General features: G+C 41.0%; 1 protein-coding gene and 1 long non-coding RNA gene across 3 annotated transcripts in view; both read right to left on the bottom strand.

Annotated features, from left to right (window-relative positions):
• Positions 1-49,662: 49,662 nt before the first annotated feature.
• Positions 49,663-118,633, bottom strand: TRPA1 (transient receptor potential cation channel subfamily A member 1). The gene is made up of 27 exons (XM_045007261.1): positions 118,480-118,633; positions 115,845-116,007; positions 115,180-115,355; positions 113,218-113,325; positions 111,149-111,257; positions 109,467-109,612; positions 106,376-106,512; positions 103,146-103,194; positions 88,448-88,547; positions 87,238-87,338; positions 85,284-85,453; positions 85,032-85,196; positions 84,218-84,332; positions 78,439-78,605; positions 74,405-74,498; positions 73,961-74,020; positions 67,879-67,977; positions 66,962-67,032; positions 66,240-66,387; positions 63,036-63,125; positions 62,645-62,814; positions 59,360-59,489; positions 58,054-58,236; positions 56,686-56,754; positions 52,940-53,050; positions 52,236-52,333; positions 49,663-50,832 (listed from the first exon to the last, which is right to left on the bottom strand). The coding sequence occupies exons 1-27, from the start codon at positions 118,594-118,596 to the stop codon at positions 50,634-50,636; spliced, it is 3,345 nt and encodes a 1,114-aa protein (XP_044863196.1). The 5' UTR covers positions 118,597-118,633; the 3' UTR covers positions 49,663-50,633.
• Positions 118,634-141,902: 23,269 nt separating this feature from the next.
• Positions 141,903-144,179, bottom strand: part of LOC123364396 — a 4,417-nt gene continuing 2,140 nt past the window's right edge. For both annotated transcript variants that reach the window (XR_006577092.1, XR_006577091.1), the window contains exon 2: positions 141,903-143,928. This is a non-coding gene — a long non-coding RNA (uncharacterized LOC123364396). The remainder of the gene's footprint in view (positions 143,929-144,179) is intronic.

Genomic DNA, 144,179 nt, shown 5'->3' with positions numbered 1-144,179 from the left:
AATTTCACAGGGACTTGTGCTCCTAAAACACTGACATTCATTTGAAAATCCTAACTAAATTCTGAGATCCGGGTAAACCTTGAATTGAAATCTAGCAAGAACAGCTGATCTTGAGAGATTACAGCTGTATTGAAATATGGATCTGATCTGTTAGGGGATTTGGATCTGGTGATTCTAATCAAAACCACTCCAGGATGCAAAGAGTTCAGCTGCTGACCTCTCTCTTTTCAGAGTCCCTTTAAGACAGAACTGACATCTTAATTATTGTTACTGTAATATTTCACAGAGGCTAAAATACGGGCATAATAAAGACATCAGATAAAACCAAAGAAACGCTGTGGAGATTTTTTAAATAGCTTAAAAATTCTTTGATCTTTTAGACCCATAAACTAAAATAAATGACACACCTCCTTGCTTTGCTCTGTTTATGCTTAGCATTTATCTTGCAGTTAATTAAGGTAAATGTTTCTCTATTTTTAGCAGACCAGTGAATTTTCCTTAAAAGAAAAGAAAAGAAATCATCCTTCCTTTGTCAGTTATTACTAATCTCTTGAAATGAAGCTCTGCTAATTAATCAAAAACTTCTTACGGGCTCAACAATCCAACCCCAACTGACCCTGAGAGTAAATGAAAACACAGAAGTAAAAACAAGATTTCTCAGCCAAGGAAAACATCTTTATTCTTTAAATAGGCCTGGGGGAAAGGCTATTTAGTACAGGAGACTCCACAAAAACCCAGCTTTTTCACTGTTGAGATGGAGCAAATGAGAAATATGCCGCTAGGAATGGGGTTTTCAAAAGCACTCAGTGTTGGTTTGCGTCCACTCCCATTGAAGTCAATGATAAAATTATCATTGACTCCAATGGGAGCAGAAGTTAGGCCAGTGTTGAGTGTTTTTAAAAATTGCATCTTAATTGTGCTGTTGCCATCCCAGGATTTCCTCAAGCTGCTGCAAAAGAGGGTAGTTTGGAAAATCAGCTGCCTTGGAAATTCACCCCCATTCATAGGGCCAGCACTAGGCCTCTGAACAATTGATGTCCTTCTGACAACAATAGCACTTATTCTGCCTTTGCTATAGGGCTTAAATTGTATGTCAGTGGAATTTTTCCTCTTGCACAGGGGTGTATGTCACTCAGTATGCACCGTGGGCATTGGTCTGTAGGAAAGAAAGCTTTTACAAGAAGAACTTTAGTTTTAGTTGCTGCTATTTTAGCAGTCAAAAAATGCTTCTGGTTGTGGTTTGAAGCAGCCAGTGTGAGGAAGTCATAGGGCTGAAGTAAATCAGGGATTTGGTTAAGAGGTCATAAAAAAGGATCAAAAAACTACTTAGGAAAGTGTCATAAAAATTTCAAGATGGGCAGAAGACTAGCCTGCAATAAACTTGCACTTTCTTTCCATTGTGCTTTGTCAATACCCCAGATGAAGGACCTTTCAAAGAGCTGTCCTGATGTGACACCTTGTTACTGCTTTAAACATTGCATTAAAGAAGGTGTGGCACTACACTGCATGTCTTGCTTTAAGGGGATGCCGGGTAGCTGCTCAGCAACACATATTCCCCATGGTTCATTGGGCCGGATTCAGTTACCTTCATTCCTGCCATATGGACCTTTCCCCATAAAGCCTTCCATTGACTTCAGCTGGGCCATTTGAGGAGTATTTTACTGCTCAACAGAAGTAAGAATTTCTTCTTTGGAACACTCCTGGGATGGTGCAGCAATGTGCTGCCTCTTGCTATTATACAATCTAGCCCATTATTATTTCCCACCCCTATTTTCCTGAATGTGACAAAAGCACATGGAGCTCATTGGGAACTACCAATAGCCTAAGGCTGTACTTTAAACATTGCAACCATTTAAAGTCATAGGAGCTTAAAACGATTTCTGAAAAAATGTTATTTGTTTTAAAATACCACATTTTTTCATGCTTAAAAAGAAGTGAACAGATTTTCTTCAGATTTTAAAAATACTCACTCTTGGACTGAGAATAAGCATGAAAAGTTTCATCCCTGAAAGTCCTTTTGTTGCTGTCTTTCTGAAAGAGGCTGAGTATTAAGTGCATGGAACAAGCTGTGCAATAGATCCAGAGTCCTCCTATTTCTCCCTGCCCCTCACTGCCTCAAAATCTAAAAACAACAACATGGCTGCTTAAAGAGTGCACATAGTAATTTAAAATAGATTTCCAAACATTTTGGCTTAAAAATCTCTCCTTTTTAAGGAAAAGTTGGCTGGCTATGCTTTGGAAGGACTGTCTTTTAAAAGTTATTTACTGTTATACAAACACTGGTGCTGTCTTCTCAGTCTTAAATTAGAATATTCATCCCCAGAGGTTCTAAGACCCTAAAGATAAACTAAGACTGTTTGTTTCCCTGAGGAATCCCGTCCTCAGTTACAGTGCCAACCACATGCTGAAATGCCAGCAGTTTCACAAGTTCATTTTTATCTTGGGCTTGGATTTTAAACTGCAACTTTAGCAGGAAGCTATTGTATGTATTCCCAGTGTATTGTTACACATAGAGTAAGGGAGTATTTAGATCAGGGTTCTGGATGAGGCTAACCAAATACTTTCAAATTAATTATAAAAAAAAGCAAACACTCGTTAAATAATTGTTTGGATAACCTGACTTTGAATATTTTAAAGACATACTCTGCAGTTTCAATATTCATACTCAGACAGTCTTTCCAAGATATTATACCAGTAGTGGCGTTAAATCTATCATTGCAGACTCGCTAACAATTAGAGATCTGCTGTCATAATTTTTAGTTTTCTGTCTTTCTCACTTCTGATGTGGATTAAAGTCTGCAGTCACAACTCTTGCTGATAGTTTAAAGATATTTGATCCTATAGTATTTATCCATTATTGGCTCTGTTTACCCAAGGGAAAATTAAGTGCTGTGCCTTAGAACAGTGAGATCTGTAATCCACTGATGCCTTAACTGATCTCTGACAGATGTTGGTCTTTGGGAAAAAAATGAAAAGCTACGTCATTAGCTTGGGAAGCCAGTTTTACAAACTTACTGTGCTTCTGCAGGTGCACATGCAGTTATTTGTCACGAAAACTATACAATGGTGAGAACATTTCTGATGAAAATAGTGATTCCATTTTATTTTATTTTTTATTTTGCCTGCCTGACAGGTTAAAAAGGTGCCTTTTAACACTTAAAGCATGTTTTTTCATGCACTTAGTTCTGTTTCATCTTCCATGGATAGAAACCTTGACTTAGATACAGTTTAGTGATTTTTCGGCTTTACTGAATGTGCCTCTAGCTTTTCCAAAGTAAACCATGGAGAAATTTTTCTCTATCAAGTTTCGAGGGTTCAGAGATTTTTTTATGCTGGTAATAAGAGGAGTATAAATTGAGACCCTGTTCCAAGATGATAGTATATATATTTGTTCCAAGGAATAATACGCAGTAGGAACTCCCTCTGATGTTGGGGAGCATGCTTAAAAACATACACAATAATTACTTAGGGTCTGATCTCTCACCCTTACCCACACTGTCAATAGTCATAAAGGGAAGCGTGTACTCACAATGCATACAATAGCATCCTAGGTCAGTTAATTTACCCGAATGTTGTCAGTAGGAAATATTTCCTTGCTTAAGATATTGCTTCTGATGGATGGCTAATTTGAGGACCACAGCTAACCTGCAGACCACCCAGATTCCCTTCTGTTTAAGAAAACAGAAGATAGATTTGTCCTCAATTAACTGCAAGTCTGAAATGAACCATTCATACCATAACCTATAAGCAGTCCCAACACTGGAACAGATTAAAAGCCCAGTCTCGATAGATGTTGACAGCCCTTACCTCCCATTGGCTTCAGTACTAAGGCATGCAGCACTTAAATCCAATAGGATTTAAATGTAGATCATCTTGGGGACTCTGACAGTGTCTCTGGCAACCCCCTCTAGATTGGTTCTTGAACAACGCAAAACATGGGCTCCACAAATAACTGTTCTCATATACTTTGGGTCGGTAGCAACATGATATATTCATGGTCTGAAACACAAACCCGAAAGAGCAAATAAGCATAGAAGGTTCATTAAGAAGAAAAGCCGTGATCCACTCAGATCTACCATAGGAGAGTTGCTTTCTGGTATAATTGTGTATAAATACTACGTAAAAGACTGGAGTGATTCACGGCAGACTGAGGGAGAAAACACTGAAAATGATATTTAAGAGAATTTGCTTTCAAACCAGCTGAAAGAAGAAGGGTCCCAATTCTCCTACCTTTACTCACATTGAGTAGAGCACCACTACAGGAGTAATCCCACTGAAACCAAGACAGAGACATAATAAAGCACTAATTTAGGGTCCAGATCCAGCTCCTATTGATGTCAGTAGAATGACTCCTACTAAATTTAATGGGAGCTGGATCAGGTACAGTGTAAGTAAGAGTGACAGAATAAAGTCCTTAGCCCCAGATCCTCAAAGGTAGTTAGGTGCCTAATTTCCATTGATTTCAATGGGATTTAGGGGCCTAAATACTTTTGAGAACCTGGACTTTGGGAACAATGTTGTATGTTTCTTAGAAAGATCTCCAGCATCACAGGCAGTTCCTACTTCTCATTTCCCTGGAATAAACGTACACTCTTCTTATTGTCAGAACAAAGATCCCTGAACTTTTTAAACATGATAGATCATAATTTCTTCCAAGCCCTTCAGGCAAAAGAGCGTGTCATTGTTTCCTAGAGAAGATAATGTCATAACTATACTTGCAATAAACATCACGGTTCAAAAGAATGTTTTAGGAGATTCCTAGCAACCTTAATAGTAATAGTAATCCTAGCTCCTATATGGATCTTTTCCTCAGTGCTATTATTTATCATTACAAAGGAGGTCAGTATAATTATTTCCATTTTACATATGGGGAAACTGAAACACAGAGATGGGAAGTGATTTGCTTATGAACATCCAGCAGCAGAATCAGGAACAGATCCCAATTCTCCTGACTCCTAGTCTGCTGTTCCATTCACGAGGCCACACTGTCTCCTCACAGCCTATATGTAATACATGCTTATGTCATATAAAATAGTTTCAAAGGCTAGAGGGATTGATTGTGTCAAAGCGCTGAACCTTTTGTTCATCCATGCTACAGGGATTATGTTGCATGTGCCTAGTTTGCCTAGCTACCGATTCCAAAAATGTTTTCTAGTGGATTTGGGGGGAACTTCAGGCTTTTTGATCATCAGTTCCATATCTTTTGGAAAAAGAGATCATGCTGAAGTATTTGTTTTGAGGAGGGAGGTGTGTTACATTTATGGAGACAAAAATGAAGCTATCCACTATACAGTTGGGAAACTCCAGAGGCAAATGAGATCAGAATCTGGCCACAAGGTCTGTTAAAGCTACAACAAAGTTTAAAGTTGTATATAACATGGCTGCCACAGCATCTCTAAAACAAGAGCAAAACAGTGGTTAGCAGAAGGACTTTTGAGGTAGCCTGGAACAAAAATTAGGCAACAAGAAGGATTTTTAAGAAAGATATTTTACTTTCCTTTGCAAATACATTTTGAAGTAACATTAGAAAAAAATTGGGGCCAGATCAATATATCTCCATTGAAGTCGATGGAACTACACCACTTTACACCAGCTGATGTTTTCAAAAACAGCTGTGTTAAAAAAAAAGAGGTTAACAAAACTAGACGCTTGTAAAACAAGCACACTTAGAATTCTCTATATTGTCACATTACTATGGGCCAAATTCAGACACTGTGTGAAAGAACGTAATTTTTGTGGCCCTAAATATACAACTTAGATCTTCCATCCCAAGCTCAATGAGAGATATGAAAGTACCTATTTGCAATGAAATATTTTTAATTGTTTTCATAACGTGACAATGACAATTATGCAGCTATTGATGGGTTGGATTATAAATGTTGTCCTTAAACAACTGCCTGTTTTTCAATAGACTGGACTGCAGCTACATTTCTGCACAGACTGTTACAGTAGGTGGTGGCAAAGGCAAAAAATGGCCATTCAGGTAAAAGGGAAAGTGTAAATTCCCAGTCCTGAGAAACGCAAGAACTATAATATATTATCTACTGAAGCCACTGTACCCAGCCCTTTTCAAATATGCAAGAATGATTGATTTAAGACACTATGCAAAACTTCCCTTTCTCAGTAAGGGTACAGTTACTATTGAAACATATGTGCCTTGTTTTAAACAATCTCCATGAAAGAAGGACACAAAAGGCTCATTTGGGCTAAAATTATTTCACAGATTATGGAATTTACTGTGTCTTATTTATAAAAGAGGCTACCATCCCAGATGTGAACTGCCCAAACAGACAGAACTGATTGATTACTCCATAGATAAACTCATTTCACACATCATCAAGCAAAATTAACATTTGAAATATGGGAATAAGTAAAGAATCAATTCAGTTCCAAGCAGAATAGTACAATTAAAATTAGTTTGTTAAATGGAAACTAAAATGATTTAGAAAAACCTTGACGTCTAATATTTAATGCTAGTCAGATTTGATTAACAGAATCATTATTAGTCCAGTTTTTGTTTGCTGTTTGTTTTCCTTCTTAAATCACATTTATAGTCAAATCTTGCAAGTATATGTTATCATCACCATACAAAATATAGACTATATCAAATGGAGTGTATGACTCACACACAGAAAGTCTGCATTTTTGTGTCTTCATAAAGGGTATGTATAATAATGTAGTTGTCTATAACAGCAATGCCAGCAATAGGGTTGCATACAGTAACATCTGGTTTTGACAGTAACCTAGAATATAACTTGTATTAAAAATATGTTCCCTTTGAAACATCTTTCTAAACATTCAGGAATGAAATCCTGGCCCCACTGAAGTCAGTGAAAATTTTGCCCTTGGCTTCCATGAACTAGAATTTCACCCCAGCAGCCTCTATATATGCAATCCCTGCTTAGTAGTAGTAATAGTATTTATATTACAATAGTGTCTAGAGGTTTCAACAGAGATCAAGGCCCCATCGTACTAGGCACTGTGCAGAGACCGTCCCTGCCCCAAAGACCTAAATAGACCAAACAGATAAAGGGTGGGAAAGGAAGCACAGATACAGAGCAGTAGAGTGACAGGCCAAGGGCAAACAGCAGGTTAGTAGCAGAGCTATAAATAAAACCCAGGTCTCCTGGCTCCCAGTCCAGTGCTTGAACCCCAAGCCAGTACTCTATTTACTGGGTCACACTGCTTCTCCTCTGTGTTTAACCACAAAGTATTACCCCAATGGGCTGGGTAATTCTGAATTACCTATGCAAACTGTTGCTGGAGTAAATAGATAGTGGAGGAAACAAAGAGCTTTAAAAATCTCAGCAAGCCTCAAAGGCCATTCTCTCTCTCTCTGACAGGATCTGCAGTTTGCACAGTAGTCATTTCAGTGTGTCTCCGACATTCAGGGATACAAGTTTTCATCTGCAGTGATGGATTGGAAAAGAAATTAAAACCAAATTCCTCGCCAAAATTTATTACCAAATCACAGGTTGCACTGATAGTAAAGAATCCACATGTCTTGGGCACAAAGTAAAGACAATATCTGCATTTTATATCATTCCAAAGTTCTGTCATGGAATATCAGCCACCAATGTCATTCTCCTTTCACTATCAGTAGCAGCCACAAAGGGATTGTGTGTGGTTCTCCCTGATACTGGGAACTCCTTAAATCCTAGCAATGAGATTCAGCTACTACGTGCTGGGCAAACATAGGTGCAACTGCAATGTGGAAAGAAAAGGGGATGGGAGGGACATGCATCACCATTTGTCCCTCAGACTTTTGCTAGGGTCCACTTTTTATTTAAAATGCCACATCTCATGTCCACAAGGAAGGAGGAGATTCCTGTAGCTTTTCAACTGCCCAGTAGTCTAATGAATGAATCCCTTCTTACTTTAAACTTAAAGCAGGCTGGGCATGGGAGAAAAGTTTCGAACGATGGAGCATAACCAATTTTTCTCAGGAAGCAGCCCCTCGAACTATTTGTACACTGTTTAATGCACCATGGCAGCGGTGGCCAACCTGCGGCTCTGGAGCCACATGCTGCTCTTTAGAAGTTAATATGTGGCTCCTTGTATAGGCACTGACTCCGGGGCTGGAGCTAAAGGTGCCAACTTTCTAATGTGCCGGGGGGTGCTCACTGCTCAACCCCTGGCTCTGCCACAGGCCCTGCCCCCACTCCACCCCTTCCTGCCCCCTCCCATGAGCCTGCTATGCCCTCACTCCTCCCCCTCCTGCCCAGAGCATCCTGCACCTACAAAACAGCTGATCGGGAGGTGCAGGGAGGGAGGGGGAGGTGCTGATCAGCAGGGCTGCCAGTGGGTGGGAGGCACTGGGAGCGGGAGGGGTGGAGAAACTGATGGGGGGCTGCTGATGTATCACTGTGGCTCTTCGGCAATGTACATTGGTAAATTCTGGCTCCTTCTCAGGCTCAAGTTGGCCACTCCTGCACTATGGGAAGCCCGTAGCTCACAAGGCAAAAGAAGCTACAACTATAATTGATGAAGCAGTGAATGGTATGAGCAAATTCATTATCCATTTTCCTGTCTTGATAAGTTAAAAACATACTTCTACAAGTCTGTGAAACAGGAGCACCTAAATTACTTTGCTATTTTCAGTGCTTGTTTGGAAAGAATGGACCGTACTGATAATCTTTCAGTAGCAAAGGAGTGTGTCCAAAAATGTGACTCACAATGTGGTACTTCTGGAAATGTCCAGTTAGATTTTAAGAGGTGTGTTAGTGTAATACCAGTCACTGAATTTTTTTGCACTGTTTTTGCTTTGCCTTTGTATTGTATGACTAACTGCACTGAATTAGATATTGTCCTTTTATATTTGTTTAACAATCAGCCAACCCTGCATAAACCATGCCCATGTGTGGTCCAAAGTTAGTCATCACAAAGCCAAACAATCATACGTCCAGACACCTTCTGTATGAGCTTGTATAGCAGAGAATGGGTTGTTTTAATGGAAAAAGAATCAGGCCTACATACATCCTTGTATTTGCAGGCCTGTATGGTGCAGGGTAAGTCTTATATGCCCTTTGCTCTTTTAAAGGGAAAAAGGTGCTATTGGGTTGATGGGCTGAAAGTGACATTGAGGGAAATACCAAATTTTAAAAGAACCCCAGAAAATGTTTTCAAGGAGGGCAGTTTTTGGTGAATGTCACTAAGGAGATGCTGCCTTAGTCGAGTTTACAGACCATTTTTAACTACTGCATAATCTTTCCCTCTGAACTGCAAGGCAAGAAGCCCTGTGATGTTTGCTACTACCCACATCTAATTGCAGTTCACCTGAGATCTGCCAGCAAGATAGAAGTTACAAAAGACAAGCCATAAGACAAATATTTCTGCAGATTTGCTACATTTTAGCCAGCAGAAAAGATTCCTTCCACTGCCCAGCATGCAAACACCCATTCTACTGCTAGGTTTTATGACTGCTCAGGATGGAAGTTGTAAATAATGTGATAGCTCTGTGCTTTCCCCGCAACTTATTTGGGGAAATCAAGCTCAAAAAGCAATTTATGTGGAGGAAACTTAATTTATTAGCAATACCTTCTTTAGGGATATAGTAGAGAACATTACCATAAATACGGTTTAAAAATTCTGGACACAGACCACCCCTTATTATTGCCAGAGGCTAGAATCCTGGGATGGGATAGCACCATGCTCCTTCTCCACTTCTAACAGCTCTGCATTAATATGATGCGAAAATCCTATATATAGAATACTTTTGTTAAAATCAGATTATACTAATTCTATATGAAGTGCTTTAATGAAAAATGTTTAATGGCTGAAATACTATAAGACTGCAGTTAGAGTGCAGGTGCAAAAATGATATTCTACACTCCCTGGAGAGCAAACTTGTACATACTGTGAAATATCAATTAAAGTTTATAGTTGCCTGTGCCGGTTAAATGTCTTTGTCATGGGAAATTTTTGTCCTCTCTTATGAAGCAATCATTTTGGGTTAAAATGTGTACTGAATTATGTGGGCATTTTGAGTTATTAAGGAATAGGTTTGTTTTACAAGCAAGCTGTAAGCATTCTTTGCTGTTTTTATGAGGTCATCTACATGACTTTTAAATGGGGCTCTTGGCCAATGCCGATTCTCACATCAGTTCATTAATTCACACAGCTGTCTTTAAAAACTACAAGAATAATATATACTGCAGTCTGAAAGAGAGAGGTGGATTTCAAGGCTGTATTTCAATCAAGGGGTCCTGCTGACATCATAAACTATGAGAAGACAGCTTAAGCTGTTTTGTGAACAGCAGCTACCCCTTGATTGAAATACAGCCTGTTTTAATTGATTTTTTTTTAATATATGGAGAAAGGATACAGACAATCATTTTCCTGTTAGCACAGATATTACAGAAAAGGACACAGCTACAGGCAACACATTGTCTAGGCCACATGCCTAGAGTGGCAAAGGTCATCCCAAAAAACCGATCCATGCTATAGCATCATGTGCCAGGGCAGGTCGTGTGGCCTACAGTAGTAAGAAAGGTCTGGTACATAAGACACCAGACTGGGATTCAGAAGATCTGGGATTAGTTCCTGGCTCTGCCACAGATTCCTGGTGATGTTCTGTGCCTCAGTTTACAGTTGTTCCCTTTCCCCCCACCCTTTGTCTGTCTTGTCTCATTAGCCTATAATATTTCTTTCTCTGTGTTATACAGTACCCTAGCACAATGGATCCCCAGTCTTGGTTGGGGCCTCAGGGCACTACTATAGTACAAATCATAACAATAAATCAAATGATAAATAACCTAATAAAATACTTTGAGTTTGACATATAGAGAAACTATTTTAAAAATGTTTTAAAGAATTCATCCTGGGCCAACAGATATGGATAAAAAGAGGACTACAATGTTATTGTAGTTCTTATGTTCTTATGTAATGTTCCCTCTGAAGTGTGTCAAAATTTGGTTAACCTGTTATACTCATTTCCACAGGCCTCTAACAGATCTTCATTTTGGCTGCGACAAGAAGTGGAGGCACCAAAATATCTGAGATGGGGATAGTGGGGGAAGGGGTGTAAATTGTCATAGCTCCATCATTAATGCAGCTATGACAACTTACACCCAATGAGGATCTGCCGCAGGATCATCTTGTGGTACTTCCAGCTTGACCGCAAACAGGAAATTCCCAAAATCTCAATATAAAGCTAATTCTCCTGATATTTTCATCGTGGTATCTATAGTCAGGTAATTTGGATAAATTAAAATAAGCTTCTTATAGGCATATCTGAGCTGATTGGCCTGGAGCAGCGAACCACAGCCACTGGTTGCCACTGGGAGCCACGATCAGCTGAACCTGCGGACGCGGCAGGTAAACAAACCAGCCCGGCCAGCCAGGGGCTTTCCCTGCACAAGCGGTGGAACAAGTTTGGGAACCACTGCTCTGGAGGATAGTCCTTCACTAATGTTTTTCAACAGTTTCTACACTGTTCTGGTTTCTAAATTCACTTGAAGTGGGGCTTTGGGTGTTGATAATAGGATACAGACCCTCTCCTCTCTAGATCACTAGTTCCAATCTAGTCCTGGTCAGTAGTGACCAAAACCTAGTACCATCTAATGGCTGTTGTTTGGCCTATGTGGAATGAACTGATGGTCTCAGACCAGGTCCTCATTACAAAACCTAGTACAACTGTTATGTGGTTGTGACGCTTCCCAGTGGTACCCAGCGTGTGAGGCACTTTGCTACCACATGAGGAAACCTTGTATGGGCCTTCTCAACTCCACTGGCCATGGGCAACACAAGCACTCCCCTCTAAGTCTATGCAGGCCCCACTGTCTCTCTAGAAGCTAGCAATATGCACACTCCACTCACACTCCCTGGAGTGTCCAGCCCCTCTTCCACTGCACACTAACAGTAGTCACAGCTGCGCTGTTTCCAAAGAACCAGTACCTTCCAGCTTTCCACTTCCTCCCCAGATCACTGATCAGCTTAACACACAGCACTTGGATATGTTTATAGTGAAATTAAGTGTAAGTTTTATAGACCTCTATCATATCCCCCCTTAGTCAGCTCTTTTCCAAGCTGAAAAGTTACAATCTTATTAATCTCGCCTCATACCAAAGCTGTTCCATACCCCTAAACATTTTTGTTGCCCTTTTCTGAACCTTTTCCAATTCCAATATATCTTTTTTGAGATGGGGTGACCACAATTGGCATGCAGTATTCAAGATGTGGGTGTACCATGGATTTACAGAGAGGCAATATGATATTTTCTGTCTTATTATCTATCCCTTTCTTAATAATTCCCAACATTATGTTTGCTTTTTTGTTGTGAGAAGAACCAGGAAAACTGGATGGGACATGAGAGGTGACTTTCCATGTACTACAACCTGCATCTTGAAATGGCTTCTTGTTCATTACGAAGTGGAATTTTTGCTGCACGTTTTAAAAAAACAGATTATCTTTGATGTTGCTGGCAGCTTAAGGAAAACCAATCAGACAGTCCACATGATATTTGAATGCTGCAGTAAACTGGGTAAAACTATGAGACACTGAAGGCTGGGACAGCTTAGACTTCTCCAGTTATTGCCCCGAAAAGATCTTTTTGATTCACCATTACTTTCTGTGATCTGGGACAATTTCTAGAGACTGAAGTTAGCTGCTATGCCAAGTGATAACAGAGATGCAGCATGACTCCCTCTTTGGGTCTGAACCAATTTATTTACCTATTGTTTTTTAAGCCCAAAGCAGAATTGACTATGAAGAGCCAATCTGCCTGTGTTTTCTTGGGCTGGTGCATGCCATTCTAAAGAACATGACTGTCCAATATTACTCAGCTTGTCCATCTGTTAACTGTTCAAATCCACATGTTTACTTTATTACATAGATCTGTAATATAGTGCTCAATAGTCTCATCTGACTTCTTGTAAAGAAAATGTCTATTCTATTCTATATAGGTTCTTATACCATGACTTTCCCAGGTGACATTTTTGCATGGATCATAGTATTCTTGAAAGTTTTAAATGACTTTGTCTAGCAGTTTGCATTCTCCTTTATTTTCACATTGGAATTTATTGTAGATCCCCATTATTTCCAACTTTTTCTTCAATACCACTTGCTTCCAGGAACAACTGGCACCACCAAAATCACCCGCTCCAGTTCTCTCATAGTTTCCCTTCCATACTGAAGGATACAGACACTTTCATTTGTTCCATTTTTGCCAGAAGACCTAGTTTCTAACAGCAGGTAATCAAGACACAACATACAGGAGTCTTTGAAAGAGACAGTCTTTATTCACTGGCCCCAGTCACATAACATTGGTCATGGTTTCTAGAGGTTACACCCTGGTGACATGGCAAGGATAAGTATCCACTGACGTGAAGGGATGCTGCTCCACTCAGATGCTCTGATGAAGTGCTGCGTGCCCTCCATTTAATATAAATCAACAGGAATTGAGGGCTCCTGACACCTAACAGATAGTGGTCAGTGGGATGATTGAGGCCTATGTGACTTCTCATGTTCCTATTGGTTAGAAATGCATGGGAAATGCAAATAATGATACATTATTGCAATGGTTGCTCTAGCCAGTAGCTGTGTTTAATTAATTACATTGATGACTGAGATCTATAGGAGAGCATTTGAAAGCAATGGGAGACAGAAGTGTCTGGAAGCTGGTTGTATTGTTATAGTCAACCTTAGCATGCCTAGGAATTTTTGTTCTCTGATTCAATAACAGTACAGCATTGGTTAAAGAAATCCAGGGATATTTTATAAATTTTGAATGTACTGCAGGGAATATTTGGCAAAAATGATGGGATCTTGTTAAGATTAGCTAAAGGTTTTCCAGTTTGCTCCCAGACAAATCATTTTTGGATCTGATCCCAAGAGAACAGTAAATTTCTAGAAAAAAAACCCTCAAATTTTCATTTCTTTTGATGAAAATATTAAGAGCTTTGATGCTTATCTTAACCATTTGGAAAAGTTCTTTATAGTTAACAATAGTGCCAAAGGGGAAAAAAGGTACATAATGTAATGCTGTATTTTTGCCCATTGTGGGAAGAAAAACATACACATGAATATTGATTGACTTAATGATACCCCAGAAGCCAAATTTTGTTTAAAGACAATAGAGGGCTTTTAAAAGTTCTCATTTTGCCAAAACCCCCTACTTTTATTGCAGAATGTTACAAGTTATGCCTGAGAAACCAGATGCAAGTGGAAACTCTTTCCAAGTACCTGATGAATTTGAAGAGTTCTATACAGTAGAACCTCAGAGTTCTGAACCCCTTGAGACTGGAGATTGCTCATAACTCTGAAATGCTCGCAACTCTGAATAAAACGTTATGGTTGTTCTTTCAAAAGTTTACAACTGAACATTGACTTAATACAGCTTTGAAACTTTCCTATGCAGGAGAACAATTCTGCTTTCCCTTTAGTTTTCTAATAGTTTACACTTAACACAGTACTCTACTGTATTTGCTTTGTGAGTGATTGTGTACTTCTGGTTCCAAATGAGGTATGTGGTTGACTGGTCAGTTCGTAACTCTAGTGTTCATAACTCTGAGGTTCTACTGTAAAATGCTCAGTGACAGATTTGTTTGTGCACAAAGCCCTGAGCTACAAGATCACTCACCTCAAGCTACTCACACATAAGACTTAACACTGTAATTTCTGTGGGGGGAAAGCTGGAACTCCTTGAACTTGTGATTTCAAAAATATTTTAAGGCTTATTCTTCATTATTAACCTATTCATTGAATCCCAGAGAGCTTGCAATATGCAACAGATTGTCCAAGCAATTGCTCTTGCTCAAAGGGGCTTGCCTGCAAACATTTTGATCTGAACATAAACAGCATATGTGCACTTATAAAGGAGATAATTGAAATCAGTGCCAGTGATCTTAGAAGCCATCAGAGCCTTTGGGTCGGCACAGGGTCTTTTTACAGGATCATTTTCATTGTAGTCTGTTTACTGAGTTTATAATCTGCCATCAAAATTTGATATGAGTCAATACTTTGCCAACTTCTAACAATATGTCAGCTTGTGCATAAATGTTTCTTATGGACACCAAATGTGCATATATTAAGTCAGAAATAGTCTTCTCTAGAGTATAGCGGGCTTAAATATTAGTGCGGATAAGATAGTAGGTATTAAGAACACAAAATTGAAAATGATGGAAATATTAACACTTTCAGCTCAGCTGCTATGATTGGCTAGTGAGAGAAGACAATATCTTTTATTGGACTAACTTCTGTTGGTGACAGAGACAAGCTTTTGAGTTTACACAGAGGCATTTTAATGCATAGAATCATAGGTATGCGGGGCTGGAAGGGACCTCAAGAGGTCATCAAGTCCAGCCCCTTGCACTGAGGCAGGACCAAATAAACATAGAACATCCTTGGCAGGTGTTTGTTTAACCTTTTTCTTGAACATTTCCAATGACGGGGATTCCACAACCTCTCTTGAAAGCCTGTTCCAGATTTTAACCAGTCTTATAGGTAAAAATTTTTTCCTAATATCTAACCTAACTCTCTCTTGCTGCAGGTTAAGTGCATTACCTCTTGTTCTACTTTCGGTGGACACGGAGAACAATTAATCACCATCCTCTTTATAACAGCCCTTAACATATTAGAAGACTTATTAGGTCCTCCCTGTCTTCTTTTCTCAAGCCTAAACAGGACCTGTTTTTTAACTTTTCCTCTGAGGTCAAGTTTTCTAAACTTTTATCATTTTGTTGCTCTCCTCTGGACTCTCTCCAATTTTTCCACATCTTTCCTAAAATGTGGCACCCAGAATTGGACAGAGAACTCCAGCTGAGGCTACATCAGTGCCAAATAGAGGGGGACAATTACCTCCCGTATCTGACATACAACACTCCTGTGAATACACCCCAGAATGATAATTAGCCTTTTTTGCAACTGCTTCACATTTTTTATTTATATTCAGTTTGTGATCCTCTATAACCCCCAGATCTTTTTCGGCAGTACTACCACCTACCCCCTCTTTGTAGTTGCACATTTAATTTTTCCTTCTTACATCTAGCACGTTGCACTTCCCTTATTTGAGTTTCATCTTGTTGATTTTAGACCAATTCTCTAATTTGTAAAAATTATTTTGAATTCTAATCCTGTCTGCCAAAGCACTTACAACCCCTCTTAGGTTGGTGCCATTGGCAAGTTTTATAAGCACTCCGTTATCCAAGTCATTAATATTGAATAGTATCAGACACAGGAGTGACCCCTGCAGGACCTCACTGGATACATCCTCTCGGTCCGACAGTGAGCTATTGATAACTACTCGTTCAGTACAGTCTTCCAATCAGTTGTGCACCCACCTTATATGTAAGAACCTACAGGGCTGGAATCTGGGACTATAAGGGTTCTATGCAGCTGCTGCATCACCACTGGAGGCTTAGGCTGGGGTCCTATTGGAGGTCCATGTGAGGCTGGGCTTGGCAGGAAGAACTCCCCCGAAGGACCTAAGTGATGTCCCCTCACAGCCCACTGATTGGCTGGTACCAGTATTAAACCAGGAAGCCAGGATGGGAAGCTGTCTGAGCAACAATGCAGACTGCCTACCTGTCTTCTGTCTGGACCCTGCCTGTGATGACACTAGAATTTAGCTTCCAACCCTGGTTTGTCCTGGGCTTTATTCTTTGATTGCTGTCTGCCTGTCTAACCCTGATCTCCTGATAATCTGACCCTGGCTGCCTGAACTTCGGTCTGCCCTCCGGCCTATTTTGGACTCTAACCTCCTAGTACCTGACTTGGCCTGACTCACAATTCCTGCTCTGACCACCAGGTCTGGCTACACTCATCCCGGTCGTTGCATTACAGTAATTTCATCTAGACCACATTTTCTTAATTTGCTTATGATAATATCATGTGGTATGTGTCAAAAGCCTTACTAAAATCAAGATATATCACGTTTACTGTTTCCCCACTATGCCAGTAAACTTGTCAAAGAAGGAAATAGGTTGATTTGGCATGATTTGTTCTTGACAAATCCATGCTATTTCTTATAACCTATTACCATCTAGGCAGGGCCGCCCAGAGGATTCCGGGGGCCCGGGGTCTTCGACGGCGGGGGGCCCTTCCGTTCCAGGACCCGCCGCCAAAGTGCCCCGAAGACCCGCGGCGGGAGCCCCCCGCTGCCGAATTGCTGCTGAAGCGGGACCCGCCGCCGAAGTGCAGCCCGGTCTTCGGCGGTAATTCGGCGGCGGGGGAGGGTCCCCGCCACGGGTCTTCGGGGCACTTCGGCGACGGGTCCCGGAATGGAAGGGCCCCCCGCCGCCGAAGACCGGGCTGCGCTTCGGCGGCGGGTCCCGCTTCCCCCCCGCCTCGGCCCCAGCCTCTTACCCCCGGCTCCCTCCTCACCCGGAGTCTCAGCGCCTCGCCCGACAGCCGCAGCGTGCGGCCGGCGGGGCCTGAGCCCCGTCCCGCTCAGAGCCGCATGGTGAGGGGCGGGGCTGGGAGCTCCACGCCAAGCGGAGGGAGATGAGCTCAGCCTGGAGCTCCCGGCCCCGCCCCCTCACCACACGGTTCGGAGTGGGGCGGGGCTCAGGGGCCCCGCCGGAGACACGCCGCTTGATGTGCTGAGGCTCCAGGAGAGGGGCGGAGGCGGGAGCCTCCGCTGTTCTCTTGGGGGCCCCTGCGGAGCCTGGGGCCCGGGGCAAATTGCCCCCTTTGCCCCCCCTCTGGGCGGCCCTGCATCTAGGTGTTTACAAAATTGATTGTTTAATAATTTGTTTGGTATCTTTCCGTGTATCAAAGTCAGGCTGACTGGTCTATAACTCCCCAGGTCCTCTCTGTCAGTCATGCAAGTGGAATCCATTTCTTATCGGTAGGGGGAAATGCAGGGGGTATGTGACCTCCTCACATGACCCTCCACGTGACTCCCTCCCACCCCAGGGCCCCTATGCTCGCCCTATCTCCTCCCCATGATCCACCCCCCTTTCCTGGGTGGGGTGGGGCCCTCTGTCCTTCTTCCACTGCACTGGAGACTTCAGAACCGAAGCAGTGAATGGAGCAGAAAATGGGCCCCACGCCTGCAGCTCCTCCGGTGTGGAGGAGGAGCCACCTGGTAGCCTTATGTTCTTCTCCTTTCCCTGCTGCGGTTCCCGGGAGAGCCCTGAACCACAGGGCTCTCCCAGGAACTGCGGTGGGGAAAGGAGCAGAACTCCAGCCCCACCCCCTGCCCTTCTATGGAGCTGTGTCTCCTCCAGCTCTGTCTGTACAGCAGCAGCCCCGGGCTGGGGGGCAGGGCTTGGGGCAGTTCAGCCGCCGGAGGAGCTGCTGGCCTTCTGCTCCTTTCCCCACGGTGGTTCTCGGGAGAGCCCTGATCCGCAGGACCCTCCCGGGAACTGCAGCAGGGAAAGGAGCAGTATGTGGGGCCACTGGGCAGCTGTACCACCCCCAGTCCTGCCCCCAGCTCTGTCCTCTGGTGGGGCTGCTGTACAGACAGAGGAGACCCTGCATGGAAGGGCTTGGGGTGGTAAAGCTGCTCCTCCTGTTTCTTTCTGTTACACCGTACCAGCTATGAGTATCTTGCTAATACGGTGTTCCATACCGTACCGCCCTACTTGCACTGCTGCTCTTTGTTCCCCTTTTTAAAGATAGGTACTATCTTCTCCTGTCCTCTGGGACCTCACCCATCCTCAACAAGTTCTTGAAGATAATTCCTAATGGTTCCGAGATTGCATCAGCTAATTCTTTAAGTATCTTAGGATGAATTTCATCAGGCCCTGCTGACTTTAACACATCTAACTTACCTAAATATTATTTAACCTTTTCTTTCCCTATTTTGACTTGCATTCCTTCTCCCTGGTTGTTAATATTAATTTTGTTAAGTATCTGATATCAATATAAATATTGAATATCAATATAAAGGGCTCTTAAAACCAATTTCTGTACTCCTCCCTGATGAGGGGAGTAGCGCTGAAATCAGTATTGCCATGTCGGATTAGGGTTAGTGTGGCTGCAATTCCACAGTATTGGCCTCCGGGCGGTATCCCACGGTGCACCATTGTGACCGCTCTGGAAAGCAATCTGAACTCGGATGCACTGGCCAGGTAGACAGGAAAAGCCCCGCAAACTTTTGAATTTCATTTCCTGTTTGCCCAGCATGGAGCTCTGATCAGCACGGGTGGTGATGCAGTCCCAAATCCAAAAAGAGCTCCAGCATGGACCATACAGGAGATACTGGATCTGATTGCTGTATGGGAAGACAAATCTGTTCTATCTGAGCTCCGTTACAGAAGACGAAATGACAAAGCATATGAAAAAATCTCCAGGCTATGATAGACAGAGTCCACAGCAGGGACTCAGCACAGTGCAGCGTGACAAGCGTAATGGAAAGCCAAAGAATCAAATGGACACTCATGGAGGGAGGGAGTGGGGACTGAGGACTCCAGCTATCCCACAGTCCCTGCAGTCTCTGAAAAGCATTTGCATTCTTGGCTGAGCTCCCAATGCCTGAAGGGTCAAAAACATTTTCCCAGGTGTTTCAGAGTTTATGTATTCAATTTACACCCTTCCCCCCCCCCGAAAGAAAAGGGGAAAAAATCGTTTCTCGCCTTTTTTCAATGTCACCCTATGTCTACTGCATGCTGCTGGTAGACGGGGTGCTGCAGCGCTGAACACCAGCATCCCCTTCCTGGTGGCAGATGGTGCAAAATGACTGGTATCCATCATCATCATCAGCCCGTGAGTGCTCCTGGCTGGCCTCGGTGAGGTCAGCCGGGGGCACCTGGATAAAAATGGGAATGACTCCCGGTCATTCCCGGCAGACGGTACAGAAGGCTTGGTAACTGTCCTCATCGTAGCAGCTGGAGGCTGAGCTCCATCAGCCCCCCCACCCTTTAATGTTCTGCCTGGACTATCATAGCAGCTGGAGGCTGCCTCCCCCTCATTTTATCTCGCTAAAAACTCAGTGTTTCTTATTCCTGCGTTCTTTATTACTTTATCACACAAATGGGGGGACCTCAGCGAGGCCAGCCAGGAGCACCCATGACAGCAGCAGACGGTACAAAAGGATTGATAACCGTCATCGCCAATTTCCAAATGCAAACGGTGCAAAATGACTGATAACCATCATCTCATCGCCAATTTACAATGGCAGACGGTGCAATAGGGATGGTAAACGTCTCTGCTACCTTGCAAAGGCAAATGAATGCTGCTGTGTAGCACTGCAGTACCGCATCTGTCAGCAGCATCCAGTACACATACGGTGACAGTGACAAAAGGCAAAACAGGCTCCATGGTTGCCATGCTATGGCGTCTGCCCGGGCAATCCAGAGAAAAAGGGCGTGAAATGATTGTCTGCTGTTGCTTTCACGGAGGAAGGATTGAGTGACGACATTTACCCAGAATCACCTGTGACATTGTTTTTGCCCCATCATGCACTGGAATCTCAACCCAGAATTCCAATGGGTGGGGGAGACTGCGGGAACTATAGGATAGCTACGGGATAGCTACCCACAGTGCAACGCTCCGGAAATCGACGCTAGCCTCGGTACATGGACGCACACTGCCGAATTAATGGGCTTAGTGTGGCCGCATGCACTCGACTTTATACAATCTGTTTTTAAAAAACGGTTTCTGTAAAATCAGAATAATCCCATAGTGTAGACATACCCTCAGATAATTAAAGCGCTCATGATGGATCCATGTTGTCCTTTTACTATTCTTACCATCTTTCCTTCTCACTGGGATAGTTTGCAGTTGTGCCTTTAATAATGTCTCCTTGAGAAACTGCCAGCTCACCTGAACTTCTTTATTCCTTAGATTTTCTTCCCATGGGACCTGACCTATCAGTTCTCTCAGATTGTTAACGTCTGGTTTTTTTTAAGTCCATTGTTCTTGTTCTGCTGCTCCTACTCCTTCCTTTCCTTAGAATAATTAAATCTATCATTTCATGATCCCTTTCACCTAAATTGTGTTCCATCCTCAGATCTGTAAACAATTCCATGTTGGTCAGAATCAAGTCTCAAATGGCCAGCCCCTGGGTTACTTCCTCCACTTTCTGAAACAACAGGTTGTCCCCAGTACATTCCAAGAACTTATTGGAAATGTGGTGTTTTGTCATATTACTTTTCTAACAGATATCTTTATACTTAAAGTCCTCATTACTACTAGGCCTTTGTTTTCAATATTACTGTTATTTGTTCTAGAAATACTTCATCTACTTCTTCTTCCTGATTTGTAGGTCTATAGTAGAGCTGTCCCATGATGTCACCACTATTTTCTCCCTTTTATCTTTATTCAGAGACTTTCATCTTTTCTGCCTTGTGCCTCGTTCTGAACCTCAGAACAAGTGTATATATTCTTGATGTATAATGCAACACCTTCTCCCTTTTTCCCTGCCTGTCCTTCCCGAACAAACTATACCCCACTATACCAATATTTCAGTCATGAGATTTATCCCACCTAGTCTCCGTGATGCCAAGTCATAATTTAGCGTATGTACTAATACTTCCAGTTCTTCCTGTTTATTCCTCATGCAACTTCAATTTGTACATAGACTTCTAATTTGTAGATTAGAAGATTTCATTCTTGTTGCTCCTCTGCCCCATGGTAATTTTCCATCCCCACTCTTCCCCCAACACCTAGCCCTCTTTTAAGGTCACCTTTTCATGCTTACTGGTGGGCTTTTGTCACCTGCCCCCTTTGAAATTAGTGTAAAGCCCTCCTGACCAGATTGGCAAGTCAGTGCACAAAGATGCTCTTTATGTACTTGATCAGGTGGATCCCATTTCTTCCCAGCAGACCTTCATCCTGGAACAGCTTCTCATCATTAAGGAATCTGACATGGAAATGTATATCATAATATTACCTCCAGACCAGATAATATAATATCATGGGATGGCTTCAATGGACTCAGTCAAGGGCCCAATACTGTAAGCATTATCATGGCTATTCCTATTGATGTCAGTGGTAGTAAGCAATATACCTGGTGGAATTTGTTTGCAGGACTGATTTCCCAAGTATCAATGTTGTAATATTCTATCTGTAGATGGGATCCTTCTTTTGCTGAATAAATACACTTCTACCTCGATATAACACTGTCCTTGGGAGCCAAAAAATCTTACCACGTTATAGGTGAAACCGTGTTATAGTGAACTCACTTTGATCCACCACAGTGCGCAGCCTCGCCCCACCGGAGCACTGGTTTACCACGTTATATCCAAATTCGTGTTATATTGGGTGGTGTTATATCGAGATAGAGGTGTATATATAATGCAAGAATGTAAAAGTGTATTTAGTGGAAAGCACATGGAGTTATGCCAGAGAAAGACTCAAGAATTTGTTTGGCTGCTGAACTGAGAGGATGTGTCTGTAATATTTAAGATTCTGGGTACCTAAGAAAGAAGAAAATTAGAATTATGTCTGATGCTTTAATTAATGGTAAGTTAAATATGACCAGACAAAGAAGCATCACAAAGATCAATATAATGGTTCCAAAGCAGCTAGTCTAATACAATGGATCAGATCCAAAATCCAGTTGGTACTTTTATTATGGATTCATGCAAATATCATGTTGGGTGGGATGGGTTAAATTATGTATAGTTATTATTACACTCCCCTTCCCTGCACTTCAGCTGGACTCATTGCTAAAGCACAGGACAGTGTTTTGTTCTTTCAGTACTTTTCAGAAAGCATTACAAAGACAAAGCCCAGAGCTATTGTCTTCAAAACCCTGAATTTAGATGTTAGTAACAACTCCCACTCACCCTTGGAGAGACAGAATCACACAATTGCTTAGCAAACAAGTATTTGCATTTAATACAATATTAAACAGTATTTGAAATACTACTGAATAACTCTTAAACAAAAACTATTAGGCAGTAAGTTTACCAGTGTGCTCTTCCTATATAGACTTTCACAAACGCTTTCTGCTGCTATTAAAAATGTGTGCAGTGGTGTTGTAGCCATGTCAGTCCCAGGATACTAGAGAGACAAGGTGGGCGAAGTAGTGTCTTTTATTGGACCAACTTCTGTTGGGGAGAGAGATAAGCTTTCAAGCTTAAACAGAGCTCTTCTTTGGGTGAGTGCTGAAGAAGAGCTCTGTGTGTGTAACCATTAAAAATGTAGGCTTGTAGAGTAACATCTATGCTGTAGCCCACATGCATAAACACCGGATGCTATTCTGCACTTTGCCTCTAAGAGGCTCAGCACAGAACACGCAGCCCTGGGGAATAAGGGCTGGTCTACACTGGGGATGGGGGGTATCAATCTAAGATACGCAACTTCAGCTACGTGAATAGCGTAGCTGAAGTCGAAGTATCTTAGATCGATTTATCTCGGGTCCTCACAGCGTGGGATCAATGTCTCCGCTACCACCAACGACTCCGCTACCACCGCTCGCTCCGGTGGAGCTCCGGAGTCGACAGGAGCGCATTCGGGAATCGATATATCGCGTCTAGATGAGATGCGATATATCAATCCCTGCAAAATCGATCGCTACCCACCGATACAGCGGGTAGTCTGGACGGATCCTAAGTTGCAGCACTATTGCCGGGCTGCCCTATGGGCCACACCACTGCCCAGAATTTCCACAGTTCTGTGTGCTTTGACCCCAACCAACCCACCTCTCCTGCCCCCGTTCCTACCTCCTACGTTGTGAGTTGTTAGGGGGCCCTCTGGAGGAAGCCTTTTGACGCTTTCACAGTGCCTTCACCAGAGTATCCTCCTCTGTGGATATACAGGTCTTTTAGGGCCTCTTTACACCACTCTAGCTTTTTTACTTGGTGTAAAGGGACCAGAGTGCAGGGGAGGATCTCAGCCCATTTCCCCCTGATAGTCTTTCAGAGTGATTTTCTCCATTTATTGTGTGGCCCTAACATGCAGTGTGTGTCATCCGGACTCTGGGACTAGAAGGCGAGTGCAAAGTCTCTCAGACCAGACTCAAATACTTGTCAGCAAAACGGAGGTCTGTCTGGTCAGTGCATCCTTCTAGCTGGCAGCTCTCAGTCTTCCACTAACAGATGATGGCCTCTCTTCAGCTTGTGCATCAGATAGTTTTAGTAAGATCTTGTCTATAGCAAAGATATTACAGATGCTCATACCCAGCCCTATGAGACAACACAGCTCCTGGCCTTGTGTCATCTTCTTCAGCCAAGTTCCCTTAGGGCTTTCAATAGCGTCTATATTTATAACATTCCCCTTGATCTCTGGTTCACTCAGCTCTCAGGCTGAGTATAGGATATGCAGAACAGCCTGTCCATAATGGAGACTTTCTATACGGCTTCAAGACCCCTACTGAGCATGCTCAGTAACTACTACACCTGTCTTCTGGGTGTTTCTGGGCTCTTCCCTACCCCCTTTCTCTGCACATGTGCAGAAGCACAGAGGATTTAAAATATTAATCTTTATTCACCACTGCTGCCCCCCCTTTTCTGCACTTAAAAACAAAATGGTGCAGTATCAAGCATATGGGTTACAACCATCACACACAGGAAAGTATTACAGTTGAACGATTAAAAATATCAGTTCCATTTTTCCTCAATGCAAAACTAATGTATGATTTTCATGAAATATTCCCGTTGCCAACTATGATGAGAAGCCAACCAACTAGAAATTACAAGCTGCGCCCACCCATCCACAAATTGGTTGCATTGCGTGTCTGGTTCTTAAAAATAAAATGTTAAGTATTACACTGCACAGCCCAAATACTGTTTCAATCCCTACTCCAGTGAATGACTAATCAGATAAACAATGAATATTCTTTAAAGTGTCTAAACATATTTTGGGCCTGATTCTAATTTACACAGGGCCCCTGTACGTAGCTCTGGTCATTTAAAGGGGTCTTAAAAAGGGGAAAGCTGTAACTGGGTTACCTTGGGCAAATTGCTTAATCTCTCTGTGCCTCAGTTCCCCATATGTAAAATGGGGATAATCCTACCGGCCTCAGAGGGCTGTAATGAGAGTAAATGCGTGGGAGACGCTCACATACTACTGGATGAAATTCCATCCTCAAGTCATGGTGCTCATTCATTGCTGGGACTCCTAACAGCAGGAATCATAGGGCACATGCAGGAATATGGGCTATAATCTACACACCTTTTACTTCTGCATGCAGAATGGCTCTAGCATACACTTTTAGCTGTAGTGCGACTCATAGGCACAATACGCAGAGGTAAGGATGGTGTTTCAGACTGTGACAGTTCCTAGCTTTTGTGAGTCTACTTTAGAACTTTAATGTTGTCTGAATACAGTTTCCTGTGCTTTACTATCAGAGGTATTGTGTAGCTATATACACATTTTAACAATGCAAGTTTCATGAAATAGAAATAAAGATGGTCAAAGCCTACAGAATAAGCTCAAAATTTATAGCTGGAGGAAAGAGGAGGGAGTTACTGTTCAGACATCTTGATTGCAGGCTACAATGAATTCTTGTGTACTTCAGTTTTACAGTGCTCAGGTTGATAGTTATGGTAAATACATTCCCGATGGCACATGTTTTTAAGGGTCTTGCCTTCATCTTTTTTAAAAATGAAGCTTTTGTCTTAGCTACATATATTTTAAATGCCCATTTTCACTTGCTTCGTAGTCAGTGACAATACCAACTAAAAGCAAAGCTGGAGAGAAAATGAAAATCAGTTCAACTATTATAAATTAATAATTGAATGGGTGAGATTTTAAAGGAAAGAGTTTGCAGTAAGCAAGACATTAGACAGAACCATTATTCAAATCAAAATGTCTTACCATAACTTCAGATCAGTCTAAAGCCCTTTTTAAAAACACATACCATAAAATAAAGATGTGGCTCAGACTGAGTTCCCAAACAGACAGCAATAAAGTCTCTGTCATGCCACTTCATTACATAGTCCATCAACGCCACTTGTTTTGTTTCAGGTCTGATATCATTTAGTCTGACTTTACTTTTTCCTCCTACAAAGTAGATTACTCACTATGCAGGAGATGTTCAAAGGCAAAATTAGTCGTTAGGATCGCAGCTCCCACTGGCTTCAGTGGGAGTTGGGCACCTAACTGACATTTGTGCCTTTGAAAATCTGCCTGTATGGATAGACGAGGCCAAATAGAGCAGATGGAACTTCACTGACTTCAGTGCAGTTCACCCAGGCCCACATCCATGCACCTGCTCTGCACGATGCGTACTGTTGGGGGACAGGGCCACCGGGGGCAGAGAAGGACAGTTTGCCATGCGCCCCCACTTCAGAGGGGCCAAAACCGAGTGGTATTGTGACCTGGCAGGCAGTGTTGCATCACCACTTAGGTGGGGGCTGCTGGGCCAAACCTGAGTGGTGCTGCAACCTTACGTGGCAGGTCGCAGTGCCCAGAGTGGGGAGCCAGAGCCAGCCCCAGGAGAAATGAGCCACCACGACAGTCCCAGCATTGAACATGGTAAGTGCACATTTAAAGTTTCACTGGTCTTTTAATTTTATAAGTATCCAGGATAAAAATGTATAATACATTTGCCCGATGGTTGACATTAAATTAGAAGTTGTATTATTGTAATAATTATTTTAATTGTATCTGCCTCTTTTGCCACTAAGTATATGTGTAGACACTATGCTAAGTTAAAGTGAGAGTGGTTCAGTTGTTCATACCATGTGAAAAATTTCTGGGGGCACCCCTTGTTCTCACTTGTCTTACAGCACGGTTGACTCTGGTTTAACAACATCTGCCTGCATAAGGAAAGAACTGCAGCTGTGGGGCTAAAGTCACTTCATTTCACCTCTCCATCTATTTTGGAGCTTTTCATACAATGTTTCACCATACAAAATGAAATTCTGGTCTCAATGGGAGTTTTGCTGCACAGTTAGATTCAACTTGCATAATGAGGTCTGTAGTGGACTTTGCAATGTTTTGAAATCTAGACAGTGGATTGTGGAATACAGGAATTGGTGTGATAGTTACCATAACACATTACAACTAATAATTCCCGACAATGAGCTAAGCACCTCATAAAAATGACTAATAGATTCTATCCTTGCCCTGACGTGCAGACAACCTCAGATAACAACAAATGGTAGTCAAAAGCAAACCAGAAAGAGGCCTGGGGAAATGAAGCTGAGGTTGACATGTCCTCAGGGTAACACAGTAAGGAATGGTTTCAGAGTAGCAGCCATTTTAGTCTGTATCTGCAAAAAGAACAGGAGTCCTTGTGCACCTTAGAGACTAATAAATTTATTTGAGCATAAGCTTTTGTGTCCGATGAAGTGGGCTGTAGCCCATGAAAGCTTATGCTTAAATAAATTTGTTAGTCTCAAAGGTGCACAAGGACTCCTGTTCTTTTTACAGTAAGGAATGTACAAAGCTCGATGATCCTGCAAAAACTCTTTTAAAAATGTGTTATTTTTATTCTCCATTGTTTCTCGTAGGTGAGAAGAAGAATTTCCATCAGGTGAAATAATCTTAGTTCATAACTGAACAATGAGACCTTCAGTAAACCAGATAAAAAGAATGAATGGCAGAGCTGGAATTTGCTAGCTGAAACAGGGTAACTAGCTAATTAGAGATGATTTGCCACCTTGATATTGCTTAAGGTCTACAGTTACATTCTTAACACCTAGTCCTGTCTAAAATCCATCTCTAAGAGAGGAGAGTCATGGAGCTGCATAATTTCAGATTTAAAAGCTTTATTGTAGATGTGACAATTTCTTGCTATTAAAATAAAAGCTACTATTGCAGCAAAAATCATGTGTTTGTATTTCAAAAGAGTCATTCCACATATAGAATCCTCAAATCAACTGGGCTTTGTTAAGAACAGAATTGCCAAGAAAGTTCTGGGAAAGTTATGCAATACAATGAATGTAATGGAGCCTCATAAAATCTCTCTCTCCAACATCTGTATATGAGAGAAAGTGCTGTGGGGCAAGTCTTTGAAATGTCTAGCTGAGCTTTCTTCCCCATCCCCCGGATCTGAATAAGACTTCACTTCACTGTGCAACTCCTGATCTTGATTTGAATTGTTCCCTCGACAAGATTCATGCAGAGTGGGGACATTCTCTTTGCAGATCTCACTGCCTTATGGCACTGTCTCATCCCCACGGAGGCCGCTCTGCAGGTCTGGGGTTTGCACTGGGAGAGGTGACTGAGAAAGCTGAGGGTGTGCAGGGGGGATACACATTGTTCCCCTCCACTCTGACCCTGCCGGGAAAGCAGCATACTGTCTGGGGCCATAGCTGAACTGGACAAATATAATTGATGTGTTCTAAAGGCAGACGTCTTTGTATCGCTTTACCAACTCTATCTACAATAATCATACATACTATTTATATACTATACCTATACAATAACTATGATATATTATAATATGTATACTCTCTAAATACTATACCTATATAAATGTACACTATAGTATACTATGTACACTAGAACACGATATTACTGTGTTGATATGACATGTAACAAGGCTTCTCCATTTTTTCCCTGGTGTGGACCACATCTTAACAGTGTTTCATGGATGACGTCCCTTTCCATTTTTGATCATATAACATTGCGGTGGCAGCTATAGCATTTGCTTACGTGGAAGATTGATATTAGGGATATATTTTAGCCGTCTTTAAATGCAAATATCAGCTGAAAACAAGGACAGGAACCAGCAGCATGTGACCAACCAGTATGCCGCAGACCATGGGCCACAATCTGATAGCCACTGACATACATTATATCTCTACCATGTGAAGAATCTGATACAATGTTTCCCTTGAGACCCTTTCCAGTTTTGCCTTTGTAATTAAACAATATTGCTTTGCTATTCATGGTATTGCCTCAACTTCCCTGTAGTCAGTATAAAGAACCACCATAGGGAATACTGAAGTAATATTTACAGTAATCTCAGGTAACTGAATGAAAAGCCTTTTTAAAAGGTGATCGCTCTGTATTGTATATCATACATTTTATGAATGACCTAATAGCCAAAGAGTAGGAAGTACAAATTGTTTTATCAAGTTTTCTTCAGAAAAGAAGTTTGGTTTCTATTGGGATTTAATACAATGCGTACATTGCAGTAGTAGAATCATAGAAATTAGATCTGGAACTGACCACTGACAAATTCTTTAGTACCATTAGCTCATCTAATCTATAATTTTTACCAAAACAGGATTATTCTCGACAATATATTCCCAAGACTTTTGTCCAATCTACTTTTAAATGACTCACATGATAGACTTCTGTCATTTTCTTTGAGAGACTATTCCCCACTCTAATAAATCTGTTGCGATATTTTTTATGGTATTCAGACCAAGTTTGCCTTCCATTTACATTTCCTTTGTTCTTTCCTTCCAGTTCAGTTTTTTAAAAGCATATATCATCATCAAAACAGAAAATAATTTTTCTGTAATTGATATGTGTACCTAGACAATAATATTTTTAAATAGTTGTTTCCAGTAAAAAGTCCACTTTTTTAAAGTAGGTCCTAGTTTGGGAGAGCTGATAGCTTTTTCAATCAGTTTGTCTTCTATTTTAACTCAAACACATCACAATATGATCCAAATTTCAGAAATAATGTAATAGACAATACACACCAGGCCACCTCTCTGCCTTTGATGTTCACAGAGAGAATCATTTTATAGGACTGACATACTGTAAAAGAGAGGGTATTAGAGGTGAAATGAGGAACAAATGAGAGGCCCCCAACCCAATGAAATATATCTGATCAGCAGTGCCAGATATCTTTATCTTCTAACTCCTTCTAGTCTCCTCTCTCCACCAAGGTCAGCCACTCTGAGGAGCAATTTATAAACTCACAGCTCATATTGTGGTTGCAGTTCCAGAAATGACATGAAATTAAATCAGTCTTGAGTGCAGTAGGATACAAAAGTTACCTTCCTAGTTTAGTGAGCCCTTCATGGCTCCCAATAAATCTTCGAATGGTAGCATTCCACTGCGGGTTGCCTATCTTTCTTTCCTTACAAAAAGACCTTGAAATGGAAACAGAGGGGTTTTCTTTGAAGTCATTTTTCATACCACAGAAAAAGACATGTACGGAAGCAACTGACTTAAGTGGTTCCCCCTTCTTGTTCGAAGCATTTTATGAAAAGTTTTAAATGGGACTTTTCCCTTAATCCCCAGCATTCCTAATTGCTGCAGCCACATGAAGTTAAAGAGTTGCTGAAAAAGCATGAGCTGATGTCAACAAAAGCTTCTTTTTAAAAAGATAAAGGCAAAGCTCTTTAAAACATGTGGGCCAGCAGGAAAGTAGGGTACTTAATCTAACTATAGCCTCTCCTGCAGATTGTAAAACTCAAGCAAACATAAGTTAACAATTGGCCTGGAATTGATATTGATAACGGATGTGTATGCAGCATATGCATGTATAATTATTAAATACACTAAACCAGATTCATCTCTGATAGAACATCCTTAATTTCAGTAGAATTAGACCTAAACTGAATCAGGCCCAATCAGATTAAAAGTTTGCATTTATGCATAATGCAGAATGAATTTGATCTCTCTCTGAAGATCACATGTTGGGCTTGATTCACTGAGGGTCTGTAGGCTTTTGTTGGTGCATAGCCTTGCACAGGTCTCCCTGCAATAGTAAATATGTTTGGATGGGGCATGAGGTGGCCCAAGACACTCATAACCTCCCTTCTATTGGGAGACTTGTAGCCAACCAGCATAATCTCCAAAAGTGGGTGCCCAGCGGGATGCACCAATTAATCACATTCACATTGAATCCTGCAACAGCAGAGCTCTTCTGGAGTTCTCACCTGATATTAACATGCTCCACCACTGATGCATCCCCCAGAGGAAGGGTGGCAGTTGAAACACTGGCTCCCTTTCCCTGGGATATCCCCTTCACAGAAGCCCTTCCTGGCACACCAGCAAAGGTTAACCAAGTCCACTGTTTAATAAAGTGTTATCCTAATTTCTTTGGTACTGGATCAATAAGATTCTCACTAGCCTAAATGGTATATATTAGATATGGACTTAAACAAAACCTTTGGAACCTAACCCCTTCCAAACTTATACCCCGATTCAAATCCAAACTTTGTGACTTAGGCCCACCTCTATTTTATATACAGAACCATCCCAATCTCTCTCTCTGTGAATGTGCTCTGAAAAGAACTCCCACACGAGAGAGCTGTGAAGACTTCATTTTTTGTTACGCTGAGTAAAGTGTTATTGGAAAACTTTGTAGGGCAGCTCAAGGGAGTGAAAATGATTTGCCTAGGATGAATGTAACCACCAGTGCATTACTTCACATAATCTAAACAGAGTTTCAGGCACACTTCATCTATCATTCCTTGAAAGAGAGAGGCTGAGTTAATGCTCTCTGACAAATATTATGTTTCTCAAGCAGCCCTGGTGCTGTCTTCCACATTTCCTGACCTACTTTGATTAGATATATAAACAGCAGGAGTAAAACATAGCTTGAGTTTTGCTGTTAGAAATACAAGATAAGGATTCCATAAAGATTCATCAACACCCTAGTGCTTGCTGAGTGAGATGCGGAGCACTCAGGAGATCACAGATTCTTTCTCACTGCTATAAGATGAATCAGTGGGCTAATAACTATGCTTTATAACAGGGTTTTAATAGATCTCTGGGCTTTCTAACTAAGGTAGAAAGGGGTAAGCAGTAGGGTGCCACACCTCAGGATGGTTGCCTCCCCTAAGGGAGGCTGGAAGGAAGGGAGACATTAGGATGAAGTGGGACAGTAATCTTGCACTAGTGAGATATCTAATGTCTGACATTGTTAAGGGTGCTGGCAGACTTGCAGCTGCTAATAAGCATCACTCAGAGCCCTGCTGATGAAGACACAAAGAAGCTAGAGAAGCATGTGAAAGGAGGGAAGTTGATTAAGTCCAAATGAAGGATTCACAGATAATTGCATTTTCCCCTCAATCTAAAACTAATGTCTAGGTCAAGACATAAAGCTGACTGACAAAAGGCAAGAACATTCCATCTCAAATCCACTGTCTTCTTTACGAAAAGAATTCTTGAATAAGGAACAATTCAGCATGTTTTATTTATTGCAATGAATGCACAAGAGAATGGGTTAGTCAGTCCCAAAGAACAGTTGTGCACAGTTTAATGTTATTTATTATTATTTATTTTTAAATGGCCCCATTCGAAGCTCTGGGACTATGTACAAAAAAGTAATAAAAAAAATGAAACATTATCCTGAAGATAAAATTCTTCCACACCCATCAAATTAGGATTCCTCCACTATCCAGTGAAATGCACTCTGTCCACATTTACAGTATGACCTGAAGGTCATCAATGATGTACCAGATACAAAAATTAAGACTGTAAGCTCTTTGGGTGGAGAACTCCCAATAAGAACAGAAACATTTTTCCTATCTCTGATTTCTATAACACCCTCCCAAAACTTCTGCTCTCCCAAGGAGCATTTACTATTGGTGAAAGTACAGAACTACAGAGCATTGACCTGGGTTTTGGTCCCAGCAACGTGCCTGACTTGGGTGACCTTGGACAAGACGTGTAAACCACACCCATTCAGCATAGCACTCTGGCTCAGCCACTGCTAGAGGGGGACATACATAGTGGTTGAGGAACCTGCAACAGCCTCAGCTAACAGAGCTGGGTCTTTTAGTTCAGACAGCGGAGGCTCATTCTTTAAATCCAGGGGTTCTGGGTTTGATTCCCTCTACCAGCTACCTCCTCACATGCAATCAGAACTGGGTGGGGAATGGTTTTCCCCTCCTTCAAGAATTTTTGAGATTTCAGTAGACTTTCCTGTCCTATTCCAGGACAAAAAGTCAAAACTGCAAAAATCTTTGCAAACTGAAAATGCAAAAATCAGACCAGGTCAATTAAAACATTTTGTATTTATAAATGTCAAGGCTTTCAACTTGATTTCAGCCTTCTTAATTTACTCTGTTTCCCTATCTGTAAAATGAGATTAAAGTCAGATACCTCCCCATGAAGCTAGGAGGTGTACAGTAATTCAGTAGTATTTGGAAAGCACTTTTTAAGATGCTTGGATGAAAGATGAGTGGAAAGCACTCTTTTTTTTCCTGGGAAGTTTTTTCAAATGTTTTTTCAGCTCCACTTCATGTTTCTATCTAAAATTTTCTGCAAGCTGCTAACTGGACAATTACTATCATGCAAAGTGGCTACATAATACATGGTAGTGAGGAGTTTAGTTCCTTTGCTGAAAAGAGGGAAGATGCTAATTGTATAGATGTCTAAATTAAAGTCTCTTTTGGGAGTGGAAATGGGAAGAAGAGCATTCCAGGGTCATTTGTGTTGTCATATTATTTGATATGTGTTGTCCCAAGTACTTCCTCAGCTGCCAAGGGTGCTGCATGGCCTAGCCAGTTTGTGTGGTCTCTTAGTCACATCACTCACAGTCTGTTCCTTTTCTCCAAGTTACCTCTAATCATTAGATTTCAAGCACTGCAGAATATAGCACAGACGTGTATCGGGGAAGCCTTTCACCCAGCTTTGTCTCTCACAACCAGCTCACTTTCCCAACCCTCCTCCCCCACTTACTTCCTCTTCCTGCCAATATCTGCTATATCTTCCTTATGGAGCTAGTTACCTCAGTAGCCCAATCATTGTTCCAAAATGTCAACAGTCCCCACCACCACAGCAGGTCAATTGATTCCAATTAGGCCTGTAATCTTCTACAGCTAGCGCTCTGTTACCTGCACTGATCTGCATTAGGTTTAGTGGAATTGTTGCAAAGGATACATCTTCATATTGTGAAAGAAGGTTTTCAGAAGAATACTTATGAAAATCATTTCTCCTAAGGAAGTAAATCAGTCATTAAGGAATTTCCTTTGTGGGTTTGCTTTTCCTTAGATTGGATGGGTCTTGAGCTAATATCAAACAACAATATTTCAGGTAACTTTAGGTACCTCTGTTTATTACAGCACAAAGACTTAGGGTCTCTGAATATCCTAGATTTTGTGCAGTAAACCTCCTCATCTAATAAATGAATTACCTAGGTAACAAAATTGCAAATTAAATCCATAAAGCAGTGTGCACTAACCAAGGCCCAGAGTCTAAAATTAGCAACACTACTTGAGAGTTAAGGTGGCATTCAGTATGACTAAAGGTAGCAGAATTTGGGCCTAATAAGATAGTGATCAATGTACCTATACCAGTGCATCTTGTGAATCATAAAGCAATAGAATATGCATAATCAGTTAGCTAACTAGTTACTTAACCCTACTATTCTAATCCTCTAGCTTCCCTTCAGCCTTCTCTACTAATAAAAGAAAGGGATAGAAAAAGAAATCTGCCTCCTTTGAATATATATAGAGCCCAACCCCACCTCTCTCCCAGGTGTCAATATTTAGGGATCATATCCTTTCTAACAAGCTCCAGCTAGTCCATAGCACTTGCCAGGCTGATCAGTTAATAAGGGGATTGATGTATCTTCCCTAGCTTGTTCAAAGAAGCTTTAGCCCTTTGTTTGCATCAAGACACTTAGGGGTGTGAGAAAGGCATTGCTTGAAGTTGAGCCACACCAAACACATATCCATGTGAGAGCTGATCCATTCCTCACAAAAGTAGGTGCTATAGCTCTGCGGCACTAATCTGAGCTATTACTAGGTTGTAGATATTCTATGATTCAGCATGAATGTAAATACTGATATTTTCTTTTTACATTTGGACAAACATGTTTGGTCTGATTTAAAACTCACTCAGGCCATCTGAGTTCACAGCTGAGCTTACAGACTTGAGTTTTCAGGGCTTGTGCTCTGCCTTGCCTGGGAAGAATGCTTGTTTGCTCCTACTTGAAACCTAGTTAGTTCCTGGTTCAAAATGTAAGTTACCTCCTGGGTTCAAATGCTGCTCCATCTTTCTTCCTGGGCTTGAAATGAGATGAGAGCTGCTGTCTCGTGAGATTTTGAGCCCATAAAAGCTGGAGTCATTGGTTCTGAACAAACTCACAACAGGAGCAGCTTATTCAGGAGTAGCTCTGCTGGAGTCAGGAGAGTTTCAGTAAAATTATTTTCTCCTTTCTCCTTTTGCGGAGTTCTCTCTGCTCTTCCTCACAATGGGCCTGACTCAGCTCTCACTGCAGGAATTCACCCCTGTTCCGTAGCCACTATGTGCTCTGTGATGGGTGGGAGCAGGTCGAGACAGGCTAGAGGAGGGAAGAAGGAGTCATGGACAAGATGGATCTTCACCCTGGCAATTGTGTGTCACTGCACTTGTCCATAGGGGCCATTGTAACAGGGGGCACAAATTCCTCAGGATTTCCTTAGCTTGCACCTGGGGCCATATCCCAAATAGAAAGGAACAAGCTGCTTCCCTCAATACCTGCAGCATCCCACATACGTCTACTCCTGACCAGGGCTGGTTGTAGGTTTTTTGCCACCCCAAGCAAAAATAAATAAATAAATAAAACAACACCTCAGAGAGTGCAAGTGCCACCCCCAGAATGCCACCCCTGGAATTGTGCCACCCCAAGCAAGTGCTTGGTTTGCTGGTGCCTAGAGCCAGCCCTGCTCCTGACATGTCACTGCCTGCCCCTATGCTGCCTACTCCAGCCACACCAGGGATCTGATCTGAAGTCAATGGGAGTCTTTCCATTGACTTGAGTAAATTGTGGATCTAGCCCTTGTGTTACTATGTTCTGTTGCAGGAACTTATAACTACTATGTCGTTGAAATTAGCTTAATTAATAATGACCCGTGTGGGAGCGCACTACAGTAGATAGCTGCTTTGCCAGTACTTATACTGCCCTTCCACTCCCGGTGGTGCTGAACTGGGTGGTGAGTGGCTATAAAATGCCAACATGAGAAATTACAGCAAGGGCATCCACAAGTGTCTGTGACTCTGAAAGCCTTTGGAAGTGTCATCTGGCTTCAGTTTGTGGAAGACCACACACACTCCAGTAGCAGTGCCACCTGTTGTGCATTTCTTGCCAGTTACTGCACCGCTCTGTTGTGGTTCTGCTGGATGCCCTTAAAAACATTCCCATTTTGAGAACTAGACAGCAGTACTGCAGTACTCCTGATATTTTGCTATGCACTTATACCTAGGGCATACCACAGACACAGAGTATTCTATTATTTTGCAAAAGCAAAAACAGTTTGTCAAGGTGACCTCTCCAGCCAGCTAAATATTGCTTGTTTAATAAGGGCACACCCGTGGGTCAATGCTGTTTTGGGGGGTTGTCTTTCTTTGACCCTCTTTAAGACAAACAACACGTGTTCCAGCACCTGTTGTTTTGTCCTCCCACGTATTGCTCGGTTGAGTCAACCTCCCCTGAGGCAAGTAACACAGCTCATAGGACTGCACCCAAGCACTAGCTGTGCTCCGCAGCTGTACGCTCCCTGGCAGCGAGCGCTGGGCTGTGTGACATAGTTACTGCTACTGTAACAAAGATGCTCCATGAGCAAGTGCGCTCCTTTGTGCCACTGCTGCTTCTGAGGGCGTGAGGCTGTGGGGTTCATCCAGACTAGTGAGAGGCTCTGTCACTGCCTGCCCTGTAACCTTCACTCCTTCAGTGCTGTGTAGAGCCCTGACACCAGCCACCTGCTCACAGCACAGTGGCCTCACCCTGGCTTCCACCAACCTGCTTACGCCTTGCAGGGTGACGTTAACATCCCCTCCAGTCCCAAGTCTCCCTCAAACCATCTCCTCTGCAGTGTCCTGTTCCTGACACTGGCCCCTCACAGAAGTTATTTAGTTGGCTGCCTCCAGAGAGACAGAGTGCACACCTGCCGACCAGTTTAACAAAGACCCATGCTTTACTTTATTACACAGCACTGAGATACTTTTCTAATAAAACAAGAGTAAGTTTATTAACAAAAAACAGAGATTTAAGTGATAACAGATAAGAATAGAAGACACCAGTATGGTTACAAGTAAAACAAAACAACATGCACTTTCCAGTGACTGAAACTTAATTTCAGCAAGTCACATTCTTTGTCTATGCAGGTTTCTCACTTACCTAAAGTCTCCAGCAACTCTTGCATTCCAGGGTAAGAGGATCCAGTTTTCAAAGGCTCAGAGGGTGCTGTACTCTATCGTCCCCTCAGTGATGGATGCCAAAATGGTTTTCTGCCTTTGCTTATACTTCCCAAAGTCTATTCTCTCTGTCTCAAGAGCCAGGAAGTCTTTCTGGGGGCACAGGATCCATATTCATGGTGATCACCAAGCAGTCTCCCCACCCCCAAACCCTCCTCATTTAACTTGCTGGCTTTGTTTGCCTTCTATGTAGCTAGACTTTTCATTGTCCTTTGAGGAATTACCTGCCTCAGTTTACATTGGAGATGCAGGAAGATAGATGAAACTACATTCCTTTGTCTAGGACAGGCTGGGAGTATAAACAACTTGCAAAACACCTTTTAACAACATATTTCCATCACGCATCTATAATGTTTTACACACTGCCAAGGCCAGTGTATTGCCAGTTGACATACAATACTCCCATGACAACTTTTAGATACAAATTATGACAAGAGTGTATTCAGGCAATGAGTGTGTCAGGCCAGATGTGAGTTATGGTATGGTGTGCCCTCTGTCAGTTGGCACTGAGGTACTCACTGGGTCACCATGGGTATTGTCTCTCTAGAGCAGTGGTGGGCAACCTGTGGCCCATGGGCTGCACATGGCCCCACAGGGTAATCTGCTTGCGGGCCGCGAGACAGTTTGTTTACATTGACTGTCTGCAGGCACGGCCGCCTGCAACTCCCAGTTGGCGTGGTTCACTGTTCCGTGCCAATGGGAGCTACAGGAAGTGGCTCGGGCTGCAGGGACGTGGGTATGTTGGGAAAACAAAATCTAGTGATCTTACTGTTAGAAAACAAGAAACAATTACTGTGATGGTGAAGAAGCCGTTGGCACCAGCTGCTACTGTAGCAAACATCCTAGGAATGTGAGATACTGTATTCTCTCATGCTTTGGTAGAGCAAGTGGTTTGCTACTATTCTAGGTGGAAATTTCGGTAGCGAGGAGTCATGTAACATAGGGCAGGATGTTGCTGATGATTCAACTAGGGATGAGTTCAGCAACATTGATGCTGAATACATTTCTGAATCTGAAAATTTGTTTAATATGCCAGAGGTCACATGAATCTCTCAGGGTTTGCAAAGAATGTCTCAGGCTGAAAAGATGACATCTGAAATAAGGTAGCAGCAAAGAGTTCAGAAGAATTTGCGTCTAGCAAACTAATTGCTCTGTCAGATAACAGTCTGGAAATACACACATTATTCTAGGGTGAAATCTTGGCCCCATGGAAGTCAAAATAAGTTTTACTACTAACTTTACTGGGGCCAGAATTTCACCTCCGGCTTGATCCAATCTGTGCTATTGCTACGAAGATGTTCACCTTGTTTACAGCTTTCTGGTAGGATGCTCGGATAGTCCTGTGGTTAGGGCACTAGCTTAGGATTTCAGAGACCTGGAATTCACTGCTCCACCAGAGACTTCCTGTGTGACCTTGGGCAAGTCAATGAGCCTCCGTTTCTCTCAGCTCCCCATAGGTAAAATGAGGATAACAACTCAGCCCTACCTCTCGGGGTGTTGTGAGAATAAACACAGTAAAGACGCTAGGTGCATACTTGAGACAGAGACTACATTGAAAATAGTGCTATCTCAATGAGTGCTAGTGCACTGTCTCCTCCAGCTGGGAACCAAACGCCTCAGCTTGAAGTGTAGACATACCCAAAGATAGAGAGATTCTGATGACACATCATTCAAATAAATGCAACATTAAGACATGCCAGGTATACGGGATGGAACAGAAAATTTATGTTTGCTGAATATAAGATTACGAAATGCTACTTTGCTTTTACCAAAGTATTTTGTCTTCTATGACCCTAGCTAGTCAGATATATTAGAAAACAAAAACAAACAGCCAAGGATTGATAAACACTTAAATGATGTTTTATTTTTATTTTCTTCAGTCTCTCATCTCTCTCCCTGGCCCGTCAGATTAACATATATATTTATGACTATGCAGGAAATATGGGAGGTAAGATTTTCCCATGATTACACATAGTGTAGCAATCCAAGATTCAGCCCATTACCAATCAGTTTGGCTTTATCTAAAGGCCATTGTGCTGTCGCTGATGTGAAATAGATTTGCAGACACAGAATTAAAAAGCAATCTTTTAAAACAGAAAATGCTCAGTGTTGCAGTTAGAATTTCATTGTTTATATATGGAGTCATTAATACATGGTTTATGAGTTGCTCAGGACTAATTTGTATATTATTAAATTTATTCAGATAACTGGATGATGCTTTTATGACTCTGCTGGAGAACAAACAGAGCTAAAGGGTGACTCACAGCGCTTGTTCTGGGCTCTTAACTCCCTCAGCACCTCCCTCCTTTTATCTTTCTTCAGTGAACATTATGAGAAGTTTGTCCTTTGTTTCTTTTTGAAGAACACAGAGACACATAGCTCCATTGCAGCCCCAAAAGCCAGGTACCTCCATTCTCCTCTGATCTACCTGCATTTCATCCCCTCTTCCATCCTATCCACTCTCTCATTATCTATGGTTCCAGTTCAGATTAGAGTTAAGCACATACTTAAGTGCTTTGCTGAACTGGGGCCTATCTGATTAAAAAACCTGCTTCCTGGATCATGCATTTTAACCCTCAGTTGTCAACTCTTGCCTCCCCCTTCTTTATCCTTATATCACTTTCCTCATCCCAAATAGACTTTTCCAGGTCTCTTGCTGTCACCCCCATTTTTGGAAAAATTCTTTGCTTGACTTCTTTTCACTGTCTAACTATCAACATTGTCATTTGCCTTTTGTATAACAAAGTTCTGGAGAAGGTGCTTTCTCTTGCCTCTCTGACCACTATTGCTAGTTCGCTACAGTACAAATTCCTTGACTACTTTCATGCCAGCTTTCAGTCCTTCCCCAATACCAGCCTTGCTTCTCCCTGCTTGGTTAATCACCTATGCTTCTGATCATGATTCTTCTGACTCCTTTTATCTGACATCACTTCACTGTGACCTTTATTTCTCCTCCAAAATGGTTATTCAATAATACTACAGGATAACAGAGAACCTTTAAAGACAAGATACAGTTCATTTGTCTCTGATGAAAGAATGAAGATAGCAGTGCAATGTACTATTAGCTACTTGACCATATTAATAAAGAACTCCATAAAATAACAAGGTTGTTTTCACATGTTCATGGCTGTGTTAACCATGGAACAAAGAGTATGGGGAAATGTTTGTATTGTGTTCATTGTAATATCATGAAACAAGTGAAAAATTAGAATAGAAAACCTGGAATCATGGGGTGAAGTCCTGGCTTTATTCAAGTCAATGGGAGTGTTGCAATTGAGTTTAAAGGGACCAGGATTTCACATATTCATTCTAGACAAGCAGAGAGATGCTTGCCGAAAACAAAATCAATCAAGCAAGTTCAGATCTTGTGCAATAAGATGCCCTCATGAACCTGGCACCTATAATGACAAGGTGAGAGTTGTGAAGAATAATATATGAGCCCATGTGGAGGATTAGCAACAATGTTTTTGAGTAAGACAAAAGTTTTCTCTGGTGGAATCAGCCCATTCTACTGCCAGATAATCAGTCCATTGTGTCTTCATCTTATTTTTCCTTTCCAGATCCATCTTACATGGTGCTGTATACAAATATGGAATAAGCTTTTTCATTAAACTATTTTTTTTAGAAGAGGACGCTTCCAAGTAAGTACTTTGGTCAGTTATTTGTGTAATCTTCTGGTGTGTGTTACACATTTAAACTGGTAGTGAAATAGGTCAGAAGGAGGTGAATTGAAGAGGCACTGAGCTTTCTCAAACATAATAAGTTCTTGTCCTTTTATATGTCCTGGCCCCTCCCTGTATCTATCACTTTTCCATCTCTGAAATATTACTCTCATGTGATCATCTGGATCTGTGGATGAAACTGGGTTACTATAGCAAATATGGATATTTTAACTGATTAGATCCCACCGCTTCCAAGCATTTGTCCAAGGTATTATTAATATATCTAATCATATAGCCGCAGAAGGGGGAGGGGGTTGTCTTCCTAATTAACACAGAGTTAGTTTCCCAGCAGTACCTCACGCCCTTTCAGAACATTGAATTAACTGGGGGCGGGGTTTGTCTTCCTCTGCCACGCAGGGCATGGATCATTGGCTGGTTTGAACTAGAGTAAATGGTGGATTCTTTGTAATGTGAAGTCTTTAAATCATGAGTTGAGGATTTCAGTAACTCAGTCAGAGGTTATGGGTCTATTACAGGAGTGGGTGGGTGAGATTCTGTGGCCTGCAATGAGCAGGAGGTCGGACTAGATGATCATGATGGTCCCTTCTGCCCTTAAAGTCTGTGAGCCTGTGATATCTTGTTTCTAGAACAATATAACAGGGCCAGGGCAGCTTTATTCATTATTATAAGATCTGCAGGGGTATCAGAGCCACTCATCTTCCCTACATAGCTTCCAACAGTGAGAAGGGGCTCCAGACTCACCCTTCCCCCGATGCAGTTCCCTCTAGGAGGAATGGGAAAGTCAGAGAAGTGTGGAAAGGAAAGGAGGGAGTCAGTTCAATCATCTCCCCAGATCCTCCCCATTTTTGCCCAAAACATGCCTCCACAGTGCTGATTCCAGGGTGGGGAACTGGAATAGGCTTGTTCAGTGGACAGCACAGGCACACAGTGCTGAGGGGAATTGAGAACAGGCTTGCTTGGTTCATGGCACAGAGCTGTAATGCAGAGACCAAGGTGAGAAGCCAGAAATGGGCATGTTTGCTGCATGGCACAGTACAAAGCATTGAAATCTCAGTTGGGATCTGAGAACAGGCATGCTCGGAGCATGCACCAAGCACATAGTGCTGAGGTTGGGATAAGAAGCAGAGATCGGGCATACTTGATACATGGCACAGACCCACGAGCCCTGACACCATGAGAAGGGGAGGAGCTACCCACTAAAATGAATGGAGCAGTTGGCACATCTCAGAGCTATTGTTTCAGGCTTCATTCAGCTGACACTATCTCAACCAGATGAATGGCCTACTTCACACGTCCCTGAGCCTCCAGTGCTATAGATGGATGTGTAGAGCCCCTTCCCATATACTAGGCGCAGATTTGGGGCAGGGACTCTGCATCTCCAGTGTCCTGCCTCTTCCTGCCTCCAGCTGGTACTTGCACTCCTCACAGCCTCACCACCTTCCCTCTTCCCCAAGCTTACAAGGGGGATGGAGTGGCAAGGAGGAGCTGTGTGTGTGTGAGAGAGACAGCGGAATAGAGGGCATCAGAATTGTGCAGTGGGGTAATTTGGGCATAATCTCTTTCCCCCAGACATCGCACACCCATGTCCCTCCAAGTCCATCTCCCTCTTCAGTAAATGTCCCCACTGATTCCATGCTAGCCCCTGTGCCACTCTTGCATCCTATCTCCAGCTCTTCAACCTCTGGGGCCTGTGCTGCTCAATGGGGAAGGGGGCTGAAAAGGGAGAACCAGGCTGGACAGGCAGAGAGATGGGAGATGAGGAGAAGATGACGGGACAGTGAAGGGACTAACATGCTGCCAAGGAAATCATTGCCAAGGAGCCAGAGGCAGTAGATGGGGAGAGCTAGGCTGTGGCACATGGGGGTGCTGAGAATTTATTTAAAAAAAAAACCAAAGAAATTAAATGCTCCAAAACTTCATTAACACAGAGTTAGTTTCCCAATATTACCTCATGCCCTTTCAGAACATTGACTTAGCTACACTCAAACCTCTGAAAACCAGGAGATGAAGAGTTAAGGTAACACAAACTTAATCTTCTCAAAACCAGGAAGTAAAGAATTAAAGTACACATTACCCCAGCAATGTAACCTTAACTCTGCCCTCTTCGGGAGCTGTCCCGACACACTAATAATGTACAAACTAGCACTCCACCCTCACAGCTGCTGATGAACACTCAGGGAAGAGAGCCCATGAGCACTGTTGGACACAGTCTAGCATATTCTCGTTGCTAAGGCAAAACTTGAGTGTAGCAAATGGGAGCTACTTACACCTACTTATGTTCAAACACTGAGCCCATTCCATACAATCCATCCAGACTTGCTAAATGTTACCACCCTGTCACCTGGGTGCCCCTCAGTGCCAACTGGCAGAGGGCCCTCATTGTACTGTAATGCATATCAGGCCTGACACACTCATTACCCCCGACACACTGTCATCATAATATGTAGCCAGAAGGTGTCATTTGAGGTATCAGAGGTAAATTGGTGACACACTGGTCCCAAAAATCATTGTGTGACTTATGTTCGAGTTGAGTACAAAGAATTATAGATGCGTGCTGGAAATATGTTCTTAAAATGGGTTTGGGAGGCAGGTCATACGCCCAGCCTGCCCTAGACAAAAGAATGTATATCTACATGTCTGACCAGCCTGATTACTGGCAAGGGACAATGAAAGGACATTTATATAGAAGGTAGACAAAGCCATTAAGCTAATGAGCTGTAGAGAAGACAGTTTAGAGATCAAGTTGGGGGACAGTTTCAAAGAAGCTCCATGACTTCTTTGCATTATTAGTCTTCACTGCAGAGGATTATGAGGGAGAGTCCCACATCTGAGCCATTCTTTTCAGCTGACAAATCTGAGCAACTATCCCAGAGTGAGATGGCGATAGAAGAGGTTTTGGAACAAAGTGCTACATTAAACAGTAATAAGTCCCCTGGACCAGTTGGTATTCACCCAAGTGTTCTGAAGGACTCAAATATGAAATTGCAGAACTACTAACTGTGGTATGTAACCTATCATTTAAATCAGCCTCTCTTACAAATGACTGGAGGATGGCTCACAGTTCTAGGTGTCATGAGCAGATATCACACACCCTTTCACCCTGGCCCAAAAGATTCCTTCTGAGACATTACCACCACTCATAATGCCCCGGAGTATCCAAATACTGCTCAGAGCCCATAGGACAAGAAGACCTTGGTGCACCACTACTGACACAGTCTATAGAACCCAGCATTAAAATGAGGCTCACATGATCCTTTGAAGTACGAATGCACCTCTCCTCATATCACAGGAACAATTATGCCACCCTTCGGCAACTAATCTCCCATCATTCAATACAACTACAATACACACAGGGAGTGTAGCTGGAATGCATGCTGATAAATGCTGGAATTCAAATCTGTGGAACACGACACAAATAATGGCACATTCTCTTAGAACTTCCTCATGTCTACCTTTTGCGGCACACACATCTCTTATTGAACCATTCCCAGTGGCTATTGCCAGAGCTGAGGGGCAGAGTTAAGGTTGTGTTGCAGTGGTGGCATGTACCTCAACTCTGTATTTCCTGGTTTTCAGAAGTTTGAGTGTTGCTGAATTCATTGTTCTGGAATGGCATGGACATCGCTGAACAATTTTAATGCTGTTTTGGGGCATTTAATTAATTTTATGGTTATTACACTCAAGTCTCCCTCTCCTCCTTCACTCTCCCTCCCATTTCTGTCCATATACCTACCTGCTTTGACTTTCAGCACTTGTCTAAACCATAACTTCCTACTGCGGACTGCTTTAGAGAATGCAATCCTCCTTTCGGGTACATCAATACAATTTCATCTCCCCAAATCATGCTCCTTATCCCAGATTTCAACTCTGCTTCCCAGACTCCTGGGATCAGACTTAACCATGAATCTATTTCTCTTCCCATATCTCCTTATCTCTAATACCTCCTTCTCATATCTTCTTAACACCCCCTTGTTTACATGACCAGAATTCATCCTTGTCTTGACTCTACCTCTACTGAACTCCTTAGTACACATCTTAATCATTTCCTGTCTCAGTTACTGTAACAACTTCTTTTTTGGACTTCCTGATTCCCTATTCTCTACATTACAGGGAATCCCAAATGCTGCAACCAGGCAACTGTGTGACTTAGGAGTCAAGTTTCTCCCCTCATCCTTCACCATGACAGGCTTCTTATCCATTTCAGAATGCAGCTCAAAATTACTCTCCTGCTTTTGGAAACTCTGTGGACTTGCTTTGCCATGCTTCTCTGATGGTACATTCAGCTACCTGCTTAAGAGCTCACTCCATTAGTTTGAACTTGGTCCCTGATTACCATTTGCATGTTAAAATCCTGTATAGTATCATTGGCATTTCTTCATGAATGCATCTTTCCATCCTCCCTTCAAGATAAGTAGCCTGAAAGAAGAGGTTCTTCCATCCTTACCTGCTTATACCATTCAGCTGCCTTTTCTCTGACCCTTCTCCCTGCTGTATGCTATTTTTCCCTTGCTGCACTCTGCTGGGCACTCAATCCAGTGCTGTAAAACACACTTTCCCTCTCCATTCTACGTGTTGCTGGGAAGTGTTTTGTGATGCTGCATATGAAGGATGTATTAAAATCAATGGCATTATGCATGAGATTAGGGAGAACATGATGCAGAACGTTTCTTTTCAAACAGGGAGGCCAAATCACTGTTTCAGAGTAGCAGCCGTGTTAGTCTGTGTCTGCAAAAAGAACAGGGGTACGTGTGGCACCTTAGAGACTAACACATTTATTTGAGCATAAGCTTTCATGGGCTACAGCCCACTTCATCAGCTGTATAGACTGGAACATACAGCAAGAAGATAGAGAACATGAAAAGGTGGAAACAGCCATACCAACTGTAAGAGGCCAATCTATTGAGATGAGCTATCATCAGCAGGAGAAAAAAAACTTTTGAAGTGATAATCAAGATGATTCATAGAAGGTGTGAGGATACTTAACATGGGGAAATAGATTCAATTAGTGTAATGGCCCAACCATTCCCAGTCTCTATTCAAACCTAAGTTAATTGTATCTAATTTGCATATTAATTCAAGTTCAGCAGTCTCCCTTTGGAGTCTGTTTTTGAAGGATTTTTGTTGTAAAATTGCCACCTTCAGGTCTGTCTGACTGAGTGGTTAGAAAGGTTGAAGTGTTCTCTCACTGGTTTTTTAATGTTATGATTCCTGATGTCAGATTTGTGTCCATTTATTCTTTTGCGTAGAGACTGTCCGGTTTGGCCAATGTATATGGCAGAGGGGCATTGTGGTTTGCTTACAGTGCAGCTTGTAATTAGTGTCATTCGTGTAAGATGGCACTTTATAATGGACATCACCAGGTAGGTGAGCTGAAGCAGGAAATTCTTTGCTTACTAAGCTTTCTGGTCCTAAAGTAGTCTCAATCTATTCCACTGTTGAATAAGCGCATTTCAGATGTTCTCAGGAGAAAGCATTTTATTGTTCTGCTGATTTAATTCATATGATCAGAGTCCTTTATCAGTCTGAACTTCCCAGCAACTCTCTGCTTCACCTCCTGGTTCTCCTGGGCGCATGCCCTAGGCGGCCAGGTCTCTGCTACAGACTTCACTCTAAATCGGCATAAGCATCACATCTGTACTCTGATTCTTCCAGAACTTTCCCCACACTGGGAAGAGATGTCCTAAGTGGTCCCACAACTGCTAGATCACACTAGAGCACCTTCCCTGCTTCTAAACTTTGCAAGCCAATTCCTAGGGCTAACTAATGATAATGAGCCCTTCTGTATCACTTTGAGGGGCTAAATTGTGGCCTAAAACTACAGCTCACACTGGGGCACATGGAGGTGCACCACCCCTGCAAGAACTGTCAGATGCATTGTGCCTGCCAGGCAAAACAGCTGCTGTGCCACCACCAGTGCATCAGTGCACACAGTCTCTGTGGAGGAAGGGAATGTCAGGGCCCTACCATCTCCCAAATTCACCAGGAATTACACCGGGCTCTGCCAGCAGAACTGCGTACATCTCAGGTGTTTCTGCCATTGACCTCCATAGGTTTTCTATCAGATGTGGGCAGCTCTTACTCCTATCAGGGGTCCAAAGGAGCTCCCCTGGCAGGAGGTTAACTGGTGCACTACTAAATCAGCAGGCTCCCCAGATGCCCTAGCCACACAACCTTTCCTGATACCTCCAATCAGTATTGGCCCCTTTTCCTTAGAACTGAAATTGCTATTTTTTGTTTTGGTTTGGTTTGGGGTTTGTTTGTTTTTTTGCCACCACATGCTGGGACCCTGGCAGGTGCCACCACCAAAAAACAACCTCCAAGGATTATTGGCCCATTGGCATCGCTGGCTCTTAATACTTGCTTAAATACAGATCTGTGTGTAAGGTGCCCAAGTAAACAACACACATTTGACAATTTTTACTAGCCAGGCTTCCAAAAATAGTACAAAACAATTTAAATAATGATTTACTTGTAAGTGTGTGTATGTGTAAAATGACTGTATACATTATATACCATGTTTGCCTTCTCAAACTGTTTTTAAATGTCATAAAAGCGTTTATCCCCCCCAAAATTACTACTTTTCTTGGTGCCCTGATGCACATTGGCTTGGGATTCTGGAGCTAACTGTGGGATTTGGGACCGCCCTGGATTTCCAAGCTGTGTTGTCACCCTGATTTGTGGAAGAGCTGTGGCTATAAATTTAATCTGGCTGTGAACCTGCTATGTCTAGGTCACAGTAAATAAAATAAAATTAAACCACTTGGAGATTTGGGAAGTTGCTAACAACACCAGTCAAACGGTCCTCTCTGCCAGCCAATCCTCAGAATGGCTTTGAGGTTAGCCTTGGATGTGTGTATGGGAGGGATGGATATGGTTATCCATACCTTCAACCATAATGACAGCTTCTAAGTGAGTACAAGAGGCAAGAACATAAAAGAATGAAAATGAAACATTTCAAATTAAAAGTTAAAACTGATTAAGAGCCCCCCCCTGCTGAAAGCCCTGCATGCAAACTTCTCTGAAGTCTGCACACAAAAGGTTTACAGAATCAGGACGTAAAACTTCAGATGGTGATTGCTTCTGTTCTGAAGTAACTGTGTTGCTTCCCTTGCTTCACTTAAAAGAATATTCTAAAGATCAAAACTTCTTAAGAAATATTAGAGAGACAAGGCGGGTGAGGGAATGCCTTTTATTGGACCAACTTCTATTGCTGAGAGAGACAAGCTTTTGAGCCATACAGAGCTCTTCTTCATAGCTTCACGTGGCTCAAAAGTTTGTCTCACTCACCAACAGAAGTTGGTCCAATAAAAGATATTACCTCACCCACCTTGTCTCTCTAATATCCTGGGACCAACACAACTATAACTACACTGCATTCAGAAATATTGTCATTCACTGCCATCTAGTGTTAATCTGAGAGACTGCCAAAACCAGCAAATGACTGTCCTCTGCTTTTCACAGGCCTAGTGATTTTTCATTTGCAGACCCCTAAAATATTTTGAATGGAGGTTTGGACCCCTTTGGAAATTCAACCTGTGGTCCAAGGACCCTTACCATAGAAGTCTTAGATTGAAAACTGACTGAACAGAATGTAGTATGTGCTCAGCCTGGCTTTGGACACAGTCTGAGAAAGGGTATTAAACTGTGGGCTTCTATGGTACTGACACTTCCAGCTTTTGACCTGTAGGGGGGGGTATTTGCATACTTTTAATGGATCAGAAAATGGAAAGCCTTTTCTGGGATCTGAAACTTTATTTTCATGATCACCTTCTGTGGACTTCAAGGGGTCTGCAGACCACAAGCTGAAAACCACTGGCTTAGGCCAACATTTTCATACGTGGTGGTCTGAAGTTAGATACTTAACTTCATAGTTTTTAAAAAGTGGCTTGATTTTCATAGGTACTGAGCATCCCCATATTTCACTGACATCAGTGGGAACTACAGATGCTCAGCAAGTCAGTCAGACCACATGGCAGGACTACCCTGGAGCCCCACATCCTGCAAGTCCAGGGTCCCTGGTCCTGGGGCAGGCCACATGGCAGGGCTCTGGAGCCACGGACTCTGGATGCCCATCCGAGGACTTCTTGGCTTCATAGATGGGAGGAGAGACTTGATTGGAGCTGGATCTATCAGGGCTTCCAGGACTTGCAGGCTCCTGGCTCTGACTAGCTCTATTTTAAAGTAATAGCTCTGTTTAGTCAGTGGAAGCTGCATGTACTTGGGACCTTTGAAAACCAGACCACTTATTTTGATGGCTAAATATGAATTAAGATGCCTGATTTTACCCTAGTTTCAAAATCTCACCCACGGCTGCCAGAGTTTGTCTGTGGGGTGTCACTCTAGGATTGAAGAGCCACCCGATGAGCAATCTCAGAAGAGATTCCTAGACATCTTTACAGAAGCAGCTCTTAGGAGAATGGTCACCACTTGAACTTGAAAGCAGGAGGAAAAGGGGAGGGGCAAAGCTGGGAAATGTCCTCCATCTTCAAAATAAGAGATCAATAGAAGCTGTGTCTACTTGCACCTGTGGCTGGATTCAGGCCACAGAACTCAAGAGGCAGCAATGGCTCAGTAGGAGTCGCCATTGAAGGGCAGAGGCACATGGCCCTCCCGAGCCTTCATGTTCTCCCATAGGAATCCAGGAATCTTCAGCAATCCAGCATCTGACTGCACTTCACCTTTGGTAGTCCCAGCAGAATAGCTGTGAGAACAGAGAGAACTGTTTCTTTCCCTGTTCTCACTCAGCAGCAGCGTCAGGGAGTATGAAGTTGAGCAGATACTAACTAGCTCCAGCTCTGGACTATAGCCAGTTTTGAGTTCGAGATATTGAGTGAGGTGACATCCTCACTGAAATCATAGTGTGATGTTATCTATGCTACCTCACTCTAGGCAGTTTTAAAGCACAAATGCCATTAACTTGCATTGAGATGCCCTGCCTTTTGTGTGGATTAGTAAGGTTCTACATTGTATGACATCATTCCCAGAACTTAGTTTACCATTACCTGAATAATAAGGTATTCTTTAGAGAATGAGTAAAATGATGTGCAAAGGCTAAAAGTAAAATATGTCTGAACACAAAGGCAGAGCACTGATGGTGACCACCAAATACAGACATAAGCAGTTTATTGTTACCATTTCTGAAACTGAAAATACAGTACAGCATTTCAACAGTAGAGTGTAATTAATGTTTATAGCATACCTACATGTATATTACTGTATTCCACATAATGCATTTTATATTCTGTAAATAAATAACAGGACCCAAGATGAGTTCTTATGGTAGAACCAAGAGTAAAGGTATGTCTACAATGCAGCTGGGACCATGCTTCCCAGCCCAGGTAAACACATACAGGCTAGCTCTGCGAGGCTTTGGCTAGGTACCCAGTGAGTTGGGCAGGTTTGGACTTGGTTGGCTATCCTGAACCACCACTCATGGTGCTACGGCCATACTGCTATTTCTAGCACACCAGCTGGAGCAGCAGTAGTGTGTGTCTGTTCACCTGGGCTGGAAAGCACAATGCCAGTTTCAGTGTACACAAACCTTAAATGTACTATGTACAAGGGACAATAGTTCAAAGTGACTGACAGAATTAAATTCTGCATTCTGCTGTTTGTATTTTAGGATGTACTTATCTAATGGCAGAATCTGGCCTTTCAGTTGCACAACAGGTTCACAATCTTACATTTATTTTGTACCTTTCAGGGCCTGATCCTGCAGTCCTTACTCAGTCAAAACTCCCAATGAAATCAGTTTGGCTCAGCTTCTTGTTTTACATTAAATGATTTTTTACATAAAGTGATTCCTTTACTCATCTGTCCCACAAAGTCAGGTTATTATAGGAATTAGTATACTCCGAATGCATCAAAAAAGATGTTCATAACAGCAAAACAGGTCAGTAAATACAAAGCTAAGAGGTTTATTGTATTTCTTGTAAACCCTAATTAGGAACCTGTTCTATACTTGTGTACATGATATGAGTACCATTAACATTACACTTGGGCATAGGAAGCAATTTTACAGGTGATATATGATGTGATATTCATGTTCAGAAAGAGTTGTTTTCAGCTGTGCTAGAGCTAGGGACATTTTGATTTTACAGCTTTTAACACAGTATCCCATTTACTGTTCATGTGTTCTAACTGCTGTTTCCTAAATCTATGCTGAAATAAATCATTACTGTCTTCATCATCAGCCTCTGATACTATCTCCATTTTTTGTATGATCAGTTTAATGAGCTCATGCTGTTTTTCCAAGAGCGTTGACATATCCTTAAGCCTAAAACAAAAGAATACAGAGTAAATTTTATAATGTAGTTTTACAGCAGATTTCATAGAATCATAAACATTAAAGATACAAAAGACCTATTAGATCATCAAGTTCACTCCTCTGCCAAGAAAAAAAAAGTTCCCTAGTGTATATTTAATATCTCATGCCATGGTGCTTCCCCCATTTCAGGAATATTGAGTTGGAAAATGAGCTGCATGGTCCTTGAGAAAAGTGATATATAACTACATTTCAAATATAAGAGCAGAGGTCTGTCCCATCCTGAAGTAGAATTATCACTTGCAGGGCATGATCCTGCAAAGACCTTTCTATCCACAATAGTTACTCATTTGTGTAGTCCCACTGAGGTAAAAAGGGCCAGATTTTAATAGGTATTTAGATGCCTAAAGAGGCAGATTGGTGTCTAGAGGATTTTCAAAAGTGCTTTGGCACCTGCCTAACTAAATCTAGCCCAAAGGAATTACTGAGGATTTAGTATTAGCCCTATAGAATGCAATTTGACATGTACGTGCTTTTGTTATATTTAACAAAAGCAATTAATTACAAAAATGGAATCCATCTCCAGAAACTGTCTCCCATGGGTTACTGAATGAGTGTTTTGAAAACTCCAGTGGTGGTCCAGTGGTAGAACAGTGATACTCAGACTGAGGCTCGGGAACTGCAAGGGGCTCTTTAATGTGTCTCCTGTGGCTCTTTGCAGCACATGATATTAAAATACTGTGATATTTAATTATTAACCAATTTGGATCCTTTTACTAAATACCAATTGTAGAATACTTGGTCAGTCATTTTGCTGTGAGAATTTATTATATACATACAAACACACACACACACACACAAAGCAAAATGACTGACCAAGTATATAGTAATTGACACAATGAATTCACACTACTGTGGCTCTTTTGGGTAATGTTGATCACTAATTTGGCTCCTGAACCACTCAGATCTATCACTGGCCTAGAACATGGAAGACCTGCGGTCAAGTCCCTGCTCTGTCACAGATGTCCTGTGTGATCTTTGGCAAGTCATTTAGGTCCACATTTTTTTAAATGAGATTTAGGCTCCTAAATCAGTTAGGGGTTACAATGCTGAATGCAGCAACGCCTAAATATCTTTTAAAGTCTTGACCTTAGTGTCTCTATGCTGTAGTTCTCCATCTGTAAAATGAGGACAATAAGACTTCACTAGCTCACCAGGCTGTTGTGCATCTAATACATTACATATTGTGAAATATTCAGATATTACGTGATGAGGGCCATCTGAGTACCTTAGATAGTGTTGTACTCATAAAGTGAAATTAAATCTAAGTGCTATGACACTGGCATTAACTGAAAATATATTCACAATGCTGATTCTACTTATTAGTGCAGAAATAAAATAACAAAAATAAATACCTGTATTTCTGCTTCAAAATTTCTAGTTCTAAAGTTGTGTCAGCACTCTGAGCATCTGTGACAGAGTCTTCATAACCAAAGCAATAGTTGAACACGCTCTAAACAAGAAATTGTTTAGACATTACAATTCAGACATTACAGTGATGCACAAAACCCTAGGGAGATAAATGCAGCAATTTCTCCTCCCCAGAGTGAAAGTTGCAGCTTCTATCATAAAGTTATATTTTAGCACCCTTATAACTTTGGCTTAGAAAATGTATTTGGCCTAAAAACAGCTAGGTTCTCTTTGCCAGCAAAATAACATGTTCCCTCAAAGTCTGGAGATAAATATTCTGTCCTGCAGGTCATTAAACTATTACCCTTGTTTGAATTATATTAGTTTATCTCATATTTCGTCTTTCTCTGCCAAGCTTCCCACATGGTTACACTTCCTTGAAAACTCATGACCAACTATAGTTGCTTAATCACAGCTTAGTTTCTTCAAAGTTATGTTATTTTTGTTGTGCATAGTTTGAGGCCTAACCCTGTGCCCAGTGATGTCAATGGAAGATTTTGACATTAACTTTAATGAGGACAACATTGTATCCTCTGGTCCCAATCCTGCACACAGCAAAAATAATAACAACATTCCTATTGACTTCAGTCCATGAAAAACAGAGCCCCAAGTGTGTGTCAGCATTTTACTCTAGGATACATCAACTTACCATAAATCCACAGTATCTTGGCCTATTAGGATACACAGTGATTGATTCCTGGTCCACCCGACTTAGGAACCAATATGGCAGCTTCTTCTCTAAATTTGTGTGAAGATTAACCTAAACATATTTTTGCATTTAGAGTAGTAATTAACATAGTATAATACAATTCTCTTTAGATAAAAATGCATGATTCAGATGATGTAAATGTCCTACTCATTTTGGTAATAGGTTTTAAAAAAATTTGCTTCATTGTTTTGAAATGTAGACCTTCATCCAATGTATAATATGTAAAGCTGGTTGTTATGGCCAAAAAGAGGAAAAGTCATGTGTTAGTCATAGCAAAATAATGCAAATGTAAAATATTTATAGAGAAAGAACACAAAAAGTCTCTGGAGACACTTGTTTAGTGGACGCTGGGTAGGCGGGGAAACATCTGGAGTCCAGCATAGTTTGTAAATCTCAGTCTCAGAGCTCAGGATGGATGGCTTTGTGCTTAAGGCCGTGGATGCAGACTTCAGAGACCTGTATCCCCTGCTCTACCACAGACATAATGTGTGACCCTGGCAAGTCACTTACTGTCTCTGTGCCTCAGCTTTCCAACAGCAGAATAGGAATACTAGTAATTCCCTGCTTTTTAATGATGTATTGTAAGAGTAAATACCTCAATAATTATGAGGCTCTCAGATACTCTGCTGATGAGGGCTATGTAAGCAGCTAAGATAGAAAGACTGTTATTGAGGGTTTCAGTGGGATTCAGGGAGAATCATGCAGTTGTCAGAAGGTTAGATCAGAGAGGATTTCCATCACTTGAAGAGGTTGGGTTTGCAGGACTAGTAATAGGATTAGTAATAATAGGTATTAGGAGAGATTGTGCAATAGGATGGTGGTTGGGTACTTGACATGGTGGTAGGATCTGAGACCATTCATCAGTCAGAGTGGGTATTATGATGCCCTGACATGCAGGGGGCATGGGTCTATGGTAGGGCCGCTGTAGGGTAGCCTAAGCTGCCTTGTGTAAAACTGGTACCAGTAGGAATTCTCCCCTGGCTTAATTCAGGGCTCCACTGGGACTTTTTACACTGTTGCTGCTGTGTGATGAATTCCTCTGTGATGGGGTGTACAAACTCCATCCTGTGCCCGCAGGGGTTAACAGACAATACTGGACCCAGGTAGTCTGCCTGCAGCACATGCTCCAGCTTGAGAGGAAGCTTAAAAAGGGAGCCACTCAGCTCAGAAGGGAAGAGGCTGGGGAGAAGACAGACTTATCCTGAGGGCTCCTGAACAAGGACACTGAAGAAGCCTCACTGTGGGGAAGAGGACTACCTGCTGAGGCCAGCTAGGGCTGAAGATTTAGTTGTCTTTTCTTTTGCTATCTTATATTTAACTTGGAGACTTTGGGGGAGACGGATGGCAGGAAGTGACCCTGGGAGGCAAGCTCTGGGGCACTCCGAATTGTCCAACATTTTATAGGGCCCTGGCTCAGAGCCTGGTGGAGTGGGAGGGCCCAGGATCCCCTGCCAACTGCTCTTGTTGCAGAAGGGACATAAACCTCACCCCCCGCCCCCAAGTAAGGAGAGACTAAAGATGTTGAAAATCCTGAGGTGAGGATAAGCCACATACAAGAGTTAGGAACTGGATGGAAAGTCCTTGCTGCTGGGAGGTGAGAGACTGGAAACTGGGTCCTGGCCCTTTGAGGACTCTACTACACCCTCCCATCCATTTAAACTATTAAGGAAATACTGAACATGTATACTGATTTCTTTAAACATGAAATACTATATCAGCTCATTTCAGTTATTCATAGCATTGGTATTTCATGTTTTTATCAAACATGGCAAAGGTCACATAGGTCATTTGAAGTTTCAAAACACAGATATTTGAGTTTTCTGATAACCAACTGTGCTCTACACGTCACTGGGTGACTTCTAGTGACCACACCTGGGGAATAGCATTCGACCCATCTCGTCCATGGTCTCGCGCTTTTTGGAGTCAGATTACTCCTTATCTTCTCTTTCCTGATTCTGGATTTGCCATTGGAACCTACTCGACTCCCGTGGCTACTTCATCCCTCCTGGTCTCTTACCAGACTCCTTACTCCAGTACAGGATGCCAGGGCTTGCTCTCCCAGTGCACTTCCTCTTTGTTCCTGGAGGCCTGCCAGGGAGCAACTGCAGACTCCTTCCCCTGCAGCCCTCTTCTGCTTTCAGCCTCTTGGTTTTATAGTGCTGGCCCTGCCCTTCCCCATCTGGGCTTCACCCTCAATAAACCTTGGCCCTCCTTTTTTCAGGTGATGCAAAGTGAACTAATTGGCCTCTTAGACCCTTGTTATCCTTATCAGAGCTGGTGTAGGGTGTACACCACATCACACCAACCAATAACTAAATAAGTGCAAAACATGCATTTCTTCAAGAATTGCCTGTGTATTCCATCCCAAACCCCTGCTTTCAGTCATTTGTATCTCTAGCAAAAGAAATTCCTTTTGGGATGAAATTTCTCATGCCGTAAGCTAAAAGCAAACTTTAAAAATAAGTTTGAACATAGTCAGTTCAGCTAATTGTGAGTTTTGTGAGCATCAAAAGAAAAGGTTACTCACCAGTTCTTTGAATGTATTGCCTCTGCACACTTCTGGATATATGCTGCAGCACTGTGAAGCTCTGGGAACTTTCTAGAAAGCAGTGCAAACCAGGGCCTCATGTGCACCCCCTCTTGACACTGAGTTCCTGAATGTTCGAAACTACAAAACAGCTGTACACTCCCAACCACCTGGGTTCCTTCCACCAAACTTTGGAGCCCTAGAGAAGTAGAACTCCAAGGTAGTGTGAGGCTGCAGAAGCAATACATTCTAAGAACTACAATTAATGATAAGAAACCTTTATTTCTTATTTGACAATTGCATATTCTTCATGTTTCCACTTGTGGAAGTCTAGTGATCATACAATCTATAGGCAGGTGGGCTGAGTTCTAAATAAATGTGTGTACAGAACTCCAAGCAGCAGACCTGCAGATTTCTTAAGTGAAAACATTACGAAGTCATGTCACCTAAGCTGCCTTACTCCAGTAAGCAAGCCCCAAGTCCTAGATTTTTAAAGGATTTTAGGCACCTAAAGATGCAGATAGGTGCATAGTGAGGTTTCCAGAAGTGCATAAATGAGTTAGGTGCTCATGTACTTTTGAAAACCCCACCAGCTGCATCTTTAGACACCTAAATACCTTTGAATTAAGTCCCTTAATTACAGTCATTGGCTACCATATAATGTGACTCAATACATAGCCTCTGCCCAACTGAGTGAGCCTCTGATATGTTGCAGGGGATCTGGGGTTCTTCACATTTTCATGAATCTTGATTATTTTTAGGCTAAATAGATTCTTCCCTTCAAAGGGAAAACAATAAATCCCCCAAATTACACCACTACGTTTGGCTTTTATGCTCACATAACTAAAATTGGCTGAACTGACTGTTCAAACTTTAACAATTTATTTTTAGCTAAAAGCATGAAAAATTTCATCCTATAAGGAATTTTTGGATAGTTACACAAATGATCAAAAGCTGGGATTTAGGATGGAATGCACTCGTCAACCTACCTAGCTTACAGAAATGTTTGAATATAATTTTACCATAGTGATAAAAAGGATACTAAAAACGACACTAGAGACCAATAATATTAATGCTAAATAAACCAGTTCTTTCAAGGTGATATTTAAGCACTTATATCTGCTACTTACACCCTACAAACTGAACACACACTACGCACCTGCATTGCAATCCTTTTCAGTGCAGCATATTTTTGCACCTCAGCAATGTCTCCAACAGCCAGACCAATCTAAAAATACAACATAGAATCAAACAAGTATTTTTAATTACCTGATTTTTTACATAGGGTGGTTTAAATTATGTTCCTCACTGGTGTTATGATCTGAAAAGCCTTTTGCTAAATCATATTGTATCAGCAGAACACTTCCCCACTAAACACAGAAGATTTGTCCATACTTAAAATCCATAATCAAGAAAGTTAATTGTTTGTTTAATGCCATTTTCATTTTCTTAGCAAATTATATTTGGTTATCACTGATGCTCTTTTTAACTACTTCTAAGAACCGTTCAAAAACTAATACACATTCTTTAAGGCCCTTTATTGCTTTCATTGACTTCAGTTGAAGCAGGATCAGGCCAACATCCTGTAAAATAAAAATCTTTGTATCATTTCCTATCAAACATGTTGTTTAATGGGGCATAGGCAAAAATGATACATTAAATATTTTCTCTCGCACACTCTCTTTGCTACAGTTCCAGTTTGCTGATTCTTTTTATTTACATCAGTCCTACCATTTAGTGTTCAACAATACTTCCAGTGGGATAAATGGTACATTTATTTAATAAAACCCGCTGAGATTTGCTTAAGCAATTTGTTTAAATATGACTCTAAGAACATCAAGCTATAAATTACTACAGTTAGGACTAGATATTGGCTTTTATGCCCTGGATGGGGTCACTGTGAAGCCACATTAGTTCAGGAGGAGCACTGGAGAAACTATGCCTCAGACAGGCACAGTCTCTGCTGGGGCTTGTCCATGGACATGGGTCGGGGACACAAACTGTCTGGTACAAGACTGCTCTCCGAGGTGTGCCACCCTTGCTCTGTCAGCTTGTGTGGGGCCATGATCTTGCTTCCTTCCTTGTGCATTTTTGGGTTCATTGCTTCCTAAGGGAGGGGGAGAAACCAGTAGTCTCTGGACTCCATGGTGCATAGGTGCTAGTAGTGAGGGAGGGCAACATAAGGGGCTGCCTTCTTGCATGGCTACCTTATACTTTGCAGTTGCACAAGAGACATCACAATCTGGCTCTAAATACATAAATATTCAAACTTGTTCTGTAGCAATGACAGAAAAACACGTGTTTTAGGTAGTAAAATGATGGAAGATTGGAGAAAAGAGAACCAGAGAAAGGCAAAAGGAAACATCTCAATGTGTTCTTAAAAAAAAAACCCCAAAGTCACGTTGTTAACTAATGAACAAAGTTTGCTGCAAATCAGCGTGCACATACACAAATGATCCTATCCAGTAATGATTGTATAAACAGCAGTCTTCCCAAATCTCCACATTTTACTATATGAAATACTTACCAGCAAGTTCATAAGAAGAATTGGAATAAGCAAGGTGAAGACAATGAGAATTGCATAACTCAGGAACGGATAGGGCAAATTATCACTTAGCAGTGGATCAAGGAAAGCCTCATGATAATTAATATCTCCCAGCATCATAGCAAACGTCTGCATTACAGAAAGGAGCGGAGTCTTGTAATGTTGCTGAAAAAAGAAATAATGCAGGCAATGTAAACGGGAACATTTTTAAAATCTGTAATGTCACCTCTATTTTTTTTTTCAGATTCTCAATTCATGAATATTGGTTTTGGTGTATTTAAAACTCGCACATAGCTCTGTAAAATTTACAAACACAAGATAAGAGTGGGCCAGCTCTTCTGCTGGTGTAAACTGGTGCAACCCCATTGACTATTCAACCTTGCAAAAACTATTATTCTAAATACCATAACGAAAGATTCAAACTCGAGTGATGCACTTCTGAAGTGGATTAACTTCTGGCTAGAGAGAAATGAGGGGACACAGAATCAGGATATTCTCTCCTATTCTATTTTTATTTACAATGTTCACGTAGGGACAAATTAGGCTCCCATCTGTGCTAGTGTAAAAGGACTTCTGAGTTTCTCTGCTGCACAGGGCACTATGTTCAAATACTTTACAAAAATCTAAGTAAATTATATCAACACATACCTCTTTATCAACCAAACATAATCTCATATAAAAATGATTCCAAGTTCATTTAACAATGAACTATAGTATTTTCCCCCTATAGTATTTTCCATACAACCTTGTTGACTGGTATTAATCATGTTACTATTCTTCAGTTCTTAATTGACTGAGTCAAGTGTCAGCTTTTCCATTATTTTACCTGATATCAGTGTCAAGGTACAATTATCTAGGTACAATAACTTAGGTTATCTAGGTTTTTTTCCTCTTTTTTTAACACTGGCACCGTTAGTACTCTTCCCCAGCATTCCAAGATTTATTAAAAAATGAACATCAACGGTCTAGAGAACTTCTTGTCCAATTTTTTTTTAATCTTAGGGAAGATCTGTGCAAGAAGGGCTCCAACAACACTAGGGTTCTTATGGGGCAATCTATCCTTTTATATTTTCTTTTATAGGGAAAAATAACAGTAGCACCTTTTGGATTGGTTTCTGAATTATTATAAATATGTTATTTTTTCAAAGATAGAAATTATTTTTCCCTTCTATAAATTTTCCTAATTTTAAAATACTTCATCAATTGTATCTATCAAATATCTGAATACAGGAAACATACAAACAGTATTATTAACAATGACAACAAATAACTATGCCATTAATCTAACCTGTGAACACAGAAGGACAAAGAAGCTGAGTCCAAAAGCCAATATCAGGAAAAAGAACACAACAGCAATCCGAATCAAAGTCCTCAGAATTTCCCAGAACATTACAATGTAGATTCCATAGTTTTCAAATCTAAGGAAATGTTTGTAGGTAAAAATTAACCACCATCAAATACTATAACAGGTTACTTTTCCTGCCATATCTGTAAAGCAGAGCACAATCCTAATGCATGCAGCCCGGTTGACATTTTGCTTCTAGGAAAGATTTTTAAATAGTCAGTACATTTTTGTAATTTCATGCATGCAAACAGTGGAAAAAGTCAAGTTTGTCACAAGTTTAGAACAGGAGTTTTGAGATTTTTTAATACAGTGGATCACATTTTAATTGAAAGATGATCGTCTCATGGCTGGCTTCTCTCCCATTCATGATCCCACCTTCTCTTTCATCTAAGAATGCCTAACCCCCTTGTATCATGTACAGCAAGATGAGTACATGGAAAACTAATATTAGAAACCCAGTCCATCTTTTATAGCTGTCTTTTAATGTGACTCAGCCACTAGAAACAAGGAGAGCTGGTACGAAGAGATAAGCCAGCTCTCCAATTTGGAAGATCTTCCTTCTTTTGCAATGAGGGGTAAAATGTGCTACGCCTCTAAAAGCTGCAGCAAAAAGCTCACAGTTGAGGTCAAGGGACAGGCTACCATGGCTTTAAGATGCCTTTGTAGCCTCCTGATTTTGTGCGACAGAGGGCTGCCTATGTAACAGTTGGTTCAAGCTGGACCTATGCACAGAAGTGCTACCCACAATCCCTGCAGCGCGATGTCCCAAGTCACCGCCCCCTCCCACTCTTTGCCTCACCCCCAGAGTTGCCCCTACACCAGAGCTTACAGTGGATTCTAGGGCACTAGAGATGCCTTATAGAAAGCTTGCACTGGGTGAATACCCACACTCCCTCAGTCAGATTCAGGGCTTTCACAGCTCTTTGACACTGCCATGGTGTATAAAAGGATAAAAGGGCCTTAGCATATGGAAAAATCCCAACTTTAGTGTTTCTCCAATGATATATTATGCATTAGTTCAGAGGAGCTGTTTTAGGAATAGTGGACCTACTCTTTTTCTGTTTTACATTGTGTATATCAGGAGTAACTCCATTGAAGGCAAAGGAGTCATACCGGTGTAAAATGATGTAACTGAGAAAAGAGTCAGGCCTATTGTGTTAGGCAACTGATGTAAATGGTACCTAAAAGTTTCTGCTGGCATACAAAATAAGAAGTGCTTTGGGGAGAGGAAGCATTTCCCCAGGGAGAAGAAGGATGGTTGAGCAGTTAGGATACCAGACTTAGACTTAGGAGACCCTGCTTCAAGTCCCTGCTTTATCACAGACTTCTTGTATGATTCTGGGCCAGCTATTTAGGCTTGGTCCATACTTAAAAATTAGATTGATCTAGCCATGTTGCTCAGAGCTGTGAAAAATTTTGTAAGCTGTGTTAGATAGTTAGATTGAGTTAACCCCTATGTAGATGCGGCTAAGTTGACAGAAGAATTCTTCTGTCTACCTAGCTACTGCCTCTCAAAGAGATGAACTAACTACATAGATTAAAAAAAAACCTTCTGTTGATGTAGGAAGCATCTACGCTATGGTGCTGCAGTGCCATAGTTGTGTTGCTGCAGCAGCTGCAGTGTAGACCCTTAGAGTATGTCTACACTTCAAACTAAATTCCAGTCGGAGGCAATATACCTGCATTAGCTCTTACTGAGCTGGCATGCTAAAATAGAGTGTAGCTGCAGCGATGGGAGGGCTAGCTACCCTGAGTACATGGGTTATGTACTTAGAGCTGCTAGCCCTTTCAACCACTATAGTTATATTTTATTTTTAACATGCTAACTTGATCATTGCTAACGCAGGTACATCTTCTCAAGCTTGAATTTATACCGCCAGCTCAAAGTGTAGAGGTACCCTTAAGGGATACACTGCACACCAGGCTCTGACTCAGGTTTGAGCCCAAGCTTCCCTTCTGTCCCCAAACAAATCATTCTGATTTGGGTCAGCAAGCACTCAGGACCAGGCTCCTAGGATCTTGGTGGGGGGGCATAGGTCAGAGCCCAAGTCCCTCTCTGACTCAGGTCCCCAAGCTCTGTCATTTTGCAGTGTGGACAGAGCTCAAGCTGTAGATCTGAGTCAGAAGGTCTGCACAGAGCAGTATGGCCATGTTAGCACAGCTGAGAGACCCAGGTTGAGCAATTGTAAACCCAGGTTTACAATGCAGTGTAGATGTTCAAACACAGGCTTGGAAACACCGAGTTCACAAGCCAATGTCCCACAGACCCAGGTTTATAAAGCAGTATAGACATACCCTTAATAGCTCTGTGTCTTGGGTTCCCAATTTGTTAAATAAATATAACTACTTCCATAGCTCACAAAGGTGTTGTGAGGATAAGTATGCTACCGATTATTAGGTGTCCCGATGCTATGGTAATGGGTACCATATAAGTACTCGATAGACAATCAGTCTGACATGGAAAAATCTTACCCACCCCAGCTCCTTCTTAAAATAGGATGGTGGCATTTTTTTTTCCATTTAATCCATAAAATGTTACTACATAGCTGCTCTGGGATAGCTCAGTGGTTTGCACATTAGCCTGCTAAATCCAGAGTTGTGAGTTCAATCCTTAAGGAGGCCATTTAGGAAACTGGGGTAAAATTCTGTCTGGGGATTGGTCCTGCTTTGAGCAGGGGGTTAGACTAGATGACTTCCTGAGGTTCCTTCCAACCCTATGATTTTAAAATAGCCACCTTTTCCTCAGGTGAGGGGCAGTCTCAATAGCTAAAAACGAAAGGGGAGGCTGCTTTCTTCTGGATATAACAAGAAACATTTCCTTTTATTAGGCATAACTAAACTTTCTCTTCAGATTTTTTTTCTTTTTAAGATTTTTCAAATGATAGCAAAAAAAATAATCTTGATTTCTGAAGCTGAAAGGATATACAATATAACATTTTAAATAATTTGTATTCAGGCCACTAAAAAACCTAAAGATGATCCTTTGTTTTCTTACAAAGTGATATGGAGAGTGTTATTCACATTATCTATTGTTTCTTCAATTGGTGTTATGTGCTTTGAAGTTTTCATTATGAAAAACAACGAATCAAAATTCAAAATTCCTTAGGGAAAAAAGAAACAGAGTAAAGGCCTACTCCATACATGCATTATAATTTTACACATGAAATTATTCCTACTGGATTAATGTTTGTATTCTATGTGTTTGGAGAATCAGGACCGAAATTTTACCTTTGAAGATAAAGCAAGAAGTTCATCCAAGATAAATACACAGAAATTGCTCCACATTCCCACTGCAGGCGAGCTGGGATATTAACAAATAAGGAAGACACAAAAATTATGCTTGAAGTATAAATTGTCCAGTCTAATAGATTAGAATAATCCAACAGGTACTTCAATTTCTAGAATTTGAAAGAAAGAAAAAATTAGCATACTGACAAGTATGAAACCATTAAAAATAATACATTATATATTATATTTCTGTCCTCTTAAATTTTAATGTATCTTGAGTATAACCCTAAATTAGGATTTCCCTTATAATAAAAGAAAAATCCAGCAGTGTTTTTAATATCAAACAAATTATTAAGACAAATAGAGTATGATAAATTATATATATATATACCTGTTGAAAGAGCTGAAATATCTCTTTGCAAATTCCAAATAAACTCATGGTGAAAACTAAACACATACATACTCTTATGAAGTATGAATCCTGAAACAGAAACCAGACAGGACAACAAAATGGTAAATGTAATAGAAACTTTGGCTGAAGTTCTAATTAGGACACTCACGTTGTATTGACAAGTCTGCTAACTCTTCACAGAATGAAAAAGAATATCATTAAAATAGTAATAAAAATAATAACATTTATGGTGAAATCCACTCCATCTGCATTGAGTTCAGACAATGAGGCTCTATAGTGGAGGGGTTGTGGAGGTGAAATCCAGCCCTACAACTCAGAATCAGTGACCAGGACTGCTGTGCAGCCCCCCTAGAGCTGCTATTCAAGCCTATGAGCTGAAATGGTAGCCACTGCCCATCTGTACCACTTGCACAGAGTGTTGGGACCACTGGATGTGTGTAATCACTGAAGCTGTGGCCCATCATCTCTGCACCATTATGATCTCCCAGGCTGGCCTACAGTATTCAGGGCCAGCAAAGGGATCCTTTCCATGGTACTTAAAGGGTGTGCAAGCACCCCTAACTGGCTACTCTCCCTTGATGTCTCCCAATGCAGCCACTATGAAGGACATTAGTGACATGGAGTGCCTCACACTCACCCCCACACCACTGGTGAATTTCATACTCACTAAATAAATTCAGACTGTGTCTTAGTCATATCTTTTCTCAGACACATTCACATGTCAGCAGCAGGGCTGCTCTCACTTCCTTGCCAGTGTGTCAACAATTACCTGAAAGCAACAAATGAGTTTTAAATCTACACCATGGGCCAAATTCTGCCTCACATACACTGTGCTGCCTCAAGTACTTGGCTTACACCTGGTCATATCTTGACTTCAGAGTTGAAGCATGGTTTTAAGCAAGGGCAAAACTTGGCCACGTATTCCAGCAACTTCCACAAGATGCATAAGCCTTGGCTGCAAAGTCACACACAGAGATACTGTATGTCTTGTTTCTGGATGTTTTTGTCACTGATCTTGCCAGCAAACTGTGTGTTGTGGATTTTCCTCCTAGACACATTTAATCATTTATAATTATATTAACCATGTGTCTATAACTGACACACTGAAATTAACATTATTTTCAATGTTTTGGGTTTTTTGTGGGGAGGAGATATTGCAATATAATGTAGATTTCCTCTCCCCTTTTTTTCTGTTCCGTGAGTTGATTTATATTCACCTTAATAGTCATTTTGGAATCATGACATCACAAAATAAAACAAACATGCAGTATTTTAAAATCATTGTTTGAGTGTTCTTGGAAACCTGAAAAGGAAAAGAATCAATACCACCACCACACCAAACATTATAGTTGCATATATTTGATATTGTTATTGTAACCTTCAACTCTATCTTTTAGTTTTCAGGTTCTTATCTCACCGCAGTATATCAACATCTATCCTTCTCTCTAGTTTCCTCTGCCCATTAGATTATTGCTTTTTATTTGTGTGTAAAACACAATGCTGACTGAGAGTGCTGAATAAATAATGAAGTCCCAACTATTTATAGCAACAGAATATTGAGGATACCAATTTAAGCATTCAAAAGTAAGCACAGGGCTGGCTCCAAGTTTTTTGCCGCCCCAAGCAAAAAAAATTTCCCACGCCCCACCCCCAGCCCTGCTCCAACTCTGCCCCTTCCCCACCCCATTCCAACCCCTTCCCCAAATCCCCAGTCCCGCCTCCTCCCCCAGGAGCGCCGCATTTCCCCTCCTAACCCTCCCTCCCAGGCTTGCCTGGGAGGGAGTGGAGAGAAGTGGAGCGGCGGCGCGCTTGGGAGAGGAGGCGGAGGTGAGCTGGGAGGGGAGTGGTTCCTTTGCCCCCCCCCAGGGTTACTTCCTGGGGCCCTCCCCGCGCCCCCCACTGCTGCAGCTCACCTCCACTCCGCCTGCTCCCCTGAGCGTACTGCCGCCGCTCCGCTTCTTCCCCCTCCCTCCCAGGCTTGCCGCAAAACATCTGATTCGTGCAACAAGCCTGGGAGGGATGGGGGAGAAGGGGAGCGGCGGTGCGCTCAGGGGAGCAGGCGGCAGTGGAGTGGAGGTGAGCTGGGGGGGAGCAGTTCCTCTGCCCCCCCAGGTTACTTCCTGCAGCCTCCCCGCGCCCCCCCACAGCTGCACCTCATCTCCGCTCAGGGCCGGCTCCCGACTTTTTGCGCCCTAAGCAAAAAAAAAAAAAGGAGCCGGAGTGCTGCACCTTGGAAAGTGCCGCCCCAAGCACATGCTTGGAGTGCTGGTGCCTAGAGCCGGCCCTGAGTAAGCAGATGACAAAGTTAAGGCTGCATACACAACCTTACTTGTGTGTATGTGTTTTGATTAAGTCTTTTATTATGCAATAGCATTCTATTTCCCAAGTAGGATATCATACATATTGTTGCACAGCAGCCCTTCAACACTTTTACAATTTACAAAGTGCCCGGGGGTTGTGGGAAGAATCCTTAAAAAGAATCTTGAAAATCCTTGAAATATATGCAGGAGCATTTCTTTAACCCCTTACAAGATGAACACAGGCTGAGGTAATGGCTTAGCAGTATTCCTACACTACATTTTTCACTATAGTTACAGCTGAGTTAACCATGCACAGTACAACCCTTCTTAGCTGCATATTTTTTGAGCTTAGTGCAAAATGTACTGTGCTTGTGTGGCCTGTGAATGTCAAAGACACAAAACATGGCCAAGTAAAACCCAGTGTTCACCAGAATACTCAAAAGCACTTCTCTTTCATCATGAATATAACTATGCCAGATTTCAAACTTGCAACTTTGGACGTCACCCATTTTGCTGCTTTTTATTTTTAAGAAAAAAGGAGAAAGTATATTGTTTTCAGTCACTTCATACTAAAAAGCAGCTTAATCCCTTTTGTTCACACTCTGCCTTAGGGCAGAGATGGAAACTGGAAAAAAATGTGCCCAAGAGGTAACTTTTTCAGAAAATAAGTAAAAATAGGGAAAAATATTGTGGAATTTAAACTACAGGAGTTACCACTTCCCATTGCAGGACAATAGGAGCATGAGGATAGATTGTTTGGATGTATATGTTTTATAATTATATGCCTTATTGTTGCAAAGTGACTAATAATTCTAGAAAACCATTTCAATTATCATATCATCTTGTTTTAAAATTATATATTGTAACTAATTAAAAATAGTACCTCATACTCTAATGGTCCTGTTTGATGGATTTCTGTTGCATTGGAAGATATTCCTGGTCGTATGCGGGTGACCAGAAGAGTCAGAGGAATGAGACCAAGAGAATACACACCGAGGTTCATAATATGTGCTCGGAACCCATAGGCCATCCTGGAAGATGAAAAATGAAAAAAGGTTATATTTGGAAGGTTGTATTTCCAATGGTCCTTTTGTGATCATGGAGAAATGCACATTAAGGTTGCAATCATGCAAATACAACTGTATAAATATTCTTAGTGACTGGCCTTGCCCCAGCAGTTCAAGGTGAGCAAAGGTTTAATGGCTGTCTTTAGGGTCTCTGGGCCAAACTCTGCTCTTGTTTCCTTTGAAGTTAATTAAGTGACACCAGATTTTCTGTGATGGAAATGAAAATAAAACCTGTGCCAATATAGATTGTGGTGAGTTTCTGCCTCTAGTAACATTCAAGCAACCTTTTTATTTTATCTGCTAATGGTTGAGATATTTAAATATTCTTATCAGGGTGACTGGATGGGACTGAAACTGACTTAAATTCTACAGTTAAAATTATCTTTCTTTGTAACAAATCTTTTCCATAGGACATATAAACATTTTTATAGTAATGTGTTTCTTTGTATATTCCATTTTATTGAAAACCTGATTAAGAGATTAAAAAACACAATTTATTCTAAAATCTGTTTTAGAGGTCCAGTTAACAGATACATACCACTTCATGAGCAAATATTCTTTACATACAGGATGATTGAGAAGCTCCATGCGATTATGACGTACCATAGCCTACAAAATGTGTAAGCAAATGTATCAAACATACAGTATATCCACTTCAGTTGAGTGACCCAGTTACAAACCAGTTGTTTAGACTACCTATTTCAGTACACTAGAATCCCCTTTATCTGAGCCTCCATTATCTGGCTCTCCACATCAACCAAACCACCAACCGCCGGGGGCGGACAGCGGGGAGTCCCACTGCCCAATCTCTGGTTTATCCGGATTTTTATTATCCCATTTGGCTCAGGTCCCAGATAGATCAGATAATCAGGATCCCACTGTACTTTACATGAATTCTAGCCTATTGAAAGGTACAGTACATTTGAAGTGATCTTATCTAATTTTATTATGATTGAATTGGAAAGAACAGAATATTCTTTGAGGCTAATGTTGTGTGAGAACATTAGAATTTGTTTTAGATCAATAAAACATTTTGCAATTTGCATGTGAAGAAAGAAAATGGTGAACATATCATGACCACTTGTACCCTGGCCAGATCCCTCCCTTAGAAATGTTTTTCTGCAATTCTGTTTACATTTCAGGATGTGGTTGCAAGTGATGAAGGATGAGTTTGCTTAGATACGTGCACATCCACACACACTGTACACTTTCAAAGTATCTGAAGTGCATAAATAAGTTCATAACTTCTTTCTATACTTAATAACTGGTTAAAATATTTATTATATAAACTATAAGAACTTCAGCTGGCAAATTAATGTGCAAGTTTCAATCCAATGTGCTTTAAAACTGCTGAGTTACAACCCCTGGAAAAGAGGATTTACAATGAAAAAAACTTAACTTTAGCTCCAACAATACCAATGTACAATATTTTGATAGTTAAAAAACAGAACTTACATTTAGAGTGGCAAGTGGTTCATAGACAATTTCTTCATCTGCCTTTACTTTTTTGTTAAGTATTAGTGGACACTGAAGATACCTGAAGTTATATTCAATCTGTACAGTAAATACATATATTAATGTGTGTTTATGACAATATTGATGTAGCAGTTCAGTCTTGGTACATCAAAGCAAACAAAACAAAAAACAATTAAATATTCTTCATAAAAAATATGACTGATGTAGCAGAATAACTATCAACATGGACACTCTGTACTTATCAATCACTCAGTAAACTATGCAATCTATATGACCAGCTATGATTATTATGGATTTTCATTGCTATCAGTAAAATAAATGGGATCTTAAAATACTCTTAAAGAATATTTCCCCTAAAATATTATAATTTTAAATAATTGTTCTAGTTTTTTTTATTTTAGCATCTTGTACGAGGTAAACGTTATATAGGTAATATAAGAAAGAAACCACAGAGTATTATATTAATTTTCCAAATAATCTGTTAATGTTGTGGACACAATCCAATGTGAAAATCTACATGAGATGTTTTATTATAAATCCAAAATTAGTGCAATTGTAAAACCAACAAAGACTTAAAAATATATCCTGCTTCCTTGGATATCTGTAAGGTGACTGTCGTTTTAGATTTTGGACGTGATAATAAGATGTGCCAATTTACGTACAGAAGCCATATTCAGGTTTGGAATAAGCACAACCTGGTTTAGAGGGGACGTGAAGGCAGTTATAAAAATTAATATCTAACAAATGGAAGAAAAGGGAAGTTGATAGTAATGAATATAAATCAGATGTTCTGAATTGTAGAAAATTGATATGGGAAGCTAAGAGACATAAGAAGAAAGCTATGGCCAGCAGAATGAAGGACAATAAGAAGGAGTTTTTTAAATATACTAGGAACAAAAATAATCCTGATAATTGCATTGGTCCATTACAAGATGGAAATGGTAGAATTATCAATAACAACAGAGAAAAGGAAGAAGTGTTCAATAAATATTTCTGTTCTGTCTTTGGGGGAAAAACAGATGATATAGTCTCATAATATGGTGATGATAACACTCCTTCCATTCCACTAGTATCTCTAAAGGATGTTAAACAGCACGTATTAAGGTTAGACATTTTAAAATCAGCAGGTCCAGATAACTTGCATCCAAGACTTTTAAAAGAGTTTGCTGAGGAGCTCACTGGACCATTAATACTGATTTTCAATCAGTCCTGGAGCTCTGGAAAAGTTCCTGAAGACTGAAAGAAAGCTAATGCTGTTGTGCCAATATTTAGAAAGGATAAACGGGATGACCTTGTTAATTATAGGTCTTACATCAATCCCAAGCAAGATAATGAAGTGGCTGATATGGGACTCAAGTAATAAAGAATTAAAAGAGGGTACAGTACTTAATGCATATCAACATGGGTTTATGGAAAATAGATCCTATCAAACTAACTTGATATATTTTTTGATGAGATTACAAGTTTGGTTAATAAAGGTAATATTGTTGACGTAATCTATTTACTTTAGCCTTCTCTAAGGTGTTGCACTTGGTATCATATGGCATGCTGATTAAAAACTAGAATGATATAAAATTAATATGGTACACATCAAATGGATTAAAAACTGGCTAACTGCTATATCTCAAAATGTAACTGTAAATGGGGAATCATCATAGAGCGGGTGTTTTTCCAGTGGTGTCCTGGCGGGATCAATTCTTGGCTCTATGCTATTAACCATTTTTTATCAATGATGTGGAAGAAAACATAAAATCATCACTGATACAGTATGCCAGTGACACAAAAATTGGGGGAGTGGTAAATAATGAAGAGGACAGGTCACTGATTCAGAGTGATCTGGGTACCTTGGTAAAAGGAGTGCAAGCAAACAATATGTTTTAATATGGCTAAATGGAAATGTATACTTATTGGAACAAAGAATGGAAGCCATGCTTATAGGATAGAGGGGTCTATCCTAGGACACAGTGGTTCTGAAAAAGATTTGGGAGTCATGGTGGATAATCAGCTGAACATAAGCTCTCTGTGGCCAAAAGAGCTAATGGATCCTAGGATGCATAAACAGAGGGAATCTCAAGTAATAGTAGAGAGGTTATTTTAACTTTGTATTTGGCACTGGTGCGACTGCTGCTGGAATACTGTGTCCAGTTGTGGTGCCCACAATACAAAAAAATGTTGATAAATTGGAGAGGGTTTCAGGAAGAGCCACAGAATGATTAAAGGATTAGAAAACATGCCTTATAGCGAGCCTCAAAGAGCTCAATCTATTGAGTTAAAAAGAGAAGTTTAAGGGGTAACTTGCTTAGTCTATAAGTAGCTACATGGTGAACAAATAATGGACTCATCAATCTAGCAGAGAAAGATTCAACATGATCCAAAGACTGGAAGTAGCAGCTAGACAAATTCAGATTGGAAATATGGTGTAATTTTTAACAGTGAGAGTAATTAACCATGGGAACAATTTACCAAGGGTCATGATGGATTTTCCATCACTGACAATTTTAATATCAAGACAGGATGTTCTTCTAAAAGATCTTTTTTAGGAATTATTTTGGGGAAGTTCTGTGGCCTGTGTTATACAGGAAGTCACACTAGATGATCATAATGGTCTCTTCAGGTCTTGGAATCTATATGCAAGTCTATGAACACTGAAGACAGCTGCACCACTTAAACCAGGTGTGTGTTTGACGCAGCAAGTGAACATTTTGCCTGTACTCATTGTTAAGAAAATAGCGTATATTCTGAAAAATCTATAACCTTTGATTCCAGATTCATTTCAAGAGGTATCTTAGCAAAGTTGAAGACCTATAAATTGCTAAAGTTTAAATTATAGTTATAACAATTTCTAAACATGAAAATTACAGCAACTGACCTTCAAAACAGGACAAAGAGCAAAATAAGACAACATACCTGGAAGCATGTATTTACGTTATATGTATGTTATGTATCTGTGTGTGTATATGTATACACACACAAAATTATATACACCCACTGAACTGCTAAGCCAATTGTGAATGTGTCCATTTCAGTCTCAACTACTATAAACAAAAATGATCAAGGGTATGGAACATCTTCCATACAAGGAGAGGCTAAAATTTTAGGGCTATTCAGCTTTTAAAAAAAGAAATGACTAAGGGGGATCTGATAGAGGTCTATAAAATCATGAATGGTGTGGAAAAAGTGAATAGAGAAGTGTTATTCACCCATTACCCAATACAAAAATGAGGAGGCATCAAATGAACTTAATACACCTCAGGCTTAATACAAACAAGAGGAAATATTTTTTCACACAATGCACAACTAACCTGTGGAACTCATTGCCATGGGATGTTGTGATGGCCAAAAGCATACTATGTTCAAAAAAGAACTGGATGAGTTCATGGAGGATAGGAATGCAACCTCATGCTTGGGGCAACTCTAAACCTCTGACTACCAGAAGCTGAGAGAAGAAGACTGGGGGGATCACTACATAATCACTCTATTCTGTCCACTCCCCCTGAAGCTTTGGCATGGGCCACTGTCAGAGACAACTACTAAACAGATGGATCATAGTCTGATCGTTATGGCAGCTATTATGTTCTTATGTTCTAATTTCATGCAGAAGGTGGAAAGAGGATACCAGCAGGGCTGACGAGGTGGGGGGGGGGAAAGCCAGTACAAATTATCGGGGCCTGGCGGTCCGCAAGGGGGCCCGGGGCCCGGCTTTTCCTGGCCCTGTTTAGCTGGTCCACCCTTGCTGGGGGGGGGCCCAAAATTTTTTTCACCGGGGCCCAAACTCACTCTCAGTGGCCCTGGATACCAGGGGCATCCCTTGGTACAAGATATTTCTTCCCTTGTAGATATAAAAAGGTGACAGCATCAATTGCATACATATTTCACTAACTGGTCCATATACTGAATAGATGACTTTGCTATCAGATTTGAAAGGGCCTTCAGTTCAAGGAACTACATAATATGAAGACTGTAGCCTTTTGTGGGTTCCTGATTAAATAAAATGGCTTTAGCAGTGCTCTCCTCCAAATAGCAAAGTGTGGAGCTGTCTCTTCTCCCTGTCTCTAGATAGATGTGTAGATTTTAAGGAGATTCTTCTATTGCCTTTAAATGGCAATTCTGAGTTCATGAATCCTCTTTCTTTTCCTTCTTAACCCAGTTTGGCTCATGTTACTGAACCATCGTGGGAAGAACATGCATCAACACTTTAGGCATGACATCAGCACAATTTGTGCTGAAGTTGCTGGAGGCAAGGATGCTGACTGTACTGAAGCATATTATGAAATTGTGTGATGACAGCTTCAAAGGTTAGAGAACAAACAGGGATGTTAAATATACACATCATGATTTTAGCACCAAAACCATCTAAGGTCTAACCATGCAACTCTTGAAGTCAATGAAAGTTGCCATTAAGTTTAATTGGAGGACATTGAATCAGTTTGGTAGGGGGAAGTACTGGGAAACTGCTTAAACCAGTTGATACACATACACAGATTGACAGAGGTGAAGTCAAGTGATAACAAGTATTCACTAGGCTATTTAATATGTCTGGCTGTGGCTTAGATACTGGAGTACTAAGAAAGACACTGAAGACTTGAATGATCAGAGTTCTCAAGGAGTTTGAAACAGACATCAAAAGCAGCCAAGGTATCTGTGGTAGCAAAAGATCACCACAGTGTAGCCTTAACCTGAGCTTTGTTGAACACTCATTTTCAGTTGAGTTCTCCTGGAAAAGGATTTTTCAACACCTACTGCTTTGAAGCCAAAGTGGGTCCTCCCATCTTGTATTTACAATAGAACAAGGAAAAAAATATGGCATGGTAGTGTTTCTGTAAAGTCTGTTTCAGCAGACCTATGCAAAAGCAGGGAGTAAAAGGAACACCATTACAGGCTGCAATGAAAAAGGGACTGATAATGACCGCACTGCATCTTAAGATGAGGGGCTGTTGTCTGGCTTGCTGGGGGAATGAGTGTACCTCTTTAAGAGGCAGAGAAGCACTAATGTTGGTGCAGCCGGAGAGCAGCTCAATGTGGGGATGCTGAATCATCCCTCCAGGTGACCAGTCCAGAAGGAAGGGGAAAGTATATAGAGTAAGCCAGGTGGGAAAATCCCTCTCTCATCTGGACCAAGGCAAGATGGGGGATTTTTTGTCTTCCTCATAGCAGGTAGGTAGGGTAGGGCATAGGTAGGGCAAGCAGGAACAGGAATTAGGCTATGATGTCACAACTCATTATGTAAGCATGGGGCAGATGTCCTATGCAAGTACCCCATAGGAAAGGGATAGAGTGATCAGATAAATGGATTGGTAAAGGATTTAATGGAGGTGTTTGTTAAATGAATGGAAATAGGGGGGTTCGGGGCTGCCATGACTAGAACAGCAGGGAGCCACCCCCCCCCTCCTTTAGATACCACCTTAACCCTAATTCGAGGGTGGGAGGATGGCAAGGATCCAGCAGTGGATTGGCTGGGAACCAGGATGGAAAAGGGGTAGGGCTAATGGAAGCCCCCTGGGTAGATATTGAAATTACCATGGATTTACCTGCACTGTACACTTTTATCTGCCAGGTACTCCCAGACAGTTGCAGTCTAATTAAACCATATCCAGTGTCTCCTAGCCTCCTTCTGGTATAGCCAAACAATTAGAGGCAGTTGGTACCACTGAACCTCATTACTAGGTAAATTCATGCTACCAACTGATGAGTGATTTAAATTATTTATTCTAAACTAAAGGAATTCTTGCCAATCACACACCGGGAGCACAGACCCACGAGTTTACTCAGCTTACCTTTGGTGAATTTCAGTTGCACAATGATCCAGATATAAACTATCTAAAACATGTTAAAAAGGGATTAAACTTTACAGAGTAAGCAAGTTTAAGCAGATATAAACTACACTGATGATTTGCCAAGGTTCAAAAAGTGCCAAGTTCACTCAATTTACTACAATCCAAATTTCTAACAAATGATTTATCACTAATAATATATTGCAGGTACATTATGACATATCTTACTGTAAGAAGAGTTTTAATAATTAAAATGTACTAGTTTTAATTACTTTTTTTCTTCCACTTACATAGAAGTCTCGACTTGTCTTTTCCTCTGAAGAGTCAATCATACAGTTGTCCAAAACCAACTTTCAGCGTGGAAAGAAAAACAATTAATTTGCATAAATTAATTATCATGATTGCTGAAAATTAGGACTGTTCAGAAAAAAAGGAAGATTTCCATACTTTAGGGGGGAAAAAGTGTCCACGGTCTTCAACAATACAGCAAAAATAATTCTAACAAAAATAATTATTCAATACACATTTACAGCATACTTAGTGATGTGCACAACCTATATTTGTACATAGATGTTAACAAACGAGAAATTTTACCTTGTTTACATGGGTACATGACAATTTGCACTTGCACATGCCAAGTCTTTAGAAATACTCATACTTGCAGATCTACTTGCAAATTTCACAGAATTTTTAGAATAAGTTAAATTCTTAATGTGTAGACTAAACAATCTTACTTTTAAAGATTCAGGAACATATTCAACCATTTCCAACAAAGGACACTTATTGGCAGTAGAAGAGTGAGAAAATGTTGTCACAGCTTCTTCCCATCTGCAAGAATAAGTTGAAATAGTGCAGAATTAATTCTATGCTTCTCGGCAAAGGATAAGAAGTTAAACATCAACTTTATAATGAAAGAAAAAATGGATTATGTTATTTTGAAATCTAATTATTTTTAGACCAGATGAGCTGTTATTTCAGAAATTATTCTGCAAATTACAATCTGTAACCAATGTATATGCCATGAAGTGAAAATCAGCTGTTGAGGCCATAACTGAATAATATTCCTCAATGTTTCCCTAAGGATGAGTCATGTTTAATCCTGTTTTCAGATAAGCCGTGATGTTTTGCAAATCACAGGATATACTGAGCTCTTCTTAAAACCTTGGACTCATTATGAACCCTACACTGATACTAGAAGTCTGTATCTTGGGCTCACAAAATTCTGAAGGTAATAAAAAAATACTGGGTATCATCCTGCCACTCTTAGCATGAGTGGTGATCACTCATGGTACAATTCCGCCACTCCTGAAATGGACCCAACAGGTTTAGCAAACCGATGGCATATATAACATGTCCCATCTAAACGTTAACAAACTCTCATAAGAACATAAGAATGAACATAAGAACAGCCATACTGGGTCAGACCAAAGGTCCATCTAGCCCAGTATCCTGTCTTCTGACAGTGGCCAGTGCCAGGTGCTACAGAGGGAATGAATGGAACAGGTAATAATCAAGAGATCCATCTCCTGTCGCCCATTCCCAGCTTCTGGCAAACAGAGACTAGGGACACCATCCCTGTCTATCCTGGCTAATAGCTATTGATGTACCTATCCTCCATGAACTTATCTAGTTCTCTTTTGAACCCTGTCATAATCTTGGCCTTCACAATATTCTCTGGCAAGAAGTTCCAAAGGTTGATTGTGCATTGTCTGAAAAATACTTCCTTTTGTTTGTTTTAAACCTGTCACCTATTAATTTTATTTGGTGCCCTCTAGTTCTTGTGTTATGATAAGTAAATAACATGTCCTTATTTACTTTCTCCACACCAGTCATGATTTTATAGACCTCAATCATATCCCCCCTTAGTTGTCTTTTTCCAAGTTGAAAAGTCCCAGACTTACTAATCTCTCCTCATATGGAAGCCATTCCATACCCCTAGTCATTTTTGCTGCCCTTTTCTGAACCTTTTCCAATTCCAATATATCTTTTTTGAGATGGGGCAACTACATCTGTATGCAGTATTGGTGCTAGTTAACAGCGGACTTTGTGAGGGAGTTCTCTAGATGAAGGAGGAGAATTTACATGACCCTTGGGGTCAGACTGTTGTCTGTAGTGTGTGTGTTTGTGTTTGTGCTGTGCTTGCTGCTTTACTGAAATATTCCGTGTGGTCTGTTTATTTGGGGGACCGTTTTCCTAGCCTAGCCCATCAACCGTTAACCAAAGGGTTGAGCTACTCAGGAAGACCAGGGCTTTAAAAAGCCAGTTCCTAAGCAACAAGAGGAGCTAGTGAACAGAAGTGGCTAATGGGAGTTTTGCAAGGGAGTTTAGAGAGGGAGGGGGACTAGATAAACTTAACAGTCTTTAAACTTAAAGCCAAAAACACCCCCTGATAAAAACAAAACATCAACAAAGGAATGAGCTGCAGGAGTAAAAAGAGAATGCAGGCACAAGTCCAGCAACAGAGTGGTGGCTATGCAGTCTATTGTATCCAGTGCAGCATGTATGATTACCTGCCCTATGGGCAGGTGGCGTATGTGTGCATTCGGTGCAAGGAGCTCCTGGCCCTCAGAGACCATGTAGACCAGAGTGGCTGAACTGGAGGGGCTAAGGAAGACAAAGAGGTATATAGATGAGACTTTCCAGGACACAGTAGAACAGTCCCACCCCTGTCTGACAGCCTCTATGCTGTTGAGGAGAATGAAAGCCTCAGGGAAGGAGAACATTCAACTGGAGCAGAGAGAAATGATCCCATATTTGGGACCCTCCTTCCAGATGATGCCATGATATCCTCTCATACTGAGGATACCTCTCCAGGGGTGGGAACTCCAGTTATTAGGAAGAGACAGGTAATAGTTATGGGGGATTTGATCATTAGAAACATAAGTAGCTGGGTTTGCAATGACCGGGAGAACCGCATGGTGATTTGCTTGCCTGGTGCAATCTATTAATGGAGATTCTCTATGTCCTAGTAAGGAGGAGAGGATGAAAGATGATAAAATAGAGGTAGGATCTAATGAGAAACAGTCAAATGAAAAAGAGTACCATTCAACTGTATCATGTAATGTCAGACAGCTAAAAAGTGAAAAGTTTTTAAAGTGCTTATATACAAATGCTAGAAGTCTAAATAATAAGATGGGTGAACTAGAGTGCCTCATATTAAATGAGGATATTGATATAACAGGCATCACAGAAACTTGGTGGAAGGAGGATAATCAATGGCACATGGTAATACCAGGATACAAAATATATCAGAAGGACAGAACAGCTCATGCTGGTGGAGGAGTGGGACTATATGTGAAAAAAAGCGTAGAATCAAATGAAGTCAAAATCTTAAATGAACCAAACTGTACCATAGAATCTCTATAGATAGTAATTCCATGCTCTAATAATAAGAATATAGCAGTAGGCATATATTACAGACCACCTAACTAGGATGGTGATAGTGACTGTGAAATGCTCAGGGAGATTAGAGAGGCTATAAAAATTAAAAAAAACTCAATAATAATAGGGGATTTCAACTACCCCATATTGACTGGGTTCATGTCACCTGAGGACAGGATGCAGAAATAAAGTTTCTTGACAGCTTAAATGACTGCTTCTTGGAGCAGGTAGTCCTGGAACCCACATGAGACAATTCTTGAATGGCATACTGGGTCAGACCAATAGCCCATCTAGCCCTGTATCCTGTTGTCTGAAAGTGGCCAGTGCCAAATACACCAGACGGAATGAAAAGAACAAGGAAATTATCTATTGATCCATCCGCTGTTGTCTAGCCCTAGCTTCACTGAATCACCCTTGTCCACACTTGTTGACTCTCTCAAAAAATTCTAATAGATTGGTGAGAGATGATTTCCTTTTAGAAAAGCCATGTTGACTCGTTCCCAACAAACCTTTTTCATCTATATGTCTGATAATTCTGTTCTTTACTGTAATTTCAACCAAATTTGCTTGGTACTGAGATTAGGTTTATTGGCCTGTAATTGCCAGGCTTGTCTCTGGAGTATTTTTCTTAAAAATCAGTGTTACATTAGCTATCCACCAGTCATCTGGTACAGAGGCTGATTTGAGTGATAAATTACATACCACAATTAGTAATTCTGCAAGTTCATATCTGAGTTCCTTCAGAACTCTTGGGTGAATATCATCTGGTCCTGGTGACTTGTCACTGTTTAATTTATCAGTTTGTTCCAAATCTTTCTCTAATGACACCCCAGACTGAGATAGTTCCTTGGATTTGTCACCAAAAAAGAATGGCTCAGGTGTGAGATTCTCCCTCACAGCCTCTGCAGTGAAGATCAATGCAAAGAATTCATTTAGCTTCTCTGCAACAGCCTTTTCTCCTTGAGTCTTCCTCATGTACTTAAACATTTGCAACAGTTTTACCCAGCAATTTTAAATTAAATCCCTGGAATTATGTGACTTGTGCTCAGGCTTTGATAAAAATTCTGTATCTTTGTACCATTACAGTACCATATTCTAGAGCAAGAACTACTCATTCTCTTGGCTTCTTGTCATGTTTCTTGCAGTCCTTGAACAATTGCCCTGACATGGAGAGGATTTCCTTCCTATAGCTATTATTTATTTTACCATTTCCTCCCGATTCTCATTCTACATATTATATCAGTATTAATCTTTTGAATATGGAAAATACGTATCTGATCAACTGTAGTATATTGCATGCTCAGTACATTAACTGCCAGTGAACAAAGAGAAGACAATGGTCACTAAACACCTGAAACTATTAAAAAGTGTTGTATAGGCATCTCACCTTTTATTCAGAATGACAGCAGACACTACATCTTTACGCCTCTTGTGTATTGCTTCATGGAAAAAAGAGGCTGATGCTTTGTTCAAGATTATTTTGGCATCATCATCAAGAAGTAGTCTCACCGCTTTCGCATGTCCTTCTTTTGCAGCAAGATGAAGAGCTGTGTTCTTTTCAGAAAGACAACATACCAAAACATTATTAGGAATCATTATGCTTAAAAGAAATGTACAACCCTTTCCCCCTCCCCTCCCACTCCTCAAGGGCAAGATTCTGCTCTCAATTCATAGAACATAGGACTGTAAGGGACCTTGAGAGGTCATCTAGGCCAGTCTCCTGCACGAATGGCAAGACTGAGGGTACGTCTACACTACGAGATTATTCCGATTTTACAGAAACCGGTTTTTTAAAACAGATTGTATAAAGTCGAGTGCACGCGGCCACACTAAGCACATTAATTCGGCGGTGTGCATCCATGTACTGAGGCTAGCGTCGATTTCCTGAGCATTGCACTGTGGGTAGCTATCCCATAGCTATCCCATAGTTCCCACAGTCTCCCCCGCCCATTGGAATGCTGGGTTGAGATCCCACGTGCCTGATGGGGCAAAAAACATTGCCGCTGGTGTTTCTGGATACAGCCTCACCCCTCCCTCCGTGAAAGCAGCAGCCAACTGTTTCGCGCCTTTTTTCCTGGGTGAACTGTGCAAACGCCATTCCACGGCAAGCATGGACCCTGCTGAGCTCAAGACAGCAATCATGGACATTTTAAACACCTCGCGCATTCTCGTGCAGTCAATGCTGAACCGGGACCTGCAAAGCCAAGCGAGGAGGCGGCAGCTACGGCAGCGTGGCGATGAGAGTGATGAGGACATGGACACAGAATTCTGTCAAACTGCGGGCCCCTGCGCTTTGGAGATCCTGCTAGTAATGGGGCAGGTTCTAGCCATTGAACGCCGATTTTGGGCACAGGAAACAAGCACAGACTGGTGGGACCACATAGTGTTGCAAGTGTGGGATGATTCCCAGTGGCTACGAAACTTTCGCATGTGTAAGAGCACTTTCATGGAACTTTGTGACTTGCTTTCCCCTGCCCTGAAGCACCAGAATACCAAGATGAGAGCAGCCCTCACAGTTGAGAAGCGAGTGGCAATAGCCCTCTGGAAGCTTGCAACGCCAGACAGCTACCGGTCATCGGGAATCAATTTGGAGTGGGCAAATCTACTGTGGGGGCTGCTGTGATGCAAGTAGCCAAAGCAATCACTAAGCTGCTGCTATAAAAGGTTGTGACTCTGGGAAATGTGCAGGTCATAGTGGATGGCTTTGCTGCAATGGGATTCCCTAACTGTGGTGGGGCGATAGATGGAACCCATATCCCTATCTTGGCACCAGAGCACCAGGGCACCCACTACATAAACCGCAAGGGGTACTTTTCCATGGTGCTGCAAGCACTGGTGGATCACAAGGGACGTTTCACCAACATCCACGTGGGATGGCTGGGAAGGGTTCATGACGCTCGCGTCTTCAGGAACACTACTCTGTTTAAACGGCTGCAGCAAGGGAATTACTTCCCAGACCAGAAAATAACAGTTGGGGCTGTTGAAATGCCTATAGTTATCCTTGGGGACTCAGCCTACCCCTTGATGCCATGGCTCATGAAGCCATACACAGGCAGCCTGGACAGTAGTCAGGAGCTGTTCAACTACAGGCTGAGCAAGTGCAGAATGGTGGTAGAATGTGCATTTGGCCGTTTAAAGGCGCGCTGGCGCACGTTACTGACTCACTCAGACCTCAGCCAAACCAATGTCCCCATTGTTATTGCTGCTTGCTGTGTGCTCCACAATCTCTGTGAGAGCAAGGGGGAGACGTTTATGGCAGGGTGGGAGGCTGAGGCAAATCACCTGGCCCCTGATTACACACAGCCAGACACCAGGGAGATTAGAAGAGCACACCAGGAAGCGGTGCGCATTAGAGAAGCTTTGAAAACCAGTTTCATCACTGGCCAGGGTACAGTGTGACTGTTGTGTTTGTTTCTCCTTGATGAAACCCCCCCCCACCCCGTTGATTGACTCATTCCCTGTAAGCCACCCGCACCCCCCCTTCAATCACAGCTTGCTTTCTAAGGAAATAAAGTCACTCTCATTTAAAAATCATGTATTCTTTATTACTTAATTATAAAAAGAGGGAGAGAACTGATAAGGTAGCCTGGGTGGGGTTTGGGAGGAGAAGAGTAGGGAAGGAAACGGCCACTAAAATTTTTTCATAATAATGAGAGCCTTTTGGTTGGGCTGTCCACTGGGGTGGAGTGGGCGGGTGCACGGAGCCTACCCCCACAAGTTCTTACTCATCTGGCAGGTGAGGAGGCTAAGGAACATGGTGAGGGGGGAGGGTGGTTATACAGGGGCTGCAGCGGCACTCTGTGATCCTGCTGCCATTCCTGAAGCTCCACCATACGCCAGAGCATGTCAGTTTGATCTCGCAGCAGCCCCAGAGTTGCATCCCGCCACCGCTGATCTTCCTGCCACCACCTCTCATCTCGAGCATCTCTCCTCTCATCTCAAGCGTCTCTCCTGTCCTCACGTTCGTCCCTCCTGTCCTCACGGTCACTGGCATCTTTACTGTACTTTGCTACCACATCCTTCCACTCATTCAGATGAGCTCTTTCATTGCGGGTCACTTCCATGATTTCCGAAAACATTTCTTCTCGCGTCTTTTTTTTCCGATGCCTTATCTGAGATAGCCTTCGGGACGGTGTAGGGAGGCTTGAAAAATTTGCAGCTGCATGAGGGAGGGAAAAAAGGGAGAGAAGTATTTTAGAGAACAATGGTCATACTCTTTCATGGTGAACAACACTATTCACCTTACATAGCACATGTGTCTTCACTACAAGGTTGCATTTTGCATCTTAATATTGAGTGCCTGCGGCTTTGGTGTTACCGTTGAGTGCTGCTTCTTTCCTGTTAACGTGCAGCAGCAGAAACCACCTCGTGGCTGGCATCATGGAAGATCACTGCTAAACACCCCCCTTCCCCCCCCCCAACCGCGTGGCTGGTAGCAGGAAAGATCCCTGCTAGCCAAATGTGGGAAAAGCTCAGCGCCAATCGCGCCCCCCTTCCCCCCGCTTGGCTACCTGCAGGGAAGGATTTCTTTTAAGCCACAGGCAAACAGCCCAGTAGGAATGGCCATCTCTGTCCCCTTACTTAAATTCCTGAATTTCAACCAGGTTACCATGAACAATATCACTCTCCTGAGGATAACACAGCAAGATAAAGAACGGATGTTGCTTGAATGCCAGCAATCACCGTGACCATACGCAGCTAGGCTTTGTCATGCAATGATACCAGGTTACTTGCTACATGCATGGCGTGGTCAAGTGTCCTACCATGGAGGACGGAATAAAGCAGCGCTGCCCAGAAACCTTCTGCAAAGGCTTTTGGAGTACCTCCAGGAGAGCTTCATGGAGATGTCCCTGGAGGATTTCCGCTCCATCCCCAGACATGTTAACAGACTTTTCCAGTAACTGTACTGGCCGCGAATGCATCCCAAGTCCTCAGGGCAAATTAATCATTAAAAAACACTTGCTTTTAAACCATGTCTTATATTTACAAGGTACACTCACCAGAGGTCCCTTCCATGGATTCATTGTCTGAGATAGTTGCTTGAGAGGGCTGGGAGTAATTCCGTCAGGGCGAGAAAAAGCTCCTGGCTGTTAGGGAGAACGGAGTGCTGTGTGCTCTCTACAAGCTCGTCCTCCTCTTCCTCCTCATCTTCCCTGTCCGCAGAATCCTCAGCCATGGCTGCGATTACCACCCCCACGGACAGGGGTGGGGTAGTGGTGGCGGACCCCCCCTAGAACTGCATGCAGCTCAGCATAGAAGCGGCATGTTTTTGGCCCTGCCCCAAACTTTCCGTTTGCTTCTTTGGTTTTCTGGTAGGCTTGTCTGAGCTCCTTAACTTTCACACGGCACTGTACTGAGTCCCTGGTGTGGCCTCTCTGCATCATGGCCTTGGAAATTTTTTCAAATGTTTTTTCATTTCATCTTTTGGAACAGAGTTCTGTTAGCACGGAATCCTCTCCCCATACAGCGATCAGATCCAGTACCTCCCATGCAGTCCATGCTGGAGCTCTTTTTCGATTCTTAGGAGACTGCATTGTTACCTGTGCTGATGAGCTCTGCGTGGTCACCTGTGCTGGTGAGCTCTCCACGCTGGCCAAACAGGAAATGAAATTCAAAAGTTCGCGGGGCTTTTCCTGTCTACTTGGCTAGTGCATCCGAGTTCAGATGGCTTTCCAGAGTGGTCACAATGGTGCACTGTGGGATAGCTCCCGGAGGCCAATACCGTCGAATTGCGGCCACACTAACCCTAATCCGACATGGCAATACCGATTTGAGTGCTACTCCTCTCGTCGGGGAGGAGTACAGATATCGGTTTTAAGAGCCCTTTATATCTATATAAAGGGCTTCGTTGTGTGGACGGGTGCAGCGTAAAATCGGTTTAACGCTGCTAAATTCGGTATAAATGCGTAGTGTAGACCAAGCCTAAGTATCATCTAGACCATCTGAATCACTTCAGTGGTGGTATAAAAGAACAGAATTTTGTCCCAAGTGTTTAATTGTATATGCCTGTACCATTAAAGAGAAAACAAACTGCATATAGGAAAGGGCAAAGCGTATACAAAGGATACTAATTATTAACATCTCATAGTTTTGCAATTAATGAAAGCAAGATGTTAAAAATAAAACTGTCCTGTGTCAACAGATTCACAGAATCTATATTTGTGGGTCAGGAAGAGAAGAATCCAAAATTAGTTTCCACCAGTGTGGTACTATGCGTAGGTATGCAGGGAATTATTTGCAAGCAGCTCTCTGAGAGGAGGATTTTGCCCCCACTAAGGTAAATGGTTGTGATTTTCAAAAGCACTAAAAGGCCTTAGAAGCACGAGTCCAACTGCAAGTTAGTTGGGCAGGAAGACAAGTGCTTCTAGATCTCTTTGGCACTTTGGTGAATCTCCCCAAATATCAACCCATCCAGTCTTCTCTGAGCAATGTACAAATAAGGGACTACACAATGGCTTCTAATTAGCTTCTAGTGGAATCTGAAGTGCTGTTTTTAATCTAGCAGGTCCTAAATGCTTTGCACCTTGACTACCTAAAAGATTGTCTCTCTCCCATTTTGGTAAAACAACAGTTGCTTGAGCTGAACATCCTTTGGTTTCTGAGAGGGAACTGTTGATGCATCATTTCCCACAAGAGGTCTTCAGCTCCGGAACTAGATTCCTCTCCTGGCCAAAAGATCTTGGTTTTGACAAACTTCAGAACAAGCTGCAAGCATAGCTACTAGGGTTTGCCAGGGGGAATAGACTTCGACGTTTGAAGAGGTTTGTTGATGAATCATTATTTATGGTGGGTTTCCTTTCATTGTTATGAGCTTTTCATATTGTGAGTTTATGATGTTATTATAGTCTGCTACATTGTTATGTGGGTCATGTGGTATAGTTAGTAGAGTCTAAAGTGCTTTACATTTTGTGTTAATGATGTTGATCTTCTGTTGTGTACAGCTCCTAGAACTTGGATGGGCATTTCACTAATTATAAATAAACCTAAACAAGATATGTTAACAACAACAAAATAGTAAGGGTTTTATAATTGCCAAAATAAATATATTATCATAAACACAGTCTCTCATAATCTTCAACAGTGAAACAAGGTTGCTAACAGGAATTACATGTTTGATTGCAATGAGACAACAGAGTGGAAACAAACAAAATTATACATATACATACCCCTTCTTCATCCACTCTGTCTGTAGATTTCACATTAGTATCCAAAATGATTTGCATTGTGCGAGTGTATCCTCCGAAGGCAGCATGGTGCAGGGCTGACCAGCCTTTATAATCACTTTTGAAACAGTAGATATGATGTTATTCAAATATTTTTACAAGTATAACCTACAACCTTGAGCTCATGGGCCTGGTTCTCCCCTCCCTCACAATAGTTTCCTCACTGTTGTTCTCCATCAATGTCAATGTCTTTTTGCTGAGTAAAGTACAATAGTCTCCTCCTAGTACTACACTCAGCCATGTAAGGGTAATCTCAACAGTGTAAAAGTAATGGGGTCTCATAAAGGCTGATATGTGATCTTGTGGGATCTTGCCTGTTTCATGGGATTCGCCTCTGAAATAAGTGAGAAACTTACAAGACCAGGGTATTAACATGTAACAGCTGATGCTGCATACAACACTGTAGTACTGTTGAATTGTACATTTAAGGCAACTGACAAGCATTAAAAGCACACAATTTTATTTCTATTAAAATTATTTCATGTAAATATTGTGACATCCTATGTGTTAGTGAATTGTCCTGGACTAATAACACATTATATGAAAAGCCCCCTGAATCAGGTTCATTGTAGAATATTCTTAATGACTTAAACAATGTAATATACAATGTTAGTGTACATGTGATAATTCATACCTTAGCTTTAATGCAAACTTGCATGGACAATCCAGCACAACTTTAGAGATGAGTACAAAATGTAAGTAATAAAGTAGCTCAGTAACACTAATTATTTTAAAGAAAGGAAACCCATACACTTACCACAGGAAGAGGGCACCCTTCTTCAGTAGAAATTGCACGACCTTTTCATGACCATTTTGGGCTGCCAAGTGAAGGGGAGTCATTCCCTTCTTATCACCTTCATTCAAAAGTCTTGTGTCATTCATGCCTCTGAGAAGTCGCTGACAGGTGTTGATGCGCCCATAGCTTTAAAAGATGAATGTACAGGATAATACTGAGAAAATCTGAATGTATAAAATGGCATTGATATGTTGTATAGACTGCACCACTTACCTGGCTGCAAAATGCAAGGGAGACTTCTTGTCTCTACTTTTAGAATAGACAGAAACATTCAAGTCGAGCAAGCTATTTACAGAGAAGGGCACTCCTTGTCTGCATGCATAATGTAGTGGAGTGCACCCCTCGTTATCTTCTTCCACTACAAGATCTTTAATATGTTTCATCTGTTGGCAAAGAGAAATGGTTGTATACATATTACCAATGCAACTGTGGGTCCTAGCTAGTTAGCAGTAATTTTTTGAAGCTACTTTTAAAAATAAATCTTTATGGAACTTTAAGAAAAGTAAAATTAAAAACAGAAGCAACAAAAACAAGAGTGCCTTTTACAAATATGTAAGGCTGATTGATGGTTTTCAGTGAATTTACACTTCACAAGAAGAACTCAGCAACTTGGCTATTGGGCCCTCGAGCTCTCTATTTATCCACAGAACAGGTGCAATACAGGAAGTACAAGATTCTCTTACACTGCCACACCATGCACCTCAACCACATCAGGGAGGAAAATGAAGACATGTCAGCAGCTTACATGCCTCCTGAATATTTGGTCTCTCTGTGGCGCTATTCAGAAGGTGGCCAGTGAGGATGGTGGTAATTTTGCAGTGTGGACACCTGCAAAGCCATCAGAAGGTGAAAAAATTTGGTCACAAATTACCTGAGGCTAAATTTGCCCACAGTAGTAGAGAGAGGCAGAAACTGAACTCTTGTGCAAGTGGGAGCAGCTGCACTACAGCAGAGATTCAATCTCAGGGGGTGGGAGACAGCATTTGCCAACCCTCCTCTGGGGGGGGGTTCAAATGGAAGTGAAGGCCTTTAAAGCAGAAGTGTCAAACTCATTCACAGCAGTGGAATGAATTCTGTTTAATTGTGTTCCATGGGCTGGGGTATAAATTTAGGAGTATATATTCCCCACAGTATACAATGGAATGCCCATTGATGTCAGTAGGTTTGCACAGAGAGCAATAGGAGAACAGAGCCTTTAGGTAGTAATGAAACATTTAGTTATTCATTCAGTGCCTCATTGTCACATTCACTGCTCAGTGAGAGAATATGCTTTCCTTGAGGCATCACTATTTCTGCTTTGTGTTTCTCTTCCTTCCCCAACCTTTCTCTTTCCCTCCTCTAATTTTTTGAGTCTCCTCTTTTCTCTGCATTTCCCTTCCTGCAGCAACTTTCAGTTCCCAGTCCAGTGCACTTCACTCCCAGCCCTTAAGCCCATTCCACCCACTGAAATGATCAGTGATTAAATACTTTTAAAAGTTGACAACATGACATGCAAAAGTCATCATTGTTCTTTAAAGTTGATTCTCCAATCAGATTAATATGGGGAGTTCACACCTCTGACTCATGGTTTCAAGCTGTCTGCGCATTCAGGCAGACGTAACTGCAGCAGTTATACTTGGCTCACATCTGAAATGTTATCTCTGCAGCTATGATGGCTAGAAACTTACTATATTTTCTTTAAATTAAAGCTTAGATTCAGAGAATCTGAATATGTCAAGTGACCCATATAAATACATCAAACAGGCCGAGTGCAGAATTATGTTTGATACTCCTGTTTTAAAATATGGCTAGGGATTTATTGAAACCCAGGCAATGGAGACTTCCTAAAGAATTTGCTGCAGCATGCAGCATATCCCAGGGTTTGATTGCCTATTAACTGGCAAAGTAGAAGAAAAGGTTCTATAATATATTGCTAATCTCCTGAGCCATTCAATCCCCCGGCAGCAAATAACTTTATTCCTTTGCCTTCCGGAGAGATCTGTATTATTGGCTTGATTGTGTTTATTTTTATATTTGTATCTATTTAAATTACCCTGTGGGGACAGTGAGGTGAGTTTACAAATAAAATGAATTTCCATAAATGTTCTGGAAGAAAAGAGAATCCTTAAACAGTTGGACAAAGAGACTGAATTCATCAGAGAAAGATACAAATAGATCCTCACTGTACCTGCAGAAATTTCTCATCCAGATGTTGTAATCCTCCAGGCTGCAGTACTGTCAAGTGCAAGAAATTCCGACCAAGCTGATCTTTTAAAGATATATTTGCTCCTAAATAAATATGGAGATAAATACTAGCAATTCAAAACTGCTGGCCTCTGATAACTAATAATGTTTGATTAAAATGCACAAGCTAAAATGAAATTAAAAATACAATTATTTCAGCCAATGCAACAACAAATATCACACCAAGACTTCTACTAACTCTAAGCTTTCAATTTACAGTAATATATGAATTTCATTTGTTCCACTGTAGCACTCAGATTTATAGTGGTGTGATATTCGGAAATGTTGAGCCTCCACAACTGCTGGTGGGAATGGAGGCTGCATGATCAACACCTCTAAATATATCAGGCTCATAGTGTACTGCTGCCATAGTCATATTGTTTCAACAGGAATTCTGTGTTTCAGTATCAGTTTACTTCAGTGCTGTTATATGAATAATCTATGATAACATTATAATAGTTGGGCAACACAGAAATGGAATGTCTTGCTTATTGGAAGCAAGAGAGTGCCTTGCTAAAGTCCATAACAGTTTTACTATAAACTTTCTATTAAAAAAGGAATAGTTTGTTAATAAAAATTAATGTTATAAATATTGAGAGAAATACTCACAAGAATATTTACAGTAGCTTATTCTTAAAAATGTGGCAACTGACAATTAAAGATGAAACTTCATTAAGGGTTTAATAGTTAGTAAAGTTTCAGGTGACACTAAACTGTGACCACTTACTACAGGTTAGGTTTAATACTTAAATCCACTAATGATCAGAAACTTGACCATGTCAAAGTGGTATCTTCATGTTCAATAATTCTGTTCCCTCTCTGTGTACTCAATAGTGCAGAGCTGCCTTGAGCTTGTGGAGAGTGCAAGGGGAGTACACACCAACCCTTAGGAGGGTGCAACATGTGCTTTCCTTCCACAGCCCACACACTCTGTAGGTTGATGTGGAGGGGCAGGGACATGGCTCTGCTTCCTCCTTTCCCTTCCTGAGGATTTAGCACTCCAGAGGGTGCTAGCATGGAGCAGTTCATGTGTTCACTGGTGCCTGCCATCCATGTAGGAGGCTTGAAGTGGAGTCTCCTGAGAGAGAATCTTAACTTGTATGGACCCTTCTCAGAAAAAAAACCACACATAATACTTGTTTGTTCCTTTGTACCTTTTGAGAGTAGTAAATTCACAATTTTCCATGATGCACAGGAAGTAGCCAATAGAAGTGGTGACCGACCTTCAATGTCAAGACTATCAATATTTGCTCCCTGCAATGAAAAAAAACAGGTTTATCATGGATTCATGAACAAATACTATTTAGCAATAAGTTGTAAACAGAGCAGAATTACAGGCATAGTTAGTCACTTTCACATGCTTTAAATTATGTAAATTTAATAAACAAATTCTTTCTTAATTTAAATGAATTTCGGTCAAAGTTTTCAAACGAGTGCCTAAGGTTAGGTATCTAAATACATATTTAGTCATCTAAATAACTGCATCTTGATTTTAAGAGGTGCTGAGCTGGGGAACATCAGGTCCTTTATGTGGAGATAGGCAACGCCGAATTTAGGGCCAGGCAACCACCTGGGTTGCTGGGCTTCGGGGGTGCCAGGCTTGGGGTACTGTTATTGTTGTTAGTGACAAAAGGGAAAATAGAATGTTCGAAGTAAAATGTTTCAGGTATTCCGTATCTGGATTCATTTTTCATTAACATCTTAGAAAGTTCTGGACCTTTGTAGAATCTCGTGGAACCTTCCAGACTTTCTGAGAACTACATTTTCCTTGAACCTCCTAGAATCTTGTCAGCCATGCCCTCACTGTACATAAGGGGCAGGGCATTGCCAGTCAGTCAATTAGTGAGATATAAGCATGAAGTGAAGTGAAGTGAAAGCCCAGCTGCCATATTGTGAACCCCTTGTTTTATTGTGTAATTGTGGAAGTGTACTTGTGTTTTGAGATTTGAAGAGTGTAAGTAGCAACTAATAAAGGACATATTTAGTGATGATAGATATCTATCAAACCCCTCTCTACGCAATAATATAAAAGAAATACTGTTACTTCTTCTGACATCCTTAACACGTAACGTTTGATGACTTTCTAAGACTGTGGAACATAAACTTTTGCTCTCCCTAATGCTGTCTCTTTTCCCCGCATAGAAAATAAAATATGCCCCCGAAGAAGCCTTCAGGAGCTCAGTATAGGAAGTGAAAAGCTGTGGCAATCTAGTTTGTAGCAAGGGGCAAATTTGATGGGGAAATATCTGAAACAGAACAACATAGAATGGGCTTTAGGCAGTAGTGATCATCCCAGTGCAGAAGAAATTGAGGAGCATAAATGATGGAAGTCCTATTACTAAGTTATTGGCAGATTTACATGAAGATAAGTAATGGAAACGTGAGGAAAGTTATGGAGAATCGTCCAGTTTTCCTGGCAAGCTAAAGGAGAGTGATGATAAAGAAGAATGTAGCTCACATGAAAAGGAGAGTAATGACAAAGAAAAATCTGGTTTACATGAAAAGGAGAGAAAATATAAAGAAGAATCCATCTCACATGATGACAGAAACAGCAGTGAGAAAAATTGCACACCACAAATCGATACATCAGATCCTGCTTTATGGCTGGTGATCCTAAACTTTGCTGATAGTGATTGTAAAATTTTGAATGGGCCAGGTAAAACTGAGGATATGACTTTTCCAGTAAATGAGCAGAAGCGACACTTCTCAAAGTCACCCTGCGAAAGAGTGCTCAAGAATGGTGAGAAACTGAATCGACGTTTGCTAGCTTATTCAAAATCAACTGACAAAGTGCTCTGGTTTTGTTGCAAAATATTTGACAAGAATGTCAAATCACTGCTTGCACTTTCCTGGTAAAATTACTGGCATAACTTAGCTCATGTTCTGAAGCAACATGAAAAGTAACCCAGCCATTTTCTGGCCTACTCTAAATGGATGGAGGTTGAGTCCAAGCTGAAGCTGAATAAACACATAGATGCAGAAAACCAGTGCATTAGTAAAGTAGAAACCCATCATTGGAGGAATGTGTTCCAGTGTTTGATCTCAACTGCTCTCTTCCTTGCAAAGAATAATTTGGCTCTCCTGGGCTCTTTGTAAATATTGTTCACTGAATGTAATGGTAATTTCCTCGGTTTGGAAGCACTCCTTGGGAAATATGACACTGTCACACATGAACACCTAATTGAGTAGTTCATAAAGAAGCAAAATAATTCAAAATGAATCGACTGACATGGCAAGGAAGTTGCTTGACAACATATTGATGTAACTCAGCACACTGAAGTACTATGCCGTAATAACAGACTGCACTCCTGATATTAGTCACAATGAAAAGATGTAATTTACAGTAAGCTTTGTTGACAAGGATGGCTGTATCCAAGTAAAGGAACACTTCATCCGTTTCCAGTCTGTGGATGACTCTATTGGAAAAAGGCCTAACAGAACTGTTTATGAACGTTTTGAATGAGAATAAAATAAAGCTTCAGGGCTGCCGTGGCCAAGGCTATGACAACAGCATGAACATGAAGGGAAGAAACAGTGGTGCCCAAGCAAGGATCTTTGTGTTGAATCCAAGAGCTTTCTTCATGACTTGTGGCTGCCATTTCCTCAACCTGGTTGTGTCAGATGCAGCATCATCTTCTTTAGATTCAGTATCTCTCTTCGGAGTACTGCAAATAATATACATCCTATTTTCAGCATCAACTATCAGGTGGAAGATCCTCATAGACAATGTTACAAATCAGACCAAAAAGCCGCTAAGTGACACTTGCTGGGAGAGCCGCATTGACAGTGTCAGGCCAGTGAGGTACCAAGTAACTGATGCACTGATGGCATTTGCGCAGTCAAGTAAAGTCGAGGTTGGAATGCAACATGAGGCTCAAAGCCTAGCAAACCAGATCACTGACTTCAAATTTCTGGTCTCAATTGTGGTTTTGTAAGATGTCCTGTTCCAAATAAATGTTGTAAGCAAGATGTTATAAACTCAGTTGATGGACATTGCGACCACTACTACTTTGATGAGAAGCTGCGTAGATTTCATTGTAGCCTATAGAGACAACGGATTTGAAAATGCCATCACTGCTGCCAAAGAAATGGCAGAAAACTTTGGAGTTGAGCCTGTCTTCAAGGAAACTTGTATTTATTGGAAGAAGAGACAGTTTGGTTCTGAGGGCAGAGAAGAGGTGATGGAAAGCTCGGAAAAAAAATTCAAGAGAGTGTTTTTTTGCTCACTCATTGACACTGTTTGGCTGTCCATCGAAGAAAAGTTGGATAAATGAAACACCATGAAAAGACCTGGGGGGTTTTGTATGACCTTAGTAAGCTACCAGTGGACAGGAAACCACTCTTGAACAATTGTACAGACCTTCTCTGGATACTGACATGTGGGGAATGTTCGGATGACAATGATTAAACTCTCTATGGTGAATTAGACAACATCAGTCATATTTTGCAACATGAGAATCAATCTCCACTACAAGTTCTTCAATTAATTTCTGATGCGGAGCTGAAGGACACTTTTCTTAATGTGTGGATAGCTTGGAAGATTCTGCTCATGCGGCCGGTGATAGTTGCAAGTGGTGAGTGCAGTTTTTTGAAGCTTGGGCTCATTAAAACATATCTTCGATTGATAACTGAGATAATTGAGACTGACATCACTTGAAAGTGGCATTGGCCAGTCTTTGGATCTCTCTGACACTGTGCTTCAGTCCACGAGGGCAAAGGTGAGAAAAGTGACCTTTTGAACTCAAGGACTAGGGTTAACATTTTAAGGCTGTCACCTACTGTAATACTATTGAATACTGGTCCACCCAATGTTAATGCATAGTTCAATAACTTGATGTTAGCACATTTCAGTTATTCTTAAAATTAAAAAGTTTCTATAAGCTTAGAGAAAACAATCATTTTGATTTGCATACATGTGGCATACAGATTTACAGATCCTAGTGTGCAAATTTATCAACTTATATGATGGGGATAAATCATGCATGCAAATTGTGCATCAAAGTCATGAAATGGGCTAGAAATGTAATAAAAAATAAGGTATTCAAAAGTTTAACAAATGGGAGGGGGCCACAAAAGATACTCCTCACCTGGGGCGCCACTTGGTCTAGGGTCAGCCCTGGAGTTAGGTGTCTATTTTAATGGACCCAAGTTTGAAAACAATAGACATAGTGGTCTGGAAATGTACCAGAATTACAGCCCTTATGAATGAGGTTCCCTACATATCCACATAATAGTCAGCAACAATGCAAGCCTCTGCCGAACTACCATACCACTGCAGTTTACCCCTGTTCTGGAGGAATGACATCCAGAAATCAATGTAGTTTGATCTCTATGCCCATTAAATCCTTGTCTTCTCTGCTCAGGCTGCCAGGGAGTGCAAGTAAAGGGCCAATACGTGGCAGCTTCGATGGTGGCTTTTGTGATGTGGACATTTCTAGAGCTGAGAGACAAACTCAGATCATGGAATTAAGACTAGGTTATATCTAATGCAAGTCTGACCCAAAATGAATTGAAGTGAATGGGAGTCTTTCCATTAATTTCAACTATCTTTGAATCAGGCCCTAAATCATGAGACAATTATTAACCAAAGCCACAATCAATATTTAACTTGAGGAACAATAAATCTTGTTGTTCATAGAAACATGATAAGTTATATTGATTGTTATATACATAATGACTGTTTTCACCAGAAACACCAGGAAGTTACCTAGCAAGGCCATGAATTGCTTAAGGATAACAAATAATTCCCTGCCCCCTGCTCTCAGTTACCATTCATTCTGTAACTTAAGAGGGCAACTGAAAAAAAAAAGGGTTCATTTCTGATGAGCCAATCAAACAGAGATTTTCCTATCGGATTGGCTATCAGAGTTTAAATATAATTTCAGATGATATAGCTGCAGCAAGTCACAAATAGTCATTTACATAAACATTCTCAGTAGTTACCTTTACTCCAGACATTACTGTTGTTGACCTCTCAGGAACATGAATTCAACAATATTGTACATCCTATATGTTTTACTGTATTTAACAAGATTATGACTAGTATATTAAAATATATATTTAAAAAGGACATCAGGAATAGAAGATAATGCATATTTATAACATGCTCAAGTTATTGGTGCTTTACAAACCTTAACTTCTTGAATTTTCTGACTGGTGTAATTTAGTTATGCTGAACATTACTTTAATGTTATTCCTGCATTTAATATAATTGTTTTTAATTGAAACAGGAGACAAAGAAAATATAAAAGGAAAGAAAAAGAAAAAAAGAATAAAGGGCTAATAAAGTGCTTTAGAAGCCCTTTAGTGATATAAAAATCACTTCAGGGAGAGAACTTTTCATTAAAATGTTCTTAACTCAAGATGCCTTAACTGAGGCAGTCCTTAAGAGAGACATCCTTAACTCAGGAAGTCTTGATCATGTTAAGAGATTTCAAAGCTAACTTGTCCAGTATACAAACAGAATTCTAATTCATTAAGCCTGAAGTCCTAATGAAAAATGATGCAACCAATTCTAAAGCACATTTGTGAACATTTTGACTTTGCTGTTCTGATTTTTTTAAATTACTCATACACAACTGAATACCTAATATGTGTATGCAATTACATCATTTGTGTGCACAAATCAGATGCTTGCCAATACAGCAGAGACAAAGAACTGTCTATGTGTGTATGCAAATACTATAGTGAATATAATTGCACAAGCATTGAATACACAATTGAACACAATTTGCAAATACACATTTTTAAATTAGATTCATAAAGTTCAAAACATTTAAAATAATGACTTAGATTTTCTTTTTCAAGCTTAATTTGTTTTGCTTCTTAAGACCCTGATTTAGCAAAACACTTAAGCATATCAATTTCTGTTCAAGAAATAACATGCATATGCTTAAGTCCCACTCAAGTTAAAGCATCGCTGAAATGTTATGCTGACCCAGGGCCTACATGAGGATGACAAAACAAACCATTAGTTCAATTTTTAACTGCAGGGCTTGATTCTCCACTGCTTTGCATCTTGTGCAGTCATTCACATTGGGCACAATGAGTACCAAGTGGGTGTATAATGCTACAGGAGAATTCTGCTTTTGTGGGGATGATCAGGCTCTCATTGTCTAAAACATGGCATATAACTTTATACCTGTTAAGAATGTTTTGACAGCTGCCATTTTTATTTCCAAATAGAAAAAGCACTTACAATAAGATAAATGTTTATATAAGCTAACATGCCTGAAATGAGATGTGGATTATTAAAGGATACAAGTGATAACCAAACCCAAAGTCAATATTTCTCTCTTTTTACTATGGAGACAATGGGCAGGATCCTGAGCCATGTTGTGGCAGGAAAGCTGCACTAAACTGGGAGCTCATGAGTCCCACAGAGCAGTGAAATCTCTGGCTGACACAATCAGCTCTATACCACCCTTTCCCACTTAACCCTGCTCATACCCAGTGTAGAAGATGCCACAGAAGCATGCCAGGAGAGAGGAAACAAAGGTAACAGCTGAAATGTGCAGTGTTTTGTTGATCTTAGCTGGTACTTTGGGGCTTATTAGAAACCACTGCAAATGAGAGAAGTCCTGAGGTGGTCTTAATTAATTTAGAGGTCTAAACCAGCTCCAAACTGCACCAGGGAGCAAGGAGTGCAAAGACAGCACATAGTCAATGTAATAGAATGCTAAACTGTACTATACTGTTCAGCTACTAGCCAGCGATGAGTGTATAAATACCTTATGAAATTGACCATCAGCCATACCTGGAACACCATTGAAGGATATTATGATGAACATATCTGGTGTGTATAAGCAAGCTCTGAGCCCTGTCCATACCAGATCCAGAACATTACATGGTGTCAGGAGTAAGATAAGAACAGAAACAGAAGGAAAACAGCTATAAAGGTTGCAGACAGAAAGGACACAGCAACAAAGGTTGCAGGATCTCATCAACATGCCACTCTTCAATGCTCCAGAGAACTTCAGTTTGGATAAAAGAACAGGAGTACTTGTGGCACCTTAAAGACTAACAAATTTATTTTAGCATGAGCTTTCGTGAGCTGCAGCTCACTTCTTCGGATGCATAGAATGGAACACACAGACAGGGGATATTTATACATACAGAGAACATGAAAAGGTGGAAGTATGCATACCAACAGGCAGAGTCTAATCAATTGAGATGAGCTATCGTTAGCAGGAGGAAAAAAAACTTTTTGAAGTGATAATTAAGATGGCCCATAGAAGGTGTGAGGAGAACTTAACATAGGGAAATAGATTCAATTGGTGTAATGACCCAACCATTCCCAGTCTTTGTTTAGGCCACAGTTAATAGTATCTAGTTTGCATATTAATTCAAGTTCAGCAGTTTCTCTTTGGAGTCTGTTTTTGAAGTTTTTTTGTTGCAAAATTGCCACCTTCAAGTCTGTCACTGAGTGGTTAGAGAGGTTGAAGTGTTCTCCCACTGGTTTTTGAATGTTATGATTCCTGATGTCAGATTTGTGTCCATTTATTCTTTTGCGTAGAGACTGTCCAGTTTGGCCAATGTACATGGCAGAGGGGCATTGCTGGCACATGATGGCATATATCACGTTGGTAGATGTGCAGGTATACGAGCCCCTGATGGCGTGTCTGATGTGATTAGGTCCTATGATGGTGTCACTTGAATGGATATGTGGACAGAGCTGGCATCGGGCTTTGTTGCAAGGATAGGTTCCTGGGTTAGTGTTTATGTTGTATGGTGTGCAGTTGCTGGTGAGTATTTGCTTCAGGTTGGGAGGCTGTCTATAAGCGAGGACTGGCCTGTCTCCCAAGATCTGTGAGAGTGAGGGATCATCTTTAAGGATAGGTTGTAAATCTTTGATGATGCGCTGGAGAGGTTTTAGTTGGGGCTGTAGGTGATGGCTAGTGGTGTTCTGTTATTTTCTTTTTTAGGCCTGTCCTGTAGTAGGTGGCTTCTGGGTACTCTTCTGGCTCTGTCAATCTGTTTTTTCACTTCAGCAGGTGGGTATTGTAGGTTTAAGAATGCTTGATAGAGATCTTGTAGGTGTTTATCTCTGTCTGAGGGATTGGAGCAAATACGGTTGTATCTTAGAGCTTGGCAGTAGACAATGGATCGTGTGGTGTGTCCGGGATGGAAGCTGGAGGCATGTAAGTAAGTATAGCGGTCAGTGGGTTTCCGGTATAGGGTGGTATTTATGTGACCATCATTTATTAGCACAGTAGTGTCTAGGAAATGGACCGCTTGTGTGGATTGGTCTAGGCTGAGGTTGATGGTGGGATGGAAATTGTTAAAATCACGGTGGAATTCCTCGAGGGCTTCTTTTCCATGAGTCCAGATGATGAAGATGTCATCAATGTAGCGCAAGTAGAGTAGGGGCGTTAGGGAACGAGAGTTAAGGAAGCGTTGTTCTAAGTCAGCCATAAAGATGTTGGCATACTGAGGGGCCATGCGGGTACCCATAGCAGTGCCACTGACTTGAAGATATATATTGTCCCCAAATGTGAAATAGTTGTGGTTAAGTTCTCCTCACACCTTCTATGGGCCATCTTAATTATCACTTCAAAAAGTTTTTTTTCCTCCTGCTAACGATAGCTCATCTCAATTGATTAGACTCTGCCTGTTGGTATGCATACTTCCACCTTTTCATGTTCTCTGTATGTATAAATATCCCCTGTCTGTGTGTTCCATTCTATGCATCCGAAGAAGTGAGCTGCAGCTCACGAAAGCTCATGCTAAAATAAATTTGTTAGTCTTTAAGGTGCCACAAGTACTCCTGTTCTTTTTGCGGATACAGACTAACACGGCTGCTACTCTGAAACCTGTCAGTTTGGATAAACCTTCAGAATGGACAGACTGGAACAATATTATGCAAAATTTTGCATTGCTACCAAGCTGCACAAAGAAACTGAAGATATACAGGTATCGTCTTTAATTTATGCTGTGGGGAAGCAAGCAGGTCATATCTTTCAATCCTTTGACATTAATGAAGACAGTCACAAAGATGACTATTAAAGGGTTTTGGCTATGTTTGATGCATACTTTATACCTCAGAGAAACGTGGTTTATGAAAGAGCATGTTTTTACCAGAGAACTCAGAACCAAGGAAAAATGTTGAATGTTTTATAAGAATTCTACATATATTGGCTGAAAACTGATTTGGGGAATGCAAAACATGAATATATCAGAGACACATTGGTTATTGGGTTAACAGATAAAAACCTTTCACAGCAGCTACAACTGAAGACAGATTTAATTCTAGCCATAGCCATTCAAATAGCAAAATAGTCTGAACTGGTGAAACAGGAAAACGTAGAGAAACTTGACAAACTTAAAAACCTGAAACTAGCTTAGCAACTGCAGACACTTGAGTCTTAAAAGTCACTATCATAAAACCTCTGATGCAAGAAGAGAGAACTCCTAGGCTAAGAAGGACACATTCCAGCCTACATGCACAAGAAGTGGAAAAAGTCATATCCCAAGAGATGATGAATGTCCAGTTAGAGGCACAGGTTGTAATAAAAGCATGAAATATGGACATTTTACAGCTGGGCATTAACTCATATTACAAACAATCAAGAGCCCTTGTTTTGGGGACCTATCACTTACAATGATATAGAACCTGACTGGACAGTGAACCTGAATAGTCATAGCATGACAATTGACTTTAAAATTGACTCAGGAGGTGATGTCTCATTCACCTCTGACAGCACTTACAATCACCTTCAACCCCTCCCACAGATGAAGACACCTGACACAGCTCTGACTAGCCCTGGAGATACTCTGAAATGCACAGGCCAGTTCACCACAGAAACAACATACAAAGACAAAAGCTTTGCATTCAGAGTGCATGTGATCAGAGGATCCAAGATCAACAACCTTCTCAGCAGCATCCATGATGGGCCTAGTGAGAAATGTGGAGGAAGCTGAATGATATTGGACTTTTGAGAGGAGATTGAGCACAAATCAATTTAAGCGATAATGCTGAACCGCAGTATACAAACACCTGTACCAGAAAGACCTTGGAAGAGGTTAATGGTAGATTTATGCAAATTCAGAGGATATCGTTACCTGGTCATTGTGGACTATTTTTTCAGGTATATAGAAATAATGTACTTGAAAGACATAACATGTTGCAGTGTTATCAAGAAACTGAAGAGCACTTGTGTTTACTTTGGTATTCCGGAACAATTAGTGATGTACAATGGACCACAATTCATTGCAGCAGAATAAAAGTCATTCCAAATGAAATATGATTTTGATCATATAACTAGCTATACAGAGAGCCAGGAAAATCTGACAGCATGAAGATCCATTCCTTGCTCTTCTGAGCTACAGATCAACACCAATAGTGATTACTTGATGTTGTCCTGCACAACTCCTGATGGGAAGGCAACTCAGACCTACTCTTCCAACTTTGGAAAAATAATCTATTTCCAAAGTGGCCAGACATGAAGAGAGTTGCCAAATTGGATAAAAAGGCTAAAAGATCTTATGAACACTTTTACAACAGACATCACACTGATGGAATGTACCCCTATATTCACACCCTACACACTACTGTAATAATCTTTGTACAAAATATGTCTTGTAAGATATCTTTTGAAAACAACTCATGGTCAATAATATCATGAAGAAATGTGTGTAGTAAAATTATATGTAAAGTTATGAACATAAGATGAAATCATGTCTAAAATGTGATTACCAGACAAGTCTGGGTAAATCTGTTTCTCTAAGATAAAGGACAAGCTGACACCACTAGCCAGGTGTCATCAAAGTTGATGGGCAATCACCCATCAAGTGGCCATTCTTTGGCAAGGAAAGGGGGCAGGAACAAACAGATCTGCACCGTAGCAAACAACACAACTATGGAATGTCCTCAGAGTGGGAATAAACTTTATCCAGTGGATATAGTGTATTTAGATTTTCAGAAAGCCTTTGACAAGGTCCCTCACCAAAGGCTCTTAAGCAAAATAAGCAGTCATGGAATAAGAGGAAAGGTTCTCTCATGGATTGGTAACTGGTTAAAAGATAGGAAACAAAGAGTAGGAATAAATGGTCAGTTTTCAGAATGGAGAGAAGTAAATAGTGATGTCCCCCAGGAATCTGTACTGCACCCAGTCCTATTTAACATGTTCATAAATGATCTGGAAAAAGGGGTAAACAGTGAGGTGGCAAAATCTGCAGATGATACAAAGATATGCAAGATAGTTAAGTCCCAGGCAGACTGCGAAGAGCTACAAAAGGATCTCACAAAACTGGGTGGCTGGGTAACAAAATGGCAGATGAAATTTAATGTTGATAAATGGAACGCAATGCACATTGGAAAACATAATCCTAACTATACATATACAAAGATGGCGTCTAAATTAGCTGTTACCACTCAAGAAAGAGATCTTGGAGTAATTGTTAATAGTTCTCTGAAATCATCCACTTAATGTGCAGCGGTAGTCAAAAATGTGAACAGACTGTTGGGAATCATCAAGAAAGGGATAGATAATAAGACAGAAAATATCATATTGCCGCTATATAAATCCATGGTACGCCCACACCTTGAATACTGCATGCAGATGTGGTCGCCCTATCTCAAAAAAGATATATTGGAATTGGAAAAGGTTCAGAAAAGGGCAACAAAAATGATTAGGGGTATAGAAGAGCTTCCGTATGAGGAAAGATTAATAAGACTGGGACTTTTCAGTTTGGAAAAGAGGCGACTAAGGGGCTGTATGATAGAGGTCTACAAAATCATGAGTGGTATAGAGAAAGTAAACAAGGAAGTGTTATTTATTCCTTTTCATAATACAAGAACAAGGAGCCACCAAATGAAATTAATAGGTAGTAGGCTTAAAACAAACACAAGAAAGTATTTTTTCACACAATGCACTGCCAACCTCTGGAACTCCTTGCCACAGGGTGTTGTGAAGGCCAATACTATAATGGGGTTCAAAAGGGAGCTAGATAGATTCATGGAAAATAGGTCCATCAATGGCTATTAGCCAGGATGGGCAGGAATGGTGTCCCTAGCCTCTGTTTGCCAGAAGCTGGGATTGGGTGACAGGGCATGGATCACTTAATGATAACCTGTCTGTTCATTCACTTTGGGGCACCTGCCATTGGCCACTGTCAGAGGATAGGATACTGTGCTTCATGGACCTTTGGTCTGACCCACTATGGCCGTTCTTATGTTCTTATAGAGATAACCCTCAGGAAAATGCATTGCAGAGGAGGACTGGACAATTAAGGAGAGGCAAAAACATCTCAAGATCTCTCTCTATCCATCTCTTGCTCTTTCACCTAAGACGACAAAAGAAATCATCCCATTTACCTTTGGGAGAAATTTGGTCAGCCCTGTTGCTGGGAGTATGTGGTAAGAATTTTATCTTGAACCACGTTAAGTTTTAGCACTAGAAAGCATTTTATCTTTATTTCTCTTTTAACCATTTCTAACTTTAATACCTTATACTTGTACTCATGTAAAATCTCTTTGTGGTTAAATAAACTTGTTTTATTCTTTAATTAAAACTAATCCAGTGTTGACTTTAAACTGAACTGTATGGGGTAATTCCATTTATGGTAGCAAACTCTTGTATATTGATCCCCTTAGAGGGGCAATGGGCCTAATATATCTGGACTGTCCAGGAGAGGGATATGGGGGAAAATCTGGGACTGGGAGTGTGTTTGGGGTCACCCTGCAAGTGGTAACCCAAGGCTGGTGGAAGCCAGAGTGTGACTCATGTATGGCTGGCGGGCTGCAGCTATACACAGACACTCAGGGCACGCTAGAAGGCTGTTTGTGAGCAGCCCAGGTTGGAGCTATAGCAGCAAAGCATTATGAGGCACCCAAGTTTGCAGGGCATGGATGATACAGCCCCTCAGTGGTCTGGATTGTACGGCCCAGAATGCCAGTCGCTCATTTAGAGAACTGCCAGGTCTAGAATTTGGTGGCCATGCTCATGTCAAATTGGATGGAGAAAAGGGATGAACCTGTCGTAAAGAAAAAATTCAGCACTCAGATCATATGTAATCAAGACTGACAGTGGAGAGTTCAACAGAAACTGTTGCCATACAGAGTTTGTTCCTCAACAGAGAACAATCAACAGAGCAAACTCTACAGATGTTGGATGTGGAACACAAAGAAGACAACTCAAGGATTCTGCACTGACTACAGCAACTAATGGACAGCCAGATGACCAAGTTGTTACATTTGGGTCGTGTAATTAGAAAACCAGTATGATTCAGAGACACTTAGCAGATTGATACATATTGAATTTCAAAGTCAGCATGATAGTGTAAATTAGTGGTTTTCAAACTTTTGTACTGGTGACCCCTTTCACATAGCAAGCCTCTGAGTGTGACCCTACTTATAAATTAAAAACACTTTTTAATATATTTAACACTATTATAAATGATGGAGGCAAAGTGGGGCTTGGGGTGGAGGCTGACAGCTCACGACTCCCCATGTAATAACCTCTGAGGAGTCCCAACCCCCTGGTGTAAATACTGTAAATGGTAGGAATGTAGAACTTAAAGGGGGAGATGTAATGGAATGCTAAAGCTAAACTGTATTATACTGCTCAGACATAGGTGGCACTTTGTGTAAAATATCTTATTTCAATGAACCTCAGCCAGACATGGCAGAGCATTAACGGATCTAATGATGAACACATCTGGTGTGTATAAGCAAGTTTTGAGACCAGTCCATATTGGGTACAGGAACATGAGAGTCACTTTCACCTCCCAGCATGGGTCCTATGTTGAGCATAGCTCGGGCAGACCTCAAAAATGCAACAAAAATATTCTAGAAAACATCAGATAGGAATGCAAGTTCATTCTTAACAAATACAGTGTTAAATACTGGATTTTCATCCTTTACGCTCTAATTGCTTGTGCACATGGACTTCCACATGCACAAACTAGTGCCTGCCCTTCACAGGTGAAAACATGTATGCGCCTGTTACTACCCAAAGATAAGTTTAAATAGTCTAATACCAAGTGTCAGCATTTGCTGATGTTTAAAAAAAAAACAACAACAAAAAACCTGGTTCCATAGCTCACTTTTACTAAAGTTCCTAAGATGAGGACAACTACTTGTATGGACTAAAACATTTCTAATATTTATTGTCTGTTGACACAACATTAAAGGCAAAATCTTCAACTAATATAAATTGCCATAGCTCTACTGACTCCTGACAATTTGCTAAGCACTGTACTAACACAGAGGATATAGTAGAGCATACAGTGGATATAAAAATATTTTTCTTTCCCAATTATTCCATGAACAAAACCCAATAAATCTCCTGTAGGATGTGTGTGTGTGTACAAGATATTGCTGGACCACACATGAACCCTCTTCCCCACTTAGAAATGTCTGTGTGATGCCTATAACATACACACACACACACACACACACACACAATGGGTGTGAGATTTCACTTCTGAAAAAAGCAAATGAGTTAAATTAAATGTATATTTAAATTTTATTTCCTTTCCTTGTTAATTACTTTAAAAGTGATGTCACCTGAATCATTCTGGCATATTCTATAAACATTTCTGAATGTTAAAACTCTGTCTAAATAATTCAAATACAAATACAGATTCAGTTTGGCAGCATCATTATGAACCCCTACAGAATGCTACAGTGGAATCATAACTATAGCAGTACTTTAATTTGCAGCTGTGTATTATGAAATATATTTAAACAAAAAAACCTGTTCCTGAAGAAACATCTCTCTTTTGTAATTTCCTGTACTTGCTAAACAGGAAATTATTTTTAAGTAAAAGTCTTTAATAGCTGTTTCTATACAACTTACATTAGTAGCTAGCAACAATCTTTGTTAATACATTCCTTGATTAAATATTTACCATTGAAATTAAATACTCTGCCAGTTCATAGTGATCAAATAATGCAGTCCTGTGGGGGAAAAACATATAGTTATTTTAGAAAGGTCAATGAACTTTAAAAGTAAAGGCCAATGCTTTTCTACATCTGCTGCCTTCTTTTAGTGCTTTCAAATAATTTTCTTTATATAAACAGAGAGAAAGAGAGACTAAAAATGCTTCCTTCATAATAGCTCATAGAATAAATTATTGTGGACCTTCCATTTTTAACCAGGTTCAATTCTACAGATATGCTAAAAACTCATTAAGTGAAATCCTGGCCCACCTTAAAATCAATGGTAAAACTCCTATTAGTGCAATACAACCAGAAATTAGTACCTTTATAATACCATAAAATGTTGATACAACATATTATGCACCAGGGGCTCAACTTATTCTGTGTACACCTGAAACTCCAAATGATTTCAATGGGATATGGCACCAGGACTCCCACTGACCTTACTGGAAGCTTTGGATGTGTACAGAATGCCAGCTCAGGCTGTGTAATTGCATTGACTCTGCTCAGGGAATATTCTGACCATGGTAATCAATTCCATAACAAAACTAGAGAATGAATTAAAACATACCTCAGGAGGGGGGGTGTTATTAACTTAACAAAAGATATTTTTAAATATTTCCATATTGTACAAATCTGAAGTTTTATGCCGCAGTAGGATACTAAAATGTAATATTGTAGGAAAAAAATAAAATGAACCAAGAACTTTCAGAAAAATTATGAAGTTAGAAATTTAAAATGTTTTGAGAAATTGAGACTTTGCTGCATTTCTGATAAAATACATTAAAGAATTGTTATCTTCTCTTTTCCATTAAGGCTTAACACTAAATTTTACAACAGGTGATCTCAGGGTAATGTAGCTATACACAATTCCAGCACCAAGGTGATAAAATTTCTCAGAGATACCACCTGATGCATTGGTGGAGTTATTTAATAGACTGCAGAACATTATACTTAGAAGTGATGATATTAAAAGGGTGATTTTTAAAATAATATCAGTGATTCAAGTGTGTGGAGAGACTTCTACTATATACAGGGAATATTTCCTGCCAGGAAGACCAAATATTTAGCATATGGGCAAAAGAAACTCCAAAATAACAGGACACAGGTGTTATAAAATATTCAAACTGAAGCCTGAAACCAGGACTCTAAGTGGGTCTCATTCCCACACACCCTTTCTGCCCTTAACAGATTAGAGCGCCTATCTACCTTATGGAGTCTTCTGAGGAAGCCTGTTAACAATGAACTCTTCTTGTGATGCCTGGTGGCACATTCCTCATCCAAAATTCATTGAGTGGTGAGAAAAATCATCTGCTGTTGAGCAGATGGCCTGCTTTCTTATTTCCCTGCCTTTCTTCAGCAGCAAAATCCTGATCTTGCTACTGCTGCTGCTTTAATTTACTCCAGGCTGAGATGCAGTTACATGTACAAATAGCCATTTACAAATTCTTGATTTGCATAAGCAGTCATAGTAACTGTGCATGGATGTGAAGTTGTACTCTGATTTTTCTGAAAATCAGGCTCTAAATGGTTTTGTTACAGAACAGTGAAATAGACTCCAGTGCATTTTTGACATTCCTTCTTCATTTATTTGCTTGGGAAGGTCCACTAAATCCTGTTAAACAAAGTTTAGCATTTTATTTGGGCTAAAGAGGCTTTTGATAGTTCCAAAACGTCATATTCTTCTATCTTCCCATGAGTATCCCTTTTCCAGTACTGCAAGTTCTTTCAGCTGGTCTGCCCACTGATCCTACACTAGAGTAGTTTTCCAGTTCAAAGAGGCAGTGTACATTGCTGAATGTACCATGTGAGATGCCAGAATCTTGATCTCTCTCTGGTCTTGACCCTAGGCACAGGACTCCAGGCATCTAACACTGTGTCCTAGTGAGATCACCTATCTCCTGAATCCACATATCAGTAAGAAATCCCTCCAGATGTGGATGCACATTCCCTGTTTTCTCTAATTAGTTATATGAAGTTATATTGTTGGAACTGAAACAGTGATTATGAATATGATGTTAGACGATTCTGTGACATTGCAGTTTATATGATTTTATAAAAATATGCTTATGAGTGAATATAATGTAACTGGAATATGCTTCATGCAAAAGGTCTCTTGTAAAGTATCATTACAAAGCTTATTATCTACTGAGTGTGATCATCCTATTTGTATAAATGTACCACTCTTGTATCTGAAACTAGAAATATGAAATACAACTCTGAGGGTCTATTGTAATTAAAAAGGGTTTGGGCCATTAATGGTGGCTTGGAATCTTGATGACTCCCATTAACCAGGACAATTGTCTGCAGATTGGTGTGTTTTACTGATAAGTTTTCCTGTATGTGTGTGTGCTGGCAAGTGGGCAATGAAGTCTTGCAGTGACATGTGATTATGTCACCTGAACTGGAGTCCATTTTTAACCTGGTGTCTTTCTATTGAGGAGGAGGAGGTGGGAACCCAGAGAGGGACAAAGGATTCCCGCCTTATGCAAAAGATATATAAAGGGATGGAACAGAACAAAGGGGGAGAGGAGCCATCATGAAGAATCCCCTAGCTACCACCTGAGCTGGAACAAGAGCTGTACCAGGGGAAAGAATTGTCCCCAGGCCCGGAAGGTGTCCAGTCTGAGGAAAAAACTTACTGAAGCATCTCTGAGGGTGAGATTATCTGTATTCAGTTTGATTAGACATAGATTTGCGCATTTTATTTTATTTTGCTTGGTGACTTACTTTGTTCTGTCTGTTACTACTTGGAACCACTTAAATCCTACTTTCTGTATTTAATACAATCACTTTTTACTTATTAATTAACTCAGAGTATGTATTAATACCTGGGGGAGCAAACAACTGTGCATATCTCTCTATCAGTGTTCTAGAGGGCGAACAATTTGACTTTATCCTGTATAAGCTTTATACAGGGTAAAACGGATTTATTTGGGTTTAGACTCCATTGGGAGTTGGGCATCTGAGTGTTAAAGACAAGCACACATCTGTTAGCTGCTTTCAGGTAAACCTGCAGCTTTGGGGCAAGTAATTCAAACCCTGGCTCTTTGTTGGAGCAGACAGGTGTGTCTGGCTCAGCAAGACAGGGTGCTGGGGTCCTGAGCTGCAGGGAAGGCAGGGGCAGAAGTATTCTTGGCACATCAGGTGGCAGTTCTCAGGGGGTTTCTGTGATCCAACCTGTCACAGATTCTCTTACCTGTGAAGCAGTGTTTCCTTATTCCCATCTACTGCATCAATAATAGATTCATCACCAGCATAGGATGACATCATTAATTTAACAATCTCAGTTGCGCCTTGGGTGGCAGCAAAATGAAGAGCTGTACATTTTTCATTCTGCAAACAGGATTATAAGGCACAATTTAAAATCAAATTAATTTTCAATCAATTCAATCTTCTTAAAAGATGAGTCATAGCCTGGTAGCCTGACTTCAGTGACATGAACTGCCATGCAGGAGACCACATTTCCGTTCATACACTTAGACTCTTACATATTAGGCCACAGAAGTTTAGGAATAATGCAGTATTAATTAGATCATTTTTAAGGCCTACCTAATACTCTTAGTCATTGAACAACAGCCCCTTGAGCTGAGTGACATAGATGGACTGTGAAAAAGTCCAAGCTGTCCTTTGTAGCTAGAATAATAATGGCCACACTGAGTAGCCTTGAAGGTTGGAGGCTAAAGCAGAGGAAATCATCTGTAGGTAGGCAGGTACAACAATTCTCACGGGAAAAAAGTCATTTTTTGTCATGTTAATTATTATATTTCATTTATTTCCTGAGATATATTTTCCAATTTCTTCATTTTATAAAAAGTAATTGTTTGCTTGTTAGCCCTTATCATCCATGTTAATATGTGATCTGTTTGACTGGGTGAATCATATCCACCCTTGACAGATGTCTGAGCGGTCTTGTGTTTTTTCTTTTGTCTTTTCCATGATGCCATATCCATGCTTAAATACTCCCTGCACCATCCACTCACCAAAAAGGAAAAGCACAAGTGTTGTATTAACAGTTTCACTGCCAGATGATCTCATTTAGATACTACATATCCAAACAACAGTAGTCCTACTGATTACAATCAGACTAGTGGTCAGAATGAGGTGAGCAGGATTTGACCTTTTAGATATAAAAAGTACTACAGTCTTTAGGTGAGTAAATGTTGCTTGATCCAGCATATCCTTACTAATGTAAGTAGTCCTTACTCACACAAGGAGTCCTGTGAAGGTGAATAAGATAGCTTGCATGAGAAAGACAAACAGGGTCTGGTCAATAATTTGTCCTCCTGAGACATTGAACAACCCATTTGTCACTGCAGCCTTTTCTGCAAAGCTTCCCGCTGAAATAACTATTTGTAAATACCACATGCTTTTCATTTAGCTTTTCTAACAGAAATACATTGTTTTAAATGTCCCAACTTCCAGAAGAGTGCTGTCAAGAACTGTATAACTGGAAGTGCACTTCAGAAGACAAATCCATGCCAGTAATATTTCTGCTTTCAAGACTATTCTCACATTTCACAGTGTTTCTCTGGTTCACAATTGGCTTTCAGAATTAAGAAGCAGCTTCTGACACTGCTTCATCTGGTACAAAGGGGCCTTAAAACTGCCTTAGCCAGCTGAGGATTTCTCCTGACATCAGCATGTTGCTCCCCATCTTCTCACAACCACTCTGCTGTCACAACATTTATTTCAGAATCTAGTTCAGAACTACCTTCTCTTGTGGTGAAATACTGGCTCCATTTAAGTCAACAGGAATTTTGCCATTGACTTCAACGGAGCCAGGATTTCATGCTTTGTTTGTAGGAGTCTTCTTGTCTTTGGATTTGCTCCAGTCTCCCTCAGGAACCTTTTCTCATTCTACTTTCCTGGATGACACCACTTTTCTAGCACTTAGTTTACTCTCTGCTGAGCTATGCAATCTAACCAGTGGTGGAGGGAGGGTCTTCTCTTCTGCAGTTCCTGCCATGTGGAAAAGTCTTCGTGTATTTCTCTATCTCTGATTCTCCATTTATTTACAAATTTCACCTGAAACCTTATTTTGGCTCATTTGCTTATTCCTCTTAATTTCCCTTAACTATCTTTGGAATTGCATTATTTCTCTGTGTAAAACTTTTCAGGATACAGTTTGTAAGGGAAAAAAGCTAGTTACAATATTTCTAACAGATACAAGTATATTGTTAGGGCCCTTCATTTTTTGTTTGTATTTAATTTTTCCCAGGAATTTATCAGTGTTTATTACTACAACAACAAAAACAGGTGAAAATTGGTGGGAAAAAATAACATTTTTCTGGGTAAATATTGAGGTTTATTTTGGTGGACTAATGCTTTGATGAATGGAACTCAATGTGGTTTGCTGCAGAATTAAAACAGAACTCAAAACACAATGCCACCTCTGAGTTTAAGAAAACAACATATCTCTAATCCCCAAATAAAACTTTTCATTTGAATAAACAGTTTACTCTTGTAGTACAGAAAAATTCCACAGATAAAATTTTCTTTGAAAATATGACTGTTTAATAACTGAATTACATGCACAGTAAATATACAAGAGCTCAAGGCAGGCAAAACTTCAAATGAAGTCAAGTTTCATAGGCATAGGCACTGCAAAATCAGCCCTACATAAATAAATGGAAAGATTACACTATCATTTTTACTATGAAGATTATCCCATTTGGCCGCATTGTCAGATAGGAATATTGTCAAATATTGATATGTAAAATATTATTTACAGACTTAGAACTATCAGCCTATAAATATTTACATTAAATAATTGGGCCACATCATTTGCAGCGCATACACTCAATTTCATCCTTTTTTCCTGTTTTTTTTTAAACTTTCAAATACTTCCTTATGTTCTGAAACTTATTCTGATATAGATTTTCATTTTCTTCCCATTTTAGTATGTCAGGTCTTTATACCGTTATCTGATAACAGCTTGAAATGTGTATGTGATGGGTGTGAGATTCATCAGTAGGTTCAGATGGGCATGCACTTCAGAGCTTGCGTGAGTGCCTGTTTGTTTATTGTGTGTATCTTCTAGACTAACACATAGCCTTACTTCAAAAGGCAGCTTTTCATGTACACACAAATTGATGTTTTATCGTAATACAGATATCTCATGCAATACATTGTATTTTCCTAATAAAACAAGTTATTTTTATATATTTGAATAATACAAAATCGGAAAAAAATGAATAACACCTTCTGTAAAACCTGGGATTTTTTTGGTAAAATCAGTTTAAGATGAAAACGAAGGGGATTATGTATTGTATTATACTAACAGTTACCTGTTTCAGATCAATCTGTGCTCCATATTCGATGCACATTTTAATCATTCCCAAGTCTCCACTCTGAACTGCCAGATGAAGAGGACTGCACTTTCCATTATTGGTAAAATTGATGTGACTTTCAGTAGAATGGCCTAACTCTTCACCTGAGAAAGAAAACAAAATACAAACTTATTAAATAAAAATAACACAAGAAATCAAGATTTAAAAAACAAACAAATATAGGGATATATTTTCCCCCACAATACCAACATGTAACTCCTGTTAACACTCATGGAGTTCTGTGTTCATGCATTCAAGGAAGCATATAAATTACGGCCCTTGTTGTACAAGCATTTACTCATATGTGTAACTCTACTCATCGGACCATTCTCATTGAACTTGTAGAGAGTTAGAGTGTGTAAATGTTTGCAGGATCAAAACCTTTGTTTGCACAGCCCTTTGAGAAGCAAAGTACTAAATATGCACTAAGTGTTACTACATGTATGTTTGGGAGATGTGATTCTCAGCTTGCTTAGACATAGTCGCATTAGCTCTGCCCAAGCTAATGTCTACAAATGGCAGTGTGTCTCAGTAGCACAGGCAGCCACATGGGCTAGCCAGCACAAGTATAATCCCACCTGACCCCTGGGTACATACTCAGGTGGCTAGCCTGAGACACCACCACCTGTGCCACCACAGACACACTACTTTTTTAGGCACTAGCACAAGCAGAACTCATGGATGTACATCTACACAAGCCTCCCAGCTCAACTACAGATGTACCGTAACAGGATAACTGGCCTATTAAATGAAACTGGACTCAGCTCTCCTGTCCCAGTCTCGGTACTCCCAGTTGGGCTAATTAAGAGGATGAGGCAGCACCTGGGGGCCTATAAAAGGTCAGTTAAAAGTCAGAGCTGGGTCAGTCAGTCAGGAGTCAGACAGGAGAAGAGAGAGGAAAGCTGCCATAGAGAGAAGGCGGTCCCTCGGAGAAATCGGAAGGCATGAGAGCAGCAAGAAGGGCTTGCTGGCTGGCTGGCATCCTCAAGTCAGAAAGCCAGGGCTCGAGAGAGCTAAAGATAATAATAATAATAGGAGGAGGAGCAGCTGCAGTAGCAGAGAGAGGGATTCCTGCTGGCTCTAAGCCAGAGCCAACAGCCAGAAAAGGCTGAAGGAAGGGGCAGCAGCAGAGGGTCTTACCAACTGATGTCTCCTTGCTGGAGAGCTGGATCCAGAGAAAGAATGAAAGGAGGATACTCCCAGAAGAGAGGCTTTGGGAGTTTCCATGAGGAGAGCAGGGTTGCCCCCGAAAAGGAAGGCCTTGGGTAGCTGTCATAGCTGAGAAACAGAGGACTGACAAAGAGACCAGGTGTAGCAGAAGATGCCAGAATGTGGTCCATGTTATGTCAGTGGCCAAAAGGATATGTGGTTTTTAAGGACTACTTGCACTCGGGTGATATGGACTATGTTTTGGAACTTTTACTATGGACTATTTGCACTATGTTTTATTAATCAACTGTGTGTGGATTAGAAGATAAGCTTCCACAGAGATACTGGGGACTCAAAAGGGAAACTGAGGTGAGGGGCCAATTGAAGGGCTGCCTTGAGACTACGAGAGGGCAGCTGGGAGGAGGCTGCTCATTTACAGTACCCTATAACTAATAAGGATGAAACAAAAGAGATTTGGAACATTTATTTACCTTTTTTTAAAATAATTTCCATACATGCTTTTGCACCTGAAAAGGCAGCTGCATGGACAGGCATACATCCAGTTTTGTTTGATTTACATAACTTTCCTCCATTTTCAAGCTGAAAAATAGTGTCCACATATAGTTAAATGGCATGCTGCAAATTATGACCAAATAACACATTATCATAGATGTACTTTCGCACTTGTAATGTCTGTCTTTATTCTATGTTTTGATGATGTTTAAAGTACATGTGTAATTGAAAAAAAATTAGAATAGCAGGCTAGACTTATACATATAAATCCAATAAACAGTGAAGTGTAATTCCTCAAGGAGCATGCTTGAAGTTTACCCTACCATTTTCTAAAATTCACATTTCCAAAATCACATTTCATTTGGGGGTTTCTGGGGTTTTTTAAATATACTTGATCAAAGTGGGGTGAGTTTTTTCACCTTCCTCACAGCAGATCGGGGACCCAGTTGGGGAGCTTAGTAGATAGTAGGTGTAGCAGCTGTCCAGTGCAGGCACACAGTACAGAGAGAATACAGTTCCCTGATAAACTCGATTTGGAAAGGGATTTAGGGGAAGACACTAGGGAAATGGGGCTGGAGCTCCTAATGTCTGGTGCAGTGGGGAGACAACCCCTGATCCCCTTTTTCCAGCCCCCCCCCCCATAACCCTCATTCAACAGTGCTGGGGTTCCAGTGACAGACTGGGACCAGGTTGGGAAAGGGGAGGGCAGACAGCAGTTCTCCCAAATAGGAGAAAACAATTAAGGAAATAATGATGACCCACACTGTATGATTTATTGCTGGGTATTCCCAGATATTTTAAGAGAATAAAGTTGCAGCCTAATTAAAATACATCCATTGCCTCTTTTCTTTCTTCCAGCTTGGCCAGGACAAGCTATTTTTCTCAGGAATGGGCATTGTTTCACATAATGCACTCAAGAATCTTGTTAACACTTTTTTTCATAGTGTTGCTGTAGGTACAAACAGATTTAAAAGATTCCCAAGGAAAGACAGGCACATGCTGACAGATAAAGCATACTGCTTTTCAGAAAAAAGGAAAAAAAATATACCTCATGCAAGATGCTAAAATGTCTTTTTTCTAGCTCAAGACACCAATTTTGCAAATAAATGCACCCTTACATGTAATGGAACTATATGAGAGCACAAGGATGTGAGTCTGTGAAACACTTATTTCCAGAATTATAGGGATCCATTGAAGTGAATGGGGCTCCACTCAGGCACATGCAACTTGCAGTACTGAGGCAGGGCTGTCTTTACCCATATGCAAAGAAAGCAGCTGCATAGGGCACCAGGAAATTTGGGGCACCAAATTGCCCCAAATTTCCTGGTGCCCTACGCAGCTGCGTGCTGCTCCAGCAGCCAGCCCAATTCCCTGGCTGGCTGAGCTGCCCAGGAAAGCTGCCTCTGTCCCGCTCCACCTTTTCCCCATGGCCCCTGCCCCTGCACCCCCACCCTACCTTTTCCCGCCCCTGCTCAGCCCCACCCCCACTACACCCCTTCCTCTGAGCAACATCTTGGGGGACTGCAGCAGGGGTCAGGCGCACCCTGCACTCACCAGGCGGTGGGAAGTGGAGCGGCCTGGCCCCAGCCCACTCCATGGTGCCAGTGAGTGCTGTGGGGCAGTTCCCCTCTGCCCTCCAAGTCCCAGGGCTGGGAGCCAGGGGAGCAGAGCAGGCTGGGGCCATGTCACTCCACTTCCCGCCACCCCATGAATGTGGGGTTGGGCCCACACTGCAATCACCAGGCAGCAGGAAGTGTAGCAACACAGCCCCAACCCACTCCATTGGCTCGTGCAGGGGGGCAGTTTCCCCCTTATCCCCCAAGCCTGCTCCTGCCCCCCCCATGGAGGTCTGGGACCTGCCACCCCCCCGCAGAGGCCTGTGGCTGCGTAGGACACTAAAATGTCTAGGGATAGCCCTGTACTGGGGCTTTAATTTATGTTTACACTTCTTTGGTTAAGCAGAGATATACAAAGTAGAAAAAAAAGACAACACATTGTATTAAGATAAGTGGAAGAACATTAGGGAAAATCAAATAATCCTACATACCAGAAGTGTCAGTGCCTCAGGATTTTCTTTGTAACATGCTAGTATTATAGGTGTGTTGCCAGTTTCTCCTTCCAGATTAACATCTGTACTGCTGTGTTGGACCAACACCTAGACAGTAAACATAAGAACGGCCATACTGGGTCAGACCAATGGTCCATCTAGCCCATTAACCTGTCTTCCGACAGTGGCCAAAACCAGGTGCTTCAGAGGGAAGGAACAGAATAGGTAATCATCAAGTGATCCATCCGATCACCCATTCCCAGCTCCTGGCAAACAGAGGCTAGGGACACCATTCTTGCCCATCCTGGCTAATAGCCACAAAAGAGAACCTTTACAATTTTCCACTAATTTAATTGCTTATCATGAATCATTTCTTATTATTAGTGTTCTATTTGAGGAGCACCAACAGCACGCAGAATAAAGGAGTAATGGAAGGAGAAGAAAGGAGTTCCAGATTTATGTACCACGGTGCAAGAAGGTGCAGGTGAGAGTAGGTCAGGGAAACAAAGCTTATGTTATCAGTAGAGCAGGACCGGCTCTAGGCACCATCAAACCAAGCACGTACTTCCAGGGGCGGCATTCTGGGTGTTAGGGTTTTTTTTTGTTTTTTGTTTGTTTGTTTGTTTGTTTCGGCAGTTGCACTCTTGGAGGGTTTTTTGTTTTTTTTATTTTGCTTGGGGCAGCAAAAACCTATTGCCAGCCCTGCAGTAGAGAATCACTAGTAATTGTATTAGTGGGACAAGACTGCTGTAAGCACCAACAGTAAAGTGACTCCACACTAGCTATACTATTTTGGGACAAGTTCTGATTCAGTTTTGCCCTATGTTTATATTGGCACTGAACTATATAGCACTGAATTTCTACTGCTGTCTGGATATCTATCAAAGTTACCAGCACAGGTCTAAGCAGCAATGGATTCTGGGAGATCTGAGAAAAATTAAATGTCTCTAGATATTATCTATATTTCTCTTTCTGTGTTTTCTTTTGCTAAATAAACTTTACTTTATTTCCCTTTCTAATATCTCCCATATGCCTTGTCTGCACTGGAGAATTTGGCGTATTAACTAGCTTTTGGAAAGGGAAACAAAGGGAGAGTTAGGTTGAATAGAGGAAAGTGAGGGGGAAGACATCAGAGCATATACATAAGCATGAGCAGACTTGTGCAGAGTCTTGAAGGTGAATTTAGGCCTAAATCCAGAATTCAATTTTCAAATTCCAACGTGTTCCAGATTTGTTTTTAACAGACAGTGCATATGTGCATTGCAAAAGCTGTGAGGGGGAAGCTGGGGGTTTTGGCAGCTGTTTAGGGGAATCTCAGACATCTTACAGAACTTTATTTACATTATGGAACACAGTGGTGTTTTCTTCCTTTTTGTGTTTGAGAAAACTATTGGAAGAGTTGGGATTCAATTTAGAAAAGTGTTTTTCTGCTGATGTTATAACAAATGCATGTAGTAACTTCCAGAATTCTACCCATACAACATACGCCTAGTCAAAATGGGGAAACGGTTTTGCTAAAAATTTCAATGTTGTTTCTGTTTCACAGGATTTGGAATAGTCCCATTTGCTGCTAAATTTTTCATAATATTTTATCAACATTTTAATTTCAGCTTTATCAATATTTGTATTGAAATTGTTTTCAACATGGTTATAAAATGTTTTGTTTATTAAAAACCAAATTTTCTTACTAAAAATCACTGTCAGCACAAATCTTAATGGATAAATTTGTTGATGTCACTTTTTCTTAGCAACTTCTGAGTACAGATTATCTCTTTTGTGAGTGCCAATGCTGTACAGCATACCTGCCATTTGAAGAACTTAAAGGGCTTTATTTTCAATGGGTATAAGCCTCCTGTGTGTGCATTTCTACACTTGGAATTTTGCATTCAACTAGTGAAATTGGGTGCCCAGGTGGCTCTTGAGCCCTTTATGCATGTATATTTACTTGGACTATAATCTTACCTTAACTATTTCATTGTGAAGGCACTGCACAGCTAGATGAAGAGGTGTCATCATACTGGAGTTTAGAATGTTTGGGTTTGCGCCTCTGCTGAGAAGTAATTTAACACTTTCAACCTGGTTTTTTTTTGTGGCCCAGTGCAGTGGGGTGTTTCCAGAGGAGTCCATCCCATTTAGCGCTAGGTGAAAAGGTAAAAAACAAAGTAAATACTACAATAAACATGTAGCTGGCAAATGTTCTGATGTAGTTAATAGACAACTGATTTTCCTGTGAAATATGATATTTTCAGCAGAGATTCTCTGTCATTGGGTTTGTTTGTTTGTAGGTTTGTTTAAATAAATCATCAACTGTGAAAGACTCTTGCTGCTATTACTAAGCTGCCAGTTACATTATAGATAAATTTCAAATAATTAATTACATCCTATGCTGAATCCACAATATTATTATTGAGAGGAAATGTTACATTAAAAATGTCAACATACGACAACAGAGGAAAAAAAGGATGAACATGTAGCAAAGGTACCAAAACAATGTTAAGAAAATCATGATTCCTCCGTGAAAATGGCAGTAACAAATCCAAACACCAGTCTACACCAGTGAAGTAACGAATGCTTTTATTTAACTATTTTTATTTAATGATACAGAAGATAATTTAATAATGTATTACCTTCATTGGAAGAATCATCTAAAATCATCTCCATTAATTCTATTTGACCTCCTCCTGCAGCATGATGCAATGGAGTGGCATTCAGTTCATCCAATTTTCTAAGCCCACAACGATTTTTCTTAATGAAACTCCGTAATCTGCAAGCACTTCCATCTGAAATCACCTAAGTTTGGGTGCAAATGTTGTAAATTTCTTTATTTTTTTCCAGTAAACTAGACTTTAGTATCACCATATGCTAAAAAGTAGGTCAGAATAAAATTTCTCTCTGTCTTGTTTGCCTATCAGTTTCAGAAGCAGTTGGACTACATATATTACTTTTACTTTTGCTAAGGACCTCGCACACGTTTTTCATTATGTGAAATATAAAGGTGTGATTTGTTCCTGGCCTTACAATTATTGAATGGTTTCTAAAAGTAAAAGACGTTATTTCTGAAAATGTTCAACTTTTTCATTGATTTATCATAATAAATCTTATAATTGATTTGAGCTTTCAATATATCAAAGACAAACTAAATGGATCAAACAACTAATATATAAACCAGCTGGCAAAAGAAAATTAAAAAACAGACACTTTCACACCAATCCAAATGTGAAATACAATATTTAAAATTATAAGTGTAATTCGACATCCTTACTCCAGCTTCTAATTTTTCCTTTTGCTAAAAAGAATGGCAAAGACTAAGAATTAGAAAATACCATGTGAATTTCTGTATAATTTTCATATTATTGCTCCTGTCTTACAGCCTGATAATGCACATAAATAGCTGTATTCAAATACTGAAATGAGTATGTGCTCTTTGCAGTTGGTACAGTCAGAAACCTCTATAGCTCATCAACTGCACAGCTCCATGCCGAAGGAATCAAATCGTGCTCCACAGAAGTCATGGCAAAACTCCCATTGACTTCAATGAGTGCAGAATCAAACCCAAAACAAGCAGCAAAAATGAAATTAACAAAAATGTAAGTAATCTAGACCCAGCTGTTTTCCTTTCTGCATAAGGTCAGAGATCTTCCTACCCACCAGCCTCTATTCTGTTCCCGTGTCCAGGGGGAAGAGTTTAATGATGAAGGAAAATAAATAATCTTGTCCATTTCCCTGAACAGAACTTTACACTGAGATTGAGAATGATTCTGGGCTGTGCCTTCAAGTCACATTTCAAAGAGAGGGGGCTTGTGCCCTCAGGATTCTGGGCTGCTCTGGAGAAAAAAATCCATTAAAATGTTCACAGTCGCAGGAAATTATGCGGCTGCATGTCAGACAATGGAAGGGGTCAGACAATCATTATTTAGTGAGAGGTTTCAGAGTAGCAGCCGTGTTAGTCTGTATCCGTAAAAAGAACAGGAGTACTTGTGGCACCTTAGAGACTAACAAATTTATTTGAGCATAAGATTTCGTGGGCTACAGCCCACTTCAGCGGATGCATAGAATGGAACATATAAGAAGAGTATATATATATATACACCTAATTTGCAAATCAATTCAAGCTCAACTCATTCACCTGCACATCTACTAATGTGATATATGCCATCATGTGCCAGCAATGCCCCTTTGCCATGTACATTGGCCAAACCGGATAGCCTCTACGCAAAAGAATAAACGAACACAAATCTGACATCAGGAATCATAACACTCAAAAACCAGTTGGAGAACACTTCAGCTTCTCTGGCCACTCAGTAACAGACCTAAAGGTGGCAATTTTGCAACGGAAAGACTTCAAAAACAGACTCCAAAGAAAAATTGCTAAGCTTGAATTGATTTGCAAATTAGAAACCATTAACTCTGGCTTGAATAGAGACTGGGAATGGCTGAGTCATTACACTACTTGAATCTCCTTCCACCTCTTGTCAACTGTCTGTAATTGACCATCTTGATTATCACTACAAAAGTTTTTTTCCTGCTGATAACAGATATGGCATCTTCTCTGTATATATATATATACAGCCCACTTCATCGGATGCATAGAATGGAACATATATGCATCCGATGAAGTGGGCTGTATACTCAAATAAATGTGTTAGTCTCTAAGGTGCCAGAGTACTCCTGTTCTTTTTATTTAGGGAGAGGAGACACTGAGATTCAAAACGTTCAAGCTTTAGTACCATTAAAATCTAAATTGTCAATATCCCATCCCCAAATATACCAAGTAACCTTAGATCAAACTCTGGTAAGTTCTCAAGGGACACAAGGTGGGTGAGGCAACATCTTGTATTGGGCCAACTTCTGTGGGTGAAGGAGACAAGCCCTCAAGCCACACAACGCTCTTCTTCATGGTATAATAGCTAATACTAATCTAGGGGTACCCAATATCATAGTAGCTAATATCTGGGGACCAACAGGGCTGCACCATCACTACAGGCAGGTTCTCAAACGGCATTTTTCTTCCTTCCCGGACTGTATATTTGGACTGTTATCCATGGAAATGCAGTGTCTGGGGGGGGGGCGGGGGGGGTTAGCGGGTGTAGGGGGAAATGGAGGGTTGCTGATATTGACCAATAAAAATCTAACCCTTCCAAGCCTCCTCCTGCCCCACCTTAGACAGCTCACCTCCCCCATCTCAACCTACCCCGCGCCCCCAGCGCCTGCCCCATTCGCCAGCCCGTCTGCCCTCCCTGCCCCGCTTCTCGCCGCACCCACCTTAAAGACGTCCTGCGAGGCGAGGGAGGCGGCATCGGCCTCGCACACGACCCCCTGGTAGGAGCCGCACGCCGCCTTCTCCCGCGGCTGGAACATCTTCAGCAGGGCGCGCTTCATGGCTCTGCCGCCGCCCGCCCCAGCCACCTGCGAGGCAGCGAGAGCAGCGAGTGAGTCCCGCGCCGGGGGAGCGCCCGTGGCGGGGCGCGGAGCGCGGCCAGCCGGGGACACGCCTCATGCCACGCACCTCAGCTCCCCCCCCCCACACGCTTCCCCACGGGCGGCCCCGCCTGCAGCCCCGCAGCCCGGCGTGTCTGGGGGGACCCGCAGCTGCAAGAGCCGCTAGGGAAGCGAAGCGCTGGGGGCACTTAGGAAACGTCTCCCCGCCTCCTTCACCGGGGCCAAGGGAACCAGCCCTTGCCCGCCCCCTTTCCACCAGCCTGGAGCCCCAGCACGACTCCGGGAACGTTTTCCTGAGCTGCGGGAAGGGCGCTCGAGGGGGGGGGGGGTCTTTCCCCGCCCCGCCACGCCACGAGCGAAGCCCTTTGCCGGGGGGCGAGGAGAGCGTTCGGCGAGGGAAGGAAGGGGGTGAATGTTGCGCCCCCCGGGGGCTGTGAGGGAGATTCACCCCCCAACTGCCTGTCCTCGCGCTTAGAGGGGCAAGGTGGGTGAGGTTCATGGGACCAACTTCTGTTGGTGAGCGAGGCACAGGGATCGCCTTCAGGCCTGGATAAAGGCTCTCCCAGCTTCACAGCAACATGCAAGGTGGAACTGCTTAGTTTAGCATGAAAATCTTCAAAATTATCCTGGTGTTCTTGTTGATCAAACAATTGGACAAGCTCTGAGTCAGAAGAACAACAAGGAAAACCCATATGTACTCAACTCGCCAGCAAAAGCTTCAAAACCGTCTGAAATTTCAAATTTTGATATTTCCTTCAGATCAAGCAAGATTTCGCCACTGACACTGAGGGACCTGAACAGCCCAGTCTTGATTTCTCAACATTTACATTGCATTACATTGCATTAAGAACAGAGGGGTTCTTAACTCAAGTAGCCTTATCTAAGGTGGTCTTAAGAAGTATGAGAGCCTTAATGTTAAAATGGTTTAGAGCTTTATTCATGTTAACTTTTGGGCAACCTAAAAAATGGGGAGGGGGAAAGTTCTACTGCATATGCTCTAATATGTACTATATAAATCTTCAAAAATGTCATAAAAGTCACTATAAATTATTTAACTACTTGTTTATCGTTACAATTAATTGTGACTGAAGCAAATAGGGTGATCACTCATACACTACAGCAGCTCAGAAGGGAAGTCACTAATGCCTAGAAGTATGAATTACTGGAATAGTTAATTAATTATGAAGAAGCCCTTCTCTGAAATGGTGAGTTGTAAGTAATTTGTAGGTTATACTGTTTCTCAGAGCTCAGTATAAACTGCAATACTGTTTGTTCTCCGTTGGAGAGTTTACTCATAGGCCTTGTCTACACTACACAGTTCTGTTGACAAAAAACAGCTTTCAGCCAACGAAACAGTGGCGGTGTACACACTGAAATGCTCCTCCTACCGATGTAATTCCCCTGCTATACCAACATAACAAAACCACCTTGATGAGAGGCGTAGGACTTAGTTGGTGTAGTTAGGGTGACGCAGTGTCTGGGTAGACACTGCATTCCTTACATCCACTGTTGGCTGTCATTCTTGTCAATTTCATATCAGAACTGGCTCCCCTGCTGTCCCCTGGAGTCCTGTCTCCCCGCTCCCCACAGGGAGCACAGCAGCTGACTAGACACCTGGTGCAGATCTCCCCATTGGAGTCCCAGAGGGCAGCTAGCTCCTGGTGGTGAGCTGTGTGGAGCTGAAAGCCCAGGCTCTCAGCCCCCCATACTGCCCCTCTTCAGTTAGTGGAAGCACTCCTGGTGAGGATGCCCACCATCAACAGAAGGGTAGTGTGTGTGACGGGCTCCCCCTTGGGTGCCACCTGGAACTGGGGTACCACAGAGCCCCCTGACCCACCAGCATGGGGTCCCTTTACACTGTACTGCTGTGACCAGCCTGCCAAGCCCTCTCCCAGGCTCCAGCTCACATACACAGGCAGGGACACACCCATCTACATTTACATACAGACGCTGTGACCAGCTCTGCATAGGGAGACACAGCTAGGACACCACTTTCTTTGCTGGGCCTGTCCTGTAGTAGGTGACTTCTGGGTACTCTTCTGGCTCTGTCAATCTGTGACAGGCCGAGCAAAGAAAGTAACAGAACGCCACTAGCCGTCACCTTCAGCCCCCAACTAAAACCTCTCCAGTGCATCATCAAAGATCTACAACCTATCCTGAAGGACGATCCCTCACTCTCACAGACCTTGGGAGACAGGCCAGTCCTCGCTTACAGACAACCCACAGCAAATACTCACCAGCAACCACACACCACACCACAAAAACACTAACCCAGGAACCTATCCTTGCAACTAAACCTGTTGCCAACTCTGTCCACATATCTATTCAAGGGACCATCATAGGACTTAATCACATCAGCCACACCATCAGGGGCTCATTCACCTGCACATCTTCCAATGTGATATATGCCACCATGTGCCAACAATGCCCCTCTGCCATGTACATTGGCCAAACCGGACAGTCTCTACACAAAAGAATAAATGGACGCAAATCAGACATCAAGAATTATAACATTCAAAAACCAGTCGGAGAACACTTCAACCTCCCTGGACACTCAATTACAGACCTAAAAGTCACAATTCTTCAACAACAACAAAACTTCAAAAACAAACTCCAATGAGAAACTGCAGAACTGGAATTTATTTGCAAACTGGACACCATTAAATTAGGCTTGAATAAAGACTGGGAGTGGATGAGTCATTACACAAACTAAAAACTATTTCCCCATGCTAATTTTCCCCTACTGTTACTCACACCTTTTTGTCAACTGTTTGAAATGGGCCCTGCTGATTATCACTACAAAAGTTTTTTTTCTCCTGCTGATAATAGCCCACCTTAATTGATTTGTCTCATTAGAGTTGGTATGGCAACCCCCATCTTTTCATGTTTTCTGTATGATATATATATATCTCTCTATATATATCTTCCTACTGTATTTTCTACTCCATGCATCTGATGAAGTGGGTTTTAGCCCATGAAAGCTTATGCCCAAATACATTTGTTAGTCTTTAAGGTGCCACAAGTACTCCTCATTCTTTTTTTAGAATTCACAGTGACACTGCTGATTTTCTTCAGATTTGGATTGTTTTTCTTTTCTCAGTGAAGACTAATATAATCATGCTAATTTAGAAGTGTCTTGCTTAAGCTTCCTTCAAGTTATGTAACTCCAAAATTTTTATTGCAACATGAAAAAAGTAGGGCTGTTGATTAATCGCAGTTAACTCACGCGATTAACTAAAAAAAATTAATCGCAATAAAGATTTAATATTTAAATAAATGGTATTCTATTATTAATAGCACAGTCACATGATTAATTGCAATTAATTTTTTTAATTGCTTGACAGCCCTAGAAAAAAGTGATTTTATTTTCATACTGACATGACTGAGAGAAGGCTAAATCAAATTTAATTAAACATTACACAAAAATCACATTCAGGCTGAAATCAATCATGGAAAGTTTCAGACTAAAATTTGTTTTGTTTTGTTTTTGTTTTTAAGAAAATTGTGGTCAACTAGTAAAAGGGGTTAGTGTAGAAAACATGGCCAGGATTTTCAAAAATAGGTGCTTAAAGTTAGGTTCCTAATCTATATGTAGGCACCTGAATAAGTAGAGTGATATTCAAATGTGCTCATAGCCCAGCAACCCCTCACTGAAGTCATCCAGGTTGGAAAACCTTTGGCTTTTACTGAACACTAGTTCTTGCAATAGGTGGGCCAAATTCTGTTCCCATTTACATTAATGTGAATCTAATGGGAGTCAGCTGAGTTACCCTGGTATTCCAGCATTATAACCGAGAGCAGGATTTAGCCCAATGGATTTACGTTAAAGCATTTAAAGTGTTTAGGCTTAAGTATTCCAAGAGTGGAATACTGAAATGTATTATGGAGGAATTTATGCAGTCTTTAGCATACACAGAGGTCATTGAGACTTCAGCAACTATAAATAAGTGCAAAAATGTAATACATTTTGCTTTCAATTCATGTATTGATCTCCAGTGACATCACTGGAAATTCTAAGTATGGATCAAGGGTTGTACATAGGCCACAGTTTCCCATTGTCATCTAATCATGTACCCAGTAGCACAACTGTATACTACTAAAAACAAAATAGCTGAGTCACCAAAATGACAAGCAGAGCATAGAAAAATTGTTATAATGCTCACAATAAAGTGTCAGAAGATCTACACCATGTAAATACACACTTTAAGTCAAATAATGGCTTCCCCAGATGAGCGTACTAAGGGACAACGGGTGCCTCTTTCCACCAGAGCTCACTGTATGTTCAGGAGCCACCTAAAAGGCTGTCTAGCCTTCCTGAGCACAGGGGGCAGAGGACATAGGTGGATATTAGCACTGCTGGCAGCACTCTAACTCAAAATAGGCATGTTCAGATAGCTTGAAGGGGCAGCCTTGCTCCATAAATGAGACCTATTCCACAAAGGTGTAGAAACAGCTATTGATTAATGATCCCCACAGCATACTTGCATCCCCATCTCTGAGCACTTCCCCAGTAATTTCATCAAGAGCAGGCAATAACACTCCCAGACACCGCTGTGAGCAAGTGCATCTACCCACTATGAACCACTTTTCAATACCTAGAGTGGCTTTGGCAATGGGGGCCATTTGTTTTAGTGTGTACTCCTATTTTTTATTAGAAATACAACACAACATCTGACATTCTAACTACACTAAATAAAAAATAAGTGCCATTTTCTGCAGGGATGTTTACTTTGTTATGAAGAACATAGTATACCAAAGAACTAATCTGTAGTTTGTATTTAACTAATATTTGTTAGGATCATATCAGCCATCCCCTTTTACATAAAATTCCCATGGACTTCAGCTAGAATTCCTTGTGTGGAACAATGGCAGGCTATGCCCCCCAAAAAAGTGCCATCATTAGACTGTTACACCGGTTTTAGTGATATTCTTTAGTCTGATTATGCTTCTGTTTTCTTTTTCAATCACTGTCAGAAGTCTTACAGTGATGTGTAGAGGAAATGTTGAGAGTTGTGAAAAAATATTATGAACATTTTTAGTTCCCAAGAGGAATCAAATGGAATCATAAGCCTACTGACCGCAGATTCAGATTTCTACATAATGACTTGACATAAGAAACTAATTCAAATAAGCAGTCAAAAAGTAACTCTTCTTAGAATCGTTTCCCCTAGAGTGGACTGAAAACACATTTATACTATTTTCTTTTAGATATGAGCTCACTAATGGTAAAACAAGGGCTCCATTAGTACAGCAAAATTCCACAGAGAGAATTTTCATGGAAAATATAACTGTTTAATAACTGGATTGCATGCACAGTAAATATACAAGGGCCCAAGGCAGGCAAAACTTCAAATGAAGTCAAGTTTTATAGGCATAGGCACTGCAAAATCAGCCCTACATAAATAAATGGAAAGATTACACTATCATTTTTACTGTGAAAGTGATCCCATTTGGCAGCATTGTCAGATAGGAATATTGTAAAATATTGATATGTAAAATATTATTTAGAGTTTTACATTGTTAATTTAATTGAATAAGCCATATTAGTCCCTGGTATACTCTACTGGAGTCAATGGAGTTACCCAGAGATTAATCTGATCCACTGTCTAGATTTACAAAATTATGGTCTCATAGTATCAGAGGGGTAGCCGTGTTAGTCTGGTTCTGTAAAAGCAACAAAGAATCCTGTGGCACCTTATAGACTAACAGACGTTTTGCAGCATGAGCTTTCGTGGGTGAATACCCACTTCTTCGGATGCAAGTCTCATAGTAGTTTGTAATAAGCACACTGGTACTCCTTGACCATAAAGAACAATATTGTCTTTATATACTTGTCTTTTCCTTTGTATAATCCTGTTTCTTTTAAATATGTATTTAATTTAAAACTTTACACAAATCTCATGAATCATTTTACTGCATTATCTCTTAATTGAATTTTGCAAAGGACTACACGGAATGTTTTCAAGAAAGTGGCTTAGCTTGCTGTAACAAATGTGTAATGTGCCTCATAAAATCAAAATGGGGACTGGAAAACAAGAATGGATATTACCACTACACATCCTGAAATTCTGAAAATCTTTTTTAAATGTACAGTAGGAATACAAAACAAGATCTTGAATTGTAGTACTGCCCTAGAATATTGTAACATGAATGTGGAGAAATGAAAAAAAATAGGAATAGAGAGTGAGATTTTTTTTGCATTGTTCAAAGCTGATGAGGTGGAAATATGAAACATGAGTGCCTGAAGTTAATAGGTATTCACATTGAATATAGGCCCCTCTGCCTAATAAATATATCCCTACTCAGAGTATCTCACCGGGAGTCAGTTGACGCCTGACAAATAATTAAGCCAATTGCAGTGGTTGCTGCTTAAAGGAGACAGATTCTGCTTAATGGATATGTGTTCTTGTGACAAATTGGTGCTTAATTCTGGCTATGTTTCTGTCTCCTGCTGGGTCTGTATGTTTACTCCTTTGACAATTCTGTTCAGATTTTTTGAGCTGTGATACAATCAAAAAGTGCTACTGCCTGTTCTTAGCTTGACCCGTCCACATCAACTACATCTGCTAGACTGGTGGCCCATCAGGGTAAGCTACTGGTGGGGCGCCAGACCGTTTGTTTTCATTTGCATGGCCGCCCGCAGCTTCCAGTGACCGCGGTTCCAGCCAATGGGAGCTGTGGTAAGCGATGGCCACGCTGTATGTGTGACAACCTCACTATCTTCCCAGACAACAACATCACTACTGCAATAACATTTTTCATTAACTGGGAATTCTGTTTGCTCAGGAGAAAAGGCCATCTACAGAGATACCTTGGTTAAGTAGATCTTACTCTATCTAGCAGTATAATGAGTTGGAAAGAGCCCTGCATGGGACTATTTTTTTAATCCCACTCCCATTCTGCCCCACAATACCCACTCCCACTTGCAGATACCAATTTCTCCAACTTTCCAGTGTATCAATGGCCATCAGGTGGAATGGCTGCTCCTCTTTGTTTCTAACAGCTTTTATAGATCTCTGTGTCCTTTTACAGTAATTAACCTGGGCACTTGTAGAAGAAGTGAAAGCAAAGAACAGAACTGGCATCCTAGCAGAAGCTAGCTCTCTGCAGGTCACTCATAAGTCACCAGAAGTCTGTAAACCACAGGTGGGAATAGCTCAAATAGGACATACATTTTTCAGAGTACAATTATGGGACACACTAGCTATGGCAGGTTACGCTGTCAGCACCTACTTCCCAAGAATATCTGATCATTTGGCATTCAAGATATCAGTAAATATATATACATATATTGATCTTAGCACAATGGCGTCCTAAGCCATGACTAGGGCTCCTAGGTGCTATTGTAATATAAATAACAAATAATCATAATAATTCTGCCTTCAGTTATATTCATGCAACTCCACTGATACCCCACTAAGCTGAACTTGGTCCATTAAGTGATTCTTCTGGGTGGGATGGGAGAAACTTGCTAAAAATGTAGAATATGTAGTCAAAAGGATTCTTGCAAAATATTGCAAATCTATCAAATGAAATCTCTGCTTTAAAAAAAAAAATACAAAGAAAAATACATTTAAAATGGGGCTATAGTTTTGCTTTAGACTTACCTAATTATATATGGTTAAAAATCTGCTATGGTTTTAATCTGGAAATATAAAATGGAAATTATGTATATTTCCTTTTAAAATTAGTTATGCTGTTTAAACCAGCAGAATTCAGGAAACTCCAAGTGATCGGTCAGCTTTCATTCTGACATCTCAGTTGAACCAAGAAGGTAATCAGTAATTAAACACATTTTTAAAAACAAACAAATCCTTCATCTGCATGAAATGGATTTAAGACAGCACTCTGGCAGAGGGGCAGTTTGTAAAATACGTCCTGTGGGCTCATTGCAGCAAGGCACTGAAGCACTTTTCCCCCAACCTAAGCAGATGAGGAGTCTCATTGAAGTCAATGGAATTACTCATTTGCTTGAAGTTCAACGAGTGCTTCACCAGTTCAGGGCCTAAGTGCTTAAAACCTTACAGGGGCAAGTCCTGCATGCTTAGTAGAGTACAACACTGAATTGGGGACCTATTTGAAATATATATGCTGCATAGTGTGTTTAGTAGAAATTAACTGATCATTACTACAGCTACATTATTTTTATCTAATAACTGCATAATCTCTCCAGAAGCAAATATAATTAATTCTATGTTTCAAACAATACTTAGTATAAATATAATTAATGTAACATCTACTAGTAACTGAAGTGCCTTGTTCAGATATACATTTTTTCCTATGGCAGCAATGCTTACTAGGATCTATTTAAGGAAAGAAACAATATATTTCTTATGGTAAAAATAAAAGGCTACTCAGTGAACAAGTTTACATGATGAAAAGATGTATTAAAGAACTGACATTTCATATTAATCTCATTTTTCTATTAGGAGAAAGTGGATTTTATTAAAGTTCATTATGGCACTTAGGGTACAGATTCTTCATTAGTTCAAATTTATGCTAAAAAGTTACATCTAAAATAAATTGCAAGATAATTCGTCTTGTATTTTACAGTATAAAGAAGCATATTTTAAAAACAAACAAACAAAAAGAGCAACATGCCTAGGCTGCAATTTTATTTGATCTACAGAAAAACAATATTATACTTACCCTTCAGAGAGATTTGCAGAAGCTGATGATCTCCTGATGGTAATACCTACTTAAAGATATCAAAAATAAGACTCTCTGAATCTTGATTTGCTGATACTTTTATACAGTAGTTCCAGTGGAGCATGCATCCTGCAGTTATGTCACAGAATGGTTTGCACTGTTTGCGAGAATTCTTTTATTTGCTAAAAGTGTCTCTGTAATGGACAAAGTGGGAGGAGTATCAATATTCATAAAGTGACTCAAAGACATTTTTTTAACATCTGACTAAATCCATCCATTTTCATTATGGGCTGCAAATGTACCTATAAATGTACCTGTCATTTCAGATATTTTTTCTAATGCAATATCACAGAGCAGTTTTAGATTTGTTAGGTGGTCACTAGAGGGTACTTGTTTACCTATTTGCAATGAACTAATTGCTTTTAATGGATAATCCAAACATGAGTGGGCAAGAATGTAGTCTACTTATTGAGATCCATTGTACTAATAAATGTTTCAAAAAAACAGAATTAGTATATAAAAAGTAGCAGAATGTGATCAATACCTAATGCAATATGGAATAGTAGAAAGAATTGCATGTACTTCCTTTCTGAAATATAAATTGCACTTTATTTTCTCTCTTTTACTTTGAAACTGCACAAAATTGCTTGGTTTATTTGAACTAATTCTCTAATGCATCTTAAGCCTCATCTGCTCTACAGAAAGAATCATTCTACACATAACCACTGTCTGATATGATTTTTTGATATGGGAACAGTTTGTGTGGTTTAGCGCATCTATACAGAACAATATTTCCTAGCACAATCATATTTCAACCAAGTTGTCTAGTCACACATACCATACAGCACAACTGTATTTGTATTTGTGTAGTCTGGAGAAATTTGGCTAGCAATAGTATATTATACTGCCTCATTTACTGGGTGCCATGATCAAATAATTATGGGAGTTTTTCAAAATATTCCTTCTCCTAACTCATCTTCTGGTTTCAGAGTCCATCAGTTCCAGAGGGCATTTTCAAACCAGGGTGTTTGGTGGTTCAGAGTAGTGCATTCTCTAGCTTTGCTGTTTTTACGCTTGATTGTATAGAAAGAGTACAAAACAGAAATGTATAAAACACAGTAATCTCATCTAAAAACATAGTCATCTAAAATAATCTCTAAAAAGAAAGCAACTCCTGACACAAAAGTTCATCTCTTGAGCCTGTTGATTTGTGCCAAATGGTGTCTGATCTGTTGATCAAGTCCAGCTCTACTCACTAGTGGGATAAGTTTGTGACTAAAGCGAACTGAGAATGAATAGCTGGCTCACATTGAAATGATCAAAACAACTATAAAATTTCTGTGTCTGGATCCTGCCCTAACATTATAGCACTATTCTATCCATAGGCAAGTATCCATCGCTTTGGATAATTGGTATAGGTATGGAATATACTAAGTCTGGGTTTCTCAAACTTCATTGCACTGCGATCCCTTTCTGACAACAAAAATTAATACATGATCCCGGGAAGGGGGACTAAAAGCCTGAGCCTCACCGCCCCAGGCAGGGGGGCCAAAGCTGAATCCCGAGCCCCACCACCCTGTGGTAGGGACCAAAGCTGAAGCTTGAGGCTTTCAGCCCCAAGTGAGGGGCTGTAACCTGAGCCCAGCTCATAGACTCATAGACTTTAAGGTCAGAAGGGATGATTATGATTGTCTAGTCTGATCTCCTGCACAACGCAGGCCACAGAATCTCACCCACCCACTCCTGTAATAAACCCCTAACCTGTCTGAGCTATTGACGTCCTCAAATCATGGTTTAAAGACTTCAAGGTGCAGAGAATCCTCCAGCAAGTGACCAGTGCCCCATGCTGCAGAGGAAGGTGAAAACCCCCCAGGGCATCTGCCAATCTGCCCTGGAGGAAAATTCATTCCCGACCCCAAATATGGTGATCAGCTAAACCCTGAGCATGTGGGCAAGACTCACCAGCCAGACACCCAGGAAAGAATTCTCTATAGTAACTCAGATCCTACCCCATCTATCATCCCATCACAGGCCATTGGACATATTTACCACTAATAGTCAAAGATCAATTAATTGCCAAAATTAGGCTATCCCATCTGTAGCGGGGTGGTCACCCCGCTTAGGTCCAGAGGGATTAAAAACAGCCCTGGGAGGGGGCTGTGGCTGGAGAAAGCAGCTCTAAAAGCTGGGCTGATTGGGGAAGCAGTTGCAGCTGGGCCATGCCCTGATCAGGCCACAGCTGGGCCTGTACAAAAAGGCTGTGAGCCAGGAGCCCAAATAGTCTTCCTCTGTCTGTAGAGGGAGAAGGGCCTGGCTGCAGGGAGCTAGAGACAGGGTACCTGAGTGGAGCAGGGCTGGGGAAAGGCGGAGGAGCTGGGGAGCTCCAGCCTGGAAAGCCCCAGGCTGCAGCCTAGTAGAAGGCAACAAGTACCGGGGATCGCAGAGGGCAGCCTAGCGGTAGGGAAAGGTAGCAGATCCAAACCCAACCTTTGCCTATGATGAGTAGGCTGATACTGTAGTCTGCCCCAGAGCGTGGGGGCTAGATGATGACTGGCAGTAGCCTGATACTGAAGTGACGTGGGGATGGTGGGTGGGGGGTCCCCTGGGAGGGGGAAACCCTGAGAGAAAGGGGTTATTGCCAGGGGGCAGCACCCCAAGTAAAAGAGGCACCAGGTCCTGGGAGGGACACAGGGGCCAACAGCAAGCGGTAAGGCGGATCACCGGCCTGCAGAGGGTGCTCGGAGCTGGAAAAAGAGCTAATTCCCTGAGAGACCAGCAGGAGGTGCCTCAAGGGTGAGTCCACACATCTATACCATCCCCTCCATAAACTTATCAAGCTTAGTCTTGAATCCAGATATGTCTTTTGCCCCCACTGCTCCCCTTGGAAGGCTGTTCCAGAAGTTCACTCCACTGATGGTTAGAAACCTTCATCTAATTTCAAGTCTAAACTTCCTGATGGCCAGTTTATATCCATTTGCTCTTGTGTACTGAGCTTAAATAATTCCTCTCCCTCCCTAGTATTTATCCCTCAGATATATTTATAGAGAGCAATCATATCTCCCCTCAGTCTTCTTTTGATTAAGCTAAACAAGCCAAACACTGAGTCTCCTTTCATAAGACAGGTTTTCCATTCTCTGTACCTGTTCCAGTTTGAATTCATCCTTCTTAAACATGGGAGACCAGAACTGCACACACTATTTCAGATGAGGTCTCACCAGTGCCTTGTATAATGGTACTAACACTGAATTATCTCTACTGGAAATACCTCGCCTGATGCATTCCAAGACCACCTTAGTTTTTTTTCACGGCCATATCACATTGCCAGCTCATAGTCATCCTGCGATCAACCAATACACCGAGGTCCTTCTCCACCTCTGTTACTTCCAAGTGATGCATCCCCAGCTTATAACAAAAAATTCTTGTTATTAATTCCTAAATAAATGACCTTGCACTTTTCACTATTAAATTTCATCCTATTAATATTACTCCAGTTTAAAAGGTCATCCAGATCTTCCTGTATGATATCCCGGTCCTTCTCTGTATTGGCAATACCTCCCAGCTTTGTCTCATCTGCAAACTTTATTAGCACACACCCACTTTTTGTGCCAAGGTCAGTAATAAAAAGATTAAATAAGATTGGTCCCAAAACCGATCCCTGAGGAACTCCACTAGTAACCTCCTTCCAGTCTGACAGTTCACCTTTCAGTATGACCCGTTGTAATCTCCCCTTTAACCAGTTCCTTATCCATCTTTCAATTTTCATATTGATCCCCATCTTTTCCAATTTAACTAATAATTCCCCATGTGGAACCATATCAAATGCCTTGCTGAAATCGAGGTAAATTAGATCCACCGTGTTTCCTTTGTTTAAAAAAATCTGTTACCTTCTCAAAGAAGCACATCAGGTTGGTTTGGCATGATCTACCTTTTGTAAAACCATGTTGTATTTTGTCCCAATTACCATTGACCTCAATGTCCTTAACTACTTTCTCCTTCAAAATGTTTTTCAAGATCTTACATAGTACAGATGTCAAACTAACAGGCCTGTAGTTACTCAGATCACTTCCTCCCCCCTTCTTAAAAATAGGCACTATGTTAGCAATTCTCCAGTCATACGGTAAAACCCCTGAGTTTACAGATTCATTAAAAATTCTTGCTAATAGGCTTGCAATTTCATGTGCCAGTTCCTTTAATATTCTTGGATGAAGATTATCTGGACTCCCCGATTTAGTCCCATTAAGCTGTTCGAGTTTGCCCAGGGCTGAAGCCGAAGCCTCACCCCCGCAGCCCTGGGCAGTGGGGCTCAGACTTTGACTTCAGCCCTGGGCCCCACAAGTCTAATGCCAGCCCTGGCAACCCCATTAAAACAGGGTCACGACCCACTTTGGGGTCCACACCCATAGTTTGAGAACTGCTGCCTAAGTGATACACAAATATCTTACACCAAAAATGGTTAACACTACAAATTAAGGGATTTGAGAGGGTGTGGGGCTCACAGTTGTAGTAAGGTTATTAACAGAATCTCCTTTCAGTGTTTCCAAATAAAAAATTTTCAGAATTTCTGTTCTGAAAGAAATTCTGAAATTTTGTCTTTTCATTCCAATTTGGAACAAAATCAAATTTTGAAATGTCCAGAAATTATTAAAGGTTTTGATGTAATGTGGGACAAGAATCTCATTCACCTTCATCATAACACACTGAAATTCTTGAAAATGTTGGTATTTGTGTGGGCAGCTGATGTCAATGTCAATTAGAGCTGCTTGGAAAATGGAATTTCCATTCCATGGGAATTCTGACATTTCAAAATTTGATTTTGTTTCAAACCTGAAAAGACAAAATTTCAGAATTTCTCATAGGACAGAAAAAATTGGGGAATCCAGCCTACCTGATGTTGCTCTGGTATTAAAGTCAAAGCACAACTACTCCAATATGGACAAGTGATCTTCATCTGTCACCTCATTTATCTAAGGCACATGTTCCCCATTACCTGAGCATCTCACAGTCTTCATTGCATTTATCCTCAAAATACCCCTGTGTGGTAGGGAAGTATTATTGCCAATTTACAGATGGGGAACTGAGGCATTGAGAGACTAAAAAAGGGTATGTCTACACTACAAGCACTACAGTGGCAATGCTGCAGTGCAACATCTATGCTGCTGTACTGTAACCACTTAGGCCTTGTCTACACTACACAATTTTGTCAGCAAAAGGCAGCTTTTGTAGACAAAACAGTGGAGGTGTACTCACTACAATGCTCCTTCCACCAACAAAACTCTCCTGCTTTGCCAGCAAAATAAAACCACCTCATTGAGAGGCTTAGAGCTTTTTGAGGCAAGGTTAGATTGACAAAGCGTCACTGTAGACACTGCATTCATTATGTTGCTGTAAGTGGCCTCCAGGAGACCCCCCTCATTCCTGGCACGCTCAGTCCCTGACCCCAGCAGCCGAGCCCAGGCAGGGAACAGGCCACCACTGCCTCCCAGCCTGGCTTTCTCAAGCAGAAGCGTCTCCATCCCACTCTCTGCCCAACTGCCAGGGAGCGCTACCAAATGTGTTGGGAGAAAAAGGCGCAGGGAGAGAAGGACAGAGCCCTTCTCCCTCCCACCCCTGGCAGGCCAATCTGGAGGGGGCACTTGACCCTACATGCCCCCCGCAAACATGGGATAGCTGCCCACAGTGCACTGCTCTGTGTCGATGCAAGAGCTGCTGTTGTGGATGCGCTCTGCCAACACAAGGAGCATACTGTAGACATGCAACAGTGGTTTAATTACAGTGGTGGCTGTATGTTGGCATAACTTGCGTTGATAAAACTTTGTAGCGTAGACAAGACCTTAGGTACTTCTACACTTAAACTGCTACAGCAACACAGCCACAGTACTGTAACACTTCAATGTAGACAATACCTCTGCCAACAGGAGGGGTTCTCCCACCAGGTAGGTAATCCACCTCCCCAAGAGGCGGTAGCTAGGTTAACGGAAGCTGTCTAAACCAGGAATGAGGTCGCAGTAGCTATGTCTCTCAGTGTTGTGAATATGTCACACCCCTAAGAGACATAGTTCTGCCAATGTAAGTCCCCAGTATAGACCAGCCCTTACAATAGTGACACGGTAGTAAATCCACCCATTGAGAGGTGGTAAGTAGGTTGACAGAAGAATTCTTCTGTTGACCTAGCAATATCTACAACAGGGCTTATGTCAGCTTAATTACATCTCTCAGGAGTGTGAATTTTTCACACCCCTGAGTGACCTACCTAGGTTAACCTAAGTTTTAGCAGTAGAACTAGCTTAGTGATTTGCCCAAGGTCACACAGGAAATCTATTGTGGAGCAGGGAATTGTACCCAGGTCACCCAATCCCTCAACACTGGATCATCTTTCCTCTCATCAGGAGAAGGATGCTGGTGAAATATGCTTCCAGCAGACTAAAGGGGAAATGGAGATGTCTACTGATATGCAGTGTTAGGTATAATTGGTCCTGTCTCAATGCAGGGGGAGGGACTAAATGATCTCTCAAGGTCCCTTCTAGCCACACATTTCTATGATTAATGATCTTAAATATATCTTCAAAATGACTGGTGTGTTCTCCCCAACCTTTGAGAAAACAATGGAGAATGTTACGTCAGGGTACAGGCCTTTGTAGCAGCCTGAAATATGAGATATGTGTGGGAGTTGCGGGGGGAGGGAATACTGTGAAGACGGTTTTTGCCAGGAGCCCTCAGATAAATGAGACAATCAAAGGAGGGATGTTTTGTATCGTTGTTGTGCCTGTAGAGCAGTTGCAGAGAAGGTGGGCTTATATTAAAACTGTGTGCCACTGATGCTCCCAGAGCTCCCAGTGGGACAACAGAGTTGGAGGTTTTAAATATAAATGATAGCATTGAGTTAGGTAGATTAGTATTGCTGAGTGACATGATTCCTATTTCCAGGTATATTAAAGGCTGATTCTTTCTTTGTAAACAGTTCATATTTTTTTTTATTTCTTTATCAGTGTGCAGTACTTACACAAATATGCCTCAGTACTGAAGGAAGAGGAGCACCCAGGGTTTGGAATCCAGAAGAGCAAGGATTCAGAGGATGGGGGGAGGAGGAGGAGTAAGGAGCTGGAGGGAGGGATGGGGGACCAGGAGCAGAAGGACAGAGATTGCCACGTGAAGAGAGGAGCCAGAGCAAAGGGACAAAGGAAGTTTTGAGGAGGGGGAGACTGGTGAGCAATGAGGCACGAACTGGCTATAAGTCAGGTAGATGAGCTAGAGGAGTGTTGACTAACTAGGAAAAGGAGTAGCAGTGTGCTGGCTAATAGGGAAAGGGAGAAGCTAGATAATATGCTACTAGCAGGCCAATTTGAGATGGAGCAATAGAAATTGCTTAGTGAGGATGAAAAGGGACAGGGCAGGCATAAGGGTGGGGTGAAAGCCATGGAGGTTGATGAACCAACAGAAACCTAGAAAGGAAGAGATGCTTCCCTAACAATTTGTTTAAAATCAAAGGGTATTAGCACTGCAGACGTATTGCAAATGCTTTTTCCTATGAGCAGTTCAGGTGCAGCACTAAATGGACATGTCAGAATAAAGAGGCAAATGCTAAAGTGGTGGAATGCTGGAAAACTTGATTAAAGGCACATCAGTGTTAAAAAGTTCAGTGGGGCAGCTTACTGGCATCCTTAAGCATAGAGTCAACTTGAATCTTAAGGCTGCTTTAAACACTTAAAGCACCTTTAACTGCTGAGCTAGATTTAGGCTGCTTTAAGCACTGAACCACTTTGCTATTTGAACTGTCTCCGCATTTAAGACTCCCCCTAGGTCATATTAAGCACTTAGAATAACTCACTGCTTAAAGACATTTAGTTTGGAATCACCTAATCACTGGAAGCAGCTGAGGGAGAAGAAGGAGGAATCTGCCAGCAGATGGAAGGTTTAGGTTCCAACAATTCAGTCCATAGTCTAAGGGTACTCTTGGATTCATCACTGAGCTCTCACATTGTAATGACTGTGGCACATCCGAAGAAGTGGGCATTCACCCACGAAAGCTCATGCTGCAAAACGTCTGTTAGTCTATAAGGTGCCACAGGATTCTTTGCTGCTTTTACAGAACCAGACTAACACGGCTACCCCTCTGATATTGTAATGACTGTAAGTAATGCTTTCTACAATCTCTGGTTGGCTTTGGTGGACAAAGATCTGGCCTCAGTTATTCATGCCTTCATCACTCTTTGGCTGGACTACAGCAATGCGATATATCTGGGCATGAAATCTTCAGCGCTTAGGAAACTCCAGCTAATACAAAATGCTGCAGCATGTCTCCTCAGCAACACAGGCTATGGCAAACACATTAGACCTGTCCTCTGCTCTCTACAATGGCTTCCCACAGAATATTGAATCACATTCAAGTCTCAGTCTTTATCTTCAAAAAATTTTCTGGCCTGGGCCCAGAAAATTTTAAAGACCATCTAAAGCTTTGGGACAAAGACTGTGGTCAACAGATTTGCTCCTCTGTTACAATAGAACTCTCAGCAATAAGAGTAAAGCTCATCTGTGTGGGAGGTGGGGTGATCCGAGACTGATGAATGAAACTCCCTCAGGAACCGCGAACCATCACAAACCTCACTGCTTTCCGCCCCAAACACAAGGCACATTTCTTTGATCTTGCCTTCTCTAATATAAACACATAAAAAAGGTATATTTAATTAACAAATTTAAAAAAACGAGCCCTACTGAAACAAGACACTCCACTGCACATGCTTCTCCCTCTGTGAAGAGGATAAGAGATCTAACAACACCTGATAGAAGTGTAGTCATGTTGCTTAATGCACTACTGAAAGGTTCTCAGATACTATGGTGAAGTCAAGAGATGGTTTTTGAGAATATATTGAACATCAGAATATGCTTGTAGTGTGAAGGGAGGAAGCTAGAGGACAGTAACAGGTTAATAAAAATATCACTGAAGTATTTTCTTTGTTGAAAACTCATTGTGTTTGGATTCAGACTGCTGTATTTACTGAAGGTTAGAGAAAACATACAGAGTTCACACATATCAAACATTAGCCACACCATCGCATGGGTACAGTAAATAGGTAAAACCATGTGAAAGTTTCCCAACATCACCCTTTATAGAAATGTTTTCAATAAGTGTCGTCATCAAATTAATATCAGACTGTTCTTTGAACCTATTGTAGCTGGCTTGCTGATTTTTCTTTCACATTTTTTATCTTGCTCTTTTATTCCACATCTCTTATTTTCACTGATAAGTACTGCACTGCATTTGAAAACAAGAGGAAAGAATAATTCTGCTGACAGGCTAAGGGGTATAAATATAAAGATAACCCCTGTGCAAAGGCAAGCTTAGCACTTGCACTGCAATGGCTTCTGGCTGGATGGGTGGTTCACATAAAAGAAGGAAGTTCTTACATTTTGTTGTAGACTTAGTTAATTAAGACTGATTGCTGAAGGTACACTGCAAACAATTTATTACACACTTGTTTCGTAGACAGATCCTATGTTAATTTTTACTTAGTAGCTTGGAAATACTAATGGGCAAACACTGATATCTGTACACATGGTGAGTAGTACCTTACACCTCAAGCAGTCCAGTTAGACTCAAAGAGCAAGATTCTACTCAATATGTGTAAGGACATCAGTATATGGCCTTAAATCATTAAGGTTTGTTGAAAAAACTATTTCAAACCAAATCATTATGGGCCAGGTTCTCTATTCTGGCCATACTAGGAAAATTAGAGATGCCTTTTAAAAAAAAAAACCAACCATTTTTGTCCATATCCTGCCCCCTGGCATAAATCAAAGCAATCTCAAAATTGTTCTAATGTAGGTTGGCTGCAACAGTCTACTGGTGGCTGTTTCACAGCTGAGAATAGTGAGAACTCCTCCAACACTGTCTCCAGCACACCCTCGGAAGCTGCAAGGGAAGTAGCAAGGTAGCATAGAGCCATTCCAGCAGCTGTACGGTGCATTGGGAACCCTAGTATAATAGGTATGTTATGGCTGCTTCCATCATGTTTCAGGCCTGGTTATGCTGCCAGTCAGGTGTAAAGTGAACAGATTGCAATGGAAAATTTGGCCTTGTTTTCACAACTGAAAAGATCAAATATACAGGACTGATTCCTTGACACACTTGTATTTGTTTCAGTACTTACTAAGTTGCTAAATGTTTCCAGATATTCTACATTCACTATTAAACAAGTATAATAAATTGTGAGCTTCTTTTCCTTTGAGGCTCATTAATTCATAAGCTGAACTTTCTTTATGTAGACCACGTATTGTATCCCAGACTTATTTTGTATTTGCATTCAGGAATGAAAAATGTTGATAAATAAATACTTGAAGTATGCCCCATTTCAACATGCATGTAAGTGTGATATAAATAAGGCACATAGGTTCATGCAGATGCCATATATCAAAGCATATTATGCAAGAAAATGGCTGAAATCAGAAATGAAAATAGAACTCTAGAAAAGTTGCAGTTGGTTCCTTGATTTTAAATTAGAGAGAAAAAACACTATTTCCTAACACTAACAGTTAGCAAAAGGTGTAGCTTTTATTGGGAATTCTATCTGAACAGATATTGATATAGTAAAGCTAGACAAATACCTCAAGAAGTGTTCTGTGAATATTCATTAAAACCCCATTTTCTGATGCTCTACCCTTTCAATAGCCACAATTTAGTGGCTGAGAATATGAAGAAATGCTGCCATGTGTTTGGCCCAACTGCAGAATTGGTTTGGGGACTCAGGTCATGTCTAGACTAGGAAATTCTGCCAGAATAGCTATGTCAGTCAGTCAGGGGTCTGATGAGGTGCAATTTGTGATCAACATACTCTACAGGCAGAAGGCCTAGTGTATACAGCACTTTTGCTAGTATAGTTTATTTCACAGGAAAGGACTGAGGGTGCAGGGCTGGAATAAGCTATATTGTCAAATGCATAGTTTTGCCAGTGTATGCTGCAGCCACACTAGCAGCACTTAGGTATTCCTGTAAAGTGCAGTCCTAGGGCAAGTCTACACTACAAAATTAAGTTGACCTAAGTTACCTCGATGTACAGCCACTGCAGTAATTGAACTGGTGTTACATGTCCACACTACGCTCTTTGTGTTAGCGGCGTGTGTCCTCACCAGAGCGCTTGCACTGATTTAATGGTCAGTGCGGGGCATTCTGGGATGGTTTCTGAAAGGCAGCAACAGTGGATGCAGTGTCTGCACTGAAGCTGCGTTGATCCAGCTACATCGACTTAAGCACCACACCTCCTGCGGAGGTGGACTTATTAAGTCGGGGAAGTGGGTGAGTTATGTTGGTGGAAGCTACATTTTAGTGTAGACGCTTACAAAGTTAGGTTGACGTGTCAACCTAATTCTGTAATGTAGACCAGCCTCTTGTGTAAATATTGCCTCACTCTCTTTGATTCAGTTAGCAATGGGCCTGTGGGACAATGCCGCAGATTCTCAGATGTAAGCATTTAATGAAACAATTGTGCTAATTTCCTTCGGTCTCACTGAAGGTTTCATCTCAGGAACTCAAGAAACCAGATCCTCAGTCTCATACTATTTCACACAAAGTGAGTGGATAATAAAGTTTTGTCATTCATGATTTAATGAGGCACCCACATTTGTATGTGTAACAAAGACCTACTTGAGTAAGTCAGTTGGTCAAAAAGCCTGCAGATTTTCAAAGCTCACAAGTGAGAAATTTCACACCAAAAGTCTGAGCTTTTTGGGTCTTGTGGCAAAACACATTCAGCCTTCTAAATTGTGTAACAAATTAATACAAAATTTTAGGGAGGCAATTATATGACACAAAACTGGCAAAACATTTCAAATGAATGTTCATGAACTACTGCCACCCCTTTCTCCCAGCTCTAGTTCTGAATAAGCAGAATTTAAAAAAAAATCACATTAGAAGAAGGGAGGAAATTTGGCAAATAATTGCTTTTAGGTGCCAATGCTACCTCTCCACTTTCTCTTTCTGGTTTAGCCAGTGGGAGATAATAAATCTGATTTTTCATATTTACATGTAATTTTTGGTATGTTATCTGGTTAGCTTGTTTCCTCATTATATTTTTTCTATAAAACAGAAGTAGGCAATTGTGTATTTCCTCTAAACTGGGATTTTCAAAGGAGCCTAAGGCAGTTGAAATTCAATTAAAGTTAGGTGCCCAACTCCCATAGCCCTTAAGAAATTATGTATCTTTCTACAGTATGCCAGCTTTACATGCTGTACTAAACTTGAAAGTGTCTGTTTTGAGTGGTCACTGTGGTAAATTAATCTCACTGTCTAATTGAGTACAGCAGCAAATATGATGAGATAATTTATTAATATTGAAGTTTTGAACAGCAACTCACATGACTGCAGTAAAACTTCACTCTTAGCCTGTGACTCATTGTATTTGCTGTGAGTGATTAGCCATTGGAAAAACTATTATATTACTATGAGCATGGTTAAAATGACACAGATCATTAGTCATTCTATCAAAAAATGTAATGATCTTGCTGTGATACTATGCATATGAATGGTTGCAAGAGATTTGAATGGTGACGAATGAGAGTGGTGACCTGTATGTGAGAGTGACAATCCATTTGTAAAATGTTTCTTGTAAGTCTATCAGACTCCTGGACATATCGCTCAGAAAGCTGGAGAAAAGTTCTGGGTAGAATTAGTACTCTTGGGGTATGCCTACACTGCAATGTAAGCACATGCTTGAATCTAGGATTAATACACAATGTAGATACTCAAGTCCAAGATTCCCCAACACAGGTCAGCTGACTCAAGTCCTACTAACTTTGGGCTTACATTTCAGACATACCCTAAATAGAACATATGGTTGATAGATGAGATATCAGTGTGGTAAATTATTTGCACTAAGTGTCTTTTGTAGTATAGACCACGCAAACAACTTTATTATATGGATTATGTTAGGATTATAAATATTAAGGATGTTCTTGCAAACATCATGAGATGGAACTTTTCCTATTCAGTTCAGATTAAAAATATAGCAGGAAAAAAAAGGCAATGTGAACCAGACCCCAGTCAATTACACAATCAGAGATACAGTTGCACTTTGTTTCAGTGTTCTTTTGGTAATTAACAAAAAATAAAATGACATCATTTTATTGCACATGGCAAAATTATCAATCTGTACTGTGCATGCCACTTGCATTGAAATGATCCATGCAAACAGTCATAAAATAGGTTTTCCAAAGAGAAGATGCTGAATTCAATCAAATTTTTCATTAGATATAAAAAGCAAACACTTTCATAGATGTTGTCTGGACATTTATAGGATTGATCTGAAGAAGGAAAGGAAGTTGGACAGGAACACTTCTTTACAGAAAAGAAATAGGTGGGAGCTGGAGACTTTTCCTACAAAATCTCATAATTACAATTTGGTGTTCTTAATGGACCATCTGTTATGTTCAAGAGCCATTATAAAGAGCCAACCTGGAATGAAAGCCACCTCAATATACTCACTACCTTGAAAAAATGTGCTTCCTTAAAAAAAAAAAAGCGAACTCAATAAATATTATAACAGCACCATTTCCCCTAGCATGGGTAAAGTGGTGTCTGCACTTCCATTATAAATCCATTATAAATTCTGCCTTTGTTTATACAACCTGTGAATACAATTTTTCTGTGGGTGTTACTCATTATGTAACACAGATGAGAACAAACCTTTGTTTGATAGAGTCTAATCCAAAGGAGCCATTTCAGTTTATTAAGATATAGTATGTTATTAAGTACTTAGTTTAAAATCTGGTGTCTTATGTATTTACCCAAGGAAATGCAGTACAACAGGGTCCTTCTAGTCTCACAAGAGAACAGTTATGTTTACACACTAGTAGGAAACATATTTTGCCTTTAAAACAAACAGAGGGAAAAGGGTATCCAGGTTGCTATACAGCTGAGCAGACACAATATGCAGTAGTTCTAGATGACTGAGTGACACAATCATATAAAAAAAACCAAAAAACAACCCAAACTTCTAAGTGTAAAGGTCTCCAAAAATGCAGAAGAAGAAACATCCCAGCAAGTGAAAGGAATGGATAAAACAAAACAAAGCTCTCACCAAAAGAAAAGCAGTAGAAACTCATGAACTTGGGAAGAAGAGACTAGCAAGGGATTGGCTTAGAAATGGTGAAAGAAAAAGATGGGGGTAATTATATAAAAAAGGGAATTGGCTGGGATGGGGTGGTGCGGAGGCATAGGAGGAGAAAGAGAGACCTGAACTTTAAAAACATTCTAAGAGGTTCAAATAAGCACATGTCCTAGAAAATAGGTCGAGGTGAATCTTGCCCCCCTTTAGATTGCCCAAAGAGATTATTCCACTTAAATTAGAGGACTTTCTGGAACATTGATTTTAAAATATGCCTGAAAGAATTAGGTTACTGTAGGTGCTCAGACTCTGATGATGAATGCCATAGAAATGCCTGCCCATAAATATAGAATCAATGCAGAGTCCAAGTGAGAAAACAAAAAGACTTTGTGGGAGCCAGCCTCACCCTATTATTATGATGTTCCTATGCTGGCACTAGGAAAAATGCACATGCAGATCCATTGTTCTGTAATGTAACTAGACCTAATCATTATTTTTTATTTGTACAAAGAGAAAGTTCCAGTCATGGCCCTGTTTGGTGCCTTGTTGGGTTAAGCATGATAGAGACACACAGAAAGACATGATCTCTGCCTTTGAGCTTAAAATCTCATTCAAGACAAGATGCAACCAGTGACAGAGAGGATAAGGGTAAGGGTAATAAGAACCTATATCTCCAGAGGCTACCTGCGAGTACCAGTTGATGTTGCTGAATCTGTTAAAAGGGTGGGGACATTTTAAACACTAATAAAGATCAACAATCTTGTATCCCAGCAGGATTCTTGCATGTTTAGTTTAAGTTCCTCCAACAGCTAAATACAATTGGGTAATATTGCTGGCACAGAACAGATGCTGTGTTCACCCTTGACGTAGAGGATTTCAGTAGTTGATGAGTAATCCCTAAAAACTGTATATAGTTTGCAAATAAGTTTGGAATGTTCCTGGCAGAGTTGGAAGAAGAATAAACAAGTCCTGAATCCGCCAAAACTTGGGGATTGCCTTACAAATTTTTCCTCCTACCTTAAGTCTCACCCCTTCCCCAGAAAAACTTGTCCTCCAGTTCTGTCCCACATGGCAGGTGGCTGCACTTCAGCTATTAGCTGTGTCCTATAACCCTGACTGCTACTCTGCCTTTGCCTGATATATTCATAAAATTTAAAACCAGCAGAGACCATAATGATCATCTACACTGACCTCCTGCATAGCATAGGCCATAGCATTTCACCACTTTTATATTTTGGTACTCTCTGCCTGTGGGGCCAAGGATCCTACCTTTGATCATCCCTTTCAGTGGGTTGAAAGATGATATAATAAATATAAAGGACAGATCCTCAGCTAGTGTAAACTGGCATTGCTCAGTTGAAGTCAATGGAGGTAGACTGATTTATACCAAATGAGGATCTGGCTCAAGGTGTCGTATTAACCATCTACTTTTGCTTCTTTCACTGCTAATTATTTCTTGCCTCCTAACCTCTCAGACATTTCAGAGATATTAATTACTTTCTACACCAGGTTCCCTACCTTTCATGGAGTATCCATGGGATCTTGGAAGGGAGGATGGAATACACTCTAGTCTAGAAATATCAGGAGAAAATAATGAACCATGAAATATTTCAGTTTGTTGAACTGACACAAAACACTTTGTTTTGAGTCGGTTAAACATTAGACTGCCTCGGTGGCGCTTTGGCTTTTTTTGGGGTGGGGGCGAGGGGAGCGTTTCAGCGGCACCCTGCTCCCCCCATGTGTCCCAATATTTTGTTTTTGTCATCTGGTCACCCTACAGTCCCTTGGCTTCACTTTCTGACTGTGACCCAGATTAACCCTTCGACTTCAGCTTCTGACTTCTGGCTCTAACCCTTAATCTTGCTCCTGAATCCACCCCATCTAGATCTAACTCTAATTGGTAAGCCAGACACTTGCTCCAACCATTAGGCCATACCACTCACACCCAGTCACTGACAGGTTCTGATGTTGCATGAAGGCATTGTTACACAGCGATTTGTTCTCCAAAAAAGCTAAGTGCTGAGACTTTGCTGCCTTTGTAGCCGACAACAACTAAGCCATACTAGTCTGCACTGCAGCATAAGTTAAGAAGAATTCTTTGTGTCCAAGTCTGTCTGTGTCAGACCATGTTTTTCTCCAATGTTTTGCTTCCTTCCCATTTTTGTCTCAGGTTGGCAGGCAAAACATGAGGATCTGTGCAGGCAGTGGGTTTAGATGAAATGCTTTGGTGCCAAAGTATTTATTGTACTTGCCAGTTGTACAACTGAAATGTCTTTGTTAATTCTACTATTCCATAATCTCTTGATTGAGAGAAATATCCCACTAGTGAATGTCAGACTTTGGCAGGGTGCAGAAGTATTTGGAGGTAAACCTTGGTGATAGCTTCTTCCCATTTTGATAGGATAGGAGAGGTTATGCTGTGCACGTGAAAGAGGAAGTGGCCTGTCCCAGGGAAAAGGGTAGTTCTTATGCTCCGCACATCTGCATCGAACTCTAGAATCCACTCCAAGGTGTTCCTTCAAGAGATTACCTGTATGAAATCAAAGCTGCAGAGGCTGAATGTGAGATTTTTGTGCTGCTGTGTCCAAGATATTGTCTGCAGGATAATGAGTCATAAGAATCTCAATATTATGTCAGATAATGCATCAGCCGGCTCTTCATTTTTGTCTGGAGGCCTACAGATAGCAGGCTGCCCAAATTTGATCAGTTGTTGATCTCCAAAGTTAGACGAATGTATGTAAAATATTTTGTGTTGAGTGAATCTTCCCTGTGCTTGAACCT

Source organism: Mauremys mutica, chromosome 2 (genome assembly GCF_020497125.1).
Source record: "Mauremys mutica isolate MM-2020 ecotype Southern chromosome 2, ASM2049712v1, whole genome shotgun sequence".
NCBI lineage: Eukaryota > Metazoa > Chordata > Testudines > Geoemydidae > Mauremys > Mauremys mutica.
This window is presented reverse-complemented; position numbering and strand designations above follow the sequence as displayed.

Bases quoted from the DNA above. Each gene is read 5' to 3' on its own strand.
- TRPA1 (XM_045007261.1), bottom strand. From the start codon at position 118,596: ATGAAGCGCGCCCTGCTGAAGATGTTCCAGCCGCGGGAGAAGGCGGCG. The intron at 67,978-73,960 runs GTAAGTGGAAGA...TTTACTGTACAG, and splicing joins AGACAAGTCGAGACTTCTAT to ATTGAATATAACTTCAGGTA. The intron at 56,755-58,053 runs GTAAGTATTTCA...TTGTATTTTTAG, and splicing joins TTCTTCTTATGAACTTGCTG to ATTGGTCTGGCTGTTGGAGA.